At 46.6% G+C, this 116811-nt stretch overlaps 4 protein-coding genes across 6 annotated transcripts; 3 read left to right on the top strand and 1 right to left on the bottom strand.

The window, feature by feature from the left end:
- Positions 1-21327: 21327 nt before the first annotated feature.
- Positions 21328-70142, top strand: Acly (ATP citrate lyase). 2 transcript variants are annotated; one of them, XM_028862285.2, is made up of 29 exons: positions 21328-21529; positions 25783-25964; positions 27508-27630; positions 29267-29329; positions 29741-29931; positions 30400-30479; positions 32041-32171; positions 32943-33061; positions 33879-34015; positions 34655-34716; positions 36308-36425; positions 38525-38679; positions 39241-39331; positions 40334-40363; positions 44770-44911; positions 45189-45357; positions 47663-47767; positions 51083-51279; positions 52340-52421; positions 53761-53871; positions 58969-59096; positions 59708-59801; positions 61459-61613; positions 64833-64983; positions 65120-65263; positions 67378-67491; positions 68047-68129; positions 68371-68447; positions 69176-70142. In XM_028862285.2, the coding sequence occupies exons 2-29, from the start codon at positions 25806-25808 to the stop codon at positions 69268-69270; spliced, it is 3306 nt and encodes a 1101-aa protein (XP_028718118.1). In that variant the 5' UTR covers positions 21328-21529; positions 25783-25805; the 3' UTR covers positions 69271-70142. The 2 variants fall into 2 exon arrangements, with proteins under 2 accessions (XP_028718118.1, XP_028718119.1); XM_028862286.2 differs by lacking the exon at positions 40334-40363.
- A 3451-nt stretch (positions 70143-73593) lies between these two features.
- Positions 73594-83919, top strand: Klhl11 (kelch like family member 11). The gene is made up of 2 exons (XM_028862292.2): positions 73594-74197; positions 82182-83919. The coding sequence occupies exons 1-2, from the start codon at positions 73653-73655 to the stop codon at positions 83761-83763; spliced, it is 2127 nt and encodes a 708-aa protein (XP_028718125.1). The 5' UTR covers positions 73594-73652; the 3' UTR covers positions 83764-83919.
- Positions 83920-90217: 6298 nt separating this feature from the next.
- Positions 90218-102001, bottom strand: Klhl10 (kelch like family member 10). Its single transcript, XM_028862299.2, has 5 exons — positions 101669-102001; positions 96082-96571; positions 94872-95489; positions 91000-91149; positions 90218-90636 (listed from the first exon to the last, which is right to left on the bottom strand). Exons 1-5 carry the CDS (start codon positions 101860-101862, stop codon positions 90262-90264), a joined length of 1827 nt encoding a protein of 608 aa, XP_028718132.1. The 5' UTR covers positions 101863-102001; the 3' UTR covers positions 90218-90261.
- A 720-nt stretch (positions 102002-102721) lies between these two features.
- Nt5c3b (5'-nucleotidase, cytosolic IIIB) lies at positions 102722-113661 on the top strand. Of its 2 annotated transcripts, XM_028862304.2 has the most exons (9): positions 102722-102829; positions 102946-103044; positions 103621-103690; positions 103774-103820; positions 106950-107035; positions 107783-107872; positions 109996-110158; positions 111851-112051; positions 113152-113661. In XM_028862304.2, exons 1-9 carry the CDS (start codon positions 102818-102820, stop codon positions 113284-113286), a joined length of 903 nt encoding a protein of 300 aa, XP_028718137.1. In that variant the 5' UTR covers positions 102722-102817; the 3' UTR covers positions 113287-113661. The 2 variants fall into 2 exon arrangements, with proteins under 2 accessions (XP_028718137.1, XP_028718135.1); XM_028862302.2 differs by lacking the exon at positions 113152-113661 and having other exon boundaries at positions 111851-113145.
- Positions 113662-116811: the final 3150 nt, after the last annotated feature.

Consider the following 116811-nt stretch of genomic DNA (forward strand, 5'->3'; position numbering starts at 1 on the left):
TGAGGTCACTTCTTTGGGCCTCAGTTTCTCCATTGTATTGTAGGCAGACCTTTCTGTCCTGCCAGCCGCTTCCCAAATAACCACACAGAGACTTAACATTAATTATAATTGCTCAGATGATAGCTTAGGCTTGTCTCCAGCCAGCTTAAATTAACCCATTTCTATTCATCTATGTGCTGCCCTGAGGTTCATTTACCTCATCTATGAACTTCCTATGTTGCTTCTTTCGAACCTGGCTGGAGACTCCTCAGACTCTGCCCTTCTTCCCAGTATTCTCTTTGCCCCCAAATCCTGCCCAGCTATTGGTCAGTCAGCTCTGTTATGAAACTAATCAGAGGGTGCCTTGGCAAAGACGTGTCTTCACAGTGTACAGAAAGATTATTCCATAACAGTGTATTCTTTGGAAAATAAGACTGTTGGGTTTCTCTTCTTCTTTTTTTTTTTTTTTAAATCTTTTCTTCCTTCCTTTTCCTTTCTTGTGTATGGCTGTATGTTAGTTTACATGCATGTGTATGTGTGTGCAGGCTAGAGGAGTGTGTTGGGTGTTCGGTTCCATCACTTGAGTCTCTCATTGGACCTGGAGCCAGGCTGGCAGCCAGCAAGCCCAAGTGATCTCTCTCTCCCCCATCATGCTAGGGTTACCGATTCCTGTGGCCATAGTCAGCTTTTGGTGTGGGTGCTGGGGATTCAAACTCTGTCCTCAAATTTGTACAGCGGTGCTCTTATCTACTGAGCCATATCTCAGTGACCCATCTCCTCAACTGAATCATTAATCTAATTAATCTTTATCAATAAAAAGTCAGGAGTCAGCGGGGTGGTGGTGGTGGCATAGACCTTTAATACCAGCACTTGGGAGGCAGAGGCAGGCTGATCTGTGTGAGTTCGAAGCCAGCCTGGTCTACAGAGCGAGTTCCAGAACAGTCAATGCTGTTATACAGAGAAACCATGTCTCGAAAAACAACAACAACAACAACAAAAAAAAAAAAAATCAGGAGTCAAATATTGAGGTAAGAACCTGAAAGATCAGAGAACAGGGAGCAGCCGCCAGTTGCTTCCTACCTCTCTCCTTCCTCCATCCAAAAGGGTCGAGATCATCTCTCAGCCCCATCTTACCACTTCCTGTCTCCTCTCTCTACAGTCCTCCAAACCTTTATGGTCAGCTAGTGGTTGGCCCCACCCTCTGATTCCAAGCAAGCTTTATTTGTCAGAACACAATATCACACAACACTCAACAGTTGGATTTCTGAGTCTCGAATGTGAGTTCTAGGAAAGGCGCAAAGCTACACAGAGAAATCCTGTCTGGAAAACAAAACAAACAAACAAACAACCGGAGCCAGATATTGGGTAAATGCGGAAAGATCAGAGAGACAAAGAACAAGCCACTAGAGAAACTTCTCACCACTACCAAATCCTCAGGCTGAAAGGAAGGTGAGATCCTATCTCCACGAATCCTCAGTCTAGTTCCTGTCTCCTTACACCTTATATGCCTTTCTCCACCCAGCCATTTCACTTCCTTCCTAATGCTGAGATTATAGGTGCGTGTGCTTCCCAAATGCTGGTAGTAAAGGCATGAGATCTCAAGTGCTGGGATTAAAGGTGTGTGCCACCACTGCCTGGCTCTGTTTCTCTCCTAGACTGAGTCAATCTCATGTAGTCCAGGGTGGCTTTGAACTCACAGATATCCAGACGGATCTCTGCCTCCCAAGTGCTAGGATTAAAGGTGTGTGCCACCACTGCCTGGCCTCTATGTTTAATCTAGTGGCTTGTTCTGTCCTCTGATCTTCAGGCAAGCTTTATTTGATACACAATATATCACCACACTCTGCCATATGTTTTCTGACACCATAATATTCTGTCTCATCTCACACCCAACACAATGGATTCAGCTGGCCTTGTACTGAAGCCTTGGAATCCATGCGACAAAATAAACCTCTCTTCCTTTTAGCTGCTTTAGATATTTGTCACAGGAACAAAGAGTCTTGTTGTTGGAAGTTTTTGATCCTTTGTTGGAGGGCCTGCCAACTAGCTCACAAATAAATCACACATGGAGGCTTATTATTAATTATGAATGCCTGGTCTTAGCTTGGCTTAGTTTCTAGCCAGCTTTCCTTATCTTAAATTAATCTGTCTATCTTTTGCCTCTGGCCTTTTTTGTAGCTAGAGTTTTCCTGCCTTGCCCACAATCAGGACAAATCTCTGTCACCCGCTAGTCCTACAGCCACTCAGACCCAACCAAGTAAACACAGAGACTTATATTGCTTACAAACTGTATGGCCGTGGCAGGCTTCTTACTAACTGTTCTTTTTTTTTTTGTGATATATATTTTTTATTTTACAATATCATTCAGTTCTACATATCAGCCATGGGTTCCCCTATTCTACGCCCTCCTACGCCCTCCCCTTACCCCCAGCCCACCCTCCATTCCCACCTCCTCCAGGACAAGTCCTCCCCCGAGGACTGTGATCAACTTGGTAGACTCAGTCCAGGGAGGTCCAGTCCCTTCCTCCCAGACTAAGCCAAGTGTCCCTGCATAAGTTCCAGGTTTCAGACAGCCAACTCATGCAATGAGCACAGGACTTGGTCCCACTGCCTAGATGCCTCCCAAACTGATCAAGCCAATCAACTGTCTCACCTATTCAGAGGGCCTGATCCAGCTGGGAGCCCCTCAGCCTTTGGTTCATAGTTCATGTGTTTCCATTCATTTGGCTATTTTTTTTCAATAATTGAGTAAAACTGAAATTTATTATATGCCACAGTCGTCCTAGGGACCTCCATGCTATATATATAGCCTCTATGGTTCTATGGGTTGTGGTCTGATTGTTCTTTATTTTATATCTAGAATCCACCAGTGAGTGAGTACATACCATAACTGTCTTTCTGGGTTTGGGTTACCTCACTCAGGATGATTTTTTCTAGTTCCATCCATTTGCCTGCAAATTTCATGCTTTCATTGTTTTTCTCTGCTGAGTAGTACTCCATTGTGTATATGTACCACATTTTTTCCATCCATTCTTCCGTTGATGGGCATCTAGGTTGTTTCCAGGTTCTGGCTATTACAAATAGTGCTGCTATGAACATAGCTGAGCATGTATCTTTATGGTATAAATCAGCATTCCTTGGGTAGATGCCCAAGAGTGGGATGGCTGGGTCTTGAGGTAGTTTGATTCCTAATTTTCTGAGAAACCGCCATACTGATTTCCACAGTGGTTGTACAAGTTTACATTCCCACCAACAGTGGAGGAGTGTTCCCTTTGCTCCACATCCTCTCCAACATTGGTTGTCATTGGTGTTTTTGATCGTAGCCATTCTAACAGGTGTAAGGTGGTATCTCAGAGTCGTTTTGATTTGCATTTCTCTGATGATTAAGGATGTTGAGCATTTCTTTAAATGTCTTTCAGCCATTTGTAGTTCTTGTTTTGTGAATTCTCTGTTTAGCTCTTTAGCCCATTTTTTAATTGGACTGTTCAGTGCTTTGATGTCTAGTTTCTTGAGTTCTTTATATATTGTGGAGATCAATCCTCTGTCAGATGTGGGGTTGGTGAAGATCTTTTCCCAATCTGTTGGCTGTCTTTTTGTCTTATTGACTGTGTCTTTTGCCCTGCAAAAGCTTCTCAGTTTCGAGAGGTCCCATTTATTAATGGTTGTGCTCAGGGTCTGTGCTGTCGGTGTTTTATTTAGGAAATGGTCTCCAGTGCCAATGCGTTCAAGAGTGCTTCCTATTTTCTTTTCTATTAAGTTTAGTGTAACTGGATTTATGTTTAGGTCTTTGATCCACTTGGACTTGAGTTTTGTGCATGGTGACAGATATGGATCTATTTGTAATCTTTTACATATTGACATCCAGTTATGCCAGCACCATTTGTTGAAGATACTTTCTTTTTTCCATTGTATAGTTTTGGCTCCTTTGTCAAAAACCAGGTGTTCATATGTGCATGGATTAATGTCAGGGTCTTCAATTCGATTCCATTGGTCCGTATGTCGGTTTTTATACCAGTACCAAGCTGTTTTTATTACTATAGCTCTATAGTAGAGTTTGAGGTCCGGGATGGTGATGCCTCCAAGGGTTGCTTTATCGTATAGGATTCTTTTAGCTATCCTGGGTCTTTTGTTTTTCCATATAAAGTTGAGTATTTTTCTTTCCAAGTCTGTGAAGAATTGTGTTGGGATTTTGATGGGGATTGCATTGAATCTGTAGATTGCTTTTGGTAAGATTGCCATTTTTACTATGTTAATCCTACCTATCCATGAGCTTGGGAGATCCTTCCATTTTCTGATATCTTCTTCAATTTCTTTCTTTAGAGATTTAAAGTTCTTATCAAAAAGGTCTTTCACTTGTTTAGTTAGTGTTATCCCAAGGTATTTTATATTATTTGTGGCTATTGTAAAGGGTGATGTTTCTCTGACTTCTTTCTCAGCCCTTTTATCATTTGTGTATAGGAGGGCTACTGATTTTTTTGAGTTGATCTTGTATCCTGCCACTTTACTGAAGGAGTTTATCAGCTGTAGAAGTTCCCTGGTAGAGTTTTTGGGGTCACTTATGTATACTATCAAATCATCTGCAAATAGTGAAAGTTTGACTTCTTCCTTGCCAATTTGTATCCCTTTGATCTCCTTTTGTTGTCTTATTGCTCTAGCTAGAACTTCTAGTACTATATTGAATAAATATGGGGAGAGTGGACAGCCTTGTCTTGTTCCTGAATTTAGTGGTATCGCTTTGAGTTTCTCTCCATTTAATTTGATGTTTGCTGTTGGCTTGCTATAAATTGCTTTTATTATGTTTAGAAATGTTCCTTGTATTCCTAATCTTTCTAAGACCTTTATCAAGAAGGGGTGTTGGATTTTGTCAAAGGCTTTTTCAGCATCTAAGGAGATGATCATGTGGTTTTTTTCTTTCAGTTTGTTTATATGGTGTATTACATTGACTGATTTCCGTATGTTGAACCATCCTTGCATCCCTGGGATGAATCCTACTTGGTCGTGATGGATGATTGTTTTGATGTATTCTTGGATTCGGTTTGCCAATATTTTGTTGAGTATTTTTGCATCAATGTTCATGAGGGAGATTGGTCTGTAGTTCTCTTTCTTTGTTGCATCTTTGTGTGGTTTGGGTATCAGGGTAATTGTAGCCTCATAAAAAGAGTTTGGTAGTGTTCCTTCTGTTTCTATTGTGTGGAACACTTTGAAGAGGATTGGTATTAGTTCTTCTTTGAAAGTCTGGTAGAATTCTGCACTGAAACCATCTGGTCCTGGGCTTTTTTTGGTTGGGAGACTTTTGATGACTGTTTCTATTTCTTTAGGGGTTATTGGTCTATTTAAATGGTTTATCTGATCTTGATTTAATTTTGGTATGTGGTATTTATCCAGAAAATTGTCCATTTCTTCCTGGTTTTCCATTTTTGTGGAGTACAGGTTTTTGAAGTATGATCTGATGATTCTCTGGATTTCCTCATTGTCTGTTGTTATGTCTCCCTTTTCATTTCTGATTTTGTGAATTTGGGTGCTCTCTCTTTGCCTTTTGGTTAATTTGGCTAGTGGTTTGTCTATCTTGTTGATTTTTTCAAAGAACCAACTCTTTGTTTCATTGATTTTTTGTATTGTTCTCTTGTTTTCTATTTCGTTGATTTCAGCCCTCAATTTGATTATTTCCTGGCGTCTATTTCTCCTGGGTGAGTTTGTTTCTTTTTGTTCTAGAGCTTTCAGTTGTGCTGTTAATTCATTGGTATGGGATTGCTCCATCTTCTTTATGTGTGCATTTAGAGCTATGAATTTTCCTCTCAGCACTGCTTTCATAGTGTCCCATAAGTTTGGGTATGTTGTACTTTCATTTTCATTGAATTCTAGGAACTCTTTAATTTCTGTTTTTATTTCTTCCTTGACCCATTGATGTTTCAGGTGGGCATTATTCAGTTTCCATGAGTTTGTGGGTTTTCTATAATTTTTGTTGTTATTGAGTTCTAACTTTAAGGCATGGTGGTCTGATAAGATACAGGAGGTTATTCCAATTTTTTTGTATCTGTTGAGATTTGTTTTGTGTCCAAGCATGTGGTCAATTTTTGAGAAGGTTCCATGGGGTGCTGAGAAGAAGGTATATTCTTTTGTGTTAGGATGGAATATTCTGTAGATATCTATTAGGTCCATTTGAGTCATAACATCTGTTAGGTCCTTTATTTCTTTGTTAAGTTTCAGTCTGGTAGATCTATCTTTTGGTGAGAGTGGTGTGTTAAAATCTCCCACTACTAATGTGTGGGGTTTGATGTGCGTTTTAAACTTTAGTAGTGTTTCTTTTATGAATGTGGGTGCTTTTGTATTTGGAGCATAAATGTTTAGAATCGAGACTTCATCTTGGTGGATTTTTCCCGTGATGAATATGTAATGTCCATCCTGGTCTCTTTTGATTGATTTTAGTTTGAAGTCTATTTTATTAGATATTAGGATAGCTACACCAGCTTGTTTCTTAGGTCCATTTGCTTGGAAAACCTTTTCCCAGCCCTTTACTCGGAGGTAGTGTCTGTCTTTGGAGTTAAGGTGTGTTTCTTGTATGCAGCATATGGATGGGTCCTGTTTTCTTATCCATTCTGTTAGCCTGTGTCTTTTTATAGGTGAGTTGAGACCATTGATATTGATGGATATTAATGACCAGTGATTGTTAATTCCTGTTATTTTTTTTGGTTGTGTTGTGTTGTCCTTCTGTGGTGTATGTTGGTGTAGGATTATCTATTGCTTGATTTTTCATGGATGTGTTTAACTTCTTTGGGTTGAATTTTCCCTTCTAGTGCTTTCTGTAGGGCTGGGTTTGTGGACAGGTATTGGTTAAATCTGGTTTTATCCTGGAATATTTTGTTTACTCCGCCTATGGAGATTGAGAGTTTTGCTGGGTATAATAGTCTGGGTTGGCATCCGTGGTCTCTTAGTGTCTGCATGAGGTTTGTCCATGATCTTCTAGCTTTCATAGTCTCTATTGAGTAGTCTGGTGTTATTCTGATGGGTTTGCCTTTATATGTTACTTGGTCCTTTTCCTTTGCAGCTCTTAATATTTTTTCTTTATTCTGTGTGTTTAGTGTTTTGATTATTATGTGGCGAGGGGACTTTTTTTTTGGATCCAGCTTATTCGGTGTTCTGTAAGCTTCTTGTATCTTCATAGGTATTTCTTTCTTTAGGTTAGGAAAGTTTTCTTCTATGATTTTGTTGAATATATTTTCTGTGCCTTTGAGTTGGTATTCTTCTCCTTCTTCTATCCCTATTATTCTTAGGTTTGGTCTTTTCATGGTGTCCCAAATTTCCTGGACGTTTTGTGTTAGGACTTTTTTGTCTTTATTGTTTTCTTTGACTGACGAATCTATTTTCTCTATCGTATCTTCAGCATCAGAGATTCTCTGTTCCATCTCTTGCAATCGGTTGGTTATGCTTGTTTCTGTAGTTCCTGTTCGTTTAGTCAGGATTTCTATTTCCAGCATTCCCTCAGCATGTGTTTTCTTTATTGTCTCAAATTCATTTTTCAGATCTTGGAATGTTTCTTTCATCTGTTTAATTGCTTTTTCTTGGCTTGATTTGATTTCTTCCCATTTTTTGTTCGTTTTTTCTTCCATTTCTTTAAGGGAGTTTTTTATTTCCTCTTTAATGGAGTTTTTCATTTCCTCTTTAAGGGAAGTTTTTATTTCCTCTTTAAGGGAGTTTTTTATTTCCTCTTTAAGGAAAGTTTTTATTTCCTCTTTAAGGTAGTTTTTCATTTCCTCTTTAAGGAAAGTTTTTATTTCCTCATTGAGGGAATGTTTTATTTCTTCTTTAAGGGCCTCTATCATCTTCTTAAAGTCATTTTTAGGGTTGATTTCTTCTGTTTCTTCTGTCATGGTATGTTTAGGTCTTGCAGGTGTAGAATCACTAGGTTCTGATGTTGCCATATAGGTCTTTATGTTGTTGCCTGTATTTTTGCACTGGCGTCTACTCATCTCTTCCTCTGTGCGGTGCAGGTGGTGTCTGTGTCTGAGAGTGCCTCTCTTGTTCTAATTTTTAGTCTTGGTTTAGTAGTGGTTCTTGGTTAAATTGGTGCTATTGGGCTATTTCTTCAGGGGCAGCTGATTTCGATCGGTGAATTATATACTTATGATTCTGGTGATCTGGTTTGGTGTCTGGGTAGCGCCTTCTTCTATGTTCCCAGGTCACGTTTTGTTCATTTGTCAACTCCTCAGCTGATCTTGTTTCTTCAGACTTCAAACTGTAGGCATCTGAATCCTCTCCCAGATGGGTTTCAGCTGAGCAGGGTAGTCTCACCAACACCTCCAAGTTGTTGGGTTTCACAGGATCAGCAGCTGGGCCCTGGGTTATCCTCAGAAGGAGTGTTCAGATTCGTTCTGGTTCTGACCCACGGAGATAGCTTCTTCCCCAGATGTTGGGGTTAGGGGCGTCCCTGTTCCAAGCTGCGTCTGCTTGTCTCCGTCCCTGGGCCTGTCTACCTCTGCGGTCCGCCGCCGGGCCTGTATGTCCCTGTCAGCTGCCGCTGGGTCTGTCTGCCTCTGGGGACCACCACCGGGCCTGAATGTCTCTGCCGGCTGCAGCTGGGACTGAATAGCCCCTGTCGGCTGCCGCCGCTGGGCACGTCTACCTCAGCGGGCTGCTGCTGGGCCCGTCTACCTCTGTGGGCCGCCGCTGCAGGCCTACCTGCGTCTGCTTGTCTCCACCGCCGGGCCTGTCTACCTCTGTGAACCGCCGCTGGGCCTGAATGTCTCTGCCGGCTGCCGCCGGGCCTGAATAGCCCCTGTCGGCTGCCGCCGCTGGGCACGTCTACCTCAGTGGGCTGTTGCTGGGCCCGTCTACCTCTGCGGGCCGCCGCTGGGCCTGAATGTCTCTGCCGGCTGCTGCCAGGCCTGAATGTCCCTGTCGGCCGCTGCCGCCAGACCCGTTTACCTCAGCGGGCTGCCCCTGGGCCCGTCTACCTCTGTGGGCCGCCGCTGGGCCTGAATGTCCCTAACTGTTCTTATATCTTAAATTAATCCATTTCCACAAATCTATACCTGCCACGTGGCTCATGGCTTATCGGTACTTTACATCTTCCTTGTCCTGGCAGCAGCTGGCAGTGACTCCTTCTGCCTTCCTCTTCTTTTATTTCTCCTCTCTGTTAGTCCTGCCTATACTTCCTGCCTAGCCATGGCCAATCAGGTTTTATTTATTGACCAATCAGAGCAACTTGACATACAGACCATCCCCCAGCACAGCCAAGTACAGACCATCTCAGACACCTGCACTCAGGCCCGTGGTCCTAATCATCCTCTATACGGACCTGCTGGGTAACGCCACAAAGAACCCAAGAACAGGCTCCCACAGGACATACAGAACATCCCACAGGACATACGGAACATTCCACAGCACTTTTTCTGTTCTCTGACTTCTGTAAATCTTGCTCTTACTCCGTGGCTTGCTGTGTAGCTGGCTCCTGGATTCTTCCTCCTCCTCTGGCTCCTAGATCTCCTAGATCCTCCCAGTTTTCTCCTGTTTATTCTCTCTGCCTGCCAGCCCCGCCTGTCCTTTCTCCTGCCTTGCTATTGGTCAATTCTTTATTAAATCATCAGGTGTTTTACACAGGCACAGTGACACAGCTTCACAGAGTTAAACAGATGCAACATGAACAAAAGTAGCACACCTTAGAAAATAATATTCTACAACAGAGTCTCTACATTATGAGAAAGAGAGTTGAAAGCCTCCCTGCTTAGGATGGGCTGCTAAACATCCCAGGGGAACCCTTTGTCTTAAGCTCTTCTTTTCCATTTATTTATTTATTTATTTATTTATTTATTTATTTATTTATTTGCTTGTTTGTTTGTGTGTTCATGTGCTTGACAGAGAGAGAGTGTAGCTGGAGAGCTTTTCTCTCTGGGTCCCACCAAGTCCTGCCAGTCCCAGAGCCCACTTATAAAATAAACACACAGACGCTTACGTTATTTAAACTGCTTGGCCATTAGCTCAGGCCTATCATTGTCTAGCTCTTACTCTTATAATCAGCCCATTTTTATTAATCTATACTTTGCCATGTGGCTTGTGGCCTATAGGTACCTTACATCTTCCTTGTCCTGGCGGCAGCTGGTAGGTCTCTCCTCTGCCTTCCTGTTTCCTTTTTTCTCCTCTCTGTTAGTCCCGCCTATACTTCCTGCCTTGCCACTGGCCAATCAGTGTTTATTCATACAGAGTGATATCCACAGCACTTCCCTTTTTTTCTTTTACAAAAAGGAAGGTTTTAACTTTAACATAGTAAAATTACATACAACAAAACAATTATTGAACAAGAATTACAGTTACAATATTAAAGAAGATATCCTATCGATCTTATATTTGTGAGTTTAAGGTTTTATATCTAACTTTTATCATAACTAAGGAAAATTGTAACTATCTAGTTTCAACTACATCAAAGACCTCAGAAGGATATAATATTACCCGAGAAATGGGAGAAGGATGCAAGCACCTTTCGGGAGTCTTGCAGGGTAGACAGAGACAGCTGACAGCCTGGATAGTCATCTCATGTTCCTTTGTAAAGTTGGGGCATCTGTCTTCAGCCCACAGGGATAGAGTTTCTCAGTTACTTTTTTCAGTGTCCTATAGAATGTCTGGCAGTTTTTTCTACGAAGCAGAAACCTGAAGGACCATTTTGTTAAGCAAAGTTTAGTGGTCATCTTTCTATGGGTCCTGTGTGTCCAGTTGATCAAGCAGTCCAGGCAAGAACAGTTTCTTGCCCAAATGGCTATTTTTACCAAGGTGAAGATAAACTCCATATGGAGTGTCTTCGATGCCCATCCTCCTCTCTGAAGTAAATCTGATGCTGCCCGGACAGACATATCTCACTGTCTAGAAAGTCTAACTTTTTAAAAATATTTTAAATGCCATATCCTGTAGGTCTTTCTTTGAAGTATTTGAAGATTACTTATCTATCTGAAATATATCTATGTATACCTAGAAGACTTAACTAACATGCCTATATGTATGATTATCATAGATGACTACTTATTAATCTATTTCTTAATTATCCATTTTAATCTAAATGAGTTACATAAACCTAATACCTCAAACAAGAATAGGAATATATATACTGTAGCTAGAGAGTTTTCTCTCCAGGTCCCGCCAAGCCCCGGCAGTCCGACAGCCCACTTATAAAATAAACACACAGACGCTTATATTATTTAAACTGTTTGGCCTAATGGCTCAAGCTTCTAGCTATCTAGTTCTTACATCTTAAATTAGTCCATTTCCATAAATCTATACCTTGCCACGTGGCTCGTGGCTTACCGGCATCTTCACATGCTGTTTGTCATGGCGGCAGCTGGCAGTGACTCCCTCCACCTTCCTGTTCTCTCAATTCTCCTCTCTGTTAGTCCCGCCTATACTTCCTGCCTGGCCACTGGCCAATCAGTGTATTATTTATTGACCAATCAGAGCAATTTGACATACAGACCATCCCACAGAAATATACAGTATAATAAAATTAAGTTTAAACTTGTATCAATAAACTAAAATTTATACCAATGTAAAACATTTTAACATAAACTAAAATCTATACCAAATGTAAAACATTTTAAACAAGTTGTTGTTCTTTAATAGTAGGTTCATTAATCTACCCTTTTATCCTATCATATCTTTATCTTATATATCTATATCATATCTCTTTTTCTTCTTTAGAAAGAGATTGTATTTTTTTTTGTTTGTTTTTCGAGACAGGGTTTCTCTGTGTAGCTTTGCGCCTTTCCTGGATCTTGCTCTGTAGACCAGGCTGGCCTCGAACTCACAAAGGTCCGCCAGGCTCTGCCTCCCAAGTGCTGGGATTAAAGGCATGCGCCACCACCGCCTGGCCCAAGATTGTATTTATAATCAACCTTGTATATCAAGGTCAGAGGACAACTTATGGGAGTCAGTTCTCTCCTTCCTTCCTGTGGGTTCCAGTGTTAACTCAGATTGGGTCTGGTAGTTTTATGCAAATGAACTGTTTCCATAGCGCATTGTCCTAAACTATTTTTTAAATTAAAACATAAACATTTTATTTATCATGATTGTGTGTGTGGTGGGATCATGCCTGGCCGTGCAGAGTACCTCTGTGGTGGTTAGAGGACTACATTGTGGAATCCATGGGTTCTTTCCCTCCACACAGGCTCTGGGCGTCAAACTCCAATGGTCAGTCTTTCCAGGCAAGTGCTTACCCACTGAGCCCTAAACTCCTAAGAGTAGGGGTTGGGTATTAACTTTGGCCTTGTCATCACAGCCTCTGCCTACTTGAGAGAATTTCTAAACAGGGAACATGGGAAAGGAGACAAAAAGCAAAAATAATAAACTTTTTCTGCGATAAGGCTTAATGTGTCATATATAAGTCAAGAGTAAGTGATCTATGTGGATGACCATGGCTAGGAAGGTTCTTCTGACGAGAGTTTCACAGGGACATATCTGGTGAGGAGAAGGTTGTGGCAGAGAGGGAAATGGAGAGAGGGGGGCAGGCATGGGGTGACTCTGAGAAGGAGCATGGACTCTGTTCTCTGAGCACTAACATGGCATCTTGGAGGGATGGCTGCTGCTCAGTGGACTGGGAAGGTCTGCACTTTAGACCCCTAGAGTGGACAGCCATTGCCAGACAAGGAGGAGGGACTCTGGCTGTCCTCTGGGGAAAGCCTCTCCGGGATACACCCTTAGCTGTATCCTGTACTGGAGTTAGGACTGGGTTCCAGTGAGTGATGTAGAAGTTAGTTACCCTGGCTCTGCACAGGCTGGCTCTCAATATCTCTCTGCTGGAAGCCCTGTCTCCAACTACCCCAAGAGGTGGCTTAGAACCAGGTGCATTCAGAAAGACCCTCTGGCCTCATCTCCTCCCTCTTTTTAAAATTTTTTTTTCTCTTCAATTACTAACCCTGCCCCTAATTTCTAGCCAAGGATGACTTTGAAATTCTGATATCTTGCCTCTACCAGAGATTACAGGCATGATTTACCACACCTGGTGATTTATTGGGTGCTAGGGATCAAATCCAAAGCTTTGTGCATGTTAGGCAAGCATTCTTCACTTTTATCTATGTAGCCTTGAACTGATCTTCATGTCTCTACCTCCCAAGTTCTGGAATTAAAGGTGTGTGCTACCATGTCTAGCTTTTCTTTATTTTAAAAAAAATATTTTTATATGTGTATGTGCTTGTGGGTTTATGTGCACCATGTTCTCGAAAGTATCCCAAGGGGGTCAGAGTGCACTGGAATCCCTGGAACTGGTCTCAGGGTCTCTGGAAAAGCAGTAAGTGCTCCTAACTGTTAAGCCATCTCTCCAGCCCCTTTCTTTCTTACAAGGGTCCAGGCTGGTCTGGAACTCTCCATGTAGAAGAGGCTAGCCTCAAATTTGAGATGCTCCTGCCTCTGACTCTTGAGTGATAGTAGTACCAAGGACTCATGTGGTCATTATGCCCTAACCACTTTATTTACATATTCATTGCAGTGTTTTTCCAGTCATGCATCCAGTGAGTGACTAACATGTGCCTAGGCACTGAGGACACAAAACAAACAAGACACACAATGAAATGAGGAAATCCCACCCAACAGGATCTTCCTTTCCTCCTTCACCTCCAGCAGGTTGTAGGGACAAGGACAGGAACTTATAGTCATGTGATCATTACAAAGGCAGTGTGGTGGTTGGAATAAGAATGGCCCCCATTGGCTCATATATTTGAATTCTTAGTCATCAGGGAGTAGCACTGTAGCACAAATTCTAATTGGTCTTTTTGGGATGGGGAGGAGGGGTTTGTTGGTGGTGTTTTTTTGTTTGTTTTTCAAGATGGGTTTTCTCTGTGTAGTTTTGGTGCCTGTCCTGAATCTTGCTCTCGAACTCACAGAGATCCACCTGGCTCTGCCTCCAGAGTGCTGGGATTAAAGGCGTGCGCCACAGCTGCCTGGCTCGAATTGGTCCAAATAATAAAAACCTCAAGTCAGATATCAGGGTAAATGCTGAAAGATCAGAGAAGTAAAGGAGCCAGCCACTAGAGAGACTTCTTACCTCTACCAAATCCTCAAAGGGCTGAGCTCCTGTCTCCACCCAGCCATATCACTTCCTGTTTTCTCTTCCCAACTGCTGGGATTAAAGGCATGTGCCTCCCAAGTACTGGGATCAAAGGCATGAGATCCTAAGTGCTGGAATTAAAGGTGTGTGCCACCACTGCCTGGCCTCTAGTGGCTAGTGCTACACTCTTTATTTGTTAGAGCACAAACAAAATATCACCACATAGCACTATCTGAGAAGGAATAGGAAGGAGGTGTGGTCTTGTTGAAGTAGGTGTGGCCTTGTTGGAGAAGGTGTGTCACTGGGGGTGGGCTTTGAGGTTTCAGAATCCCAAGCCAAGCCCATTGACTCTCTCTTCCTGATGCCTGTGGATCCAGATGTAGAACTCTCAGTTACTTCTCTAGCACCATGTCTGCCTGTGTGCCACCATGCTCCCCGCCATGACAACAATGGGCTAATCCTCTAAAACTGTAAGCAAGTCCCAGTTAAATACTTTCTTTTCTAAGATTTGGTCATAGTGTTTCTTCATAGCAATAGAACACTAAGACAGAAGTTGGTACCAGGAATGGGATATTGCTGTGACAGGCCTGACCATGCTGCCTGTTGGTAGGATGTGGATTTTGGATTAGGAAAGCAGCTGAATGCTTTAAACAAGACTTTATGAGCCATCCTAGTAGGAGCATGAAAGTCAGTGGTGCTGAAAGCAATGTAGATTATGATGGCTCTTCTCAAGAGAATTCAGAGGAGAAGAATATTAATAAATGGCCTAGAGTCTGTTTTTGTTTTTGTTTTTGGTGTGTGTGTATATGTGTGTGAGAGAGATATTTTGATGAAGAATATGGGTGCTTTCTGCCCTTGTCAAAAAAAAAAAAAAAAATCTGCCTGAGGCTAAATTGAAGAGTTTTGGATTAATGGTGTTGGCAGAGCAAATTTCCAAGACAGTCTAGTATTGACTCTGTCATGTGGGTATTGGTAGTCACTGTTATGCAAATCTATAATGAAAAGGAGCAAGCTAAAAAAGGAAAAATACAAAATGTATAATTTGAGGAGAAAAGGAGCACCAGGAAATATAATTGACTTAAGTCTCATCCTCAAAGAGATAACAGTTTTAAAGAAAAGCCCAATGTTAAGTGGAATAAAGGGTGTTGTGACCTCAGGGCAAGACCCCACCCAGGTAAGCTTCCAACTTGTGAAAAGGAATTAAAGAAAAGCTTAAGTGAAGGAAACCATCAACAATAGAAAGCTGATACAGATGTAATTGAATGTGGGGACCATGTTCCAGCCCCAGAAAGTGGTAAAACTTGGCTGGTTTGGTCATGTGGATCTGGCTTTAGAGTCAAGAATACAAGTAAGTTATTGTAGAATCTCCCTCTGCAGCTAAGAAAATCCATTGAGGCCTGATATGTGTCCGGGGAGTCCCTGCATGGAAGCCCAGAGAGGCCATTGGTTGAAGCTGTGAAGGTCAAGCCTATATTGCTTTAGAAACTCCAAGATGTTGGAGATTACAAAGCCATGGGATACCTGCCATGGGATACTTTTCCACAGAGGAAAGCGACTAACAAGATGTGGAACCAGCCCCAAAAGAGAGAAATGCAGTTAAACAAAACTGGAAGGAGTTGGAGATCTGAAGAGCTCCTTGCCATCAGATATGGAGATGCAGAGTCTGGAGTTTGCCCTGCTGGTTTTCAGTCTTGCTTTGGTCCAGTATTTCCTCACCGTGCTTGCTTTCTTCCCTTTTGAAATGGTAATGTCTATCCTGTGCCGTTGTATGTCTGAAGTACGTGATTGAAAGGACCAAGCAGATGCCATAACAGGTTGTCAATCTTCTCCCAGAGATCAGGCCTCAATTCCAGTTTCCTGAGACTTGAGCAAGCAGTTTCTGGGAGGGCCATGAACAAAAGACATAGTCCTTGCAGCAGCCCCCTTTCTGCACGTATTCTGACGGATCAAGATTCAGCCAGTTGTTTACTGTCTGGGACCCCTCACCAACTTAGAGCTACGAGCATGGGTCAATGTGAATGTGCGAGGCCAGCCAGCCTCCATGGCAGCTCAAGGTCAAAGCCTGGGACTTGTCCAGGCCTGCCCAAAAATGATAACTGTAACCCCCAACCAGTAAATTCAAAGGTTACACACCCTCACCCAATCATATGACACAAAGGCTGGTACCATTCTGTTTGCAGTTTCTCCTTTTAAAAACCCGTCATCCTAGCCAGACAGTGGTGCACATGCCTTTAATCCCAGCATCAGGAGGCAGAGCAGACAGATCTCTGTGAGTTTCAGGCCAGCCTGGTCTACAGAGCAAGATCCAGACAGGCACCAAAACTACACAAAGAAACCCTGTCTCAAAAAACAAAACAAAACAAAACAAACAAACAAACAAAAACCCTCATCCTGAGAGCTCAGGGCCATTCTCCTCCACTGATTATTGGATACAGACCAAGGCCAGGCCTGCTTGTGATCAATAAACCCCTCTGTGTTTTGCATCTGATAGGCTCTGTGGCAGTCTTGCTTGGGGGTCTCATGATGTGGGTACAATATGATCAGCTTATCTATCTATCTATCTATCTATCTATCTATCTATCTATCTATCTATCTATCTATCTATTCTTTGAGACAGGGTTTCTCTGTGTATCCCTGGCTGTCCTGGAACTTGCTCTATAGACCAGGCTGGTTTTGAGGTTTTAGAAGCCCAAGCCAGGCCTTGTGGCTCTCCATGTTGTCTGCAGATCCAAATGTAGAACTCTCAGCTCCTTCTCCAGCACTATGTCTGCCTGCATGTCACCATGCTTCCCACCAGAGATCCACCTGCTTCTGCCTTCTGAGTGCTGGGATAAAAGATGTGCGATACCACTGCCCAGACAGCTTTTTTATTTTTATTTTACAGGATTACAGTTAAGATTGCCTGGAGTTTTAGAAGAGACTTTGAACTTTGGACTTCTAAACAGTGTGGAAACTCTGACAGACTATGGGGACTTTGCAGGTGGACTGAATGCATTTTTGCATTACAATACGACTATTATCCTACGAAGGCCACGGAGTAGAATGTGATGGTTTAATAAGAATGGCCCTCATTGGCTTGTACATTTGAATTCTTAGTCAGCGGGGAGTGGCACTACTTGAGAAGGAATAGGAGGTATGGCCTTGTTGGACTAAATGTGGCCTTGTTGAAGGAAGTATGTCATTGGGGTTAAGCTTTAAGGTTTCAAAAGCCCAAGCCAGGACCAGTGGCTCCCTTTTCCAGACATAACTCTGAGCTGTATCTCCAGCACCGTGTCTGCCTGCACGCCACTATGCTCCCTGCCAAGACGATAACGGACTGAACCTCTGAAAATGTAAGCAAGTTCCATTTAAATGCTTTTCCTTTCCCCCAACAGTTGGTCATGGTGCTTCTCCACAACAATACAACGTTAACGAAGACAGGCAGGTTGCTCATCTGCAAACCGGTGCTAACACTCGGCTCAAGCTGGGGCTCTGGGGAACATGTGCTAGCACCCCTGTCTTTTGTGTAGTTGCTGATGAATAAATATTAGCTAAAGTGAGCCATGGCACACCTTTAATCCCAGCACTCAGGAGGCCAACAGGCAGGTCTCTGTGAGTTATAGGCCAGCCTGGTCTCCAGAGTGAGCCTGGGCCAGCTAAGGCTACACAGGGAGACTCTGTCTGCCAACAAACAAAAGTTGATTTAAAATCTAGGAGGGAGCCACTAGCCAGTCTTAGATCTCGGGAACTGAAGAGTGCCTAAAGCCTGGGCATGGAGATAGTGTTAGAACCCTCTGTATGCAGCAGCGTAGACCAGTCCAGAAGAGGGTAGAGGAGATTCAAGTGGGGGAAAGCAAAAGCTTTTGAGTAAGACACCAGAACAATAAGAAGATGGGGCCCAGCTTGCTTCTGTGGATCAGAGAAACTGCTCTCACCTCACACACAGTTATTTTTTCCTCCCTCCTTCTTTTCTTCCCTCTCTTCCTTTTCCTCTCCTGTTTCTTTTTTGGAGGTAGAGCCTTGAACTAGCCATGTATCCGAAGAAAGAGCCTTGCCTCTATCTCCCAAGCACTAGGATTATAGGTTTGTGGCGCCCTGCTCAGCTTCCAACAGCTGCTGTCTTTTTTCCTTCACTTTTTCTTCTCTAACACTGTTCCAACCTGTGCCTAACAATGCTTTGATGAGGTGTGCATGGGGGGTGCTTAATCCTTCAGCAAATATTTGCTGAGCACTTACTAAGTGCCAATTTAACTTATTCAAAAGTTGAATTCAAAAAAGGCCCTATTCAAGTCAAGGCCCAGTCAGCAATGAAGGAAATGAAGGAAACATAGACGTTCCCCTCACCAGGTACAGATTATAGCCCTGAAGAATAACTTAATAGAAATGAAATTGCAGGGGCAAAGGGCAAGTGCAATTTGCAATGTTTATTGATTTCACCAAATTGACATATAAAGGGTTTATAGTCATTTCTCACCTGGCTCCTTGTTTCCCCAGGAGTGTCCTCTTAAAAAAATATGTTTATGGTTGTTTTGCCTGCTTGTATGTCTGTATCACGTGTGTGCCTGGTGCTTGCAGAGATCAGAAGACGGGCATCAGATCTCCTAGAACTAGAATTAATAGAAGGTTGAGCTGCCATGTGGGGTGATGGGAATTGAACCTGGGTCCTGGAAGAGCACCAAGAGTTCTTAACTGCTGAGCCATCTGTCCTGAGCCATCTGTCCAGCTCCAATGTTTTTTTTTTTTTTTTGGATGAGGTTTTACTAAATAGTTCAGACTTCTGTCAAACTCCCTATCATCCTTCCTCAGGCTCCTGAATGCTGAGAGTTTTGGCTTAACTTACCACAGCGGCTCTTAGCCTGTGGGTCTTGACCCTTTGGGGATCGAATGACTCTTTTACAGGGGTCCCCATATCAGATGTCCTGAATATCAAATATTTACATTATGATTTATAACAGTAGCAAAATTACAGTTATGAAGTACCAACAAAAATGGTCAGGGGTCACCACAACATGAGGAAGTGTATTAAAGGGTCACAGCATTGGGAAGGTTGCAAACCACTGCCTTACCACATCGTGACAGAAGGTTATTTTTCCTAACTAAAGGGATAATTGTGTCACAGGTGGTTTTTTTTTTTTTTAAACATAGTCTCATGAGCTAGGCATGGTGGTGTACACCTTTAATCCAAGCACTTGGGAGGCAGAGGCAGGAGGATCTTTGTGAGTTTGAGGCCAGACTGGTCTACAAAGCAAGTTCCAGGACAACCAGGATTACATAGAGAAGCCCTGTCTTGAAATACAAAACAAAACAAAAACAAAACCATGGTCTCACTATGTAACCCTGGCTGGTCTCAGAACTCATTATGTAGACCAGGCTGTCTCAAACTCATAGAGATCTACCTGCCTATAAAAAAGTTATTGTGTCTATGTAGGGGGCACAGGTGTTGCATGTATGTGTGTGGCAGTCAGAGGGCAATTTTGTGGAGTCCTTTTTCTTTATCTGCCTTTATGTGGGTTTGGGATTGCCCCTCATGGCCTCCTCGCATAGCAAGTCTTTAAGCCGCTGAGCCATCTGTGCTGGGATCAACCAGGAGTGATTTATATTAACTAGTCTTCCAGGTAGCCTGTGAAGACTCTGAATTGGCTGGTCCCAGTAGTCCACATCTGTAATTTCAGCATTTGGGAAGCTGAGGCAGGAGGATAAGAGTTCAAGGTTGTCCTCTATTATACAGTGAGTTTAAGGACAGCCTGGGCTACAGGTTATCCTGTTTCAAAAAGAAACAAACGACTATAAAAGCTCTGAATTATGGGCTGAAGAGATGGCTCAGAGGTTAAGAGCATGAGATGATCTTCCAGAGGTCCTGAGTTCAATTCTCAGCAGCCACATGGTGGCTCACAACCATCTGTAATGAGATCTGGAGCCCTCTTTGGGCGTGCAGTCAGAACAATGTATACATAATAAATAAATCTTAAAAAAAAAGAACAAAAAACTCTGAATTGCTGTCTTCCAGGGCCTGAATTTGAGTCACTTCAGAGAGGATATTTTCTTTACTTAGAGAGAAGTGATTTTTCACAGAGGTTTGTATAGATTCCTGGAAGACACTCTAGGCCTCTCCCTAAACTTCAGGAGGGCACGACAGCAGATCAGCAGCTCTTTTTAAATGATGGGTATGAGGGAAGAGACCAGAAAATGACATCATCAGGGAGTACATGCTGCTCAAGCATGGGCAAAGCAAGTTCAGCTACCCAACTGCTGGCTGAAAAGGGACTGGGCTTGGGGGTGGGGGTGGGGGGGCTTGGGAAAGTGTTTGCTTAGGGGAGTGTTGCAACAATGTTGCAGGGAGCGTTTGATCCAGGGTTGATGGTGTTTTTGCCAGGGGCACAGCCATGCTGATTCCCCGCACCCTGGGCTGATGCATCACCTGAGCTGATTAGAGGATAGTTCTGGCCTCCTTCCTAGAGCTGGACAGTTGTTAGTTCGGGGAAGGCTGGAGAGACCTACTGGGACTAAGGTACAAGGGAGGCTTCCACTCCAGGGAAGCAGTGAGTTGAAGTCTTGATTTCTAGGGCTTTCTGCTTTCACATATTCTGCCCCACAAGTTCGCGGGCACCTCCTAAGCTGGGCGCTCCAGTTTGGGCTTAGGAAAAGTATGTTCTATCTCACGAGTAACAGAAAGAGGAGGAGGAGGCTGTTCATTACTTCCAGTGTCTTAGTTTGACATTGGAGGAGGGAGCAAGAGGTTGGGCAGGGATAGCCCCAGTCCTAGGTTAGAATCTCAGATAAGTGATCAGCTCCTCCCAGATCCGCGCTCAGGTGAGCAGGTGAGAGGAACCGACGCGCGTTGGGACTGGAGCCTCTTCTTCACCCCTTCCCCCAACCTATCCTAGGTCGGGCTGTCTGATTGTGCAGCGTGGCTGTGTAGTCTCGCCCTATGTATATTCCATAGGGTGGGTTCCAGGAGTGGAGAGGTGCCACGTGTGAAAGGAAAGCAGGCATCGATTTCAAAAGCAGGGTTGGTGTGGCGGCTTACAAGCGCCTAGGGTAAGAACGTCAGTTGCTCCCATGGGAGGGAGGAAGGGGACGCCAGGTCCTGCAAGAAGTGCTACAGCCATTTGAGCCAACAACCCCCTCCCTCAGCTACTCCACCCGGTGGCTGGCCGGCCCAGCCCCTGAAGCGATCAGGCCACAGCCCCCTGCCTCGTAGCTTCTCCTCCTAGAGCCGCCCTGCCCATCTCCCCATCCGAGGCCCCGCCCACGGCCCCGCCTCCGCCCCGCCGACTTCCAGGACTACAAGTCCCATCAGCCCCGAGACAGGCCTGAGGGCGGGGCCACCGCTGCAGCGAATGGGGAGGAGCTTAGAGCTCAGGCTAGGGAACGCGTGTGCCCAATCGCCGGGCCGCTCGGCCTGTGAGCTGATGGGGGGCGGGGAGGAGCCCGCTTGGGCCGGGGACAAAAGCCGGATCCCGGGCAGCTGCGGGCGGCTGGAGCGATTCAAGGAGTTGGGGTGACCTGGAGCTTGCTGACAGAGAGCCGCACTCGGGCTTTCTCGAAGAGGTGAGTGCCGCAGCCGTGTGCGCGGGCGCGACCCCCAGTCCCCTCGAAGCTTCCTGCTTTCCTCCCCCAACCCGGAACCACCTCCCGGCTCGCAGGCTGGGCTCTCCCGCGCGCTCCCTGCACCTGCTTGCAACTTTTGTGCGGGTCTCAGCGATGTGGTAGTCTTTGCCTCGGCCTCGAGCCGCGTGTCTACACCCTCCCAACCCTTTTCTAGTTCCTGGGAGTTTGCACATTGCCGCCGCCGACCTCCCTTCCTCCAGATTGTTTTACGCGTCCTGCCTCTCCTCAGCTCCACCCAAGGCCAGCTCTCGAGTCTCCCCGGGCTTTTGGGGGACACTTTTTTGGGCCCCATTCGGGTTCCCTACCGGATACCGGGGCGGGAAGTAGAGAAGGCGGTGGCCGCTCACGAGCCGGACTCAAGGCAGGCCCGTCCTGTTAGTTCTGGGGTGAATCCATAAAGCTCTGTGTCGAAGTGGAGGGAGCGGGCCCTGGCCACGCGGGCTGTGCTACCCCAGGGTGCCTGAGGCCTCGCCGCGAGGACTTGGCTCCAGAGCGGCGGCCCCTGAAGGGCTCTCCCTGCTTAGGAGCTCCCCCTCGGGTCCAGCCCCCAGACAACAGATGGTCGGAGTGCCCAGGAGTCTGGACGAACAAGCTCCTGAGGTATATGTGTGCGTGCGCCCGCGCGCGTGTGCAAAAGAGGATGCTCCCCTCTCCCCATGTCAGGCCTGGCAGAGGTCCGTCCGGTGCCCAGAGCCTGGTGCTTTCTCCAGCCTTGAAGTTACACCATGTGGGGGTTCCTCCTGGCAAGATTTTGGAAAGGGCTGTAAGAAGATCAGCATTAGGGCACTTTCGCCTGCCAGCCCAGCCTGTCTGTCCTGCCTTTAACTTTGCTCAGTATCTCATCCTGTTCAGTTTCTCGGGTTTCTTTAATGTTGAGAGATAACTGCCCCGAAGGATCATTTCCACCTCTTAGAAAGCTTCTTAAACACCCTGAGGGAACGGTAAAGGGAGGCCTTGAAGACAGAATAGCTGCTGGTTTTCATCTCCGTTCAGACACTGTGTCTACTGTAGCAGGGAATTCTGCCCCGTTCCTTTGCAATAAATAGGGTCGTCATCCCACCCCATCCCCCAAGCCCTTAAAGTGAGAGTGTTTTGTCGACCTTAAGCAGCATCCTCAGTAGTTCCTTTCTGCCGCGGCGTCCCAGAGGAGCCTTCCTGGAGAACAGGCTTCATTCATTCACCCTTCCCTGTGGGTTGCTTCTGCTCCAGGGACCAATGTGAGTGTATTCAATCCTGGGTCACTCACTGCAGAAAATAACCCATTCAACTCAAAAGGCCCCTTCCTTGGGGAGCGGGGGAGAGAGAATTTGAGTATGTGTGTGTTTACATATATCCGTGTAGGGGTATGGTTTCTCCTGAAGAGTTTGCAGATATTGTTAACCAGGTAACAGTTTCTGGGGGCTCAGCTCTGCTGTGAAACCGTCCATCACAGCGTCATCAGCTGCTGGAAAAGGCAGCTTAAGACTTTCGGGTGGGGGTGGGGTGTTGTGTGGGGGGGAACCTCTAGTCTGAGATCGGAATATACTTTGTCCCGCGTTTGAGTACATGCATACTTCCCAGAGGGTTTTCAGATTCTGGAAATCATAGGAAACCTCACAGATCCATTGCTCTAAAGAGCAGCGAACCAACAATTGGAATTTCGATGGATCTCCACTGAGGAGGCCTCCCTGGGTGTGTGAGCAGCACTGGTGAGGAGCCAGACCCTTCCTCCACTTATTCTATGAGTTCTTTGTCTCAGCCTCCCCAGCTGAGCCACAGTGCTCTGGTGGCACATCTTATTTTGGTAAACTGGCAAACCTTTCCCTTTCTCATCTCCCTGTTATTTTGTCCTGACCCCACCCACCCCTGGTCTCCTGGAGGTGGACTCAGATCTGAGACCAGTGGTTTCCTTCAGTTGCCTAAGGTTGCTCTTTTCTCCCTCCTCTTTCCCTTGGTTGGGTCTTGGGTCTCTTCTGGGGGGCGGTAGTAAATTCTGGGGACCACTGTCAGGCTTCTCTCAGGTGTCAGACTTCTGGGTAGGCTTGGCGGGAGGGGCTTCCTCTCCTGGAGCCTGGGGTTCTGTTTGTTGAAGGGGTACCAATGGCGGAAAGCCGGTCAGTACCACCCCCTCCTCTTGCTGCTTAATGTGCCCTGGGCTGCACTCTGTTTGGGAGGGGGGTAGGGGTGTGTCCATTCGATTTCAGGACCAGTTTTTCTGGTCTGAGTCGAGAAGGTTGGGAAATGGTACTGGAGTGGGTGGGGGTGGAGGACTCGGGGGCAGCGGGGCTAGTTGGGGCGTCTCCTTCAGAGACACATTGAGAAGGAGTTGCAAGCCACCCCAGGAGAAGCACCGCACTGGGAAGGTCTCTGAGCCCCATTCTAGTTACCCACTTGGGGCCAGGTCTCAAGCTGATATGCCCATGTGGTGAGATAGAGACAGAGGGAGGCAGCCTGGCCCTGATTAGCACCTGAAGCCTCTCTTGCATGGCCTGTTGGCAGGGGGGGTTCCGTGTCACCCTGTGTCACATGCCTTCCCTGGGCTAGGAAAGGAGACTAACTTTCCTGGATGTGTCAGCCAGCTCCTTAACTCACCCTCCTTGTGTGTACTTACTTGACTTTTCTCTCCCCAGCAAATCCAGCGCTTCCATTCTGGCCCTCTGGGAGAGACGGGCAGGCTGTCTTCCTCCAGCCAGGCACTTGGCATGCATGACTGGGTTTCCTTTCTCCATCTCTTCTCACTGTTCTCCACAAGCTGCTCTGGGGGAGAGTGGGTGTGTCTGGCAAGGTAGTAGACAGGAAGGATGAGCGAATCCTCATCGTAGACTCTCCCACATTGAAGGGGGGCCGTCTTGGGAGAAATGTCTCTCCGTGAGGCTGCAGTGACTGTTTCTGGAGACTCAGGGTGTAGAGTGTTAGGGCTCAAGTCCTGCTGGTGAGTCAGGTTTCTTGGACAAGTTCAACCCCTCCCTCTTTGATTCCTCATCTGAGAAATGGGATTCTGAGTCTGAGTGAACTTGATGTATGTGCTCACATGAGATGAGTTATTTCTTGCAGTGCTGGGGACCAAACCCTAGCGTCTTACACATGGGAGGCAAGCACTCTGCCCCTGAGCTGTGCTCCTAGCCCCTAAGATGAGTTTCTCCACACATGTCACGTCACCGAAGATAGCTTCTGCCTTCTTCCAAGTTCTGGCTCAGTTAAGGAATGACTAGTACAGGGTGGTCCCCAGAGAGGCCTCTGTTTTGCTTAGTGAGTTTTGCTCAAAGTTAACTGCTAAGCTGACTCAGTGGGGTGGGTGGGATGATCTGTAGGTCACAGTTCCCTGCCCTGTGACTGTTGTGTATGTACTTTGAGGTGGGAATCTAGTGTCCTAGGAGAAAAGAGCTTTGAGGTAACGTTCTCCTTCCTCCCACCCCACCAGGGCCTGTAGTCTGTTGGGCGTGTGTGTGTGTGTGTGTGTGTGTGTGTGTGTGTGTGTGTGTGTGTGTGTGTGATGCTGGGAAGGGGGATGAAACCTGGGGAGAAAATAAGGCCAGCCTGTGCAATTCCAGCGATGTTCTTTACAAGTCAGAGGACATAAAGAGTAGTTCAGTGTGTGTGTGCCCACCTCAGAGAGCAGCATTCACATTTGGATCAAACCCTTGGTGTTCCTGGCTTCCCCTTTGATCTGCCTTTGCTCAGGGCTGAATGTGGTTGTGGCCAGCTAGTTTGCCCAAAGGGAGTAGAGACAAGGTTAAGGTCAAGCTAAGAGTTCCAGAGGAATTGCACATTTTTTTCTGTTCCCCTGCCTCCCTTCCTCCCTCCCTCCACCCCGCCCTCTCTCCCTCTCTTTTCTCTCCTCTCCTTCTCTCCCTTTCTCTTTTTGAGACACTATTTCATATGACCCAGGCTAGCCTTGAACTTCTGATCCTTCGCTTACTTACTACCTCCCAGGTGATAGGATTGTGGGAATACACTAACTTCCACATCTGGTGCCGCCTTCCTAATTTTCTATAATTTCTTCAGCTCTAGGTCTAGATCTGTGTCTCTGCTGATGAAGCTACTTTGTTTTATCTTCCATCCCCTCCTGCTAAGGCAGCCCTTTTTCTTTCTTTTGGGAAAAGCCAAGATCTAGTTTTATTGTTTGGGGGCAGCTGGGAATAGATCCAGTCTGCTGGGGAAGATAGTGCACCGACCTTCCTGTCCCAACTGACCAGTTCCTCCTATACTCACAGGTAAACCAGGTCCCTCTGCAGTCATGTCAGCCAAGGCAATTTCAGAGCAGACCGGCAAAGAACTCCTTTACAAGTACATCTGTACCACCTCAGCCATCCAGAACCGGTTCAAGTATGCCCGGGTTACCCCTGACACAGACTGGGCACGTCTGCTGCAGGACCACCCCTGGCTGCTCAGCCAGGTGAGTTTTGCCTGCATCCTAGGCCCTTCTTTCCAACCTAGGCTCCGAGGAGGAGAAAGCATTTGATTTGTTAGAGTTGTCCCAAGGAGTTACATGATTGCAGATTTGCCTGTGTGTCTGCAGCTGGCTGAGCAGGGTCTTGATTTTGCTATGGGCCCTTCATATGGACTTGGAACCAGACAGACTGGTATCTAAATCGCACTTCTCTGTTTATGAACCATGTGGCCTGGGGCAAACCATTTCATTTCTCTTGAGTGAGGCTCCCCATCTGTCAAATAGGGATAACACTATGAGCTATAAGGATTAGCAAGAATATCCAGGAAGCATTTAGTGTGTAGTGTAGCAGTTGATAGATGCTCAGTTTAAAAAAAAAAAAAAGTGTATACCTTACTTCCCCAAAGTGGAGCATCTCAGGACAATTAAGAAGTATGACCTTCCTGAGTTCAATTCCCAGCAACCACATGGTGGCTCACAACATTCTGTAACGAGATCTGATGCCCTGTTCTGGCCTGCAGTCATACATGCTGTATACATAATAAATAAATTAAAAAAAAAAAAGTGCGACCTTAGCTGGGCAGTGGTGGCGCAGGCCTTTAATCCCAGCACTTGGGAGGCAGAGGCAGGCAGATCTCTGAGTGGAAGCTCAGCCTGGTCTACAGAGCAAGTCTGGGACAGCCAGAGAGCTGTTACACAGAGAAACCCTGTCTCGAAAAAACAAAAAGCAAACCAACAAAAAAAGAAGTAGGACCTTGAGGCTAGAGAGATGGATGGCTCAGCGATTAAGATCCAGGGCTCTTCTTGTGGAGGACCTGGGTTTGGTTCCCAGCATCCACATGGCAGCTCAGAACTATCTGTAACTCCAGTTCCAGGTGATCTGATGTCCTCTTCTGCATACATACAGGCAAAGCACTCATACACATAAAAATAAATAAAGAAGTGGGACCTCATACTTTGTGTCAATGGCTGATGCCTGACCATGGAGAGGATCAGCCTGGACTGCCGTAGCCATATTTGGCTGGCTTTGGGAAGCCCTTAGGCTTTTCTGGCAGGCCTAGACAAGGCCTTTTGCTGTTCTGTTTTCCCCTTTCTGAAGCAGTTGGGAAGGTAGTGGATTTCCCGGTCCTGGAGCTAGGGACTGATTGCTTGGCCTGTTGTGCTTAGGGTTTAAACATTGGGATAGGGTTGGTCAGATTGTTTGCAAAGGTCCTTTGTCACCCTAAGGATCTGTCCTGTGTCTTTTAGAACATGAGGCTGGTCCGTGTTCTAAATGTGGTTGAATGAAGCAGCTAGTACCTCACATGGAGAAAGCAGGAGATCACTCAGTGAGCAGGTGCTCACTGAGCATCTACTCTGTGCCGGGCTCATCCTGGCTGTCTCCTGGTGGTCAAAAGACTTGCCTGGGTAGGTGAGGAAAAGCTCCAGAACAGGAACGTAGTCCTGATGGATGAGTACGTTGGCGGCAGGGGCATGAAAAGCCATACAGCTTCACTGCCTATACTACCTCTTCCTTCCTCACTCTAAGTTCCAACCCTCTTCATTCCAGAGCCTGGTAGTCAAGCCAGACCAGCTGATCAAACGTCGAGGAAAGCTTGGCCTAGTCGGGGTCAACCTCACTCTGGATGGAGTCAAATCCTGGCTAAAACCCCGACTGGGACATGAGGCCACAGTGAGTCTGGGTGGAGGGGATCAGTGTGGTGACGAAGGACACGGTAACCTCCAGCTCCACCAATCTGTGGCTCACAGCCCAGCCAGTCACAGAGCAATGGAGAAGGATGGAGTCGTGGTGGTCATTCCCAGCTCCCTCTTCAGGAAATCAAGCCATTGATACTGCTTCAGATAACATATTGTAACCCCAGAACAGTTAGGGAGCCAGCTACTGTGACCACCAGCGTGGAGGAAGGACTCAGGCTCATTCTGGGAACTGCTTGCTCTCCAGTTTCCAATCAAATTGTGGGAGTCTGGGATGACACGATTACAAAGAGGGAGGGTTAAAACGGGGCGAAAAGGGGGGCTGCAGAGTTACTAGGCAGGAGCGATATGCTGGGTGGAGAACCGTGGATGAAGACAGTTATTAATGCTGAGGAGGAAGTTCACTTCTCCCAGCTCAGGGATTACTGTCAGCCATGAGGATGAGAGCTGGAATGAAATGTGGCTGAGGAAGCTAAGCCATGCCAGTGATACAACTGTCTTCTCCTCAGGCTCCAAGGGAGAGGCATGGGGGAGCGGTCTGAAGCTTGGCTTAGCCTGGGAAGGATGTGTGTCTGAATCTGCTTGGCACAATATTCTGTAGACTGGTGTCCCTTGGGATAGGCACAGGTCAGGGATGAGGTGTCCTTTCTTTGGCTACCCCAGGGAGGTGGCATCAGAGACACCTTCCTCCATGCTGGGCTTCCTCACAGTAGCTCTCACTGTTGGTTACCTACTCTCCGGATCTTTGAAGCTGCTCATGGGTCCAGCAGTCCAGGGAGCTGACCTTTGAGTTTCCAGGCCCCTGTGGAGAGTGTGTGTGGGGGGGGGGCTGGGTACTGAACAGTGTCCCCAGGGAGCACATCATGCTCCGTTCCTAGCAGGCTGATGAGAGGGAGATGTCATGGACATCTGAGCTGGCAGCAGTGTCGGACCTGGCTGGAGCGGCTCATTACCTCTGATGGATCACTGTCTGGTTCCTGACTCAGCAGTGATGCACAGGCGGGCAGGCGGGGGGTTCAGGGGATGAGGGCTGTCTCGCTTCTGCCGCCGCCGCAGGGACCCACTCAAGTTGATTAGCTCTGCAGGCCTGTTTTCTTCAGCCAGGAAACACAGGAGGGAAAGTTTTCCCTAATCAGCCCCTGGATCTCCTCTCTCCTGCCCCTCAGGCCTGGACTCATGTCCTTAGGCTGGGTCACTGTGTCTACCTCAGGGCAAAAATTTGTGCCCTCACGACCATACCCAAGTTCCCATCTCTCTGCTCGACTGCCTGAGCCAGTGAGATGGATCAGTGGGTAAGGCTTGTCGCCAGGCCTGATTGATGACCTGTGTTTGATTCTTGGGATCCACATGGTAGAGGGAGATCTGAAATATCCACAGATCTCTGCATGCTTGACATGGCATGCACACATCCCTGCCCCCCTCCCCAAATGTAAGTACAAGTGAAAATATAAAGGGGGAATCTCCCGAGAGCTTCTTACATTCATTCGTCTGTGACCCCATTGTCCTGACTTCTGGAGAAATCTCTCTGCCACATGTAGTGGTAGTGCTTGGGACTTACCTTTGTGAAGAACACACCTTGCATCTAAGCTGCATCTCCTTCAATTTCCCCATAGGTCGGCAAAGCCAGAGGCTTCCTCAAGAACTTTCTGATCGAACCTTTCGTCCCCCACAGTCAGGTATGTGAGGCAGGGCCAAGCTGTCTCTTCTCCCCCTCAGCTTTGTGACTGTCCTTCTGAAACGACGAAAGGAGAGTGAGGTGCCCAGGGGACAGCCAAGGGGACCAGGGTCTCCAGAGCTCCGGGCAGAGGCCTGGAGGAAGTCATGAGTAAGGAATCCAGGATGAAGGAAGGGCTTAGTTTGCAGCAAAATGGAGCGAGAGCAGGTAACAGAGGGGACGTCCTAGTGTTGGGATGAGGAGGACCTGGAGGCAGAAGCTCTTCAAGATGTACCACTCTGACTTAGCCTGTCTTTCCCTGTCCCTTAGCAGAAGGGGGGGACGACTTCGTGTCAGGGTTTAGACCCCACTGCTGGGGTGAGGCCTCCTGACCCTGCCATTGAGCCACCTTCATGCTGTCTCTCCTCGCAAGGCGGAGGAGTTCTATGTGTGCATCTATGCTACTCGGGAAGGAGACTACGTCCTGTTCCACCACGAAGGGGGTGTGGATGTGGGCGACGTGGACGCCAAAGCCCAGAAGCTGCTTGTGGGAGTGGATGAGAAGCTGAACACTGAGGACATTAAGAGACACCTGTTGGTCCATGCCCCCGAGGACAAGAAAGAGTTGAGTTCTGAGAAGGGATGGTGTGGCCATGACTGGGGGTGAAAAGTCCAGTATGACACAGGAGACTAATGCCCCGAACTCTGGGTACAGGAGAGAGAAAGTAGAGTGAACCTCCCTGCTTGGGAGCAGGTGGTGGGTATGGCTGTGTCCTGAGGAAGGGAGCCATGTGTTCGGGGAGGGTGCTGGCTTGGAATCAGTCTGCAGTATGCCAGCCTCGTCCCTCACCTCCTTGCCCCTGTCTGTCTGGCGCTTCCTCCAGCTCTGAGCCTGACAGCTTCTTTCCGCCTCAGTGTTTGACGAGTGACATCCAAGGGAGCAGGGCTGGCAGAGGCCAGCGGAGGCCGAAGGGTCAGCAGTGGAGAAGTGGGGCTGGGCTGTCAGTGACAGTGAGGTTGCTGTAGGGAAGGGGGTGGGAACGGAGTCCTGCACTGGGGGACTAACTGGTCCTCTTTCCCTCTCCCTTCTAGAATCCTGGCCAGCTTCATCTCTGGCCTGTTCAATTTCTACGAGGATCTGTACTTTACCTACCTTGAGATCAACCCTCTTGGTAAAAAGCTTTGTTTGCTGGGGTGGAATGGTGATGGGCCCCCTTGTCTACAGTAACCCTGGCTTTGGCACTCAGAGACCCTGGGCTCTCGTACCACAGTACAAAGCTTCTGTGGGTATCCAGGGCGTCCCCATAAGGAGTGGTCTCCAGTGCCACCTCCTGTTTCTGAGCACCCAGACTGTAATTTATTCGTCTTAACCAACTCCAACTTCTTTCTTTGGCCTTAATTTGGCCTGCTCCGGGGAAGTCCTGGCTTTGGTCTCTGTTAGGTTGTTGTTCCTCCCTGCAGGTTAGGCTTCCCAGGCTCTGGCCTGATCCTCCCCATATGGAGGATCTCACTATCCCTCCCTCTCAGGGAGTTGGTCAATCATTTACTACCCCTGACACCAAGAGGAGCTGGCTACAGGCTCTCCAGCTGTGAAGGAGGCAGATAGCCTGGCAGACTCTGGCTGGGCCTCTCGGGGCAGAGTCCAAGAAGAGGGAAATGACCAGATTCCAGCTGAGGATGCAGCCCCTCTAGCGGGCCAGATGGCCGTGTGCTAACTTAATTAGCTAAATGGCCTGAGAAGAAATATGGATGCTTAGTGAGGCATTGCAGCTGAATATGCTGGCCTGGGGCCCAGAGCACTCCGGGGTACTTTGCACCAAACACTGAGACATCCCTAGCTGGACCACAGCAGCCCCAGATATACACCCCTAGGGTGTCTGACAGTGGTGCCTGGAGTGTGTGGGGGTGTGGGAGCAGCGGTGGTACATAGTGTGAACCTAAGACCTAGACCAACAGAGTTTTTTTTTGTTGTTTTGAATGGTGGGTCTTTTGTCGTTGTTTTGAAGTAGGGTCTAGTCTAGTCCACACTAGCTTCAAACTCACTATATAGCTGAGGATGACCTTGAATGTTTCTCCTGTGCTCTCATACCTTCTTCGACAGTTTTTATTATTTATTTAAATTTATTTTAAACATTAAAAAATTTTTATTTGTGTATATGTATGTGTGTCTTTGCCATGTGTGCCTTTGGTGACCAGAAAGAGTGTGTCTGGTGGCTGAAGTTACGAGCACTTGTGAGCTGCCCCACGTGGATTCTTGGACTTGAACTCATGTCCTCTAGAAGAGCAGCAAGCTCTCTTAACTGCCGACCCACTGATCCTTCTCACCAACCCTTTATTTCTTAATATATTATTTGGTGTAAGGGATTGAACCTAGGGCCTCTCTCATGTTCTGCCAACTCTAGAAAACAGGTTTTGTTTGTTTTGTTTTGCTTAATGGCAGGGCTCTGGGTAGGCCAGTGCTTCAATACTTGGAGCAGGAGAATGGCGTTTTAGGAAGATGTCAAAAACTTGCTATGGCAGCTAACAGGTCTCCTTTGACCTGTTACCTGAAGGTCAGTGAATCAGGAATGTTCATGTTCTGAGAGTCTTCACAAGGGCCATTCCGATGTAAGGTTATTAGGCATGTGTGAGAGCATGTGGGCTGCACCTGGTGAAGTCTGAAGGGATGGTTCAAGAGGCTGATGGTTGCCTCACCTTAAAGTTGGTGTGTGACTACTTTGACTTTTCTCCTAGTGGTGACCAAAGATGGTGTCTACATCCTTGACTTGGCAGCCAAGGTGGATGCCACGGCTGACTACATCTGCAAAGTGAAATGGGGTGATATAGAGTTCCCTCCCCCATTTGGCCGCGAGGCATATCCAGAGGTAAGGCCGGTCTGGGGAGGAGATGGAGGGTGATGGGCCTAGGAGACAGCATGACTAATCCTAGACAATCATTTGGTCCCCATCTTGGCTTTGTATTTGGCAGGAAAAGAAAAATAGAGAACCATTTAATTTTCTTAAAATCCCAGTGAGGTTGGGGGTCGGAATGGGACTCAGCCAAGCCTCTGAATCCTGGCCAGAAATCCTTTTAGACATCACTCTCAATCAGCCTCTCGGGCTCTTCTCTTGATTTGTTGCTTCTTGATCATTCCAAAAGTGGCTCTCCCAACCCCGACGACGGGAAGGTTCTTCTCTTGGCCACTGGCTGAGAATTTTAATTGCTGCTCCCCACCCCATCCTTTGAGTAGTCCTCCCAGCAGGATCAGGCCTTCTGTGAAGTCACCCAGCCAGGCTGGAGGGAGGAAGAGGGAGGGCTAGGGAGTGGACGAGGATGTGGGATGAGCTGAGGGTAGGAGCTGGTGTGGAGAGTGAGAAGCAGCAGGACACGGTGGGGTCTGGACTTGAAGTCAGGGGATGGAGCTGAGAAATTTATTTCCCAGATGGAGGTGGTTTTAGTTCAATTTTAAAGATATTGTCAGATACTGTCAATGAAGATTCTGTCCCAGGCCCGGGACCTTGCAGTTCCCCATTCCCTGCCCCACTCTAGTGATTGACAACTCTTCAATGTGCCTTCAGATAGCGAGCTGTGGTCTTTGGATTTGGGAGCTGTGAAAGGTGTACTCAAAAGGCCACCTGTGGTTGTCTGTCCCCCAGGAGGCCTACATTGCAGACCTGGATGCCAAAAGCGGGGCAAGCTTGAAGCTGACCTTGCTGAACCCCAAGGGGCGGATCTGGACCATGGTTGCTGGGGGTGGCGCCTCGGTCGTGTACAGGTGACAAGGAGGGGTGCCCGCCAGGTCCACCCACCCAGTGCCCATCCGTGGATTGCCTGGAGCCCCTAGTTTTTCACCGGCCGGTGGTCCGTGAGCTCCCTGAGCAGATGGAAGCAGTATCACCCTTGGGAATTTCAAGCGGCTCTGGGCCACCTGCCCTGCACACGGTGTCTTCTGCAACCTTATTTAATTGAGAATGATTTCATTTTATGGTTTTAGTTCTTGTAATTGATGATGTGTGCCTCATAGAAAAGTAACAACAACAAAAAGGTGCACTGGAAAGTAAAAGCTGCTCACTCCTTCCTCACAGGGTCACCCCTGAGAACACCTCACTCTGCTCTCCTTGGGCGTTTCAGTGCCTAGATAAACATTTGCACTTTGTCGCTTTATAGAAATATTGGGACCACGTTTTACTCCCTTTCGAACAACTGGCAGTTGTTTTTTCTTGGGAACGGCAAATGTATGATCTGCCACAGCCCTCCTGCTGCTCTGGCTAGAGCTGTTTGCTCCTTGAGGACTCTTGCAATGTGCTAGTTCTTGTATCTTTGGGCCATGTCAGGCAGCTGCTTATTATTGTTCATTTTATTCATGCTGTCTGCCCAAAACCTTGGTGCCCTGAGGTTGGCAAAGTGCTCTGCCTGGGAGAGTCTCATGGCACATTGACCTTCAAGTGAGGCTTGCATGGGGGTTGAAGGTTATAAGTCGGGGAGGCCAGTTCTGCAGGCTGACTTCCATAATTGTGGGAATGATGGACAGCTCTGTATAGGTTTGACTCCTCTGCCCTGAGCAAGCGCTGAGTTCTGTGTCTCTCTGGCAGTGATACCATCTGTGATCTTGGAGGTGTCAATGAGCTGGCGAATTACGGGGAGTACTCTGGTGCTCCCAGTGAACAACAGACCTATGATTATGCCAAGACCATCCTCTCACTTATGACTCGAGAGAAGCACCCAGATGGTGAGGCACCTGCATGAGTGCATGGGGGTGTACACACACCTTCTGGGTGGCACAGTGTGTGGAACAGATATGTGCTAGGAATCACTAAGGCCATCGTCCTGTCCTTTGCAACTGGGGACTAGGCATTGAATTTCAGGGGTCTCTGTTTTTCGTACTTCTGGTTGACACTGGCAACATCAGTCAGAGGTGCTCATGTTAGGCAAGGAGAGCATGTGAAATTCACCGGAAGAGGCAAGGCTGCAGTTTAGTGATGTCTTTCAGCTTCCCAGGCTTTGTGACTCCCAGTGTCCCTGTCCCACCTTCCCAGTTTAGGGCTCTATATACCAGTTCCCCTTGAGAGACAGAGGGAAAAAAGTGAGATTCCCACCAGAGAGAGCAACACCAAGCTGGACTTGTGGGTAGCAGCCGGAAGTAAGATAGAGACTGCAGGTTTGCGCACTGGGTAGCGGGGTAGTGGAGAGCTGAGCTGATGAAGCTGAGTGGGTGTCTGGGGAGGCGGTCCTGCTCGCTCCCTGCACTCCTTCCGCTTAGGGCATCTTTGCCCAGAGGACCAGAATGTCCTCTGTTGAATTAATTCATGGGGCCAAGCTCAAGTCTTTTCTCTCTCTAACTTTGACTTTGTTTTTACTCCCAACCTAGGCAAGATCCTCATCATTGGAGGCAGCATCGCAAACTTCACCAATGTGGCTGCTACCTTCAAGGTAACTAGCTGTGAGCAGTGGTAACTCCAGTTTCTGGGGGAAATGGGCTTGGGAATAGCAAAATTTGACACTGAGGCAAGTTCCTGTGTGTTGCCTTAGTCTGGTTAAGGGCTTGTGACTTGGGGTCTATCTGTGTCTTTTTTGGTATCGGAGATTGAACCCTGTCTAGACAGGAGATCCGAAGCTGTGTGTCTCGGCAGTTAGCACTTTTTGTAGCAGAGGGGGCAGTTGAAGGCTTGCTCTCTCCTCTCAGAACCAGTTCTCCGAGGCTGGGCATGATTGTCCTCATTCTCAGCACTGATTCGCTGGGTTCTCTGCAGGTGTGGGTCTCAGTCACCAGTCCGTGCTCCAAAATGTCGAGATGAGGACAGCTTCTGATGACCTCATCCAGCCAGAGTTCTCTGGGTCTGTGTCCCTGTACATGGCCATGAGTCAGGACCTTGGGAACATGCTTTTTAAAAAAACATGACTCCAGTCCAGAAAGATGACAGAGCTAATATATCTAGGATGTCACCCTTTTAGGCTAGCCTCTTAGAGGGCTGTTCATTATTTCATGTCATGGTGCTCACTGCGGCTTTTCAGAAACATGCCACATGTGGTCATCCCATCTATGTATTGAGAATAATAGTGTGCACCTTGAAAGTCTGAGCTCAGGGGCTGGAGAGATGGCTCAGCAGTTAGGAGCACTGACTGCTCCTCCAGAGGACCAGGGTTCAATTCCCAGCACCCACATGGCAGCTCACAACTGTCTGTAACTCCAGTTCCAGGGAACCCAACGCTCTCACACAGACATATGTAGGCAAAACACCAATGCACATAAAATGAAAATAAATAAATTAAAAAAAAAAAAAAAAAAAAAAGAAAGTCTGAGCTCTAGAGAAGTGAAGGACCATGGCTCATCAGGTCTGCCTTCAACAGGGTCTCCTAATTGGGCCTGATTCGTTGAAGCAGGTTTACATCTGCAGCTTCAACTTGGGAGTGTCCTGCAGTGCAGATAGTATCCTTGTCGAGGGGATGGTTAGGCATCCAAGAGGAATTGTGGAACATCCTGTGACATGCTTTTGGTGATAGAAGCTAGACTTCAAGTCAGCATTCTGTTTGGAGAAATACAGCCTCATTTTCCAGACCGGTTGGATATCATTGTAAGAGCTGTTCCCTAAATCACTTAGGTGACTTTTGACATTAAGGAAGACCATGTCTTCCTAACTGAGAAGCCTTGCATAGGCCCTCAACATAGACCCCGCCTCCCACCCCGGTTGCAGTAAGGGGTAAGAATGACTGCAGCCAGAACAGGAGAGACCTGGAAGCACTGTTGTTGGCAGTTGAGTGTGCCAGTCTTGAAGGGTATGGCTCTTGGCTACTCCATGGTCATTCCTCAACATGAGTGGCCCCACGTTGGGCCTGCAGTTTTGCAGTTCACTCAGCTTGTGTGTATGAGCCTCTGTAGCCCTTGACCACTAGGGCCTGCTCTGCTGTGTGAGAAGTGGCCCTTTTCATGTACACCTGTACATTTGTTTATCCTGGTTATAAATTGATTTGTGGCTGCTGTGTTTTAATCATCTGTCTCTGTTATCCTTTTGGCTTTCTTTAGGGCATTGTGAGAGCAATTCGAGATTACCAGGGTCCCCTGAAGGAGCATGAGGTCACAATCTTTGTCCGAAGAGGTGGCCCCAACTATCAAGAGGGATTACGAGTGATGGGAGAAGTTGGTAAGATGGGGAATCCAGTTTCCTCCTTTGTTCAAGACAGAGTTTTGCTGTGTAGCCCAAGCTGTTGTGGAACTCGCTCTGTAGCCCAGGCTGGCCTCAAACTCACAGAGATCTGCCTTCATCTCTCTCCTGAGTGCTGGAATTAAAGCTATTCATCATGTTCATCACCAGTTACACCATCACTCCCCCCTCTCCCCCCCGCACCCCCCTCCACCATTTTGTTTTGTTTTGTTTTTTAAAGATTATTTTATATGTATGAGTGTTTTGCCTGCATGTATATATGTGTACTGTATGTAGTGCCTGGTCCCCATAGATACCAAAAGGGCATAGGATCCTCAGCAACTGCCGTTAAAGATGGTGTGAGCCACCCTGTGGGTGCTGGGAATTGAACCCGGGTCCTCTGTAAGAGCAACAAGTGCTCTTAACTGCTGAGCCATCTCTCCAGCATTTAGCATCCTCTCCCTTCTGTCTGGAAAGTCCGTGGCTTGTCTCCTTGACTGTCCTGGAAAAGGCTCTTGGAAGTCTTCCCTCCTCTGCCACGCCCTGGTGGAGGTCTGCAAATTGAGAATGACTGGGCTCTACATCTAACAAATGCAGAATGTCTGCTGTGTGTCTAGTAGTGTGCTGGACACTAGAGCTTTAGCTTGACTAATGTCAGGTCCTGCTAAATGCCATGAAGTAATTAAAGGGGACAGGTGACTAGAAAGGAAACATTGTAGTAAAGACCCAGAGCAGGGGAGTGCAGCTTAGGGATGATCTCTGCAGAGGAAAGGACATCCTCCAAGGCTCTACGATGGAGAGAGACAGAGACACATGGACGGAGGGAGTGAGTGTGTGTGTGTGATGAGACCAGAGGGAGGGAGGGATGTAGACTGGGGTCAAGAGGGAGGAGGTGGGACTGTACAGACATGGCTGTGACCCCGACTTGGGAGTCCATACTGCATTTGAGCAGAGGAGCAGCATGGTTTGACTTCGGTGTGACAGAGTGATTGGCTCCTGGGAAAAGAGAAGGTAGACAGTGGCCAGAACAGAAGCAGGCCACCTAGGAGATTGTGGAAGCATTTTAGAAAAGCAGTTCTCTTCATGTGAAGTTCCAGAAAGTGACAAATAGAAGACATTCTCTCTCTCTCTTTTTTTTTTTTTCAAGACAGGGTTTCTCTGTGTAGTTTTGGTGCCTGTCCTGAATCTCTCTCTGTAGACCAGGTTGGCCTGGAACTCACAGAGATCTGCCTGCCTCTGCCTCCCAAGTGCTGGGATTAAAGGCGTGTAACACCACCACCCGGCTAGAAGACATTCTTGTCAATGGGCTTGATGTCTAATTGGAAAAGGCCAGACCTTTCCATCTTGCATTTTCCAAAATTCAGTATCCATGGCAAACTCCCCACTCCCACCAATCACCTAAAGTGGTACCAAGTGCTTGTTTCCATCTGTTCATCTAAAGTGAAGAAAATGCCTGGTATGGTGGCGCACACCTTTAATCCCAGAACTCAGGAGGCAGAGGTAGGCAGATCTCTGAGTTGAGGCCAGCCTGGTCTACATACAAGTTCCAGGCCAGCAGAGCCACATAGTAAGACTATTTCAAAGAACAAAATGTGAAGGAGATTTGGGAGGCAGGTCGTGGGGAGGGGTTGCCCCCACGGCTAGGGAGGTTAGCAGCTGGTACTTGTGTTGAGCTCAGTGATGGGGAGCAGCAGGTGAGGGTGCCAGCTCTGTGTAGGAGAAGCAAGGCCAGTGCCTCCGGGGAGCCAGCTAAGGGTATTTAGAAACAGAGACCAGACCAGCAAGGCAGGCATGGTGGCAGGCACGGCTGAAGAGTGGAGGAGTGTGGAGAGCCAGGACCTAGGTGATCAGAGGTGCATGCTCATCCACTTCAGACACCTGGCTGCCAGTGGTGCTGCTGCTTCCTCTCCTTGTCAACAGGTGATCTTTCCAAAGACTGGTTTGGTGGTGAAATTTTGGACAGCTGATTTGTCTGGATAGTCTGTCTTGCCCTTACAGTGCCAGGCATTGAGCAAGACTGTCAAGGGGCCTCTGTAGAGTCCTGTGGACTAGGCACTTACTCCAGATCTTGAATCATGAGCCTTTTCCTTCTCTCACAGGGAAGACCACTGGAATCCCCATCCATGTCTTTGGCACAGAAACTCACATGACGGCCATTGTGGGCATGGCCCTGGGCCACCGGCCCATCCCCAACCAGCCACCCACAGCAGCTCACACTGCCAACTTCCTCCTTAATGCCAGTGGGAGCACGTCGGTAGGTGCTAGCTCTCCTCCCACCTTAAAGGAAGGGGCCACCTTGCCTCCATCCCACACTGCTCTACACAGGACACACTGTTCCTCTTCTAGCATTTAGGGGGCTAGAAGGACACTGGGGATGTTGGTATATGGTGAATGCTCCAGTCAAGGTAAAGTAATGGAAAGACTAAAGGGTTTTAAATCAAACCTGAGTTCAAATCCTCACTGTCCTTGAAGAGAGCGGCACTTTAACAGGTGCCTTAGCCTCTTAGGGCCTCTGTTGGCTCATCTGTAACATGGAACAAAGTCAATTCCCATTTTGGCACTGTTAGAATAGTACTTTCCAAGTGCAGTTTATGAAGAGCACCATTGAGCCAGGTTTAGTGCACAGCTGTACTGGGGCAGGAGAATTGCTGTGGGTTCCATGCTAGCCTGGTCTATACATAGTGAGACTGTCTTAAAACAATGCTGTATGTAATTCTTGTTACTTCACTTCTTTGGGGCATTCAGGACCAGTGGCTCTTGTCCTCAGCCACTACCTATGACATTTAACCTCTGTTCTCTCCTTGCATCACTCAAGACTCCAGCACCCAGCCGGACAGCATCTTTTTCTGAATCCCGAGCTGATGAAGTGGCGCCTGCAAAGAAAGCCAAACCAGCCATGCCCCAAGGTAACTCCCAGATGGTTAGCACGGTGCACCAAGAGGCCTATGGTGTCCTCCCTGTCTCTCCCTGTTGGGGGCCTGCCTGGAAGAGGCAGCAGGGCAGCAGTCTGCCCTGGGCTCTGGGAGTGGGCCTCAGCAGGAGATGGCAGTGGATTGCATGAGGATGAAGTGACTTGAGGCTTCCCTGTAGGTTCTGGAGCTGAGGATCCACATTGCCTGGATCATCTCCCTCCCTCTCATCCACCCCTCTTTCTGGGGCTGTGAACTGAACTGGGGGCTGTGGAGAAGACAGGAGGATTTCAGCAGAACCAGGAGGAGGGATGCTCTCCCAGACTCTAAATGGAAGGCCGTCATCTGTCTTCCCGCACCAGCTAGGGCTCTCAGTACACTTCTCTCTGCGCGCCTGTCTGCTAGCCCTTGCACACATCCCCTAGTTCATCTCCATCCCGGGGACGAGCTGACCTGCCAGCGCTCACACTAGCAGTAGATGAGTGACACTGGCTTCTCCTGGCTGATGGAGCCTTGCAGCCTCTTTGTCATATAGTCAGGCTGGACTAAGACATCTTAGAAATAATGACAGTAGTTCTGGGGCTCCAAGATCGGAAGTCACTGCTCTGCATCTCCAAGGTGTCAGCTTTGTCCATAGTGGAGAGTGGTGGGTCCAGCTGGTTTAATCACTGTACTGTGCTGCATGAGGATAGAGGCATTGGCGTTAATAAGAGGGTGTGACCTGGCCAGCCTGGAGGCCCAGATGGAAGTGTGTCACCCAGAGGGCCTGGAGGAGGCTTCAGTGTTCAGGCCACTTGCCGAGCCTTCCTCTTTGTCTTGCTTGTTTCTGTTCTGCCCACTGGTGCTTTTGCCTCTCTTGTTGGTGCTGTTCCTGCTGTTCTGTGAAATGGCAGTGACAGCACCAGAAGGCCTGTCTGTGGCCCTGTCTGTTTCTGCGCTCTCCCGCCAAAGCCTCCCACCAGCGGTTCACTCAGTGTCCTTGGTCATTTTCTTTAACAGATTCAGTCCCAAGTCCAAGATCCCTGCAAGGTAGGATGCCCCGCCCGCCCCGCCCCACCCCAGCTCTGCGTGTGGCTTTGTTAGTGGGTTCCAGTTTCTCTGTGTGCTTTGTTTCTTCCTTCCCTGGTGGGTTGCAGTGTTGTGCAGTATATTTTCTGTCCCCACCTTGGTGTGGCCTGCCCCCAAGTCCTAGTCTTTGCTCTTTGTCCCTTCCCTGTCCTACTTAGTACTTACTTGCCCCAGCACACACTCTCTTCACTGTGTGGCTGTCTCTGGCTCCTTACCTTGGAGGGAGGTGGAGACATAGAAGGAGCAAGAGCCAGCCCACAGCTCCAGAGACTCAGGGGAGCCAGGAGGGAGGCTCCTGGGAAGGGGCAACATCCAGTTGAAAGGGGAGCGGCAGAGAGCAGTTGATGCCTCTGACTGCTGGCTGCTGTGGGGAACCACAGCTCAACCTTGATTCTCATCTCATCTCATCTTTGCCTCGCTTTCCTGCCTCAACTTCAATACTGACCACTGCATCTCACAGCTCCCAATTCTAGACCAGTGTAGATTTCTCCCAGGTTTTGGTAGAAGAGCAAAGATGTAAAGAGGGAAACCAGGGAGGTCAGGTGGTATCTGTCTCTAAAACAGGTCATTATGAGGACCTGAAGGGGTCTGGGCTTTGGTGTCTGAGGTCACAGTTTACAGTGGTTGTTCTCAGTGCACACACTCATGCTCACACATCTGTCTGAGGTCACAGTTTACAGTGGATGTTTTCAGTGCACACACTCATGCTCACACATCTGTCTGAGGTCACAGTTTACAGTGGATGTTTTCAGTGCACACACTTACTCATGCTCACACATCTGCCCATTGAGAAGCAAGTAGATTACTCAGTACCAGCATCAGGATTTCCTTGTGACTTTTTTCCAATACTTGGAATCAAACTCAGAGCCTCCTTGCATGCTGAGCTCCATCAAGCCCCTCCGTGACTGACATTCACGGCTGTAAGCGCAAGAGCATTGATGACTTTGATCCCTAGGGTAGGTAGCAATATCTGAACAATGACAATGGTTGCACCCCTCTACCTATCAGCTTTTTTTTTTTTTTTTTTAGTTAAAAAAAATTTTTTTTTTAAATTTTAATGTGTGTGTGTGTGTGTGTGTGTGTGTGTGTGTGTGTGTGTGTGTGTTGGGGTATGGAGTTGTTAATGTGAGTGCAGGTACCCTCAGAGACCCAAAGAGGGTGTTGGATCCCTGGGAGCTGGAGTTACAGACAGTTATAACTGTTGTAAGCCATCTGACATGGGTGCTGGGAACCAAAGTCTGGTCCCGTGCAAGGGCAGTCAGCTCTTTAACTATTGATCCATCTCTTCAGCCCTTAATTCTTTCATATCGCCTCCAGTGAGATCCATTGTTACCTAGAAGGCAAGACCAGTGTGCCGAAAGAACATGGACAGACTCAGTCTCAGGGGAGCTCTCCTCCCCTAGGGGAAGTGGGCTGGGGGGGTGGGCACTTTCTCTGGTCACTTAGAAGTGGAAATAGGTCAAGGAGGAGACCAGGTCATGCAGAGTGCTCGCTGTGCCCGGGGGGCCATTACGGTTCTCTGGGGCCTCCCGCTACTGATGCCAATGGCCCTTTGGCTTAGGTTTTTCTGTGCTTGAGGAGGTAAGCACTTGAGCCCTGCCCTTTAAAGCAGGAGTGGGTAGGCTTGTAGGGATTGGGGCGCTTTGTCTTTCTCTCTGAAGACAGATTTATGTGTAGCATGGCACTTGGGCTCCGTGTAGGCTCCCCTGGGGATGACAGAGCCTCACTGCTTTATGGCCTTCTTTATTACACAGTTGACTATTTCTCAAGTCAGGTAATCCTGGCTCTCCTAGATTACCACAGACCGCTATCATTGTGGATATCTGCTTCATTTTCCAAGGGCTAGAAAGTGTGAGGCTGGATTAGGTGGCTGCCCTCACTCTAAGGTTCCATGTCTTATAGGAACCCTGGTTCAGGTTGACAGTAAATCCCAGGTATTCACAAATCAAGATCCTTCTGACTGTGAGGCTTACTGCTGGCCTGCACGGTGATTTCATCAACCTTTGATCTTGGTTAGCCAAGCTTGCTGTAGGACAGAACGCTAATACCAGAAGCCTCTGGGTGAGATGCATTGCTCCCCCCGGGGTAGCACAGAATGTCCCTCAAGGGCTGCTTTCCTCCACTAGGACTTTGTGGGAGTCGAAGGGGAAGGGAGGCAAGAACCCTTTCCTTTCCCTTCAGGCTAATGAGTGCATTTCTGTAGACCCTTTGTGTCGACATCTCCCCTTCCCCCTTTTTGAGACAGGCTTTCTCTGTAGCCCACCACCTGCCTCTGTCTCCCAAGTGCTGGGTTAAAAGTGGGAGTCCATGCCCAGCTGCCCTCTTTTTTTTTTTAAAGATTTATTACGTATACAGTGTTCTGCCTGCATATATGCCTGCACGCCAGAAGAGGGCACCAGATCTCATTACGGATGGTTGTGAGCCACCATGTGGTTGCTGGGAATTGAACTCAGGACCTCTGGAAGAGCAGCCAGTGCTCTTAACCACTCTCCATCTCTCCAGCCCCGAGCTGCCCTCTGCTTGAAAGTCTTTCCTGCCATTAGAAAGTCTGTCTCAGCCGGGCGTGGTGGCGCACGCCTTTAATCCCAGCACTCGGGAGGCAGAGCCAGGCGGATCTCTGTGAGTTCGAGGCCAGCCTGGGCTACCAAGTGAGCTCCAGGAAAGGCGCAAAAAGCTACACAGAGAAACCCTGTCTCGAAAAAACCAAAAAAAAAAAAAAAAAAAAAAAAAAAAAAAAAAAAAAAGAAAGTCTGTCTCAAGAGTATTGTTCTGAGCAGCAAAGAGCCACCTGGGACATGAGGAGGGTGGGAAGATAGGGGAGAGAGAGGGTTGTGGCCTCGTGCTGGCTGATCATTGCTCTGCCTGGTGTCCAAGCCCAGTCTGTAACCTTAGTCAGAGGTAAGTCTGTCCAGGCCTTAGCCCCGGCTGCCCCAAGTCTCTTAGCTGGACCCCCCTAACCCCACCCCATCCCCTGACCCACTGACCTAGAATTTGTGAGCATTCACATACTGACTGTTGCTGGCCTTGTGTCAAGATTTACAGGCATCAAAATAGGGAGAGCTGAACTTTTTTCTAGCGCCTTTAAAAATAATTGCTTAAGCCGCACGCGCATGTGCGCACGTGGTGGCTCCTACCTGTAATTTCAGCAGTCAAAGGGCTAAAGGCAGAAGCCTTGTTATAACATTGAAGTGACCCTGGGCTGTATAGTGAGTTCCAGGCCACCTGGGTTATAGTGTGAGGCCCTGTCTCAATAAAAACGGAATGTAAAGAAGAGCTGGTGATGTGGCATACACTTGTAATACCAACACTTGGGAGCCAGAGGCAAGAAGATCAGGAGTTTAAGGTCGTCCTCAGCCACATAGGGAGTTCAAAGCCAGCCCAGGTTACCTGAGATCTTGCTTTAAAAACTGCAGCTGAGGCTGGGCTCAGAGTTTAAGAACATTTGCAGGTCTTGCAGAGGACCTGGGTTGATTCTCAGCACCAATGTGGTAGCTTACGACTGCTTGTAATTGTAATTGTACAGGATCCAATTCCCTTTTCTGGTCTCCACAGGCACTCACACACATAGTGTACTTATATGCAGGCAAAACACCTATACACATTAAAAATAACAAAACTAACAAGCAGCAGAGTGTGGTGACATGCCTTTATTGCCAGCACTTAGAAGGCAGGGGTAGGCAGATATCTGTGATTTTGAGGCCATTGTAGTCTATATAGCATGGTACATGTCAGCTAGAGCAACATAATATTTCAAAAAACAAACAGGAACTGGAGAGATGGCTCATCATAAGAGCACTGGCTGCTTTTTCAGAGGACCTGGGTCCAATTCTCAGCACCCACGTGGTGGCTCACAACTACCTGTAACTCCAGTTTCAGGGGATTCAACACAGTCTTCTGGCTTCAGTGAGCACCAGACACACATGTGTAGAGACAAAACACATAAGGTGTAAGATATAAAATAAATGCATTTAAAAACACAAAGAATGAACATAAATTTTATTAAGTATGCAGACCACATGTGTATATAGTTTTATCTCTAGCTCACCTGGGACATTCAGCATGCCCTGTATGAACTCTCTCAGGCATCTTCAGCCGTGGGCCCCTTTTTCTGTGTGGGGAGTCTTTTTCTGTTCACCAGAGGACTGTTCTCTAGCCAGGCAGGTCTCACTAGGTACTTTTGCTCTCTCTGCTGCTTCCTTCTAGAAAAATTTGAGGCAAATTTCTCAGACTTTGTTATTTTAACATCCGTTTGCTGTTTTGAAGAACTACCCAGCTGGACCTGCAGCATGGGGATTTGGGGAGGCTGCCCTGGGGGTCTTCCCGAGGTGTGTATTCTGGGTGCACTCGCTGTGTCTTTGCCCACCTAGGAAAGAGTGCCACCCTCTTCAGCCGCCATACCAAAGCTATCGTGTGGGGCATGCAGACCCGGGCTGTGCAAGGCATGTTGGACTTCGACTACGTGTGCTCCCGCGATGAGCCCTCAGTAGCTGCCATGGTCTACCCTTTCACGTGAGTCATGCCAAGGCAGGGTGCCTGGAAGTGACTCAGTGAGATCCTCATCTTTAAATGAAGTTTGGGAGTCAGCTAGCTCCCCATGTTTACAATGGAGGAATCTGCCCACCCCAGAGATTGGGACAGTCCATGTTCCTGGGGTCCTTTTTCCTTCAGATGGGAACCTTTGAGAACACAGATCTTGCCTCTCTTGGGGAGGGTCTTCCACTCAGTTTCCCCCTCCCCAGACCTGATGGACTGAGGGTGTCCTTACTCTTCCTCTACTTTCTTGCAGTGGGGATCACAAGCAGAAGTTTTACTGGGGGCACAAGGAAATCCTGATCCCTGTCTTCAAGAACATGGCTGATGCCATGAAGAAGCACCCAGAGGTAGACGTGCTGATTAACTTCGCCTCTCTGCGATCTGCTTATGACAGTACCATGGAGACCATGAGCTTTGCGCAGGTAGATGGTGGGTACTGGAATGTTTGGGTGGGGAAATCAGAAAGAGCTTTTGAATGGAATTCACAGTCGTGACCACTTGGGACAGAGGACTTGGGAATTGGGAGAGGCTAGGGTTTAGGTGAAAGTGCTTGGAGACTTACACTTCTCAGCAGTGATCCGAGAGTTTTGAGTGAGCAGTGGCTGCTTCGATGGGTCACCAATGATCCATCCATCCGTTCCAGCTCTCTTCTTCCCAGACTGTCTTGACAATGGGATCCAGAGCACTTTCTTGGGCTGAGTGTAGTTCAGTGGCAGAGCACTTGCCTAGAAAATGTAAGGCCCTGGGTTTGAGCCCCAGCACCATGCCCCCAAAAGCACTTTCGTACGTAGGGTATTATATGTTATTTCAGGACAGATGTTAAGGCATAAAAAGCACACCTTATTTCTCAGAAACATGGTCACCAGGTTTCAGTATACCCTCTCCTACCTCTTTCTGTACCAATAGGTAGGTTGGCAACATGACTTTTGTTCTTTCCAGTCTTCTCACAAACATCTTGGATGAACATTTGCATGTATCCTTTTTGTTTTCTTTCTTATTTATTTATTTGTTTTATTTTTATGTTCATTGATGTTTTGTCTGAATGTATGTCTGTGAGGGTGCCAGATCCTCTGGAACTGGAGTTACAGACAGTTGTGAGCTGCCATGTGGATGCTGGGAATTGAACTTATGTTCTCTGGAAGAGCAGTCAGTGCTCTTAGCCACTGAGCCATCTCTCCAGCCCCAAAGATTTATTTATTATGTATACCGTGTTCTGCCTGCGTGTGTCCCTGCAGGCCGAAGAGGGCACCAGATCTCATTATAGATGGTTGTGAGCCACCTTGTGGTTGTTGGGAATTGAACTCAGGACCTCTGGAACAGGGGCTAGTGCTCTTAACCTCTGAGCCATCTCTCTAGCCCCTTGCATGTATTCCTAACCATTACCTAGCACAGATTTTTAGAAGTTGAACTGCCACATCAGAATGGCCAGTTGGAAGTTTTTAACACACCCTGGCTCCCAGAGCTTTCACGACCTAAACTCCCATTAGTAGGAGTTCTAGTTTTATTTTCTTTTGAGTCAGGGTCTCATTATCTAGCCCTGGCTGGCCTGGAACTTACAGAGATCCTCCTGTATCTGCCTTCCTAATGCTGGGGTTAAGGGTGTGCCACCAGCTCCAGGTTCTTCTTGCCAACACCAAACAATTGTGTAGTGAATTGGTGTTCTATTTAATCGGCATGTCTTTGGCCCTTAACTAAAGCAAACTCTTAGAAACATTGGCTGGCCATTTGTGTCCTGTCTGTGTCCTGTCCCTCCTCCCTTTCTTCTGTTGCAATATTTGCCTTCTGTTAGTGATCTGTAAAAGCCCCTGATCGACCAATGCTTTTTGTTTGTTTTTTAATTGTCTGATACCAGTTATTTCGGTTTCTGAGTGGAGAATACAAAATTGTTCTTCTGTTTAGATGAGTTGTTTTTTCAGGCTAGAACAGACTTTGACACAAACAACTCAGGGCAAAATGTAGCCCCCACCTATTTCCACAAATAAAGTTTTATTAAAATGCAGCCACTGCTCTCATTTATGTATTGTGCATGGATACTTACACACTAGAAACCTGCCACACTGACCACAAGACCCACAAAGCCTAAACTGTGATCTTGACCCTTTACAGACTGGTCCAGAGCCAAAGAGATGGTTCTTAGATCTTCAGTTCCTCTAGCCCAGTCTGGACAGCTGTGGGAGCAGCTTGTTTCTGTGTGCACTGGCCACATCCTGTGGGGAGAGAGACAAGACTCATTGGGTACTTAGGGGAAAGGCAGGTAGGGGTCAGTTGAGTCTGAGGGTTAGGTGAGAGAATGTAGCTGTAGACTAGCGGAGATTTAGAAGCATTTGCACGTGGCCCATGGAGGTTTGTTTCGATGTCCACCGCTGTGCCTTTTTTTTTTTTTTTTTAACATTTTCTGTCTCTATGTGTGGCACACATGTGGAGCTCAGAGGACAACTTCCAGGAGTCAGTTCTCATCTGTCTTTGACATCAAACTTAGGTCGTCAGGCTTGGCAGCAAGTGCACTTGCCTTCTGAGCCATCTCCCTGACCCCATGCCTCTTCTTTTGAGAGGAGTTTGAAGTAGAACCTGAGGCCTGTGGGAGGGAGAAGATGCATTCTGTTCACCTTACTTTGTTCTTGAAACCTGGATGGGGACACTGGGCTTAGGAGGAGGGCCCTTGGACCTCCGGCCTCCTTGTCGATCGAAGGAGGCGTGTTTACCGAAGGGGCTTTGTTAATCCTCTAGATCCGGACCATAGCCATCATAGCCGAAGGCATCCCCGAGGCCCTGACACGGAAGCTCATCAAGAAGGCCGACCAGAAGGGAGTGACCATCATTGGGCCCGCCACGGTGAGTGTCCACCCCAGAAGTCTTCCCAGGGCTGCAGGAAGCATACTTCTTTGTTGTTGTTGTTGTTGTATGAGATGGGGTTCTCACACTGGTCCAGATTGGTTGGAACTTAAGGTAATCTTCCTGCCTCAGCCTCCTCCTGAGCCTTAGCATTAGAGGCATGATCCACCATGCCGATAGGAAACTCACTTCTGTTGTTATTAATAACTTTTTTATTTGATTATACTGGATTAACCTAAATCTGTTTTCATGCAAATATATAATGTACTTTGAGCAAAATCCTGGTCATGTCCTCTCTCCCCGACCCTCATTAGGCCCCTTCCTTATTTTCATGTCATCTGTATGTGTCTGGTTTTATGTACTTGTATAAAATCCAGGACCCACAAATGGAAGAAAACATGCGATACTTGTTTTTCTGAAACTGACTTTATTCACTTAGTATGATTAACTCCAATTGTGTTCATCTCCCTATAGATAACCTAATTTTATTCTATATGGCTGAAAAAGATTCCGTTATGTGCATATACTACATTTTTCTTATCCATTCTTCTTGATGGGCACCTAGGTTGGTTTTATAACAGCTATTGTGAACAGTGCAGCAGTAAATACTGAAGTATAAGTACCTCTGTGGTATGTTGACTTTGAGTCTGTTGGGTAAATACCCGAGTAATATGACTGGCTCATATGGTAATTCTATTTGTTATTTATGGAGGAGACTCCAGAGTGGAGTGGCTAGACTAATTAACGTTCTGAGTGGTGGCAGCATACAAGAGTTCCTTCTGGCCAGGCGATGGTGGTGCACGCCTTTAATCCCAGCACTCAGAGGCCAGCCTGGTCTACAGAGCGAGATCCAGGAAAGGCGCAAAGCTACACAGAGAAACCCTGTCTAGAAAAAAAAAAAAAAAAAAGAGTTCCTTCTGTCTTCATCCTGGAAGCTCCTCTGATTTTTTTAAAATTACACTTATTTAATTTATTATGTGTGTGTATGTGCACAACTGTACACATACATGTCAAAGTGCACATGTGGATGGTCGAGGGCAACTTTGGTGTTGGTTCTGTCCACCTGCTGTGTGGGACCCGGGGTTGAACTCAGGTGAGCAGGGCTGGGGGCCAGCACCATTACCCACTGGTCCATGTCACTAGCCCTCCCTTTTCATGTTTTAACGCATTTATTTTATGATTATTGGATGGGGGTGGGCGGGGCACATGTTCCATGGTGTGTATGGAGGTCAGAGGACAGCTTTCTGCTTCGGTCCTTTCCACTTGGCTTCTAGGTATGGAACTGAGATTGTCGAACTCAGACAAGCAGTTTTTCCTGCTGAGCCATATTACTAGCCCGGGCTTGCTTTTTGATTATCTTTGGTAAAAGATTTCAGAAATACTTGCTGTTTTAACAATTCCCAGGTAGATTTTTTTTTTTTTTTTTGTATTTTACTTGAAATGCTAGGGATGGAACCCAGGACCCCTTATACCAAGCAAGTGCAGTACTACTGAGCCACACTGCCAAACCCTAGTTAGTTTTAAGTTTTATTTACTTAGTTGTTTTGTGGGGTAGGGGGGGTTATGATATATATGTATATATATATATATGAAGCCAGAGGATTCCCTGTTACTCTCCACCTATTCCTTTGAAGCAGGGTCTCTGCTTGAACCTGGAGCTTCTAGGTTTTATTGACTCCAGTAATCTTCCTGTCTCTGCCTCCTTCAGTGCTGGGGTTAGATGTATCAGAGGACAATGCCTAACTGTTTAAAAAAAAAAAAAAAAACTGAATAAACTCCACTCTTCATGCTTTTGGGAGTGAGTGCTCTTAACCACGGAGCCTCCCTAGCCTCCTGGGCCCCAGGTTTTAAAGGGCCTTTTCACAGTGTTACACCTTCAGAGTTACAAGGAGTTAATGGTAAGATAATTGTTTTTTAATATTTTTGTCCTTAAATGCAGCCACAATGTGGTACTTAATTATTCCTTTAACTATAAGCCAAAGAAAAAAAGCTATCTGGGGCTGATTTTGTTTTGTTTTGTTTTGCTTTGTTTTTTGAGACAGGGTTTCTCTGTGTAGTCTTGGTGCCTGTCCTGGGTCTTGCTTTGTAGACCAGGCTGGCCTCGAACTCACAGAGATCCTCCTGGCTCTGCCTCCTGAGTGCTGGGATTAAAGGTGTGTGCCACCACCGCCCGTCCTGGGGGCTGACTTTTGTCTCAGAACTTCACATTAGAAGAAACTGTTCTTTGTTTTAACTTAATTGTTGTATGAAACAGTTGGGGCTGGAGAGATGGGTAGTTAGTTAGGAGAGATGGGTGGTTAGTTAGGAGCACTTGTTGCTGTTGTGGAGGATGCAGGCTTATGTTTCCATCACCCAGATGGCAACTCACCATCTCTGTAGCTGCAGTTCAAAGGCTGCCACCATCTTCTGAACTCTGCAGGCAGTGTATGCATACAAAGCAAGCAAAAATACCCATATACATAAAATGAAAATAAGTAAATTTAAATAAAAATTTGAAGCTAAGACTGGGTGTGGTGGTGGTGACCTTTAATCTCAGTACTTGGGAGCCAGAAGCAGACAGATCTCTTTTAGTTCAAGGCTAACCTGGTCTGCATAATGAGTTTCAGGCTAACAGGGCTGCTTTTCAAAAAAGCAAACAAACAAAAAATTTCCTGAAGCTTCATGTATGCTAGGTAAGAGGATGCTGTGGTACCATCCCTAAAACTAGGACTTTTGTAATAAGTAAAGGAGTGTTTGTGTTATAAGAAAGATGTTGGGGTTGGGGATTTAGCTCAGTGGTAGAGTGCTTGCCTAGCAAGCGCAAGGCCCTGGGTTTGGTCCTCATCTCCAGAAAAAAAAAGAGAAAGAAAGAAAGATGTCATTTTGCACTGAGAGGCCCAGCTGTGTGATACATCTTTGCTGGGTGTTGTAACCCATGAAGTAAGGGAGACAACTTAATGTTAAGTACACGAATCTTAAACCCTAGAGCCACATTTTTTTTTTTTTTTTTTTTTGAGACAGGGTTTCTCTTGTGTAGCTTTGCGCCTTTCCTGGAACTCACTTGGTAGCCCAGGCTGGCCTCGAACTCACAGAGATCCGCCTGTCTCTGCCTCCCGAGTGCTGGGATTAAAGGCGTGCGCCACCAACGCCCGGCTTGCCACATTTTACATACAAGCCTTGCAGTGTCTTCTAAGAGAGAGAAGAGGTTCTTTATGGGCGAGTGTAATTCTTTCAGCCACTTTCTTTCCACTCAGGCCAGAGGCAAGGGCAGGTAAAATGGGGCTGTGTGGTTCCTCCTGCACCCTGTGTTCTGAGCTGCTGTTTCTGTCTCTGCAGGTTGGGGGCATCAAGCCTGGATGCTTTAAGATTGGGAATACTGGTGGGATGCTGGACAACATCCTGGCCTCCAAACTATACCGCCCAGGCAGTGTGGCCTATGTCTCACGGTCTGGAGGCATGTCTAACGAACTCAACAATATCATCTCTCGGACCACAGATGGTGTCTATGAGGGTGTGGCCATCGGCGGGGACAGGTAATAGCTGGGAATCTGCTACAGTGGAGTTGTGTGGCTGGGCAACATGCGTGGTATGTCACTTACTGCCTGAGCGCTGGTCCCCTAGTAAAGCTATGTAAGTCTGTTAAATGGAGACTCTTCTTATCTGAGGACCAGAAAATAGAAACTGTAGAGAATTGTGGTTTGAAAGCTGTTTCCGGGCTTGGATGCTGAATGTGAGTAGGAAGGTAGGGAGCAGCCTAGTACAGGGGTTAGGGGGGCCAGTTCTGAAGCTGTAGCAAATAGGTTCAAATCTCAGTTTCCCAGCGGGGGCTGTATGGACAGATTAACTCCTTCGACTTCCAGTGCCACTGCAAATTAAATGCATAAAATAAATGTCTCACCTCATGAGGTCATTGGGAAGACCAGGCAAGGTCTATTAAAGTGGCTAACACAGGGCCTAGCACTTAGTAGGTGCTCAGTAGGTGTTACTTTTAGTTAGTGGTTATTATCCTCAATTTTGTTAAGGGACTACTGCACAGTAGGTCATCACTAGAGTAACACAGCAATGGCTGTCACAGTATGTCCAAATAAACAATAGCCATTGCTATTCACTGTAATCACTGCCGTCATCTGTCTGGGGGCTCAAAGGCTGCTGGGAGATAGTTACCTTGCCTATGTCTGTGACTGCCAGACCCTGTCAGACTGGATGCCTAGGAGAAGGAACCCTTGCTGAAGTGCTGAGCAGGCAGCACACAGGGACTGGGTCCCCTCCAGCCACTCATAGGTGGATCTCTGAGTTCAAGGGTAACCTGGTCTACAGAGCAAGTTCCAGGACAGCCAGGGCTACACAGAGAAAAACAGTTAGTTTTCCTAAGGGAACTAACTGCTCTGGACTTCCTCTGTCTGCCTCTTCCACTCCCCTGGTCTGCTCCACTTGCTCTTGGCCTCTCCCACCTGCCTCCACTAGCCTGGAGCTTCTGCATCAGTCCTGGGCATCATACCATGAGCAATCTAGTGTTCCTTATGGGTGCTTCTCACGTGTGCCCACACCTCCCCAGGCTGTCTCCTGATCCTCTGTTCTCCCGACTCTCTACAGGTACCCGGGCTCCACATTCATGGATCATGTGCTACGTTACCAGGACACCCCAGGCGTCAAGATGATTGTAGTTCTTGGGGAAGTGAGTTGTTGATGCTGATGTTGCTTTTGGGGGGCGGGTCCCCTTTTGATTATAAATGTAGTCTATGATTTGTGTTTTTGAAAACCCAAGCACTTTGACACTTCATAGCTTAAAGCGTCAGTCCTGGTGATGCATCCCGAGAGATTCTGGGGCTTAGAGTTGGCACTGTTGGTGCTGAGCACCAGTAAAGGTGGCACTCTGTTTCCTCTGGCCATGGTCTCTACCTGGTGGGGAGGATAGGTGGAGAGTGAAGGCATTTTCTTTTTTAATTTTTGGATTTTTTATTTTACTTTTTTTTTTTTTAAAGATTTATTTATTTATTATGTATACAGCGTTCTGCCTGCATGTATGTCTGCAGGCCAGAAGAAGGCACCAGATCTCATTACAGATGGTTGTGAGCCACCATGTGGTTGCTGGGAGTTGAACTCAGGACCTCTGGAAGAGCAATCAGTGCTTTCAACCTCTGAGCCATCTCTCCAGCCCCTTTACTTGGTTTTTCAAAGACAGGGTTTCTCTGTGTAGCCCAGGAACTCACTCGGTAGCCCAGGCTGGTCTTGAACTCAGAGATCTGCCTGCCTCTGCCTCTCAAGTGTTGAGATTAAAAGTGAATTCCACCACTGCCCAACTTGGATTTTTTTTTAATATTATATATATGAGTATTTTGCCTTTGTGTGTCTGTCCACCATGTGTGTGCCTCTTGCCTGCAGCAGTCAGGGAGGGTGTTAGATCCCCTGGAAATGGAGTTACAAGTGATTGTGAGCCACCATTTGGGTGCTAGGAACTAAACCCAAGTCCTCCAAGTCAGCAAGTGCTCTTAACTGCTGAGCCATCTCTCCAGCCTCTGCGAGGGCATTTTTTAAACTCCAGGAGAGTTGTGTAAGCCCATTTCTTCTGAGTGGGTCTAATCCTACATCATCACATGCTCTGGACACCCAGGAACTTCCTCAAGACACATACTATCTTTTTGTAATTTATGCACCTAGGATGAACTTTTCAGGTGGAAACTGAACTTGCTCTCTGTTACATAGCTCAAGTTTGTGTTCCCTGGTTTTATAGCCAGCTTTTATTTTACTTTATGGAATTTTGTGGGCTTTTTAAGTTTTTACTATTCTTTTTTCTTCCTTCCTTCCTTCCTTCCTTCCTTCCTTCCTTCCTTCCTTCCTTCCTTCCTTCCTTCCTTCCTTCTTTCCTTCTTTCTTTTCTTTTCTTTCTTTCTTTCTGTAATGGTTTTGTTCTATGTTATGTGGGCAGTTCTTTCTGCTGTAGGGCTGGTCCTAGGAAGATGTGGAGCGGATTCCACTAACTTGTGGGCCTTTTCTCGTCCCCCATTCCTTTGCAGATAGGGGGCACAGAGGAGTATAAGATCTGCCGGGGCATCAAGGAGGGCCGCCTCACCAAGCCAGTGGTCTGCTGGTGCATCGGGACCTGTGCCACCATGTTCTCCTCTGAGGTATGAGTGGGGCAGGCCACTAGTGAGTGGAAAATGAGGTTGCAGAAGAGGGTACCTGAGGTGAACCATACTCATCACATTAAACAGCTAATTCCTTCAGGAAGTCTGTACTGCTTGCCTTGTGACTACAAAGTCAAGCCCGAGTTTGGCTTGCCAGGAGCTTATGTCATCTGGACTCTCGCTCTGCACATTCGTCAGCAGGTTAAGGCCTAGAGGAGGCACTGAGTTCTGACAGAGGGAGGGTGAGGAGGGAGAGGATATAGCCTGGGCTTAGACTAGAAGGTCACGTTAGGGACTCCCTGTGGGAGAGTGGAGAGGGAATTCTTCTTGATGTATTAAGATGACATTCTGGGTTGTGAGACCACTGCATGGGTAAAGGTGCCTGTCATCAATCCTGACCACCTGAGTGCAATCCCCAGAATGTGTGTGGTGGAAGGAGCGAACTCTCTGACCTCCACATTCACACTGTGGCACTTGTTTGCCCACCCCAAAAGTAAAGATGACATGCTGGGCTACTGAGTGGTGGTATACTTGTGAATCCAGCTCTTAGAGGGCTGAGACAGGGTGATGAGGGGTCTGTTAGAGGTCTGGAGGGGGTGATGGGTGTGTTAGAGGGCTAAGAAAGGAGATGATGGGTCTGTGAGAGAGCTGAGATGGGGGATGATGAGCCTGTTAGAGGACTGAGACAGGGGGATGATGAGCCTGTTAGAGGGCTGAGACAGGGGGATGATGGGTGTGTTAGAGAGCTGAGACGAGGATGATAAGCCTGGGGTGATATGTGTTTGCTGAGCTTCTGAGTTGTGGAAGCAGACTTCAGAGTTTGGGGCTCCAGCTAAGATGGCCAATCACATGATGATAAAAATAAAGTGCAGGATAGCTGGGCACGCCTTTAATCCCAGCACTCGGGAGGCAGAGGCAGGCGGATCTCTATGAGTTTGAGGCCACCCTGTCCTATGTAGTAAGTTCCAGGACAGCCAGAGGTACATAGTGAAACCCTATCTCGGAATCAAAACAAAACAATTAGTCAACCAATTCATTTGTCAGCAGTGTGGAACAGCCTGTGGTGTCCTTGATGCTGTGTGTATCTAGAGAAGGCTTGGCTTCAGGCTTCCTGCAGCAATGGTGCTTCTGCAGTGGAGGAGGAGGGTTATTCGAACCCAGGGCCTCACGTGCTGGCATGTGCCTTGCACATCCCTAGCCCAGCAGTGAAGCTCTTCACCTATAAACTATTCTCCTGCCCACCTCACAGTGGCTGTGGAGCTGCACATCTCTGAAGGAGCGTCTCCACTGCACATCCTGTGGACCTGAATGATGCTTCAAAGGATGTGCACTAGGGTCATCCCTGTGACCTTGTAATGGTGGAGGATGGAAGTAGCCTAGTGCACACTGGGAGGAGACAGTCGTCATGCGGATCTGTGTACTGGGAGGATATGGTCACCATGTATATCTATGTACCAGGAAATGGGCAGGCCTGGGAGAGTGATGTAGATCTTCACTATAAAAGGAGCTCAAGGCACAGTCAATCTTAGGACAGGGTATTCTAAAAGCTTTAAATACAACCTATTTTGTGAATGTGAACTATGTGGATTTTTGTCTTCCAAGTAAGCAAAAGGGGCCAGGGGGGTCCAGAATCCTGCCCACCCTTCAGAGGTCACTGGCCCTCCTGGCAAGTCAGTCAGTGCATCTGTGCTTCCATTCTCGGAGCTGTGAAGTTGGGTTTGGGGATGATTTAAATGAAAGTACTGTAGCTGAGCATGACGAATCAGCATTTCAGAGCATCACAAGTTCAAGGATAATATGGGTCACATGGTAAAAAAGCAAAACAAAGGCTGGGGTGTCTGGGCCCCCAGCACCCACATAAAAGCTAAATACAGTGGTACACACCTGTAACCCCAGCACCGGTGAGATGGAGACAGGCAGATCCTTAGGTTCACTGGCCAGCCAGGCTAGGTTAATAGGTGATCTCCAGGTTCGGTGAGAAATGCTGTCTCAAAGAATAATGCAGAGAGCGATTGAGGCAGACACCCATTATCAGTCTCTGACCCCCACGGACATGCATGTGTGCGTACGTGTGTATACCACTAAGCCAACACAAGAGACTGTAAAGACCTGGCATGCTTAGGACCTTAGTGACTCTTCCAACCACTCACTTGTGTTCTCCTTCCTCTCAGACCTTCCTCATAGAGTAATTCCACTTCTCTTTGCTCTCTCTGCCTGTTTTTCCCTGTCCTGACCATGCCAAGGATGCATCCACGGGATCTGCACCTCATCCTTTGGATCTTGCAGACATTCCCCGTCGTTCATGGGGTGTGCACGACCTCAAAGTGATTTCAGAATTCTTGTATGACACCGCAAGATTACACAAATATTGACTAGTACAGTGACTGTTCGCGGCTAGCAGTTGATCTGAATTCTTGAGCAGATCAGTCTCTTAGTTTCAGAAAGAGGAATGTCCACTGATTGACACACTGGAGGCAGCTACTGGAAGAAATAGTTAAGAGCTGGGAACTGTGACTGGAGAGAACACTGACTGTTCTGCCCAGGTTCAATTCCCAGCACCTCCATGACAGCTGATAGCCCTCTCTAACTCCAGTTACAAGGGTCATGCTGCCCTCTTCTGGCTGCTGCGTGCACGTGGTTTCACATGTGCACATGCAGGTTAAATAAATACTCAGATACTAAAAAACTAATGAATCTTTAAAAATACAGGAACTAGAAATGGAGCCTTGTTAAAGTGGCACTTTTACAAGTGTGGTTCTCAAGACACAGGTTTTCAAAGCAAACACCCAGCTCATTGGAGAGACAGGGAAATGCTTTAAGTCAGGGAAATGCTGTCTGTTATTCTTTTTCCCTTTTTTTTTTGTTTGTTTGTTTGGTTTTTGTTTGTTTGTTTTTTCAAGACAGGGTTTGTTTCTCTGTGTAGTTTTGGTGCCTGTCCTGGATCTTGCTCTGTAGACTGTAGATGAATTTCTAAATGATCTTATTAAATAAAAAACATGGAGCCAAATAATAGGAGTGAAAGCCTTAGATCAGGGAACTAAGGAAAGCCACCAGTCAACCTTACCTCACCAACTCTGCAGCTTCCAAATTCCAGCTACTTCCTGTCTTACCCACGCCTTTATTACCTTGCTGTTCTGCCCTCTCTTTGGCTATCTTAGACCAGCTACCTCACTTCCTTGTCACACTGTCTGTCTGTCCAGACCTCCAGGTCTCTATGGTTGGTACTGAATTAAAGATGTGTGTCACCACACTTGGCTCTGTTCCCCAGTATGGCCTTGAATACACACACACACACAGACACACACAGACTCTCTCTCTCTCTCTCTCTCTCTCTCTCTCTCTCTCTCTCTCTCTCTCTCTTCCTGCCTGATAAGTGATCGGATTAAGGGCGTGTGTTGCCTGACTTCTTATTTACTTAAATTGGCTGACCTTGGGCTGGAGAGATGGCTCAGGTTAAGAGCACGGACTGCTCTTCCAGAGGTCCCGAGTTCAATTCCCAGCAACCACATGGTGGCTTACAACCATCTGTAATGAGATCTGGCCTGCAGTCATACATGCTGTATACATAATAATTTAAAAAAAAAAAAAAGGCTGACCTTTTCCCCTGATCTCCAGGCTAGCTTTATTAAAGCACAAATAAAATATAACCACAGTAGACCAGGCTGGCCTCGAACTCACAGAGATCTGCCTGGCTCTGCCTCCCAAGTGTTGGGACTAAAGGTCACCACCACCCAGCCTCTTTCCCTTTTAGAAACTTGGGTTTTAATTTTTTGAGAAATCTAGAATTTAAAGATGTGTTTATTCAGATGTAATGGTATGCACATGCTACTGAGCCCAGGATTTCAAGGTCAACCCAAGCAGCTCAGCAGGAAGAATCTCCTATGAAAATCCTGATTCACTTTCCAGCCCCAGATTTTCTGAGTGTAGACTCACCCATTCCCATCCGTCCACCTAGGCAGACAGAGGAAGTCCCACAGAGAAGGCATTGTCAATCTTTTTAACAAACCACAGCACTGAAGCCTCTTTTGATCATTTAAATCTGCAAGAACACAGACTGAAACCAAAATTGCCGGGTTCCAGTGCTACCGAGTATTACCTGTGTGACTGTGGCCAGTTACTTAGTCCTCGAGAAAACACTAGTAGGCTCCAGAAAGAGCATCAAATGAAGAAGCTCTTAGAAAGTGCTTGGTGGTGGGGAGCAGTGGTCGCATAGATTAGATGCTAATACGATTGCTCACCATGTCCCATCCAAAGTCAGAGTTCTGTACCAGACGTCTCCTTAATTTTTTTCCCCAGCTACTTGATTCCCACCTAGCTCTTTTTAAAAAATTAATTACATTTAGAGAGAGTGTGAGTGAGTGAGAGTGTGTGTGTGTGTGTGTGTCTGTGTGTGTGTGTGTGTGTGTGTGTGTGTTGATGTACACAAGAGGTTAAAAGGACAACTTGAAGGAGTCAGTTCTTTCCACTATTGTCAGACTTGGTGGCAGGCACTTTGACCCGCTGAGCCATCTTGCTGTCCCCAACAGAGCGATCTGCTGGGTGTTCTCTTCCCTCCTGGTCCTCTTTCATTGGCTATACATCTTACTCCAACCCACGGTCAAAAAGCAGTAGCAAGTGCTAATTGTTCTATATGGATGTGAGCCTAGTGATGTACACCCCGACTTCTTAAACAGCTTGGAATCTGTGCTTTCCCATGAACTCTCCTGAGCACAAGGCTGTAACTTCACTCTTCACTTGTGGCTGAGAACTAACCCTCCTTCCCATCCCTCTGACCACTGGCCACAGGGATACCAAACACGGCTCCTGTGGAGAGGATGATCTTGGAGTTGGAGTGACAGCTTTGTATCCTGGCCCTAGTACACATTGTGTGTATGACCTTGAGGAAGTGAATCTCCCCCTGCCTCCATTTCCACATCTATGATGTGAGAATTGCCCAGCTTACCTATTCAGCTACCTGTTCTAAAGGCCTGAATTCAGGACCATGTGAAGCATTCGGCACAGGCCAGCCTATAACCAGTGCAAATGTTTCTCAGGACCCTTTGCTTGTTCCTGGAGGAGTAACAAAGCCAAGTAAAGCTGTTGTTCTCTGTTCTCCAGGTCCAGTTTGGCCATGCTGGAGCTTGTGCCAACCAGGCTTCTGAAACTGCAGTCGCCAAGAACCAGGCCTTGAAGGAGGCAGGAGTGTTTGTACCCCGAAGCTTTGATGAGCTTGGAGAAATCATTCAGTAAGAAGTGGGCAGGATGTGATCTCCCCACCCTTTCCCAATCCCTCCTAAGGGCAACAGCCCCTCTAGCACAGGGGCATCCAGATACCCTTGGTTCCACTTGGGCTCAGTTGCACTGTAGGGAAAACAAAAACCATCTTTTTTTTTTTTTTTTTTTTTTTTGGCTTTTGTTTGGTTTTAGTTTAATCAGGTCTTGGCCAATCAGGCTGGTCATTTGGTTTCTTAGGCTACCTGCTTAGCTGATTGCTGGTGGCTATAAATGAGACATGGGCTTGGACATGTTTAGAAGGTGTCATCCTGAATATCACTTCTGGTTTATAGAGTTATTGGATGTTCACTTTCTGTTTCTATCTCCTGAATCCGCCTTGGCTGTCCTTAGCTCTTTTCCCATCGTCCCCAGATTCAGCTTTCTATGAAGCCTCATCCAGAGAAAGAGCTAAAGGGGTGGGAGCAAGACTAGTCTGGGCCGCAATGTTTCTCATTAAGTTCTTGGGATCCAGCTGGTAAGAATAGGATACTGACAGCTGAGGAAGCCTGCAATGTTGGGCTAGAGCCTAGCATAATGATATCTACATGAACAATAACTTCTCCTGCCTCTCCCTGCCCCCCAGGTCCGTGTATGAAGATCTTGTGGCCAAAGGAGCCATTGTTCCTGCTCAGGAAGTGCCACCTCCAACAGTGCCCATGGACTACTCTTGGGCCAGGGTAAGTGTCATGGGTGTTTCTTGGAGGGCTAAGGTAGATTTTTGTTTTTTAGTGTGTGTGTGTGTGTGTGTGTGTGTGTGTGTGTGTGTGTGTGTGTGTGTGTGTTTAAGACATGATCTCCACAGTCCTAAAACTTGCTCTGTAGACCACTTTAGCCTCAAACTCAGAGACTGCCTGCCTCTGCCTTCTGAGTGCTGGGATTAGAGGCTTGTGCCACCATGCCCAGCTTTAAGTTGCTGAATTTTAAGGTGATTTTGTTTGAGCTCCTGGAAACTAGCCCCCTTTTAAACTATTTAGAGCAACCGTGTCAAGCTTCTCCATCAGAAAAACATCAGAAAGCTCTCTCATTAACCCTTGGATGCCATGCACTGCTGTAGCTAGAACTGACCCCAGTTTTATTTCCAGGTCAGGTGACAGAATGGGCAACACAGCCCCACATGTGTTTATCCGGTTTTGGAAGGAGTCAGCTTCTAGGTGCTCGGAGCCAGCATTCAGGAGGGAGTGGCAGGAGGATCAAAGTTCCTGGTCATCCTGTGGCTACATAGTTTTTAGGCCATCCTGGGATACATGACATCCTGTCTCAAAAAAGAAAAAGGGGGAAAAGTGTTGATGCCTCATGGCCCAGCAATTTTGTATCTGGAAAGCTGCTTCTAAGAAATGCTTTATTAGAACATACAAAGGAATATAACTAAGAATTTTATGCTGGGTGGCAGTGGCACATACCTTTAATCCGAGCACTCAGGAGGCAGAGCCAGGTGGATGTCTGAGTTCGAGGATAGCCTGGTCTACAGCATGAGATCCAGGACGGGCACCAAAATGACACAGAGAAACCTTATCTGGGGGGGGGGGCTTTATTTAATGTTGTTTATCATGAGAGATTATCAAAGGATGGTGGCATTATGACTAGGTGCCACATAGCAGTTAAAAGGAATTAACTAGATTGTACATGGAGCTCAGATCCATTAAGTAAAAGGCACATTATGGGTAGGCTTGCTAAGTAGTCTTGGCAGTCCTGAAACTCTTGCTGTGTAGACCCAGCTAGACTTGAAATCAGTGATCCATCAGCCTCTGCCTCCAAAGTGTTGGGATTAAAGATGTGCACCACCATGCCTGGCCTCCACTTTTTTTTTTTTTTTTTTTTTTTTTTTGGTTTGGTTTGGTTTTTCTTTTTTTTTTTTTTTAAAGATTTTATTTATTTATTATGAACACAGAAGAGGGTGCCAGATCTCATTTCAGATGGTTGTGAGCCACCATGTGGGTGCTGGGAATTGAACTCAGGACCTCTGGAAGAGCAGTCGGTGCTCTTAACCTCTGAGCCATCTCTCCAGCCCCTGGTTTGGTTTTTGAAGACAGGGTTTCTCTGTGTATTTCTGGCTGTCCTAAAACTTGCTCTGTAGGTCTGGCTGGCCTCAGACTCAGAGATCCACTTACCTCTGCCTCCTGAGTGCTGGTACTAAAGGGCATGCGCCACTACACTTTGCTAGCCACTACTTGTTGAAAAGAATTTCTCTGCGTATTTGTTGCTGTTTGGCCCTCAGAGTGGCCAAGACATTCCTGGGACATTGTTGTTCTGAGAGCACAGACAGCTATCTGTCTTGGAAAAAAGTCTCTGATGGTCACCAAAACCCTATGTCTCTCTCTCCCTGTGTCTGCTCAGGAGCTGGGTTTGATTCGCAAACCTGCTTCATTCATGACCAGCATCTGTGATGAGCGAGGACAGGAGCTCATTTATGCAGGCATGCCCATTACTGAGGTCTTCAAGGAAGAGATGGGCATTGGTGGCGTCCTCGGCCTCCTCTGGTTCCAGAGAAGGTGAGGCACTCTGAGCAGGGTGGTAGGGCACTGGGCTCAAGAGTCATGTCCTTCCTCTGACATAGGAGTTGGGGTGGGCAGAGTGACGGGTGTCATCAGTTATGTGGCCTCAGACCGACTGAAAGGACAGGAAGGCCACTATAAACTGAGAAAGGGAAAATGTGTGGCCTCAGGAGAGGCCTTGAGACCTTTTCAAGAAATGAGACAGTTACAGTGACCTCAAGGTCAGCATCTGGACAGATGTGAGCTTAACCAGTGCACCTGGGAAAGCTGCAGAGCAGCCCCAGACGTGCTGGTTTCCTCTCGGCAAATTGTGTGTCTCTCATCAGCCTGAATTGTAGATGTTTGTGTTTCCCATCGCTCCTGAGGTCAGTCCTCCCTGATGCTGACAGCTGGGCAAGGCAGCAGATGTTTGGTCACACAGCCCTGGAGGATCTTTATGTGAAAGCCCTGGGTTCTGTCATACCTGCGCCTGCAGAGATGCTGCAGTCATGGTCTAGGCCTTCCCTGGACAAACTCGGGTGTAGTCCCTGAGCAGGTTTCTCTACATACTCCAGACTTGGCCCTTGACCGTTAGTGGGGAGATTGAACACTGCAGGATGTGTGGGGCAGGGGCTGCATCTCCTCTCTGGTAGCAGGCGTGTGGGGAGACATAGCCGCAGGTGTAGACCAAATCCCGTCACAGAGACTTGCTGACCACCAAGGTGTCTGAAACTTTTTTGGCTGGTAATCTCTTTCACCCACTTTTTTTTTTTTTTTTTTAAGATTTTGACTATCATTTTAAAGCAGGGTCTCACTATGTAGACCAGGCTGACCTAAAACTCAGACAGAGATCCATCTGCCTCTGCCTCCCATGTGCTGGGATTAAAGGAATGCACCACTATACCCAGCCTGTATCTTGAAGTTTTTGTGTAATTCCAGGTGTATAGAGCTATAAAATAGGTATACAAATCAAATATTTACTGATAATGAATTTATTATAAAATAATTCTCTGCTATATGTATAATTTTACCACTTGTTAAAGATGAGCAAATTTGTATAACCATGAGATAAATTTGCTTGTTTATTTTTACATAAAGAATTGAATTTAGTCTTGGGCTGGGGAGATGGCTCAGTGGGTAAGAGCACTTTCTGTGAAAGGAAAAGGACCTGAGTTCATATTCCTAGCTGGGCATAGCGGCATGACCCTGTAGCCCCAGTGCTGGAGGATGAGGGAATAGGTGGGGGACCCCAGGAACTCACTAGCTAGCCAGTCTTAACTGAGATGGTGAGCTTCGGGCTCAGTGAGAGAGAGACCCTGTCTCAAAAAACAAAGTGATGGCAGGGTGCGGTGGTACACACACTTTAATCCCAGCAGAGGCAAGGATGGCCAAGGCCATAGTGAGACAGTCTCAGAATAAAATAAATGAGTAAGTAAGGTTTCCTCTGGCATCTTCATGCATGTACATACCCCACATGCACACACCAAATAATTAAATTTGGGCTGAATATTTAATGGTACAGGAGGATATGGGACATCTTCAGTATTTTCAGAGTTGATTACTATTTTGATTTTATAGTTGTCAATGTTGAGAACACCACTTTGGGTGACTGTGTACTACCAAATGACAAAAGTGTGTTCAGGACTAGTTCAGAATTTGTTGGAAATTCCATCCTAAACCCAAACCAAAATTGACTTAACAACTTTCTATGAAATTTAGACAGCAATTTTTATTTTTTATTTTTTGGTTTTTTCGAGACAGGGTTTCTCTGTGTAGCTTTGCGCCTTTCCTAGAACTCGCTTTGGAGACCAGGCTGGCCTCGAACTCACAGAGACCCACTTGCCTCTGCCTCCCGCGTGCTGGGATTAAAGGCGTGCACCACCACCACCACCACCACCACCACCACCACCACCACCGCCTGACAAAGAGACTTTGAATATTTTTTTAAGATTATTTATTTATGCCGGGCGGTGGTGGCGCATGCCTTTAATCCCAGCACTCGGGAGGCAGAGCCAGGTGGATCTCTGTGAGTTCGAGGCCAGCCTGGGCTACCAAGTGAGTTCCAGGAAAGGCGCAAAGCTACACAGAGAAACCCTGTCTCCAAAAACCAAAAAAAAAAGATTATTTATTTATTATGTATAGAGTGTTCTGCCTGCATGTATGCGTACAGGCCAGAAGAGGGCATCAGATCTCATTACAGATGGTTGTGAGCCACCATGTAGTTGCTAGGAATTGAACTCAGGACCTTTGGAAGAAGAGCCAGTGCTCTTAATCTCTGAGCCATCTCTCCAGCCCCAGACAGCAATTTTTAAAGTCAAACATTTTGATATAACACAATGCAAAGATATACTCATTGATATTTACATACTAGGGATGATGCGAGAAAAATACTAATTGTCTCTCTTTTCCATCTTTAGAAGTATCTATATCTTTCTCTGTCTTTTTTCTTTTTTTGAGACAGGGTTTCTCTGTGTAGCCCTGGCTGTTCTGGAACTCGCTCTGTTGACCAGGCTGGCCTTGAACTTAGACTGCCTGCCTCTACCTCCCCGGGACTGTTATTTAAGGCATGAGCCACCACCGCCTGGCATTTATGTCTCTTAAGAGGAGAAAGTTTTGTGCTGGAGAGATGGCTCAGAAGTTAAGAGCACTGGCTACTCTTCCCAAGGTCCTGAGTTCAATTCCCAGCACCCACATGGTGGCTCATAACCATCTATAATGAGGTTTGGTGCTCTCTTCTGGTGTGTAGGCGTACATGCAGGTACAATACTACATACGTAATAAATAAATCTTTGGGAAGAAAAGAGAAAGTTTTTGTATGTATAGTAAAAGCAGTAGTTTATAATTTTCCATAGCCTCAAGTCGGAGCCAAGGGTCTCAGGCATTTGTTGGTGTTGTACAATAGGCCTGGTTGTGCACAGAACAGTGTGCGAATTATGTGTTTAGAGCAAAGGCTGCAGTGAAGTCATGAGGAGCAACATGGGCAAGCACTGTAGATTCATTACAAGGTGATTGGATTAACTTTGGTCATTGAATATTCAGAAACCTTTTATGGGCAGAAAGATGGTTCAGTGATTAATGTTGCATTCTGCAGTGTTTAGTAACTGCAGGAGTCAGGAGGGCTTTGACTTGGAATTGGCAGTAGTATCAGGCTGTGGAAGAAAATGTGCCCTTGTCATCAAAGCTCTTGGACTTTGTTCCAACTCTTCTCCCTGTCCCTCTGTGTGTGACCTCCTGTAGGTTACCCAAGTATTCCTGCCAGTTCATTGAGATGTGCCTGATGGTGACAGCTGATCATGGGCCAGCTGTCTCTGGGGCCCACAACACCATCATCTGTGCTCGGGCTGGAAAGGACCTGGTCTCCAGCCTCACGTCAGGGCTGCTCACCATCGTAAGTCTGGCCTTCCTGGGAGGCAACAGCTTTGGCATCCTGCTGCCTAAATGCAGCAGGCTCCTTCTAGGAGCCCCTGGCTATAAACCCCGGGCCAGATGCTGTTCAGGACATCCTGGGTTTGTTTCTCCTGCAGGGAGATCGGTTTGGGGGTGCCTTGGATGCAGCAGCAAAGATGTTCAGTAAAGCGTTTGACAGTGGCATTATCCCCATGGAGTTTGTGAACAAGATGAAGAAGGAAGGAAAACTGATCATGGGCATCGGCCACCGAGTGAAGTCGGTGAGTGGCTGCTCCCGTTAAGATCTATGGACTGGGTAGTGACAAGAGACTGTCAGTTGAGTTAGCGACACTTGGGCCTGGAGAGATGGCTTTGCAGGTAAGAGTACTTGCTGTTCTTAAAGAGGACCTGGGTTTAGTTCCCGGCACCCACATGGGTGCTCAACCATAACTGTAGTTCTTGGGGTCCCAACACCCTCTTCTGGATTCCAGATGCCAGCACACAGGTGGTGCACACACATACATACATTTCAAGAAAGAAGAAACACTCAAGCTCTTAACTCCCAGTATACATTGCTTGGGACATGTAGACAGATGCCAAATGCAAGGTGACTCCCATCCTAATAATGGTTGTCAGTTCATTCAGCTTCAGTTTTCTAAATGAACTTGTAGGAGAAAGAGCCAAGATCGGAAGACGTGTCCACTGCCTTCTGCCAGATAGTACTTCATATCACACAAATCTCTGTAGCAGCCTCACTGTGTCTGCCATGGGTTGGCTGTGGCTCTTCTGTCATTCATGCTAAGCTTCACTGAGGTGCGTGTGGCTTTGGGGTATGGCAGTCAGAGGACAACCTATTGGAGTCAGTTCTTTCCTTCCACAGAGTGGCTAGAAGTCAGATTGTTATCCTTGGTGATGGCAGGTGCCTTAACCTACTGATCCATTTCTGGCCCTTTACTCACATTTCATTGGCTAAAGCAAGCCAGACAGTTCCACTTGACATACTTGGTTTGGTACAGAAGAATAGTAATATTAAGGCAAGTCCAATTGGAATAGACCCATGGGGAAAGACAGTATTTTAAACAGTTAGTGTGGTCCTGTGCAGGGCTGACAGGCATCTGAATGTCCTGATAGCATGTCCTTTCAGATCACTAATGTTAGGATTTAGGGTGTGTCTGAGTCATCTCACTCACTCACTGTCAGCCTTGGGGTCTCCGTCTTAATTAGCTTTCCTGTTCCTCCTCCTCCTCCACCTCATCTTCTCTTCTGTTTGGTTTTTGAGGCAGGATCTCTCTACATGCCTTGGCTGTCCTGAAACTTCCTTTTGAAGGCTCACAGAGATCCTCCTGTCTCTGCCTTCCAAGTTCTGGAACTAAAAGCATGCCCCGCTACATCCATCTTAGTTTCAGTTGCTGTGATTAAAAAAAAAAAAAAAAAAAAAAAAAAACCTGATCAGCCAGGTCGTGGTGGCGCAAGCCTTTGATCCTAGCACTTGGGAGGCAGAGGTAGGTGGATCTCTTTGAGTTCGAGGCTCAGCCTGGTCTACAGAGTGAGTTCCAGGACAGCCAGGGCTACACAGAGAAACCCTGTCTCAAAAAAAAAAATAAATAAATAAAAGTCATCCAATTGAAAGCAGCTTAGGGAGGGAAAGGGTTTATGCCATCTTTCAACTCTTAGGTCCCAGTCCATCACTGAGGGAAGGCAGGGCCTGAAGCAGAGGCTGTGGTCAGCTAGCTTTCTTATACAATCCAGGACCACCAGGGGGCACCACTGCCGGTAGCTGGACCTTCCACATCAATCATCAACTGAGAAAAAACGCTCCCACAAAGTTGCCTTGAGGCCATTCTCATAGAGGCATTTTTTCATTTGAGGTTTCTCTTCCCAGATAACTCTAGCTTATTGACAAACAAACAAACAAACAAACAAAGAAAAACATTTTTCAGTGTCACAGTTCTGGATTTTTTTTCCTAAGATTTTGGGGTGCGTTTGTTCCCAGCATGTGCAGAATTTTTTTATAGCTCGACCAGATGACAGAGCTGGTGAGCAGCCTGGCTTGTGGTCAGACCTAACACAGGGTGGAGCATGGCTGAGTCCAGCCCCCTCTGCCTAACAGCACAGATACTGGCTAACTCCTGAACATCTTGGGGGCTCACTTCTTTCTTATAACAAAGAGATCACTACGGAGGTTGTTCTGAGGCCCAGATGAGACGTGAGGGGTCTTGGAGATCCTTCTGCCTCCCAGCGTTGTCACTATGGGTGCTACAAGGAATTGTACACAGAGGTTAGGGCCCATGCTGGCTCCAGGATAAGACAGGTACAGCTCTGTCCACACAAAGCACAAGCAGTTCCGTTGCCTGCCATGTCTTAGCGGGTGTTTCTGTAACTGGGTCTCTTTTAGATAAACAATCCGGATATGCGTGTGCAGATCCTCAAAGACTTCGTCAAACAGCACTTCCCAGCCACCCCGCTGCTTGATTATGCCCTGGAAGTGGAGAAGATTACCACCTCAAAGGTAGTGGAGGGTTGCATTTCTTACTTTCAGAGATTTGTTTTGTTTTGAGACAAGGGCTAGTGTAGTACAGATTGCCATTGAAGTCACTATTCATAGAGGATACCGACCATCTTCTACGTCCTGCTCAAATAGGTCACTTTAAAAGGCTTTCAGAATTTACAGTCGTCACGGTAGCCGCTTCCCGCCGCTGGGTCAGACGCCTACAGAAGCACATCAGGGAGGATTGATATGTTGACTTGTAGCCGTCCCAGGCTGGGGTGGCAGGACAGAGTAACTCAGGCCAGCCCAGCTAGCTCTCTTGTTCCCCTCCACTTGGGCTCCTAGCTTTCGGGATGGTGCTTCCCATAGTCACAGCAGGTCTCCCTGTATTGAAGCCTCTCTGGAAAGTTCTTACAGACATACCCAGATGTGAGCTTCACTGAGCTCCCAGGAGCTTCTCAGCCCAATCAAGTTATTTATCAAAATTAACTATCATAGTAATAGTAGTAATAACAGTGGTAGTAGCTAACAGAAAAGATGAGAAATAATGAAACTCTGAATTTTTTGCTTTCCCAGAAGCCAAATCTTATCCTCAACGTGGATGGTTTCATTGGCGTTGCCTTTGTGGACATGCTTAGGAACTGTGGCTCCTTCACCCGGTGAGCTCTCAGCCTCCACTCCAGCACTGGTGGATTTTTGTTGCGGTCTCTTCCCAACTCTAAGGGGACTTAGAAAGTATGGCGAGGCATCAGGGAAATACTAAACGCTGCTTCTGGCCCTGCCACCCACAGCACTCACTCTCCACGCTGGCACTGTTGAGCTACTGGCTGGGCAGGAGCGCTGTCTCTTCGGGTGGTCCTGAGGGTCACTGTAAAAGCACCAGTTGTTCGTGTCTTTCAGGGAAGAAGCTGATGAATATGTTGACATTGGAGCGCTCAATGGCATCTTTGTGCTCGGAAGGAGCATGGGCTTCATTGGTGAGTGGGCTGTTGTTTCGGGGGTTTGTGTTTGCTCTAGTGCTTCTTCCCCTGTGTGGAAACTTCTGTCACAGATGTCACATTCGTCACCATCATTCTGTTTCTCTTCTCGCTCGTGATTTTTTTTGAAACAGGGTTTCTTTGTGTAACCCTGGCTGTCCTGGATCTCACTCTGTACCAGGCTGTCCTCAAACTCAGAGATCCTCCTGCCTCTGCCCCCAAGTGCTGAGATTAAAAGCATCACCACTACTGCCCAGCTAACTTTTCTTCTTACCTTTATTACAGGGAATAGTTTCCATTACTAGTTAAGAAAAGTAGAATTCAGTCTAGCAGTTCCTTTTTTGCCAAGTCTGACTGATCTACCTATGGAATGGATCTGGAATTCCTGCCCTGTTCTGGTGTGTGTGTGTGTGTGTGTGTGTGTGTGTGTGTGTGTGTGTGTGAGAGAGAGAGAGAGAGAGAGAGAGAGAGAGAGAGAGAGAGAGAGAGAGAGAGAGAGAGAGAGAGAGAGAGATGATTTTGTTGTCTGCCCTCACTGTACCCTCCTGTGCCCTGTGCTGAGTGTTAAATCCTGGGAGGGCCTCATACCTGCTAGGCAAGGATCCTACCACAGAGCTACATCCCTGGCCCAGTGTCAACATTTTGTGTGTCAGGAAGGTTTCCCTCCTCATCCTCTGCCCTTCACCGTGCTTATGAAACTAATGAAAGATTCACTGACTCCATTTTAGGGCACTATCTTGATCAGAAGAGACTGAAGCAGGGGCTGTATCGTCACCCATGGGATGATATTTCCTATGTTCTTCCGGAACACATGAGCATGTAACTGAGTCAGGAACCCTGCTGTAGTAAAAGGAAGACGAGAGCTCCCTCCTGGGAAATAATGGACAGACAGCTGGAAGCAGTCCATCATAGGCTGGGCCTGGAACAGAAATAGCCATTGATGTACAGGCATGGAAGACCAACACCTACAGGCTAGTACCCATTCAGTCCACACAAAGAAGCTTAGTATTTTTTTTATATATATAAGCATAGAAATCGAAAACCAATACTTGTGACATTTGCTCTGCTACCTGCTGTATCTATTATATGAAAGAATCTAAGCACTGTCAGAATAGTGTTCTTCTAGGGCCTTATGATGTTGCTTTCTTTTTTTAATTAGTTAAAAATTTATTTTTTCTTTGGAGGAAGGGAATGCAACTTTTAAGACTTCAAGATACTGTCTGTCTATAGGACCCACTGACATCTGGTGTCCTAATTTCCATTCATCTTCATGCAACATGAAGAACACTGTATTAATCTGATTTCTAAGGATCTTTGTTTCTGTGTTATGTGTTAAGGGTTTATTTAGTATCCCACTGAAATTGTCTGTGTTACGGATCAATGTCTGTCTATGTCAGGGGGAGGGGTGGGACCATTGCATCCTTAGCCATTGTCACCCATATGTGGAGTAGTAACTTAAATGTAAAGTTGTAACATACGAGTGTTTAAAATGGAAACGCGAGCAAAAAGCTGTGAAATGTCTTGTGTCTCATGTTCTGTGTTTATGCAGCTGATTTGTCTGTTACTGAAGTGTGGGTCCAAAGACTCATACAGCTGTTTTGCATCTGTAACCCACAAAGATTCTGGGCAGCTGCCACCTCAGTCTCTTCTCTGTATTATCATGTTTGGTTTAAATAAACTATACAGTAACAGTGACTTAGTGATGTTCTGTGTCATCTGCTTTTGAGACAAAGCCGTCCTGGAACTATAGCCTACACTGGTCTCTGCTGAGATTAAAGGCATGTACCACTACACCCAGCTCTTAGTTTTAGCATTTTAAAATCCACCTCCACCTCTTGAAAAGAAAAATATAATATAAACGCCAATATATACAGTTATGCACCTACCCTCAAAGGCTATAAAGACCTTAAAGTTTAGGCTTGGTGGCACCTTTAATTCTAGCACTTGGGATCAGCCTAATCTATGTGGCACCTACCAGGTTTTTGGATAGCCAGGGCTGTAAAATGTTTTTTTGTTGTTTGATTTTTTTTTTTTTTTTTTTTTTTTTAAGACAGGGTGTATTTGTGTAGCCCTGGGTGTCCAGGAACTCACTCTGTAGGCCAGGCTGGCCTTGAACTCACAGAGATCCACCTGCCTCTGCCTTCCGAGTGCTGAGATTAAAGGCATGTGCCACCACTACCTGGCTATGAAACCTGTCTTTAAAAAAGAAAAAGCTGATCTGGAGAGATGGCTTGATGGTTAAGAGCATTTGCTGCTCTTCCCGAGTTCAGTTCCCAGAACCATGTCAGGCTGTTCACAACCATCTGTAACTCCAGCTCCAAGGGATCCTACACCTCTAACCTCTGAGGACACCTTCACTCATGTGCACATACCCATATGTAGAGACACATATACATAATTAAAAGCCTTTTTTTAAAAAAAAAAAATCTTCAAAAAGGAAAGAAAAAGCTACTAAAACACAAGCTTATGAAAAGTCCACTTCCAATCTGCACTTCCCACTTTCTCAACTAGTGGTAATTAGTTATTCCTCAAGCTAGAGGCTAGAGTCTCCCTTCTGCTCTCCTGGGCTCCAAGTTCTGTGGATTCACCTTTGAACTCTCCTCTGACCTGATCTGCTAACTGGTGCCCTGATTTCCTCTTTGTTCTGGTACAAGCCATCCTCCATACAGACACCAGTGACATTTAAGAGTCAAGTTGAGGGCTGCCGAGATGGCTCAGCAGGTGAAGACATAAGCTGCCAAGCCTGACCACGTGAATGTGATGCCTGGGACCTCGTGGAAGGAAAGAACAGACTCCTGAAGGTTCTCCAACCACAGGTGTGCCAGGACCCATGCACAACTACACTACATACCTATACCAAGTAAATGGAAAAAGAAAATCAAATTAAGACACTTCACGTCCTTGCTTAAAATCCCAAAGTGGTTTTTATTTGTTTTTCTATGGAGCTCCGGCTGTCCTGGAACTCACATAGATCCTCCTGCCTCTGCCTCCTGAGAGCTGATTTATTGATTCACTTTTATTTAGTACACATGAAATGGCAATTATGCAGCAAGCATTTGATTTACCACTCCTTCATTTAATCCTGTGCTCTTCTAAAGTAGGCAATATCCATTTCTAGAAAGTCAAATATTAAGCAACTCTTCACCTTCATGCACTTAGCTGAAGCACAGTCTTTTTTTTTTTTTTTTGAAACAGTCTAGCCCAGGCAGAACTACTGGAAATGGTCCTGCCTTAGAGTCCCAAGTGATAGGATTACAGGTGCATGCCACCATACCCCTCTAAGAGTCAAAGTCCTAAGCCTTTTTATTCCCTTTTGAACATATATTTCTGGAGACTGGAGAGATGGCTCAACAGTTAAGAGGATGGACTTCTAACCCAGCACCCACAGCTGTCAACATGAATGTCTGTACCTCCAGCTCCCAGGGATCTGAGACTCTTCTCATCTCTGGACACCCACACAGATCTGTACACATGTTCACACACAATTTTAAAAAAAACTTTAAAATAGGATTTGAGCTGGAGACATGGCTCAGCAGTTAAGAGCACTGGCCGCTCTTCCAGAGGACCAGGTTCCTACCACCACAGTTCATAATGATCTGTAACCCCAGTCTCAAGGGATCTGATGCCCTCTTTTGGCCTCAGAAAACACTGTACAAACATGGTGCACAGACATACATTCAGACAAAACACATGAATTTTTAAAAAAGGAAAGCAATTATTACTTTTTTTTTTTTTTAAAGGTGGCTCTTCAGGTAGACAGATTTGCCACCAAGTCTGACTATCTGAGATGGACTCACCAGGCCCACAAAGCGGAAGGAGAGAACTGCCTCCACAGGTTATCTTCTGACCTCCACGCATGCTGTGATGGGAATGCACCCACACATACATAAAAAAAAGACAAAACTTGTTTTGTGGACGGAGAAGATGGCTCATTGGGTAAAGGTGCCTGCCACCAAGCCTGATGACCCAGGTTCAAGTTCCATTCTCTAATGCAGAGAACAGACTCTACTAAATTGTCCTCTGTCCACACAAATACCCCTACATAAAATAAATGTAATTTTTTTCTTTAGATTTGTTTATTGGTGCTGGGGTGATTAAACTGCCAAGACTTCTTATGTAGTTTATATTAAATTGGGTGTGCTCAGGTACACTTGAATAATCCCAACACTAGGGAGTCAGTCACCGAATCGACTACACAGCTAGTTTGTGGCCACCCTAGGCTACATAATAGACACTGTTGCAAAAATAAAATACATAGTTTACATTTTGACCTTTATAACAATGTTATTTTCTTTATTTATCTCCCCCAGCTGGAGAAATAGCTTAGGAGCACACCTTTAGTCCCAGCACTCAGGAAGCAGAGGCAGGTGGATCTCTATGATTTCGAGGCCAGCCTGGTAGAGCAAGATGCAGGATAGCCAAGGCTACACAGAAGAAACCCAATTTGACTCCCAACACCAAATCAGGTTGGGTCTTTAACTGCCTGTAACTCCAGATCCAGAGGTCCTAACACCTTCTTCTGTCCTCTGTGGGCACAGGCACACACAGGTGCATAAACACAGACACTTTGATAAGAATAAAATTAAAATCTTTTTTTTTTTTTTTTCCTCCAAAGCCATTTGTTTTTGTTTTTTGAGATAGGGTCTCAGGGTCTAACAGCTTTGGCTGTCCTGGAACTCACTCTGTAGACCAGGCTGGCCTCGAACTCACAGAGATCCGCCTGCTTCTGCCTCTTCTGTTCTGGGAATAAAGGCTTGCGCCACTACCGCCCGGCCAAAGCCGTTTTTCAACATATGTATAAATTGGGCATGTTGGCACACGTCTTTAATCCCAGCCGCGGCAGAGGCAGAGGCAGCTGGATCTCTGTGAGTTCCAGGCCAGCCTGGTTCACAGGGCGAGTTCAAAAACAAACAAAATGTTTGCGTGTGGGTGTGGTGGTGACGATACACTCCGAAGCAATTTAAAGTAGAAAATTCAACAAAACACGCACAGCCGGCCACCCTAAGGGAAGGAAACAGGTGGACCGCATCTTCTTCTTCGGGCAGCGCGAGTCCTGCGCTGGCCTCACTAGGCAGCTCGAGCGGGGCGGCAGTGCGCAGGCGCGGCTCCGCCCCGCGCGCACTATTTAATCCCAGAATGCCTCTGCGTCGCTCTAGAGTTGCCGCACCGTTCGGAAGCTGAGGGGGCCGCTGCGGCGGCGTCAAGATGGCGGCGGCGGTGGCAGCGGCGGCGGCGGCGGCGGCCGCGGCTGCATCTCTTCAGGTGCTGGAGATGGAGAGCATGGAGACTGCCGCCGCCAGTTCCGCGGGCCTGGCCGCCGAGGTCCGAGGCAGTGGCACGGTGGACTTCGGGCCCGGGCCCGGGATCTCCGCCATGGAGGCGAGCGGGGGCGATCCGGGCCCGGAGGCCGAGGACTTCGAGTGCAGCACTCACTGCTCCGAGTTGTCCTGGCGGCAGAACGAGCAGCGGCGTCAGGGCCTGTTCTGCGACATCACCCTGTGCTTCGGTGGGGCCGGAGGGCGCGAGTTCCGCGCCCACCGCTCGGTGCTGGCCGCCGCCACCGAGTACTTCACGCCCTTGCTATCGGGCCAGTTCTCCGAGTCGCGCTCGGGCCGGGTGGAGATGCGCAAGTGGAGCTCGGAGCCGGGACCAGAACCGGACACGGTGGAAGCCGTTATCGAGTACATGTACACTGGGCGCATCCGAGTGAGCACCGGCAGCGTCCACGAGGTGCTGGAACTGGCAGACAGGTAGGCGATGAGGGCCGAGCGAGGGTTGGGGGGCCGGGTCTGCGGGGCCGGGTCCCCCCTCACTGTGCCCGCGGCGGGACAGCCACCGCGCCTGGCCCCGAGGAGGCCTCTGAGAGGCTCGCTTGTGCACCTGGCATCCGGGAGCGCGGATCCCAGGTGTAGGGATAAAGGCGGTGAAAGGCCGTGTGTAGTGTGTGACTCCTGTGATGACGACATGAAAAAACGGTGAAAGGCTAGCTGCGGGACGGAGGAGGTGACGTTTAAACCGACCTCGGGAAATCGCAAGAGAAATAGACAGTGCAAAAGGGAATGGGTGCACATTACAGGCTTCCAAAGGCCCTCAGTCAGGATCTAGCTTGGCTTAGAGGACCGTCTTTGGTTTTTGGTCTTTTGTTTGTTTGTTTGTTTCTTGTTTGTTGCTTGTTTTTCGAGACAAGGTTTCTCTGGTTAGCCCTGGCTGTCCTGCATGGAACTCACTCTGTAGACCAAGCTGGCCTCGAACTCACAGAGATCCATCCGTGCGCCACCACACCCAGCTGAGAAAGGTCTTTAAAAGAATCCAGTGAGTCTGGATCTGCTGGGTGAAGGGGAGGATGGTGATTGAGATGCACTGGAAAAAGGTTTGGATTTTACTGAGTGTGATGGATGAGAAGCTGGGTAGAGAGACGGACTGGTTTAAATATTTCAAAAGATTTTCTCAGCTATTGTGGAAAATGGATTGTAGGGAGCCAGAAAAGATGCCCCAGAGGTCGGTTTGGAGGCAGGTGGATGCCATTTTTAGGGATGGTAGTACTATTAACAAATCCTTTAACACATACCTATTGACCAGAGGTATGCACCAGACAATGATTTTTATGTGATCAAAACACACGAAAATCCCTTTCCTTATCGAACTCATGTTGTTTAACAATGACTATATAGCCTATTGAATGATTATTAAAGTTTGTGATGCAAAATTTAAGGAGCTGTGCATTATAGGCCCTAATGGAGGGTGATGGAGAGGACCTTTTTTTTTTTTTTTTTTTTTTTTTTTTGAGACAGGGTCTCACTATATAGCTCTGGCTGTCCTGGAATTCACTATGCAGACCAGGATGCCCTCGAACTCAGAGATCTGCCTGCCTCTGCCTCTGAGTGCTGGGATTAAAGGAGTGCACTACTATGGCCAACTTAGAGGAGCTATTTTTAAACTGGGTGGATAGAGAAAGTTTAGAAGACATAATAAAGGGGTGTAGGCGGCAAGGTAGTGTGCTTCAGGTAGAGATTGACAGTGCAAAACCCCCAGATAGATAGAGAACAGCGGGGTCATATAGCTAGATGGAGGGAGGCAGTTGAAAGGATCAAAAACATTAGAGTAGTGGTGAGGATGGAGCCCTTAGGTCAGTGGTTCTCAGCCTTCCTAGTGCTGCAACCCTTTAATACACTTCCTCCTGTTGTTGTGGCCTCAACCATAAAGTTATTTTCGTTGCTATTTCACAACTGTAATTTTGCTAGTGTTATGAATTGTAATGTAGATATCCAATATGCAGTTTATCTGATATGTGGCCCCTATGAAAAGGTTGTTCGACCCAAGAGGTTGTGACCCACAGGTTGACAACTACAGCCTTATGGGCCTGTGAAAGGAGCTGAACTTACATTTGTTTTTTGAGACAGGGTTTCTTGTCTGTCCTAGAACTAGCTCTGTAGACCAGACTGGCCTCAATCATAGCAGTCCACCTGCCTCTGCCACCCAAGTGCTGGGATTAAAAGTGCACCACCACTGCCCCGACAGAGCTGAACTTTTTAAAATTAGAGGTCAGTGGGAATGATGCTGTTTTATTTGATAAATTCTGTATTGAAAAAAGGATAGGATAATGGGGAGAATGCAGCAAGGGCTGTAGCAAAGACTAGCTTAAGTCACTGCAGCAGTGGTAGAGGCTTGGATTGAAATGAGAAGGGGTGACATCTGTGTGTATGCTTTAAGATTTATTTTATTTGTGGTTCACCCATAAAATAATGTTAGTGCTTGGTGCCTAAAGAGGCTAGAAAGAGCATGTGGGTGCTGGGAACTGAACCTGAGGAGCAGCCAGTGCTTCTAACTGCTGAGCCATCTCTGCAGGACATCTGGTTTTTGAAGTAGAGGAGATGAATTGCCAGTGGACTTGATATGGGAGTAAGGAAAAAGAATTTTTTGACCCTAGTAATTGGAAAGATCTGATTATTATTACAGTGTGGAAAAATGCTGGGAATTTAATCCGAACGCTCTTGGAAAGCAGAGGCAAGCAGAGTTTTAGTCCAGCCTGGTTGTCTATCCAGACCAGCCAGGGATTTATAATGAGATCTTGTTCCACCTCCTCACTCCTCAAAAAAGATGTGGAAAGTAGAGGTTGCAGAGATGGCCCAGCCATGGATAAAATGCCTGCACTGTAAGCATGAGGATTTGGCTTCAGTTCTTTAAAAGCTGGGCATGGCAGTGCATTCCAGTAACCCAAGCCTTGATGGGGAGGGAGAGATGGGCCGATCCCTGAAGTTCAGTGGCCAGCCAGTCTGGCTCAGTGGATGAGGTTCAGTGCAAGAACTCGTCTGGAAAAATAAAGGTCGAGGGGCTGGAGAGACAGCCCAGTGGCTAAGAGCAGTTGTTGCTCTTGCAGAAGACCTGGCTTGGTTTGGTTCCCAATGTCCACGTGGTGGTTCACAACCATCTGTAACTCCTGTTCCACTGGATCTTGTATCTTCTGGCGATCAAGACATCAGGCACCATGACACACAGATAAACATGTAGGTAAAACACTCATACACACAAATCTTTTTTAAAAAATTTACACAGCCAAGAGTACACAGAGAAACCTTTTCTCGGAAAAACAAAAACAATTATTTTAGAACAAAGATGGAGATCAATCAAGGAAATATAAAGAAGAGCAGATCTGAGGGGAGGTCAGTCATAGGCCTGGTCAAGATGTCTGGGTAAGCTGTTAGATTGAAGAACACTGGGTCACCAGGCAAGTTCTGAAGGAAATCACAAGTGGAAACAATGTCACAAATAGGAATATTTCCAGGGGCTGCAGAGCCGGCTCAGCCATAAGAGCAATGGCTGCAAGCCAGGTAGGTGGTGTGCACTCCTTTAATCCAAGAACTTGGGAGGCAGAGGCAGGCAAATCTCTGTGAGTTCCAGGCCAGCCAAGGAAACCCTGTCTTGAAAAATCAAAAAAAAAAAAAAAAAAACAACAACAACAAAAAAAAAAAAAAAAAAACAATGTCTGCTCTTCCACAGGACCTGTGGTCAATTCCCAGAACCCATGTGGTGGTTCACAACCATCTGTAATTTCAGTTTGAGGGTCCAACTTCTTCTGATGTTGGCAGTAGACATATACATACATTCAGCAAAACACTCATACACATAAAATAAATATTTGTTTTATTTTTTATTATTGATTTATTTTTAATACTTTTAATACTTAACTCAGTGTCATCACCAACCCCCAGTGGTCAATCATTTGATAGCTAGACTCCACTCTCTTTTTAGGTTTCTATGGTATCAGTTCAGTTCACTCTATTGGATTCTTCAATACTGTAGAGAATCCCCTGCTTGTCCTCTTTCTCCTTATTCATTTTTATATGTACTCTTAAGTAACTCAATTATAATTTATATGATAGTTTCCCCAATCTGCATATATCTCTACCCTCCATCTATCTAATGCCTACCCATTCGGTTTTTTTTTTTTTTGTTTTGTTTTTTTGGCTTAGACTGGGTCTCCCTGTGTAGTTCTGGCTGTCCTTGAAATCTCAGAAATCCAACTGACTGCCTCCCAAGTGCTGGAATTAAAAAAGTGTGTTCCTTTTTTGATTTTGGTTTTGGTGTGTGTGTGTGTGTGTGTGTGTGTGTGTGTGTGTGTTTTGGGGGGGGGTTCATGACAGGGTTATTCTGTGTAACAGCTCTGGCTGTCCTGGGACTCGCCTTGTAGACCAGGCTTGTCTCTGACTCATAGAGATCCACCTGCCTCTGCCTCCTAAATGGTAGGATTAAAAGCCTGCATCACCACACCCAGCTCCCCTTTTGTTTTTGAGATAGGATTTCCCTATGTAACACAGGCAGGCCTAGAACTCATGCTTCTCCTAGCTCAGTCTCCCAAGAGTTGGGGTTATAGGAGTCCACTATGCCTGGCTCTTGTTCCAGTATAAAAATTTATGTCAATTTCAATGTTTGGAAATATCCCTATTTTAAAAATATATTTATTTAGCTGGGTGGTGGTGGCGTACACTGTGGGGGACCAGCCCCCACACTTATTTACCCCAGGAACTCTTGAGGAATGAGGGATAAGAAACTTAGTTAGAAATAGAGAGGAGAGAAAACACAAGATAGACTCAGGCGGGCCTGGATCCTTGTCCAAACGGGCCCAAAACTTTATTCCACAGGTCTATTTATAACAATGCCAAGGGGTGGAGTAAAAGACCTCTTCCTTGCTAGTTACAGTCACCTGGTATCCAGGCCTGTGGCCCAATCAACCTCTTATGCAGTCCTGCTGGGTACAGGCGCTAGGAAACCTAGTGGGCTATAACAGTACACCTTGGGAGGCAGAGGCAGATGGATCTCTGGACAGCCAGGACTGTTACACAGAGAAACTCTATCTGGAAAAACAAAACTAGCAAACAAAAAAATTAAAAGGATTGGGTTTAAGGTAGAGTGCCTATTCAGTTAACTCTAAAATAGGAAATGATGGAATGAATATGTTTGTGTGCTGAAGAAAATGATTCTGTGGAAGAGGAGAAACTTATATTGTAAGAGCAGGCAAATGGACACGGGAGAAGGTTTTGAAATCAAGAAAGGCCATAATCCATACTAAAATTTGAGATTGAGTGGGGTGCATATGTAATTCCAGCACTTGGGAGGCTGAGGCAGGAGATCTAGGCCAGTCTGGATTATTTAGTGAGAGAGACCCTTTCCAAAAAATAGTAAGGATTGTATACTGGCTGTGGTGGATCATGCCTTTAATCCCAGCACTCAGGAGGCAACAGCAGATGATCTTGACTTCAAGACTTCATAGAGACCCTGTCTCAAAACAAAAACCGTAGGCCAAAGCAGAAAAGAAAATAAAGGGTATAACTACAGGCAAATTAGTTGGTAGAAAGATAAAGCCTCTGCCCACCTGATTGCTTCTCTCCTCAAAGTACAAGACTGGGTCCTCAGGATAGGTGTAGAATGTGTACAGGTCCTGGGAAGGAAGTTTGTTAAATGAAACTGAAGAGAGCTATTGTCAAGCTGTGTTTGTGTCTGTCTGTGACTTAAAACTCTAACTCTTGCTGGCCTGGTGGTGCATGCCTTCAGTCTTTGCACTAGGGAGTCAGAGATATGTTGTCTCTGATTTCAGGGTCAGCCAGGGCTATATAGATACCCTGTCTCAAAAATACAAAAAACAAAACAAAACCTCTAACTTTTCTCCATCTTGAACCGGCACTATTCTAAGTGCTCTGTAATGATTGAGCTTAATTTAATGAGCTCTGAGGCAGGATCATTTTTCTCTGTGCCTACATAAACTGTGATCCAGCCCTGTATGGCACTTGGATTAGAAATAATTGAATGAATAGAGTCTCTAGGCTCAGCACTATAATCTCAGCTACTCAGGAGGCTGAGGCAGAAGGATCACAGATTAGATCTTGCTTCAAAAAAAGAAGGCAGGAGGGGGGAGTTGTATAGTAGAGCACCTGCCTACCATTCAACCTGAGTTGAATCCCTAGTACTATAATAAATAAATGTAAATAGATGTGTCTGCACAGTGTTCCTTACATAACAATGCCTAGTGTATAATAGCTATTGTTTTCATAGAGTAATGTTTCCCAAAGTCTGTCTTAAGGGACTATGCCTCAGAATTACCTGTTAAACATAGGAGCTCGAGGCAGCCTGGGAATCAAGTGGTCCTGGCACCCAGACTTGTTCGGGGTCCTCTAGAATTCCCACCTTAGAGATAACACAAAGACAAGGTAGAGTAGTGAGTGAAGGCCTTGTCTTTGTGTTATCTCTAAGGTGGGAATGTTTCTTCAAGAGGGTTAAGAGAACTTGTTTTAATTCATCTGTATTTATAATTAGTTATTAAACACAGTAAGTAACCGTAATAAACCATTATTAAATAGAAATGGGCCTGTTATGATGACATCATTCTTAGATTGTTTAAGGTTCTTCTCAGTTAAAGGGTCTTTCTCTTTTATAATCATGGTCTCAGATTGACCACTCTTGGGCTCAGTGTTAGTAGATTTATGATTTGGGCCAACACTGTTGTGTTTTGCTTTAACTTAATTTAGGTGTGTGGGCAGTGTTCTATAAGCCACTTTTCTGTTTTTTTCTTTTTTAGCTAGTCTGTCCTACACATGATTTTTTTGTTATGTGTTTGTTTTATTTCCAGGCTTCAGATATTTGAGTTTGTCTTGTCTTCTTTGCTTTAGTGATAACCACTTTGGGCAAAGCCCTTAGTCCACTCTCTGTGGTTGCCCAAAGAGATGAAAACCTCTGACTCAGCCTAGGCTGCTGTTCTTTCTGATATCTGGCCAAGCTGAGCCTCTAGGAAGTTATAGTTCCTGCCTGCCTCTAGTTTAGGCTCTGTGGTCATACTGGATAAAGCCCTTCACCAAGACCTTTCTCAGTTTAAAAAAAACCCAAAGCTGGGAGTGATAGTGCATGTCTGTGATCCTGGCACATAGGTGGTGGAAGCAGAAGGATCATCCTTAGCTACATAGTGTGTTGGAGACCAGCCTGGGCTATTTGACATCCAATCTCAAAAAAAAATAAAATAAAATAAAATAAAGCCAAAATAAATAAATAAGAGGTCCAAAACTAGCAAACAAAAAAAATTAAAAGGATTGGGTTTAAGGTAGAGTGCCTATTCAGTTAACTCTAAAATAGGAAATGATGGAATGAATATGTGACTGCAAAGGGATTAGAAAAAATATCAGAAATGCATTTGGACTGGCATTTGTCCTTATTGTATGTGTGTATATCTGTGTGACAGTATGTGCATGTGAGTGCAGTGCCCAAGAAGGCCAGAAGGCCAGAAGAGGGCATTGGACCCCTTGCAGCTGGAGTTAGACAGTTGTGAGCTACTGAGTATGGGTGCTGGGAACCAAACTCAAGTCTGTAGGTGCCATCTCTGACTTCCAGGGGTAACAGCCATGTATGTCATACATAGACATACATACAGGCAAAATACCAAAATACCCATACATAGACAATAGAATCCAGGCATAGTGGCACATGTTTTTAATCCCAGCACTCAGGAGACAGAGCAAGGAAGATCTCTGTGTTGCAGGCCAGCCAGAGTTATATGGTGAGACCTTATCTTAAAAAATAAAATAAAGGCTCAGCAGTGGTGGCACACACCTTTACTCCCAGCACTCAGGAGGCAGAGGCAGGAAGATCTCTGTGAGTTTGAGGCCAGCCTGGTCTACAAAGCGAGTTCCAAGAACAGACAAACAACAAATAAATAAATACATAAATAATAAAATAACCACTAAGCCATCTCTCCAGCCTCTTGTTTTCATTTTCTTAGATTTTGAAACAGGGTCTCACCAAGTTTTCCAGGCAGGCCTTGACCTTGTGATTCTCCTGTCTTGGTCTCCTGAGTCTTAGGATTATAGGCATGTAAATGTATTTTTTTAAAATGTATGTGTCTATGATATGTGGGTGCACACCTGGAAGTAAGAGGACAACTTTGTGACATTTTCTCCTTTCATCTTTATGTGGATTCTAGGGATTGAACGTGGGGTCTCTAGGCTTGCTCTGGCAAGTGCCTTTACCCACTGAGCCATCTGCATAATGAGACCTATCTCAAACCCTTCCTCCTGAAAAATAGACTTCTCAGCATAATACTTGCTTATTGGGGCAGCGGGGGAGCTGTTTCAGATACTGTGCTTATGAGATTAACCCTAACCATTTCAATTTGTATAATTTGGGCACACCTACAATGCAACCATATAAAATAAGTACATTCTAAAATTAATCTTTTCTTTTTCTTGATTCTAGATTCTTATTAATTCGTTTAAAAGAATTTTGTGGAGAATTTCTGAAGAAAAAACTTCATCTCTCAAATTGTGTGGCCATTCATAGCTTAGCCCACATGTACACACTAAGCCAGCTTGCTCTGAAAGCTGCGGATATGATCCGGAGAAATTTCTATAAAGTCATTCAGGATGAAGAATTTTATACTTTACCTTTCCATCTCATTCGAGACTGGCTTTCGGACTTGGAAATTACCGTGGATTCTGAAGAGGTTCTTTTTGAAACGGTTTTGAAGTGGGTTCAGAGAAATGCTGAAGAGAGAGAGAGATACTTTGAAGAACTTTTTAAATTGCTCAGGTTGTCCCAGATGAAACCCACCTACCTTACACGGCATGTCAAACCAGAGCGGCTGGTGGCCAATAATGAAGTTTGCGTCAAGCTGGTGGCTGATGCGGTGGAGAGGCATGCACTCAGAGCAGAGAACATACAGTCTGGCACACTCCAGCATCCCGCTTCCCATGTCTCACTCTTACCTCGCTATGGACAAAACATGGACGTAATCATGGTTATTGGAGGTGTGTCAGAAGGAGGAGACTATTTAAGTGAATGTGTGGGATATTTTGTTGATGAGGACAGATGGGTAAATCTGCCCCACATTCATAATCACCTTGATGGACATGCCGTTGCAGTAACAGAATCTTATGTGTATGTTGCTGGCTCCATGGAACCAGGGTTTGCTAAAACTGTGGAAAGGTACAACCCAAATTTGAATACATGGGAACACGTTTGTAGTCTGATGACAAGAAAGCATTCTTTTGGGCTAACAGAAGTCAAAGGGAAGCTGTATAGCATTGGAGGACATGGCAATTTTAGCCCTGGCTTTAAAGATGTGACTGTTTACAATCCTGAGCTTGATAAATGGCACAACTTAGAATCAGCACCAAAGATTCTTCGAGATGTCAAAGCACTAGCCATTGAAGACCGGTTTGTGTACATTGCTGCCCGCACTCCTGTGGACCGGGACACTGAGGATGGATTGAAGGCCGTAATTACTTGCTATGATACAGAGACTCGACAGTGGAAAGATGTGGAATCCTTACCACTTATTGACAATTACTGTTTTTTCCAGATGTCTGTGGTCAATTCAAACTTTTATCAGACAGCATCATGCTGTCCCAAGAGTTATTCTTTAGAAAACGAAGAGGCAGTAAGAAAAATTGCCGGTCAGGTATCTGATGAGATCCTTGAAAGCTTGCCTCCAGAAGTCCTAAGCATCGAAGGAGCAGCCATTTGCTATTACAAAGATGATGTCTTCATTATTGGAGGCTGGAAAAACAGCGATGATATTGACAAACAGTATCGGAAGGAGGCCTACCGATACTGTGCTGAGAGAAAGAGGTGGATGCTCCTTCCTCCCATGCCTCAGCCCCGTTGTAGGGCCACCGCTTGTCACGTCAGGATCCCCTACCGGTACTTGCATGGCACACAGAGATACCCTATGCCTCAAAACTTAATGTGGCAGAAGGACCGCATCAGACAGATGCAGGAGATACACCGGCACGCCCTGAACATGCGGAGAGTGCCAAGTTCCCAGATTGAATGCTAAGCTCGCCAACACGTACAGCTGGGAACTGTTCTCCCTGTTCCATGAGGCTGGAAATGCTTGGACTGTTACTTGGAAAAGTATGTCAATAACTTATTTTCTACTTGGACTTATTACCCTATATAAAGGAAGTTAATTAAAAAACAAACAGGAAACTCAGTTTAGTGTGGTAATTTTTGTTAGCTTGCAGTCTTGTCTTTTAGTTTGTGTGCTAGCAAATAAGATCTTATTAAAGAGAAGTGGGAAGAAAGCAGGTCTAGTTACTTGGCCTTTTTTCTGCCAACAACTGTAACTCCTTTGTTTTAGGGACTTCCATTTGGGGCTTTAAGCACCAGTGTAATTTGCACATTTACTTTGATATTCCTTTACATTTTGTGTGGATTGTTTGTTTTCAGTGATAACAGTTTATGCATTAAGCTCTCATCTGCAGGAGGCATGTGCAATAGTGAGACTGGATCTGAAGGGAAAAGCACAATGTTTCAGCAAGATTGATCTCAGAATGTTGGCACTGATATTTTGTTGTATGTGTTTTTGTTCTTTGGAAAGGGTGACTGATGAAAAGTTTGTGATTGGCACATCATCTGGTTTGTTTTGTTTCTTCCACAGCTGTTTATAGACTTGAAGCCATCATTCTGAGCTGAGAATTGGGAAGGTATTAATATTTAGCTGATTGACTAGAGAGGAAGTTACACAGGTGAAGTTTGTTTCTCTAAGAAAAAATGTTCAGTGTAACTGAGAAAGCAAGTGAACAAACATTTTGAAACACTTTGAAGAGTTGTGACTGTGTTGATGAGGATGCATCATGCCCATGACAATCAACACTCGATGCCTTCAGTTCATTTTTTATTCCATTGAATATTATATAGGCTCTTCACCAGTTCTTTCCACCAGACAAGCTTTCAAATTGGCAAGGAAGTAACAGTTTAGAAAGTACTGCTAACAGAAGCCATGTTATTTCTGGCCCTTGATTGTCATATTTTCCTGGATTGCTCTAGACTTTTATTGGAACTTAGAGCCTAAAATACCAAATCTGAGTGCATAGTTTTGGCTTTTAAAATTTTAAGGTTTTCCCATAACACATTTAATAGGAAATTATCAAAGTGTTATATAACCAGTTCGATGACTATCATCTTTCAGAAAAGGTTTTTAATCTGTACATATTTTTATTACTCTCCCTAAAGTAGTCTTTTTAATTTTTTGAGACAAGGTCTCGTTATGTAGTCTTGGCTGGCCTAGAACTCACTAGGTAGACTAGGCTTTGACCATATATAGATCCTGAGGGATAAGCTTCCAAGGACCAAGAATTGTTTCAACAACAGCTACTTCTACCCTTTCTGTTACAGATTTTCTGTTTTTTGTTGAGTTTCTGTGACAATGATACTGTACATTCACATTCCTCTAATTGTTTGTATTTATTAGCATTTTCCTGAGTTATTTTAGAGCTCACATATTCAAGATCTATAATTCTCAGTTGCATTAGGTATATCACTGAGTCCCATTCTCTCCTAGTGTCTGCATATTCTTCGTTTGCTGATTTTAGCCCATATTTTTGTGTATGATATTGGAGGATTAGCTCTTCTCTTTACAATGTCTTTTGAGCCTTGTGTAGGTATCATATTGCTTTTGCACTAATTGTAATAATAAGTCCCTGCTCAGCACATTGAACTTTTTCATGCATCTGTAGATAACTTGGAATGTCTGGTTTCCCATTCTTCTTTAGGAATCTGGATCTGATTTGTTCTTAGTTTCTGAACTCTCTTGTACAGGACTTTAGTCTTGGAGTGCTCAGCCTTAAGCTTTTGTGAGTAATCCTGATTTCGGTGGAGCATTGTACAAGTTCTTTGTGAATCCTATCATCAAAGAAACATTATTTCTCTGTTGTGTTTTTGTTTTAATGCAAATCTCAAATTGCAGAAATTTTCCCTTTCTCTTCATATAATCTAACCTGTAATCTTGCTGGTTTTATTTTACCTTTGTTTTGTTGTTGTTGTTGTTGTTGTTATTTGTTAGTTTGTTTTTTTAAGACAAAGTCTTTATGTAGTTTGGCTGACCTGGAGTGCTCTATGTAGACCAGGCTGGCCTGGAACTTATGAGATCTACCTGCCTCTGCCTGGAATTAAAGGCATGTCCCACCATGTTGAGCTTGATGGCTCTTTAGCACACTAATTTCATTTTCTACTTGTTCAGTTTCCTTTGTAAGTAGTTCATGGTGTCTAGTTTGTCTTTCATATAAATTGGCCGTATGCAGGGCCTTTAGGGGACATTAGCACAGTCCTCAGGCACTAGGTCAGATGTTCAGGTCATTGGGCTTTCATGGCATTTCTCTCTTTTCTGACTTAGTACTTGTCTGTACATTGGTTTCCTTTGTAGCCTTCTTTTCCCTGGTCTGTTTCATTTAAACCATGAGCCCCCTTCACTTGGACTTCCCAAACCTCTGTACTCTGAGAGTCTCTGGAAGAGCTGGGTTTTTGTTGTTGATTGTTTTTCCCTCTTTTCTTTTTTATATTCAAGGCAGAACTTTGAATAAACTGCTGGTTGTTGGTTCCCCATCCTTGTAGAGTTACTCTATCTTTAGCATGGTCAGCAGCGTCAGTGCCGCTGAGCTACAGGTCCTCTGCACTCGTAATTTATTACATTTGTCATTCCTTCCAACCTAAAAGCAGACAGTTTCACTCCCATCACATCTTTTCTAGACACTATTATGCTGAATTGGCTTTGAGACTATGGGAATATTCTTCCCATTCACATTGATTTGACATTGACAAGTCACCAGCATGATCTATTGCAGTTAGTCCAAAGACATCTTGATTAATTTGTTGATTGATTCATAACTGCCTTATGAGGCTGTTCTGTTTATCAATTGCTGATACATAAGCATTCTTTAGTAAAAGTTCAGCTATAATTTTCACTGACAGCCAGTATAAAGCTACTTTTTGTCTTGCTTCAGTATTCACTTCATGTTCAAGGGTTTTACAAGCTTAGAGAACACAGTTGCCTTGAGCGTGCATGTTTGGATCAGCACTGCTCTCTGGCAGAATAGAGGCATTTCCCTTCTTGACGATTGTAAGGCCTTCATCAGACCTGTGTAGTCACCACTTCTGGATAGTCATACATATAAGCAATATATAGAGCAATTGGGAGTGTGGATAATTCTCAAAAATTGGCATCACTAAAAAGTCCCATCTTCTTATGGACATTGACCTCAAGGAAGTTACATCAAGGAATACCCATTTTTCTGACTTTCTACATACTCCTGAGCTTTATGCAAGTTAACATTCAAGCTAAATCTTTCAACACTCAGTTAACATAAACTCCTGTTCAGGGGGCTGGAGAGATGGGTCAGCAGTTAAGAACACTTGCTGTTCTTCCGGTGAGTTTGGTTCCCAGCACCCACTTCAGGCACCTCACAAGCCTCTATAGCTCCACCTCCAGGGAATCTGATGCCTCTGGCCCCATGCCCTGCATTCACGTGGACATACCCACATGCAGAGACAAACACCTAATTAAAAAGAAAAATTTCGGCGTTGGGGATTTAGCTCAGTGGTAGAGTGCTTGCCTAGCAAGAGAGTCACTGATAGCAACAGTACGTAACTAGTATAAAATAAGACTCCTGATGGTTTGTACTGTAAATCCATTATTTTCTTCAGTTTCTTTAAGAATGTCTTTGCACCGGGCGTTGGTGACGCACGCCTTTAATCCCAGCACTCGGGAGGCAGAGCCAGGAGGATCTCTGTGAGTTCAAGGCCAGCCTGGGCTACCAAGTGAGCTCCAGGAAAGGCGCAAAGCTACACAGAGAAACCCTGTCTCGAAAAACCAAAAAAAAAAAAAAAAAAGTCTTTGCTTTCTCACACATTCTGGAGTATTATTCCAGAAAAGTCCAAGAACAGTGATCTATACTTCCCCCATTGCATCAGAGTTAACTTTTTATTTTTATTGTGTGATAAATATCAGAAGCACAACCAGAAATTTAGGCTATTTGCTATAACAATGGTCTTGGATTCTGTACTGATAATTTTATTGAAGTTTCTAAATTAGTGTTCTTGTCCAGGACACACGTTAATAACGATGTTGGAAATCTGCTTTAAAACCATTTAATGTAGAGTGAGTCTGGGAACCACAAGTCCTTTCCACATAAAGGATCTATTATTATCCTCCCCCTTTCCCTTCACTTTTTCTCAATTTCCATCCAATTGGTTGGTTTTATAGTGCTGGGAGCTGAACGCAGGGTCTTGCATATGCTAGGGAAACACTCTACCAACTGGGTTGCTTCCCAGCCCTTTTTGTAGTTACCTTAATAACAAAAGCCTTTGGATTCTGAGAAGCACTCCTTAGTTGTAAGAAGTCTGTGCAGCTAATAGCCTTGAAGCTTATTGAAGGAAGCTTGCCTTTGTCTCTGACTGTTCAAGCAAGTCATTTAGTATTTCTTCAGGAAGTCAGCTTTCTCCAAGAGAATGTCATGTATTTTGATTTTGGCTTTTTGGTCCCAGAATTGTATTTTGGGACTGTCGCCACGAAGTTGTTAATAGGGCCATCTTTTTGTCTTTTTTTTTTCCCCCTATCTTTTGGCAGACAATATAACTCCTAAGATTTAGGTATAATCTGGTTTTAAAAACTTGATTGAAACCACTGTTTTTTTTTGACTCAGCAGGCAGCCTAGGCCCTGGCTGAATGAAGGGGTAAGTCCTTCCTTGCATGATGGTGTGCAGGTTTTCCTGACTACCAAGTTTCTAATTTTCATATGTGAATTCACGTGTGTGGCTTCACCACCTTAACATATGTCTCCTAAATACTCTAACTAACTTGTTAGGAAGGAAAGAAACCAGATTTGCTTAAATCTGTTCAAGGCTGACATTCTGAAGTTTTAAACTGGACATAACAGTATTTATAATGATAATTGTGCAAGTCTAATATGGCTCTTTGTAAATGAAATTTCTTTTATGAATACAGTTTAAAAAAACATAGCTTTTAAAAAGCTTAAATGTATTCAGGTGAACCTTTATTTTAGTGCTTTTATTTGTCTTTGTTGGGAAGAGAGGACTCAATTATACCGAAAAGTAACAACTGTCCATTCATTACTCTGAGTAAGGCTGCTTCCACATCCTAATGGGCCTTCCTATCTACCTTTAGACTGAGAATGTCAGTCGTGAGCGTAGGGTTTAAGCAAGCATCACTTGCATGATTAGTCTGTGTGTCCTGAGAGCTTTGCTTCTCTGTGCCAGTTCAAAGTAACATTTTTGCTAAGAACACTTAAGATTAACTGACATCAGTTATGTTTTGGTTACCTAGTTGTGTGTAGTATATCTGAGACCAAAAATTCTTTAAATTACTGAGCTTTTAAAATACAGACCCTCAGTCTGAAAAGCCAGAGAACATTTTTGTGTTCCAATCCCATCATAGCTGGTAGGCAAGTTCTTGTGCACACTTTTCCCCCTCTGACTTTAGCATGTTGTGTGTTTGAAATATTCCTTTTCTGCTTCCTGATTCCAGTGTCAACACTATAAGTAGACTGGAGCTGTGTTACATATTTTAGCTACTCGGTCTAATAAAGTATATAGGACCTCTTTCTGGTACCTTCCGAACTAAGCTTACATGCAAAGGGTATGTTAGTCACATTTCATGTCTTTGAACATATATGGTGTTGTGAAACAAATATTCTTCCTACACTAGAGAAATACGGTGCTTCAAGCCTAGAATATTTGAGCAACAATTCAGTCTGTTCTTAGCCATCAAACATTTTGGCACGGCTCATCACTCCGTTGTTATTTTCTTGAGGAAAGTCCATTTTGTTATACTTACAGCATATGTTCTGGTCATTGAAAACCAAACAATTCCTGAGAGTTGTAATACAATGGCAGTAGCTTTACAAAATAGTCATTTGCTGCAAGGACTTTACTTAGCCAAATTACTGCTCACTGTAACCCTCACAGAGCTTTTGGCTTGCTCTGTGACCCTTGCTAAGGAGTGTGGTACCTTGAAGCACTTGTTAATCAATTACCCCTCCTGCTCCCTGCATCTGTGAAACACAGTACTTGCTAGGTGTTTGAAGATTTTACCATCAATGGGCTGAGGTTAGTTGTGTTATTTGTGAAATAAGTATTTGGTTTATAAGCTTTTTTTTTTTTTTGGCTAGTGGCACCCAGGTCCCTGTGCAAGATACAATATTATCTCCCTTCATGTTAGAGGAGATGTAGTATTTAGAACACTCTGAGATATTATGTTTATGTTCCTGAAACTATCTTGCTCGTGTTCAAGTTACTAATTGTCTAAATGTAAGTTTTCAATAAACGTATTTCTCTAGAGCTGGTTTTGTACTGTGTGGTTCTTTCCTTAATTATGCACTGTTGAAAATAATCACCTTCTTCCTTACTCCCTCATTTATCCAACCCATGCTTCCCTTAAGTTGAACATTTTCCAGTACTCTTACAAGTTTAAACACTGCATTTATTTAAAAAAAGAATTAATTCTTATTGCTTAGACTTTTTATTAGCTAAATGAAGAGGCTCATACAGGTAGGGTACTTGTCGAAGCGGAATACTTTACTTCATCTCGCAGTGCTAATCCTGTGAAGTTGTCCCGTCTAGCTGCATACTCCCCAACATTGGCTAGCCCTGGTACCACGCAGCAGCTCAGAGCACTGCGGTAGATGCTCATGTCATGAGCATCATACCACTCATCGGTCTTTTCATCATAGCACTCAACATTAAAGGTGGTGGTAAAGCCATTAAAGCCACCCACCACAAACAAGAGGTCGTCCACTACCTCGATACCAAAATTGCTACGAGGATTAAACATAGTGGGGATCGTGCGCCAAGTGTTGGCCACTGGACTGTAGGCTTCCGCGCTCCTCAGTCGATTAGCTCCATCAAAGCCACCTACCTGTGAAGAGCAAAAGAAACAAGGTTGACTGCTACTCAGTCTTTTGTCCACTGAGGAAGCCCTTGTGGGGAGAACCAGGGATGCTATGCCTCTTTTCAAGTGCTTGCCAATGGTAGGCTAAACATCTTGGCTATTAGAAAATCTAAGGGGGGCTGGGCGGTGGTGGCGCACGCCTTTAATCCCAGCACTCGGGAGGCAGAGCCAGGCGGATCTCTGTGAGTTCGAGGCCAGCCTAGTCTACAGAGTGAGTTCCAGGAAAGGCAAAAAGCTACACAGAGAAACCCTGTCTCAAAAAATCAAAAAAAAGAAAAAAGAAAAGGAAATCTAAGGGGGTCATTTTATCATCGTACAATAGAAACTCACTGCGTATACATGTTCCCCGTAAGCAATTACACCTATTCCGCTCCTCCTGCTCCTCATGGGTGCTATGACTGTCCACTGATTGCTCTCCGTGTTGTACACTTCTGCTGTAAACAGGCACTCGTTTCCATTAAACCCACCACATATGTAGACCTGTGTGGAGAGAATTCGCAAGTGTTACATTATACTGAGGAGTAGACAGATTCACGCGTGGCAGGGGATGCTCTCTTAGTGTTTGGAGAGCTATCTTCTAAGGATGTGGAGAGGATGTAGCAGCTGTCCCAGCCCAGAACTTAGCCTGTGCTGGATGGTCTCCAAGTTTCAGGCCAGCTGGTAGACGTGATCAGGGACAACTTGTGTATTATTCTATGGTTGTCCTGGAACTCACCATGTAGACCAGGCAGGCCTCTCTGCCTCAGCCTCCTGAGATTAAAAGCCTGTACCACCACACCTAGTCTTTGCCTGTCCTCTTTCCACCCCACCCCCAATTATTTGTATGCATGCATGCTCCTGTGCCATGGCATACATGTGGAGGTCAGAGGACAATTTGCTGGAGCCAGTGATGATCTGTTATTTCTCCTAGATACCAAAGATGGAGGTCGGGTTATCAGATTTGATAGCAAATGCCTTTACCCACTGGGTCATCTCAAAGGCCCAGGGGGCAGTTTTTGATAGATTTATTATTTGCACGTGGATGTTTTGCCCATATGTCTGTCTATACACCATGTGTGTGTCATGTCCTCAGAGGCCAGAAGAAGGTGTTAGATTCCATTGGAACTGGAGTTACAGACTGTCAGCTGCCAGGTCAGTGCTGGAATCTAACTTGAGTCCTCTGGAAGAGCAGCCATTGCTCTTAACCACTGAGCCATCTCTCTGCACTCCCCAGGTGCGTTTTTAATGCCAGTCTATACATTATTCTTTCTATATATGCATGAATTCTGTGTGTACATGAATGTGTGTATGGGTGCCAGCATGTATGTATGCATGTGGAGCCAGAGGACAACATTAGGTCCTCAGGAACCATCCTTTTTTTTAAACATATTTATTTGTGTGTGTGCGCATGCGTGTATGTGAGTACATGACAGGTGCACAAGCATGTGTCTCTGTGCATTTGCCATGATGCACATTTAGAGGTCAAAAGACAACTTCTTAGAATTGGTTCTCTCCTAATGTTGGTTCTGAATTGAACTCGGGTCAGGCTTGGTGGCAAGCTCCTGTAAATGCTGAGACATCTGGATGGCACCGTCGTCCATCTTTTTAACTGATTTATTTCTATTTGTGTGTATGTGTGTGTGCCCCCTTGTCTATATGTGCATCATGTGTATGTAGGTGCTTGCAGAGGTCAGAAGAAGGCATTAGATCCCCTGGAACTGGAATTACCACTGAACCCAAGTCCTCTGCAAGGACAGCGAGTGCTCTTAGCCGCTGACCATCTTTCTAGGTCCCCAGCTTCTTTGGTGGGTTGTTTGTTTGAGACCTGGTTTTCTCACTACCACTTCATGGCCACTTAATAACTTGAAAAAAAGAGAGGAGTCAGCCCTGTGCACCGCAGGTTTCACACATCCATGCATTAAAATTAGGATTGCGCTGGGTGGCGCCGGCACTTGCCTTTAATCCCAGCACTCGGGAGGCAGAGGCAGGCAGATCTCTGTGAGTTTGAGGGGCCAGCCTGGGCTACACAGAGAAACCCTGTCTCAAAAAAAAAAAAATAGGATTGCAAATAATGGGGAGGAGGCTAAGTGAGATGGCTCAGTGGGTAACAGCACTGGTCACTGAGGCTGACCTAAATGCAATCCCCAGGTCACGTGTGTGCCCATGCATTATTTATTTGTATAAATAAATAATTTTAAAATATTGGGGAGGGCTGGGAAAATGGTTCAGTGGGTAAAGGAGCTTGCTATACATAGTGGGAGGTAAACACTGAATTCTGCAAGTTGTCTTCTGACCTTCCATGTACATATACCACAGAATGAGTTTACACACACACTAAACAAAAATGTAGTTTAAAAAGAAAGAGAAGGATGGTGGTGGTGGTGAACACCTTTAATCCCAGCACTTGGGAGGCGGAGGCAGGCAGACGGATCTTTCAGTTCCAAGGCCAGCCAGCCTGGTCTACAGAGTAAGTTCCAGGACAGCCAGGGCTACACAGAGAAAATGTGTCTAAGAAGAAAGAGAGAGGGAGAGAGAGAGAGAGAGAGAGAGAGAGAGAGAGAGAGAGAGAGAGAGAGAAAAGAAGAAGAAGAAGAAAGAGAAGAAGAAGAAGAAGAAGAAGAAAGAAAGAAAGAAAGAAAGAAAGAAAGAAAGAAAGAAAGAAAGAAAGAAAGAAAGAAAGAAAGAAAGAAAGAAAGAAAAAGAAAGAGAGAAAGAAAGGAAAGAAAGAAAAGAAAGAAAAATAGAAGCGGAAGCTGGAGAGATGACCCAGTGGTTAAGAGTATATATTGCCCTTGCAGATGACCTAAGTTTAATTTCTAGCATCCATATCAAACAGTTCACAACCACTTGTAACTCCAGCTCCAGGAGATTTGATGCCTCCAGTGCACATATCCTCACACGAACAACACACACACACACACAATTTTTAAAACTTTAAAAAAATATTCATGTATGCTTGCATGTGTGCGTACGCATGAAACAGAAAATGTTAGGGAAGTTACGTCCAGAATGGGCATAATGGCTCACACCTGTAGTTACTGGCAAGGGGATCACTGAAGCTTCAAAGCTAGACTGTCTCAAAAAAAAAAAAATTGCCAGTCAAAATGGTGCATGCCTTTAATCCCAGCACACAGGAGGCAGAGACAGGAGGATCTTTGGGAATTCCAGACCATTCAGGAGTACATAGGACCATGTCTAAATAAATGGAGGCTAGAGAGATAGATAGCTTAGCAGTTTATCTTTTTTTTTTTTTTTTTTTTTTTTTTCCTGTTCTGGAACTCACAGTGTGGATGAAGCTGGCCTTAAACTCAGAGGTCCTCTTGCCTCTGTCTCTTCAGTGCTGGGATTGAAGGTGTGCACCACCGTGACCAAGCTACACTTACTACCCTTGCCAAGGACCCAGAGTTTGATTTCCAGCACCCATATGGTGGCTCACAACTATCCATAACTCTAATTCCGGGGACTCCCTCTCCTGACCTCCCTGATGACCAAACATGCACATGATACATAATCACACATGCAGGCAGAACATTTTACATAACGAAGTTTTTATAGCTAATGAAAATACAATTGGCTAACGGGATAGCACAGTGTGTAATGGCCAAACCTGAAGACCTGAGTTTGATCCCCGGGACCCCCCTGGTAGAAGGAGAGAATCAACTCCTGCAATTTGTCCTCTGACTCCCACATGTGCTCATATCACACCCCCAAAAATTTAATTTAAAAACAAATGTACTGAAAAATGTACAGATTTTTCTCATAGTTCTCTAAAAAAAAATGCAATATAACAATTTACATAGCATTTACAAAATGTCAAATACTATAAGCAGTCTGGAGATGAAGTATGTGGAAGGAAATTATACAACAGTTTTCTTTGAGACAGAGTCTTCCTGCGTAGCTTGCCTCGAACTCTTGTGTAGCCCAGTCCGGCCTTAAACCCATAGCAACCTTCCTGCCTCAGCCTCCCAAGTGCTAGGTTTATGGGTGTGTGCCCCCACACCCAACTGCGCATAGGCTATACCCAAGCACCGAACCATGTTCTATGAGACTAGAGCGTCTGGACGCGGCTGTTTCCGGGGGGGTGGGGGTGGGGTGTCATCCAATCTTCAGTGGATACGGAAAGACAACTGTACTGCCAAGTACATTATTGCCGTTTTTGTCTTCCAGCCTCATCCCAAAAGGCAGAACAGTATGGGTCTTCCCCTCCCACCCTGGTTCTTTACCTTCCCGTAGAGTGTCGTGGCGCTTGCGTCACTCCGCTGCTCATGCATGGGGGCGATGAGTGTCCATTGATTGGTCTCTGGCTCGTATCGCTCAGCCGTGTTGAGACGCACATAGCCGTCAAACCCTCCCATGGCATAGATGAAATTGCTGAGGACTGTCACGCTGACATAGCAACGTCTGGAGTGCATAGGGGCCACTTGGTGCCACGTCTTCTTCACAGGGTCAAAACGCTTAACACTATTGAAGTAGTCCACACTATCAAACCCCCCGATGATATAAACATAGCCTTTCAAGTAGGCTGCCCCGTGGTAAGCTCGAGGACTTTCTTCCTCACAAGTGACATTCACCCATCTGTCTGCTCGCGCGTCGTATGCCTCAATGGCATTGGTGGGGCTTCCGCCACTCCAGCCACCAATAGCAAATAGAATGGCATAGGGCAGGCGGGGCCTGGTGAGTGGGTTGGTGAAGTCAGAATTGGAGGGTCCGTTCATGTTCAGGTCATACATGGCCTTTAGGGCGTTAATGATGACTGGCTTACATTCCTCACTGTCTTTGACATAGTCATTCATCTTAACATTATTCATGAAGTACTCAGCATGCATTAGGGCCAGGCGAACCTAAGAAGGAAATACAGAAATTTTATTCAGATGAGGCAAGGGTGTCTGCAAGTCCCATCTCTTTAAGCTCTGCTTTCTGAAAGAGCAGCAAGTGCTCTTAACCTCTGAGCCAGGCCATTGGTTTGCTTTTTAAAAAACGTGTAACTCATAGATGTATTTGTCTTGAGGAGACATAACTACACATTCCTTGGCCCCTGGGTAGAGCAAAAGAAGCTGTGTGATTGGCCAGAAACTAAATATAAACCAGGATCAATAAAAATAAAGCTAGGATCAAGTGACTACAGCTAGCTGTGTGTGCCACTCTTGACTAAGTTCCTGTAATAGCTTGTACCTTGGTGTGGGGAAGAAGGTGAGAGACCTTTTAGAATTCTGCAGAATCCCCTGCTGCTCTCCCCATACCAAGAGGGAATTTTTGGCCAAGAAAAGAATTAGCAACATCAAGGGAAGAGAAAATTGCAAGCTTCGGAGAGAAGCAGGGGACGGACGCGCCTCTCATTAAGCCCTGGGATCTGTGGCTCTTGGGGACAGTCCCTCCGGGTAAATGAATCAAACGGGAGTGATTAAGCATTTGCAAAGAATAACTAAACTTGACCTTAGGAAGCAAAACTGAAATATGTTGCTTCCTGTTCTGGGGGTCGTGAGAAATCCACTTTAAAATGGCCTCAAACACAGCGTCCTCCTGCTTCACGTTGAGCTCATCTTTCTCGATGATGTCCTTCAGCTCAGTGACGGAGAGCTCCAGAAACTCCGCCGAGACCTTCACCATCTCCTCGAAGTTGTGCAGGATGAACATGTAGGCCTTCTGCCTCAGCTCAGGGCAGTAGTAGTAGTCCGTGAACTTGCAGATGCCGATGCAGTTATCCAGACACAGCTCCGACTTGAGGAACTCACAGCAGCCCCTGACAATCCCCATGATGTTAAACTGGTCGGCAGCAGCCAGCAGCTTCTCCACATTGTCGGGGGTGATTGGCACGGTCCGAGTGTACGCATACTCAATAATTAGTTTCATCATGTCGGGGGAAATGCCAGGAATGTTGTAAACCTTCTTTTCAGTGTTGTTCCAGCCACTTGTAAACAAAGCTCTGGGCGGAAAAACCAAAGACAAGAGAAATTAGTAGCACAGAAACATTCCCCTCCTGGAGACCACCCTCACCCCCACCCCTGACCCCTTTGCTTCCTGAGGGCTTGGACACACTCCAAATGTTGTCCGGTAAGTATGTTGGCACTAGACTGGCCTGAGGGAGTGCATGAAGGATGGCTTTATATAGTGGGTGTGAAAAGTGCCTTTCCAGGAACCTCCTGTGGTCACTCTGTCTTTACCCTCTTCTTTCTTTGTATTTTTTTTTTAAATTTTATTTATTTTTTTCGGAGCTGAGGACCGAACCCAGGGCCTTGCACTTGCTAGGCAAGCGCTCAACCACTGAGCTAAATCCCCAACCCCTACCCTCTTTTTTCAAGGTGTGTGTGTGTGTGTGTGTGTGTGTGTGTGTGTGTTTGTTTGTTTGTGTGTGTGTGTAGGTATACTAGCCTGTGTTTGCACATATCAAGACCATAGATCAGTGTTGACTGTCTTTGCTATGTATGTATGTGTGTATGGTTTTTTGTTTTGTTTTGTTTTGAGACATGGGTCTCTCACTCACACTGGAGCTCACTGTTTTGACTAGACTGGCTAGCCAGCAAGCCCCCAGGATCAGCCTGTCTCCTCCTCCCAGCACTGGAATCACAAATGTGTGCCACTCTGCTTGTCTTTTATATGGTTCCTGGGGATCCGAACCCAGGTCTCCCTGCTTGGGCAGCAAGTCCTCCACCCACTGAGTCATTTCCCCAACCCACCTCCCTTTTTCCTTTTCCAGTTTCTGGATGGAGAAATTGAGCTCTGGAGTAAAAATAAGATCAAGACCCGGGTGTGGTCTGGAGAAATGCCTCAGTAGTTGCTCTTGCACAGGACCCAACAACCACATGGCGGCTCACAACCATATATAACTCCAGTTCCGGGGAATTCAATGCCTTCTTCTGATTTCTTCAGGCACCAGGCATGCACATGGTGCACATACATACACACAGACCAAACATTCATACCCATAAAATAAAAAGTAATTAAAAAAGAAGACCCAGGTCCTGGAAGATAGAGATGACCCAGCAGTGAGCACTTGTTGCTCTTGCAGAGAACCTGGTTTTCAGTCCCAGCACCTACATGGTGGCTCACAACCATCCTAACTTCAGGTCCAGAGAATCTGTAGTCTTCTTCTGGACTCCAGACACCAGGCACACAAGTGGTTCATATGCCTACGAGCAGACAAAACATTCACACAAAAAATTAAATCTAAATCTGCCCTAACTCACTGCCCACCACATCTCCCATGTGTCTAGACAAGCCAGCTCAGTCCCAGAGCGATCCTTACAAAGAGCTTATATAACTCGCCTTTGCCTTCAAAACCTTCCCCTGGGGGCTGGAGAGATGGCTCAGCGGTTAGGAGCACTGGCTTCCAGAGGTCCTGAGTTCAATTCCCAGCACCCACATGGTGGCTAACAGCCATCTGTAATGAGATCTGGTGCCCTCTTCTGGCCTGCAGGCATACATGCAGGCAGAACACTGTATACATAATAAATAAATAACTTAAACAAACAAAAAAAACAAAACCCTTCCCGACTTCGTTGTTAAGAGGGAAATGCCAGAGCTAAGAACTGCAGAAGCTGGTGAGCTCTGGGTATCTCCACCTTCTCCTTCCTCTGTCCTGAGGGCTGCTTAGCTATTCTTTGTGCACTGGAGGTAACTCCGCCTCCTTACTATGCTCCTTCTGCCTGGAAGGATTCCCCAAGACTTCTGCATTCCATGTCCTAGTCTCCTTGGTAATTCAAGTATTGCCTTGTCAGCAAAGCCTTCTCTGATAATCTTTTTTTAATTAAGTTTATTTATTTGCTAGTGTGTGTGTGTGTGTGTGTGTGTGTGTGTGTGTGTGTGTGTTCCTGTGCATGAGTGTTCGGTATGGGAGTTGGTGCTCTTTCCACCTTGTAGATCCCAGGGATTGAACCTAGGTCATTATGCTTATCAACAAGTACCTTTACTAGGGAGTCATCTTGATGGCCCCTGACAGTCCTATATGTTTTTTAAGATTAAAAAAAAATTGTTTATGTGTATTGACTACTTGGTAGTACACACCTTTAATCCCAAAACTCTGGAGGCAGAGACAGGAAGATTTTTTAATTCAAGGCCATCCTGCACTACATAGTGAGTTCTAGGACAGCCAGGGCTACATAAAAACTTTGTCTCAAAACAAAACAAAACAAACAAAATGAAAAGAAAGAAAGGAAAAAGTAAGCCTCCCAAGGACAGGAATGTTCACCTCTGTATTTTCTTTCCAATTCCCAGAATATCACTAGTCAGAAAATAAGCACAGAAGACCACAGCCGTGTCAGGTTCTCTACGTGACTAGGTACATGTCTTAAGAGGCTTGAGGACCAGTGGACTTCGGCATCAAACTCTTCCTCAGGATCCTGGCTTGCCGACCACACAGTCTCTGCCAAATGCAGCTCAATGCCAGTTCACCTCTTGCTCTCATACTGCCCCAGGAAACAAGGTTTGTCTTTACATGTCTCGATGATGGAGAGGGCTGAGTGTCAAAGGAACAGTTTGTGGCATTTTAAAACTGTATTCAAGCAGGGTGGTGGTGACACACACCTTTAATCCCCACACTTGGGAGGCAGAGGCAGGTGGATCTCTGTGAGTTTGAGGCCAGCCTGGTCTACAGAGTGAGTCCCAGGACAACCAGGACCACACAGAGAAACCCTGTCTTGGAGAAGAAAAAAAAAGTTAAAACTGTATTCAAATTTCAGGGTCCACAGATAATTTGTATTAGTCCTGTCTGTGGTTTTTTTTTTCCCCCCTGGAGTTGAGGACCGAACCCAGGACCTTGTGCTTGCTAGGCAAGCGCTCTACCACTGAGCTAAATCCCCAACCCCTTTTTTTTCTTTAAGGCATGGTCTCACCCATGTAGCCCTGGAACTCCCTATGTAGACCAGGCTGGCCTAGAACTCACAGAGACCTGCCTGCCCCTGCCCTCTAAGTGCCAGGATTAAAGATGGACACCAACATGCCTGGCCCTGTTTGACTCTTCTTGACATAAGGGCGGGGTTGAGCAGTTGCAAGAGAGCATATGGCCTGTAGAGCTTAAGGTATTTTACTATCTTGGGGCTGGAGAGATGGCTCTCTTTTCCAGAGAACACGGGGTCCCAGCTGAAGCGCCGACATGGTAGCTGACCACAGTCCAACTCCAGTCCCATGGGATCCAGTACTCCCTTATGGTCTCTTCAGTGACTTCATGCGTGTGGCGCAGACAGACAGACATGCAGGCAAATATCCATAAGTAAAATAAAGGAACAAATGCAATTTTTTAAAAAAGACATTTACTATCTTTTTTGCTGTTTGTTTTTTGTTTTGTTTTTAGAGACAGATTCTTACTCTGTGCATAGGCTGGCCTTGAACTCCTAACCCTACTGCCTCAGCCTCTCCAGTGCTGGGATTACAGGCATGAGCCACTATGCCTGGCTTACGGTCTTTCTGTAGTTTCTGTTCTAGAGTGTGGAATCAGGCATGTCCAACCTTTTAACATTGCAATGCCACATTGTCACCTACAAAGTTTATACTTGAGAACAGCTCAAACCAGTTACAAACCAACCAACCCAAAGTCCTAGGGCTGCAGAAATGATTCTCGGTTAAGTACTCACATGGCTCTTGGAGAAGACTTGAGTCAGTTCCCAGCACCCATGTCAACTGCCTCTAACTGGAACCCGTTGCTCCAGCATCTGCATATACCCACAAACAGCCATGCAAGGCATGCATATATACATAAAGTCTTTTGTTGTTGTTTGTTTGTTTGGTTTGGTTTTTCGAGACAGGGTTTCTTTGTATAGCCCTGGTTGTCCTAGAGCTAGCTCTGTAGACCAGACTGGTCTCGAACTCAGAGATCTGCCTCTGTCTCTGCCTCTGAAGTACTGGGATCAAAGGCATGCACCACCACCACCATCACCACCACCACCACCACCACCTTGCTAAAACTTTTTTTTTCAAGTTTTAGGTTTTTGATTTGGCAGAATGAGACCTGCAGGCCATGACGTGGCCCCTCAACTGAACAGAGCTCTTTTTTAGGGTTAAGAGTTAGGGTTTTGTTAATCGGGCAACTGAGACAGTCGTAACTGAGACAGAGTCTTGTATGTATCTCAGGCTGGCCTAGAACCAGTTACACACCAACCAACCCAGGTTGTAGCCAGGTTGAACTTGAACTCATCTTGGTGTTTTGGCCTCCTGAGAGCAGACATTACAGAGGTTTGGCACAATGCCTAGCTCTCAGCCATTGTGGTTTTTTCCTTCTTTGCTGTCATTGTTATTTTGAGACAGAATCTCACTAAGTTTCCTAGGCTGGCTTTGAACTGTTCATTGTTGTTATTGGTGTCGGTGGTCTGTTTGAATACTGGGGCTTGAACCCAAGACTTGGTGCATGCTGGACAAACCTTCTACTATTGAACTACAATCCCCAGCCCCCAAGGCCTTGACCTTGAGATCCACTTGTCTCAGCCTCTGATTAAATGGGATTATAGACCTGTACAACCGAGCTGGGCTTGAATAAGAGTTTTTAGCAAAAGATGGACATATTTCTCCTGTTTTCACTGAGACCGAGTACCCTGACTTTTTCATCTTAGAAAGACCCCATGCACTTTCTGAGTTAAGAATTGCAGTCAAAACTCCTTTTCTTTTGAAACTATTTCCTAGGTACTCTCCCCTTATGCCCTCCCCATCCTCTCTATCCTTAAAATTCACCTCCCTGCTTTCAGTGATCTCTACTGGGACTGGGCCAGGAGGGGCACCGGAAGCAGTAATATCATCTAGGTTAAGTCCAAAATCCACAGGTGTCCAACTAAAAGTTGGGGTGAGAATCGGAGAGAAAACCCCTGACCTGCCAAATGTTGACTGAAGACCAGTTTAAAACACATCAGGACACAGAGAGAGAGAGGCTCTGGCCCCAGCCCGTGGTTGTCTAGAAGGCAGCACAGCTAGGCTGCAAGGAACCCAGAGCTTCAATGTCCCTAACTTTAAGATGGTAAATGGGAAACTGAAAAGCAGATGAAAAGACCTCAAGAGGAGCCCTGTCTCCCCTCGGGCTTCGCTCGGGCCCCTGGTGTACCTAAAGTAGGAGCTGCAGCTACAGAGGATGTTCTTGTGGGCATTGAACTCGAAGCCATTGACTTTGATGACCACATCGCAGAGCTTGCCCTCAAGTCGGAGCTCATTGAAGATCTCACAGGTCATCGCACTCATCTTCCTCTCCATGTGAGGCTGGTGGAACCGGGTGGAGGCCGCCGTGTTCTCCATCTCCATGGCACCTTGGGACCAGGGGAGAGAGGCTGCTCTCCTGGGGTGTTGGGGAGGGTTCTGGGGGGCCCCTTTAGCCAGCTGTCGCTCCTTTTCCCTACTACATCTTTCATATAGGGACCATCAGGCAGCCCAAGTTCCAGAATCCTGAGCCGTGAGATCACTCAGGATTGTGCTCTCAGGTTCTGGAACCCCTCCTACCCCTTCTTCTTCTTTTTCTTCCTCCCCCTCCCCCCAGGACATACAGATAGACCACCCCACACCTCTTCCTTGCCCTCAGACCTAGGGCAGAACTGTGGCCACCAGCACAGCTGAGCCTTTATGGAGCCTACTTCCTGTTGCATTTCCAGGATGAATCCACATGCCTGCAGCAATCCTTCCAGCTCACACTCTCCTGCAGAGCCAGAAGCAAAGCTGATTAAATGTCAGGCTGGCCAGGGTCTTCTAGACCCTAAGATGCCTTATTGGCTTACTTTGCTTAGTGATGATGAGGGGCCCAGTTAAGGAAAATGTCTCCTGGGTGCATCCTCAGTCCAAAATGCATACGGATTCCTGGTGGGTGTTTGTTTTTGTTGTTGTTTGCAATGCTGGGGATGAAACCCAGGGCCTCATCCATGCAGGCAAGCACTCTTCCACTGAGCTAGGACCCGAATCCAGGGAAAGACCGCCCTTTGCCAAAGGGTTCCAGGAAGAGTGACAGGAGTCCACACACAGCAAAGCCTCATGACAGTCAACCCATGCGCAGGACCTCAGCATCTTGGTCCTTCCCCCCTCACCTCCCCTCCCACAGTAGAACCCACCCCCACCCCCACCCGTTTCTCCTGCCAGCATCCTGAGCCTGCCTGGAAACGGCCGGCCCGCCCCTCCCAGAGCGGCGCTGCTAGAGCGAAGACGACGCCTGCGCAGTGAGGCTGCGGGGGCGGGCGCCGTCTTCGGAGCCGCCCACCAGGCCGTCGGCGCGATGGCGGAGGAGGTGAGGCCTCGGGTGGGGAGCGTCCCGCGTGGCGGGATCGCGGGCGCGGGGAGGCCCGGCTGCACGGGGGCCCATCGCGGCGCTCGGGTCAGCGGGTCCCTCGGGTCTCGCGACAGGTGAAAAGTCTGATGAAGGCCACGGTCCTGATGCGGCAGCCCGGGCGGGTGCAGGAAATCGTGGGCGCCCTTCGCAGGGGCGGAGGAGACCGCCTGCAGGTACCGGGGCGCGGGGGCACGGCCGGGCTGGGCGGCGGAAGGGTGTGGGTCCCGCGGCCTTCCCGCCAGAGCCGGTGCGCACGCTGCGAGCCTGCGCCCCGGAGTGGGCATGGGCAAACAGATTGGCTCGCCGGGGAGAGAGAGCCCACCTGTCCCAACAGCCAACTCTCAAAGTAGTCAGATGTGGTCGTCCTGCTTGGTTTCAGAAAGCAGATGAGATGGGTCGAGCCTGGCTGCCCCACTACCCTAGGCTAGCTGGCTCCACAAGAAGTTGAGGATGGGGAAGATCCATAAAGGTCGGGAGGCACTTTAAGAACGAACCAGTGCATTTGAGAAAGATGCCATTGAGACTCACCCACACACTCGGGGGACTTGGTTTTCCTCAAGGTTAACTCGTGTACTGACACAGAATCACTTCTTTCCTTACCCTCGCTGTCTCTCCACAGCCTTGCCAAAAAAAAAGGCTTTGCTGCTGACTGGGTAGTGGCTGGTTAGACTTGTGGTTAGCCCAGGCTGAGGCAAGGCCAGGTGGGAAGGTGCCTACTCAGCCACCATAACCTCTCTTTGGTCTCTTAGGTGATTTCTGATTTTGACATGACCTTGAGCAGATTTGCTTACAATGGACAGCGATGCCCCTCTTCCCACAGTAAGTCTCATTTCAGCCTTCCTTGCAGGGCTCACGATGATAACTGCTAAGGAGCAAGTAAAGGGAGTTTTGTGTTTTTTCAGATATTCTGGATAACAGCAAAATCATCAGTGAGGATTGTCGCAAAGAGGTGGGTCACTCCCTTCTTTGCTCAAAAATGGCTCTGGTACTCTTCCGGGGTTGAACCACAAACTCCGAGACAGAAATCTTAAGAAAGTTTATTCTTTAAACTAGTGTGGATTATATGCCTATAGTTATTTGGCAGATCAAAGCAGGAGAATTACAAGTTCAGGGTCTGCCTGGGCTCCAGAAAGAGTTCAACGTCATCCTGGGCAACTTAGTGAGACTCTACCTCAAAACAGGAAGTTTGAAAACGGAAGCAGGGCATAAAGGAGGCCAGGTGGTGATGCTGCACACCTTTAATCCCAGCACTCTCCCACTCCACCCCCCACCAAAAAAAAAGAAAGAAAAGAAAAAGGGCAGCTGAGCAGCAGTCAGGAGAAAGAGGCAGGTGGATCTCCATGAATTCCATGCCAGCCTGTTCTACATGGCAAGTCCCCAGGCCAGCCAAAGCTACGTAGTGAGACCTTGTCTCAAAAAGAGGGAGTCTGGGACATAGCTCACAGGCAGCTCATCAAGCATTCCTGAGGCTCTGGATTTGCTCCTCAATTGTGGTTTTTTTGTTTGTTTTGGTTGTTGTTTGGTTGGTTTTGTTTCTTTTGTTGTTATTTTTTTAAAAACATTATTCCTGAGCTGGAGAGATGGCTCAGAGGTTAAGAGCACTGACTGCTCTTCCAGAGGTCCCGAGTTCAATTCCCAGCAACCACAACCATCTATAATGAGATCTGGTGCCCTCTTTTGGTGTGCAGACATACATACAAACAGAACACTGTATACATAATAAATAATAAATAAATCTTTAAAAAAAAAAAGAAAGAAAAAAATTATTCCTGTATAACTTGTTATAGTAAAGTAGGTCTAGTTTTCTTATTAGGTTTATTTTAATTATTTCATTTTTGTTTATTTTGGGGGGCATGGGTTCAAGACAAGGTTTCTCTGTGTAGCCCTGGCTGTCCTGAAGCTAACTCTGTAAACCAGGCTGGCCTCAAACTCACAGAGATCCACCTGCCTCTGCCTTCAGAGTGCTGGGGTGTGCACCACCACTGCCTGGATTATTTTTTAATTATTTAAAGTGTGTGTGTGTGTGTGTGTGAGAGAGAGAGAGAGACAGAGACAGAGGCAATCAGTATTATGTATTAAAATCAATCCATGTGAATCTATTTAATGGGTAATGAGGATTTATTAGGATATAAATTGACAGGCTGGAGAGATGGCTCAGAGGTTAAGAGCACTGGTTGTTCTTCCAGAGGTCCTGAGTTCAATTCCCAGCAACCACATGGTGGCTCACAACCATCTGTTATGAGATCTGACACCCTCTTCTGGTGTGAAGGCAAACATACAGACAGAACACTGTATACATAATAAATAAATACATCTTTAAAAAAAAAAAAAGGATAAATTGAGGAAATACACTTACGAATACAGAACAGAGCAGAGAGCTGAAGTTGTCCTCTGATCTGACAGGGAGCAAATCCACTTCGCAGGCAGTAGGGAGGAGGGACATGTGTCCCTTCCCCCTTTCCTTATAAAAGGCATCGTACAACAGCAAAAAGCATTACCTCCTTTGGGCCCTATGGCCCAACGTCATGGGCAGAGCAAGTACCACTACACAGGTGCCCTTAGAGGATCCTCTGGAACTAGAGTTAGAGGTGGTTGTGAATTGCGTGATGTAGGAGTTGGGAACTGAATTCTGGTCCTCTGAAATAGCAGTATGTGCTCTTAACTGCTGAACCAGCCCCTGAGTCTAGTCTTTGTACATGAGAACAGCTTTTTCCTATTGGGACACTCTTGAGACACGATGATTGAGACTTACTGCTAGCTGGCATGAGACTTGAATGCTGTATCTTACTGAACAATCCTCTACTCCAAAAGGTAGCTAGAACTATCCTATTACTGTTTCTGTTCAACATGTGAGAAAACAGGTGTTTCAGGAGGTTGAACAACTTGCCCAAGGGTCATTCGATTGAGTTCCATGCCTTGGTTTTGCAGAGACTTTGTCCCAAACTCTTCCCACTATATTGTGCCATGTCCTTGATGATGTAACTTTCTGGTAAGGGAACAGATATCGAGAGCGTTCTGAATGGATGTTAATTCATTTCTGTAAGATGTGTTCAAATACTGAGAAGCCAACTCTAGAGCCTTGGCCTTCGGTTTACTTGGCTCCAGGTTTTGGCCCTGAATGGCCACTCACTAGTGCAGAGCTAGGCTACACTGTTATACATTACTGAGTTCATTCTTTTTTTTTTTTTTTTTTTTTTCGAGACAGGGTTTCCTCTGAGTAGCTTTGGTGCCTTTCCTGGAACTCACTCTGTAGCCCATGCTGGCCTTGAACTCACAGAGATCTGCCTGCCTCTGCCTCCCACGTGCTGGGATTAAAGGCGTGCACCACCACTGCCTGGCCTGACTAGTTTTTATTACTATTATTTTACTTCGTGAGTACCTGGCCACATGAGTGCCTGGTGCCCACTGAGGTCGGAAGAGGGTGTCAGATCCTCCAGGACTAGAGTTGTAGACAGTTGTGAGCCACTATGTGGATGCTGGGGATTGAACTCTGGTCCTCTATAAGAGCAGCAAGTGTTCTTAAGTGCTGGGCTAACTCTCCAGCCCCCATTGATTTTTTTTTTTTTTTTTGTAATGCTGAGGATTGCACTCCAGGCAAGCTCTCTGCCAACAAGCTGCATCCCTGTTCCCACTTCTTGTCATGCCTCCACCCCCACCTCCCCACCCCCTGTGTATGTATGTATATGTTTTGATTTTTGAGATGGAATTTTACTGTGTAGCTTACGCTTGCCTATGTGACCCAGGCTACACATCTATAATCCCCCTGTCTCCTCCTTCCAAGTGCTGGGATTATAGCATGGGCCACCAAGTCTAACTCATGTTGAGGACTCTTTAGGCCTCATTCTCGGGGTGGGTGACAGCAAGTGATAGGCTCTGCGTAGGCAGCCGTACTGCAGACTGTGTATAATAGGTAAGTGTGAGCAGTCAAAAAGCACGAGGAGAAGACTGAGTTTCATAAATGGTGTATTCCCACCTGAAAACTCTCTAGCGCGAAGCTGCATCCTTGAGGTGGTTTTCGTCTTAACTGGGGGCCGGGGTGATGTGCACTAATGACCTTTCCCCTCGTTGACTGTCCCAGCTCGCGGCGCTCTTTCACCACTATTATCCCATTGAGATCGACCCACACCGGACCATCAAAGAGAAGTTGCCTCATATGGTACAGTGGTAAGTGACACCGACAGGGAGGAGCTCCTGTGATTCAAGATGGAGTGGGCCAGCATGACCAAGGCAACTTATAGAAGAAAGAGTTTTTGGAGGGAGGGCTTACAGTTCAGAGGGTGAGCTCATGACCATCGTGTCAGGGAGCATGGCAGCAGGAAGGCAGGCGTGGCTTTTGAAACTTCAAAGCCCCCCCTCCAGTGACACACCTCCAGCGAGGCCACACCTCCTAATCCTTCCCAAATAGTTCCACCAACTTTGGAGTGCATTCAAATATATAAGCCTACAGGGGTTATTCTCGTGCAAACCACCACAGAGTTCCAGTTTATAACCTGGGCACGCAATCAGACTGCAAAATTCCGACAGAAAAAACACCACTAGGCATGGCTGGTGGTGGTGCATGCACATCGTCCTAGCACTTAGAGGATGGGGGTAGAAGGATCGAGGTTTTTCTTGGCTGCATAGGAAGTTGTAGGTTAGCCTGCGCTACACAAGACCCTGTTAAACAAAACCTGGCATCCCAGGATAGAGCCCTAGGTCCCTATGGAGGAGGGTTCTAATCTCCCCAGTCCACATCTCGTCTCCCTCTCCCTTCATTTCCTTCTAAGGATCTCGTAAAGTCCTTCAGGAGATGCCTCTGTGGGACAGAGTGTGCTCATTTCCCTAGCGAGTACTACCAGAGGGAATAAAGGACAGGGCACTCGACTTCCTGGGGTGACTGGGACTTGGGGTGTGTGGGTTGTCTGTTCCTAGGTGGTCCAAAGCCCACAACCTCCTGTGCCAGCAGAGGATACAGAAGTCCCAGATAGCGCAGGTGGTTGGAGAGTCCACCGCGATGCTCAGGTAAGCTCCTTGCGGTGAAAGCATTTCCACCGGACTAGTTAAGCACCTCTGTGGGCTGGGGTGTGGCTCCCTGGTTAAAGACGTTCCTGGCATGCTGGAGGCCTGTGAATTCCATCCTCGGTATTGGAAACCAAAAATAAACGTGAAAGCCGGTCTGCAGCTGTTTCCCCCGGGTGGAAAAGGCTGGGCAGGGTTGAGTGGAGTCAGTGGCTGGGAGGAGGAAAGGTGGCCCCGGAAGCCATTCGTTTCACTGGGCTGCTGTGCAGAATGGCCAGGCCTTCATCTCCTCAGCCCAGCTCCTTTTAAATGATGGGTTAAAAGCAAGCAAAAGACCCCACAGCTCTGGACCCTCTGGCTGCCTGGCATCTTTTTATTATTATTTTTTTTATTTTAATTCATTTTGGTTTTCTGAGACAGGGTTTCTCTGTGTAGCCCTGGCTGTCTGGAGCTCACTCTGTAGACTAGGCTGGCCTCGAACTCACAGAGATCCTCCTGCCTCTGCCTCCCGAGTGCTGGGATTACAGCCATACATCATCACCTGGTTTATATATGAGGTCTTGCTTGTTGTGCTGGTATTGAACTCAAGGTCTTGAGCAGGCTGTCAAGAGCTACTCAAGAGTTAAACACACAGACCTTAAAACACTTTTTTAACATTGTTTTATTATATTTTATGTATATAATTGTTTTGCATGCACCTGTGTATGTGCACTGCGTGTGTCTGGTGCCTGAGGAGGCCAGAAGAGAGAGTTGGTTCCCCTGGAGCTGCAGTCATGGATGGTTGTGAGCTACCATGTGGGTTCTGAACCCAGGTCCTCTGGAAGAGCAGCAAGTACTCCTTAAAGTTACTGGGCTGTCTCTCCAGTCAGTCCCCCCAGTTTTTTGTTTTTGATTTTAAAGGAAAAAGCTGGTGTGGTGGCACATACCTTTAATCCAAGCACTCAGGAGGTAGAGGCAGGTGGGTCTCTTGAGTTCAAGGCCAGCCTGGTCTATATAACCAGTTCTAGTTCCAGGCCAGCCAGGGTTATACTGGGAGACCTTGTCTCAAAAGATGTATGTGTGTGTCCCTATATTTATGTGTGTGTGTGTGTGTGTGTGTGTGTATGTATGTGTGTGTGTATATATATACATATATGTGTATATATTACACTATGTATAAACAAACAACAAAAAAAGAAAAATTAAAAAATTACTCGCCCGAGGTGCTAAGATGGCGGCCCAGTTGGTAAAGTCCTGCCTCATGAGGCATGCAGACCTGAGCTCCGCCTGCAAAGCTGGGTGTGGTAGAATGAGTTCAGAACCCCAGCACTGGGGAAGTGCAGACAGGCGAATCCCCGGGACTGACTGGCCAGCCTAAGCAGTGAGCCCCGGCTCCCGGTGAGAGACCCTGTCTCTAACCCAAGTGTGGGTCAGTGAGGTGGCTGGCCGGGTAAAATGTTTGTCGTGCCAGCCTGACTACAGTGATCCCAGACCCATGTAAAAGTGGAGAGAGGGAGCCGACTCCACGGATGTTCTTTGACCACATGTGTGCCATGGTACGTCTATGCCCATAAACATACAACAATAAGTAAATTTTCTTTTAAAGACTTATTTATTTATTATGTATACAGCATATATGACTGCAGTCCAGAAGAGGGCACCAGACCTCATTACAGATGGTTGTGAGCCACCATGTGGTTGCTGGGAATTGAACTCACCACCTCTGGAAGAGCAGCCAGTGCTCTTAACCTCTGAGCCATCTCTCCAGCCCGATACGTAAATTTTCAAAAGTGAAAGTAAACAAAATGGGCATGGTGGCGCACGCCTTTAATTTCAGCACTCAGGAGGCAGAGGCAGGTGGATCTCTGAGTTTGAGGCCAGCCTGGTCTACAGAGTGAGTTCCAGGACAACCAAGGATACACAGAGAAACCCTGTCTTTTAAAAAAAAAAAAAAAAAAGACAAAGATAAATGGCTCCTGAGGAAGGACACTCAAGGTTGACTTCTGGCCTCCACACTTAGGTCACGGGTAGACATATAACCTGCACATACACATAACTAATAAGATATAAAATGCCTCGCCCAAGTAGAAAATGAAGTAGCAGTAGCGAAGGGCCATGCCGTTCACCATTCTTTGATCTCTTTGCAGGGAGGGATATAAGACGTTCTTCGACACACTCTACCATAACAACATTCCTCTTTTCATCTTTTCGGCGGGCATTGGCGATATCCTGGAGGAAATTATCCGGCAGATGAAAGTGTTCCACCCCAACATCCACATTGTGTCTAACTACATGGATTTCAATGAGGATGTGAGCCACGTCTCAGCCGGGCTGCAGGAGAGAGGGGGGGTGGGCTGTCAGCCTGGGGGCCTTTTCGCGTGGCCAGCTGGCCTCTTTGCCCTCTGGTGGGCAATTTTAGTCCAGTTCCCCCTCTCTTTCCTTGAGACAAGAGTCTTGCTACGCTACCCAGGCTGGCCTGGAGTTCCTAAGCTCAGTCAGTCCTCTGGCTCCTGAATGGCTGGAACTGTCATGGCACTTGGCTTCACGAATTCCTTGCTTTCTTTTTTGTTTTTTGAGTCAGGGTCTTTCTATATAGCCTTGGCTTTCCTAGAACTCACTGTATAAACCAAACTGGCCTCAAACTCACAGAGAACTCCCTGCCTCTGCCTCCTGAATGCTAGGACTGAACCATTCCTTGCTACATCCAGGCTGTGTGTTACTTTATGTTATATGCATTGGTGTTTTGCCATGGGTACTGAAAGCCAGAGGTGAGTGGTTCCAGCTTACCCAAGTTTTCACTTCTCAGTGGGCAGCCATGATGGCACATGCTTTCATCCCAGCACTTGCAAGATGGAGGTAGCAGACTTAGGATTTCAAAGCCAGCCTCACCTACATAATGAGTTCAGATTCACTGGGCTATAGGAGACCCTGTCTCAAACAAAATCAGTGGTGAAATTTTGTCACTGTTAATGGCCTACAGCCAAGTGCTAACAACACACATGTTTTTCAGATGAGAATCTGACCCAGGCCTTAAGCAGAGCCTCTGAATGGTTCCTGCAACCTGACTCCGCAGCATTTGTATTATAGGCTTCCACCAGAATGAAGATCAGGAATACCTATGGTCGTTATTTAAAACAGGAATTACAAAGTTCTCCTAGAAAAGGCCAAGTGGTTTGGGCCTGGAGGCACAGGCCTGTGATCCCAGCTGCTTAGGAGACTTAAGGCAGGAATTTGAAAGTTCAAGACCTGCCTGGCCTGAGCTGTAGAGCAAATTCAGGGAGAGCCTAGAAAGCCTGGATAGAAAAAGATGTGTCTCACAGTGAGAACTGGGGCCAAGCAAGGTGGTGGACGCTTTTAATCCCACACTCAGGAGCAAAGGCAGGGGGATCTATGAGTTTGAGGCCAGCTTGATCTACATAGAGAGTTCCAGGACAGTCGGGGCTGCATAGTGAGACCCTGCCTGTCTCAAAACAACAACAAAACAAACAAACAAAAAGAGAAAACAAGAAAGAAATAGCATAGCGGCGGCACACGCCTTTAATCCTCTCATTCAGGAGGCAGAGGCAGGCAGAACTCAAGTCAGCTAAAGCCACATAGACTGTTCTCAAAAGGAAAAGGAAAACGTTGGAGGTGTGGCTCAGTGATGCGGTGCCTACGTGTGTAAGGCGTGTGCTAAGTCCCAGTGCCTTCGTAAGAGGCCAGCTGTGCACACTTGGGCCTCTGTGGGCCTCTGTCTTTGCTGCGTCTCCCCTCAACTTCGCCCTCACCTCCCAGAATGCAGCCCAAAGCAAGACACAAACAACTGAGTCTGGCTGGGTTCTGTGAAAACATTTATAACAGTAGACCAGATCTGCCCCTTGTGTCCTAGTTCCAGCCCCCCGTTCAGGCTCCAGTAAAGCTTTGCCGTTCTCTCTGGGTTTGGGAACTCTTTTTTTCCCCATGACAGGCCCATGTGCTACATGGGTGCCCTCGCCCTGCTCTCTGTCTCTTGGGGTGTTTTAGGGTGTCCTGCAAGGCTTCAAGGGCCAGCTCATCCACACCTTCAACAAGAACAGCTCCGTGTGTGAGAACTCCGGTTACTTCCAGAAGCTTCAGGACAAAACCAACATCCTCCTGCTTGGAGACTCCATGGGGGACCTCACCATGGCTGATGGAGTCCCTGGGGTGCAGAACATTCTCAAGATTGGCTTCCTAAATGACAAGGTGAGCAGTGGCTGGGCCTCCCCTCTGACTTCGGGATTCCTGCCCGCACTTTTGAATTCCTTTCCTGTGCTAGAAACTGTGGGAGGTATTAGGGCTGCAGAGGAGGGGCAGAGTTGTGTTCTTGGTCTCTCCCCCCCTCTCCTCTCTCTTTCCCTTCCTCCCTCCTCTCTCTGCCCCCCCTCGGTGTGTATGGGGAGCGGAGTAAAGGGGGAATTCGTGTATCCCAAGCTAGTCTCAAACTGTGTAGCTAAGGCAGACCTTGAACTTCTGACCAGCTTGCTTCAACCTCCTAAATGCTGGGATTACATGAATATGCCATCATACCATGATTTATGCTCTCTCTTTTGGTGTGTGTGTGTGTGTGCGCGTGTGTGTTTGCTGGGAAAGGAACGTAGACCCCGATAGATGCCAGGTAAGTACTCTATCACTGAGTTACATCCCAAAGCCTCGGCACGTTCCACTATGACTTGACCCAAGACTTGATAGGTCACTCCGCCCACACACGCATGGCTGTGCACTCTGCGCGTGTCAGTCCCCATTCTGGTCACACAGACACCGCTAACCCACTAAACTCTCACTTTGTGGGGTGACTCCTTAGTTTGTCTTGGAGGTGGGTTCTTGTTGCTGTTGTTGTTTTGGTTTTTTTGGATTTTGTTTTTTCCGAGACAGGGTTTCTCTGGCTTGACTGAGATGAGAGATGCCAGGGTTGAGAGCATGATTTTATAAAAGGAAGCAAAAACATCAGAGCCTGGCAGGGATGGACAGAGCCCAAGCCAGAAGGGCTCAGAGAAGGTGTCCATAAGGGTGGACCCAGCCAGCAGAGGCCGGAGCCCAGTGGACGCCAGAGCCATGTGAAGATGACGTGTGACAGCTGGGCGTTTGTCTGTAGTTGTTGTTACTGTCTGCTGGACACTGGCCGAGGGTCCGTGGTGGGAGCTCGTGCCCCTCATTGCCTGCCTGTGTCCTCATAACCTTGACCTCCCCAGGCTTTCACAGGAGAGCTGGGGGATGGTGTTTGCATGCCTCTACCCCAGACCCCAAGAGGCCTGAGAGTAAAAAGAGGGCCATTTGGGGGACTCCGCTCTGCTTCCCCTGGGCAGGTGGAGGAGCGGCGGGAGCGGTACATGGATTCCTACGACATCGTGTTGGAGAAGGACGAGACGCTGGACGTGGTCAATGGGCTGCTGCAGCACATCCTGCTTCAGGGGGACTGCATGGAGATACAGGGCTCCTGAGCACAACGGTGCAGGCCAGGCCCTGCCGGCAGTGACGAGGAGGGATGCCTGCCCACGAAGCCTCCTCTGTGAGCAGCGGCCAAGAGCTGCTGGGCCCTCCTCACCAGACTCCTTCCTTCCCCATGCCTTTGCCTTCCTCCTGCTAGGAAGAGGCTTGAGGGAGGCCCTGCCTGTGGGTGGGCAGCAAGCGTGCTCTGTGGCCCACAGCATGTCAGCCCTCTGCGGACCATCTAGTCCAAGGGCTCTTTCTAAGCAAGTTCTCAGAGCTGGGAATGCAGATGGCTCAGCGGTGAAAGGCCTGCATAGCATGTGGCGGGCCCTGGGTCCCTCCCCAGCACTGTAAAAAAAAAAAAAAGTAAAGCTGTACATCAGACAGATATAACGTGTGAGTCAGATGAAAATTAACAAAAGGGGGCTGGAGAGAAGGCTCAGAGGTTAAGAGCACCGACTGCTCTTCCAGAGGTCTGAGTTCAATTCCCAGCAACTACATGGTGGCTCACAACCATCTGTAATGAGATCTGGCTCCCTCTTCTGGCCTGCAGGCAAATATGCTGTATACATCATAAATAAATAAATCTTTAAAAAAAAAAAGTTAACAAAAGGACAGAGTTGTTCCAACTCATGGTGTGGGAGCTGGGCATACAGCCTGAGCCTTGGCCCTCAAGGCACAGGAACCCTTAGGAGACCTCTGGAACTCCACGGAACTAAGTTTGAGAACAGTGGGGAGGCTTAGAAATCCCATGTGAGTACAGTCTGAGTGTGCCTGCAGCCTGAATCCTGGAATAGCCCAGGAGTGTGTCTGTAGATCTGGGAGGGGAGCGATGGGAAGCTGTGATCCTGACCTGGCATGGGAACAGCCTTGAAACTTGAAGTTCAGCTGGGTTGAGGTTGGATACCCCCCACATACATCACAAAGGGTACATTTGAGTATGGATTTTCCATAGGTCCTTGGATCTTTCTTCCATTTTTTAGTCCAGTGCCACCAACATAATGAATGACCTGAAAGGAATGTTATTTTTTACTTTAATTCATGGATATGAGGGTTTTTCCTGCGTGGATGTATGTGTTCCAGGTGTGTGTGCCTGGTGACTGCAGAGGTCAGAAGAGGGTGCCAGGTTCCCTGGAACTGGAGTTGCCGACGGTTGTTATCCTCCATGTGGGCTCTGGGAACTGAACCCAGGTCCTCTGCAAGAGCATCCAGTGCTCATAACCACTGATCCACTGTCCAGCCCCCTTAAAGGGATTTGAGACCAGACCCCTGGAAAATTGCAGAGCCAAGCAGGAGTAATTGATGCACTAGTACCTTGCATATCAACTGTAGTTCCCATGCCTCTATTCTGTTCGCTCAGAAGAACGGGAATTCTCCAAAGAACAAACAGAAGAGCTGCTTCCTGGACCTCTTCTCTCATCCCCTTAGAGAAAGTTGTTCATACACGCTCCTGTCCAGGAGGCTGTTTATCCCAAGTGCTGTTACCTGCAGACCTGATGGGACGGGGAACCCAGGGCTATCAAGTGCCTGCTGAGTATGGGCGCCATCCTGGGCACGTAACACCCCCACCATTTCATTCTTGGTGACTGAGCAGAATCCCTCGTTGCAGGTGGGTAGCTTAGACGGGATGAATAACCTGCCTGGACACCATACCCAGGAGCCAGAGCCAAGTTCTGGGTACTTCTAGCCAAAGTCTTTGCCTGTTCTCCATCCGGTCGTGTTTCCCAGCTTCAGTTCAGGGCTCTCCTAGGTTCTGTGGGAGGGGCCTATGACTGTTCCAGAACCACAGGCGACTTGAGGAGCTTGCTGGAGGCTTTGGTGACAAGGAGTGCCAGTCACTGGCCTCTGGCAGCAATCATGTCTGAAACTCCTGGAGCATGTGTGTTAGTTTTCTGATACAGTAACAAAATACAGTAGTCAACTTAAAAGAGATTACTCATCGCTTGGGAGACTTCAGTCTGGGGACACTTGGCCCCACTGCTTTGGGCCTGTGGTGGCAGCGTCGTCACGGCAGGCACACATGGTGGAGGAGGCCCATGTGGTGGCCAGGCACAAAAGAGAAAAGAGACCAGGGCCCCACCGTCCCCTTCAAAGAGTACTCAATTGTCTGTCACTTTTCTGTTGCTGTGACAGAAAAACCGAGGCACTTAGAAATGTTTAATTGGGCTGTGGCTTCAGGTTGGAGTCCATGATGATGCAGGAGAGCCGTGGTAGCAGGAATAACAGCTTATAAAATGAGCCACAAACAGGAGGCAGAGAGCACCTGGGGGTGGCGGGGTGCTTTGGAAGCCTGAGAGCCTGTCCCTGGGACCTAGGACCTCCACGGAGGTCACACCTGATCCTTCCTGAACAGCACTACTAATTGGAACCAAGTGTTCAAATGTATGAGTGTGTGGGGCTCTTCTCACTCAGACCACCATGCCAGTGACTTAAAACCTTCCACAACCCCCACCCGACCCCCGTAACACATAAACCTTTTAATGGCACCCCGGGCTGGAGATCAAGCCTTAGGGGACACCTGATTCCAAACTGGAGCACTGGGCAAAGAAAGATGCTTAGGGACAGTTTGGAATGAATGCGGCCTTGTCCTTTTCTGTGAAGTCTCCACTCTGCACAGGGCGTCTCTGTCACAGTGGGCAGAGTGAGGCAGGCAAGTGAGGGCAAACAGACTGGCTTGGAGAAGCATTTCTCTCTAGGACTGCAGACATCTCTGGTCAGTTCTCTTTCCTCTGCAAGAGGAAGAGGGGCAGGTGGAGAGAGGAAGGTGGAAATGCTGCCGGACTGAGAATGGATCTGTGTCCACAACTGTAATCTGGCCTGCAGGACTGAATGGATCCGTGTCCACAACTGTAATCTGGCCTGCAGGACTGAATGGATCTGTGTCCACAACTGTAATCTGGCCTTTGGGGTTCTATTCAGTTCTTGAGCTCTGGGAGTTTTCTGAGGTCAGGGCCATTGTTTCTGCCTTTATTTGAGACAATAAGGTGACAAGGATCACCTCCATGCCTCTCCTGCAGACCATCTTCTCTGGCCATTGACCCTCAAGAGTCCAGGGCTCTTTGAACCCAGAGGTTAGTTAGGTTTGGTTTAGTTAGATTTGAGGGAGCAAACGGGAAGATCTCCATCTGGAATCTGTCCCTCATGAGGCCACAGCAACTGCCTGGCTTGTCCCCTTTCTGTCCCTGCCCTTGGGTTAAAAGCATTCTCCTGGGCTGGGGAGATGGCTTAGCCAATAACAAGTCCCGGAAGTTTGATCCTCAGAAGCCATGTCACAAGCAGCATGGCCCAGCATGCACCTGTAATCTCAGCTCTGATTTTCAAGCTACCTGATCTTTGACCTTCAAGTTCAATGAGAGACCCTGTCTGAAAAAAATAAGGTGTATGTAAGGGTCTGAAGAGATGGCTCAGCAGCCCAGTGTGGTAGTGCATTATTGGAATTTTCCCAGGGGCCTGCTCTGAGAAGATTCCTCCCAGAGTCCTGGGGAAGACTCTACCGCCGGAGGGGGGCAGGGGCGCGGGGAGATGGGTGTATCTGA

Source organism: Peromyscus leucopus, chromosome 8b (genome assembly GCF_004664715.2).
Source record: "Peromyscus leucopus breed LL Stock chromosome 8b, UCI_PerLeu_2.1, whole genome shotgun sequence".
NCBI classification, from domain to species: Eukaryota; Metazoa; Chordata; class Mammalia; order Rodentia; family Cricetidae; genus Peromyscus; species Peromyscus leucopus.

Coding starts and splice junctions, on each gene's coding strand:
- Acly (XM_028862285.2), top strand. CDS start 25,806: ATGTCAGCCAAGGCAATTTCAGAGCAGACCGGCAAAGAACTCCTTTAC. Junction 34,717..36,307: donor ATGTGGCTGCTACCTTCAAG/GTAACTAGCTGT, acceptor GGCTTTCTTTAG/GGCATTGTGAGAGCAATTCG. Junction 36,426..38,524: donor ACGAGTGATGGGAGAAGTTG/GTAAGATGGGGA, acceptor CTTCTCTCACAG/GGAAGACCACTGGAATCCCC.
- Klhl11 (XM_028862292.2), top strand. CDS start 73,653: ATGGCGGCGGCGGTGGCAGCGGCGGCGGCGGCGGCGGCCGCGGCTGCA. Junction 74,198..82,181: donor GTGCTGGAACTGGCAGACAG/GTAGGCGATGAG, acceptor TCTTGATTCTAG/ATTCTTATTAATTCGTTTAA.
- Klhl10 (XM_028862299.2), bottom strand. CDS start 101,862: ATGGAGATGGAGAACACGGCGGCCTCCACCCGGTTCCACCAGCCTCAC. Junction 96,572..101,668: donor AGCTGCAGCTCCTACTTTAG/GTACACCAGGGG, acceptor TTTTCCGCCCAG/AGCTTTGTTTACAAGTGGCT. Junction 90,637..90,999: donor ACGGGGAACATGTATACGCA/GTGAGTTTCTAT, acceptor TGCTCTTCACAG/GTAGGTGGCTTTGATGGAGC.
- Nt5c3b (XM_028862302.2), top strand. Junction 103,045..103,620: donor GCGGAGGAGACCGCCTGCAG/GTACCGGGGCGC, acceptor TTGGTCTCTTAG/GTGATTTCTGATTTTGACAT. Junction 103,821..106,949: donor GTGAGGATTGTCGCAAAGAG/GTGGGTCACTCC, acceptor TGACTGTCCCAG/CTCGCGGCGCTCTTTCACCA.